Source organism: Lissotriton vulgaris, chromosome 9 (assembly GCF_964263255.1).
Source record: "Lissotriton vulgaris chromosome 9, aLisVul1.2, whole genome shotgun sequence".
NCBI classification, from domain to species: domain Eukaryota; kingdom Metazoa; phylum Chordata; class Amphibia; order Caudata; family Salamandridae; genus Lissotriton; species Lissotriton vulgaris.
The window spans coordinates 917589786-917733964 of record NC_141697.1 but is presented as its reverse complement, the minus strand read 5'-3'; the positions used below and the strand labels follow the sequence as shown (position 1 = coordinate 917733964).

The 144179-nt window shown below is 47.7% G+C and overlaps 2 protein-coding genes across 2 annotated transcripts; one reads left to right on the top strand and one right to left on the bottom strand.

The window, feature by feature from the left end:
- Positions 1–29082: 29082 nt before the first annotated feature.
- Positions 29083–30702, bottom strand: LOC147692515 (fizzy-related protein homolog). The gene is made up of 3 exons (XM_086936799.1): positions 30569–30702; positions 29957–30084; positions 29083–29439 (listed from the first exon to the last, which is right to left on the bottom strand). The coding sequence occupies exons 1-3, from the start codon at positions 30585–30587 to the stop codon at positions 29311–29313; spliced, it is 276 nt and encodes a 91-aa protein (XP_086792925.1). The 5' UTR covers positions 30588–30702; the 3' UTR covers positions 29083–29310.
- Positions 30703–56472: 25770 nt separating this feature from the next.
- ABHD14B (abhydrolase domain containing 14B) lies at positions 56473–133727 on the top strand. Its single transcript, XM_086938728.1, has 4 exons — positions 56473–56592; positions 91755–91989; positions 124537–124778; positions 131606–133727. The coding sequence occupies exons 2-4, from the start codon at positions 91782–91784 to the stop codon at positions 131786–131788; spliced, it is 633 nt and encodes a 210-aa protein (XP_086794854.1). The 5' UTR covers positions 56473–56592; positions 91755–91781; the 3' UTR covers positions 131789–133727.
- Positions 133728–144179: the final 10452 nt, after the last annotated feature.

Genomic DNA, 144179 nt, shown 5'->3' with positions numbered 1-144179 from the left:
GATGAATCCTCACTGTTGCCAACCTCAAGATTTAAACACTGCAAAGTGGAATTTCTAATAAAAGGTTACACTTTTTATGGCTACACAGAATGTGCAGTGGCAAGATTAGACCTAAGGTGAATGAAATATCCTCCCCTGTCCCTAATTTGGATTACCTGGAACAAGTTTTTTTACTTTAACTCCATTTACAACACATTTTTAGTTCGCAAAAAAGTATCACAGTTCAGCACAAAATATAGGAAGGATTTGGGTTCCCCAAAAGTTATAAATGTCAATTAAATGTGTGCCACTTATAAGTCCAATTTTCCTAAAATGAGGCCAAGGGGGTTGGCCCTGCCCTGGCTCTTCCTGGCAAAGAGGGGTCCGCCCTTGGCCTGGGCGCAGCCCACACCGCAGGAGGATAGATGGCGCATTATGGGGAGGGTGAGCCCCTGCCTTTTGCCTCTGCTGTCAGTAGGATGGAACGATGCTCCCTGGGACTCTGAGTCCCACCAGGAAGTGAAAGCAACAAATCAAGCAGCTACAACACTCATTCAAGCCCATGCACAGATTCAGTATTGTTATGTTATATGTCTTTAAAAAGCACACTATAACTCAGATGGCTATCCTGGCTCTGACCAGGTGTGTGTGTCTAGCTCTGCCTTTGGTAGGCTGGCTAACTGAAAAGCCAGGTCTTCAGCTTCTTGCAGAATTCAAGAAGAGAGGAGGATGCTCGGAGTGGGAGGCTGTTTAACACTTTAGGAGCGATGTAAGAGAATGCCCGTCCTCCTGATCTGGTTCTGTGTATCTGTGGGATGTGTGGTGAGTAGGAATCCTAGGGAACAGAGGCGTCTGGGTGCTTGGTGGTAGGAGATACAGCTGTTTAGGTAGGTGGGGGCGGATTTGTGTAGTGCCTTGAATGTGTGTGAGGAGTTTGCATTGAGCGTGCTTGTGTATCGGGAGCTGGACTTCCCTAAGCTGGTGTGTGATTTCTGTGTGGGAGGGCGAGGAAGTGTTTGGCTGCGAAGTTCTGGATAGTTTGTACTTTTCTAGTGAGTTGCTTGGTTATCCGGGTGCATAGGGTGTTCCCATAGTCCAACTTACTGGTGACCAGGGCGAGAGTGACAGTTTTTCTAGTGTTGCTTGGGAGCCATTTAAAGGTCTTACTCAGCATTTTTAGAGTGTGGAAGCAGAATGCAATGACAATGTTTACTTCAAATTTTTTTTTGTTGAAAATCTTTATTGACATGAAGGCATCAGGGATATACACAATATTGCAGAAGGATTCAATTTGGTTCTACTTCATATTAGACTGGTAATACAGTATGGTAATGCGTGTTCGAACACGTAGTAAATACAGTCCCAACAGGTACACGGATTTCTAGCAGCAATTGCCCTTATTACAGTATTTGGAACGGTACTAATCTGTTTTAGTTCTGTCTAAGGTATCCCCCTCTAACCTTAATATCATGTCCAACAATGTGTGAAAGTTTTTTTTTTTTTAAAGTAATAACAAGAAAAAAGAAAAGGTAACGAAAATCAAAGTACTTTTCATCATGTATAGTGTGTCTTCTGTACACTTCAACATTTAGCAGCCATTCAGTGTAATTACAATTCGGTACCTGAGTAAGCATAAACGTGCGACAGCCCGGCGCATGAAGAATTAAACACCCACCGTCCTAGTCATCCTCCTCCTCAGAATCTAGATCCTCGTTCTCTGGCAAAGGTTCACAGATTTCTCCTCTATAAGTGTTCCAGGGAGCCCAGATCTTGTTCCATTTCCGGGGGCATGCCCTGAGCACATACACCGCCCTTTCCGTTACCATCAACAAGTCCATATTTTTGGCCCATCGAGTTGCTGTAGGTAGTTCTGGAACACCCCATTTTTGTGCTATGTCCCTCTTGGCTACTGTAATGGCTAGCGTGACCCACAACAGTCCATACCTGTCCAAATCATTGGGGTCCCAAATGTTCAACAAACACTTTCGAGGTTCAGGCAGGACAGACCCTAATTGCTTGAGAAACAGTACGCATAATTTGTTTCCAGTACTCTTGTATCAGCGGGCATTCCCATATGGTGTGGTACAGGTTCCCTTCCTCCCCGCATCCCCTGAGGCAAAATGGGTGTGGTGCCCGTTGTATCCTGTGAAGTAACGTTCTCGTGTAGTAAACTCGGTGCAGAATTTTGAGTTGTACTAATCTGAATTTTGCCGATATGCCCACTTCCCTCGGTGAGGCTAATGCTTCATTCCATTCTGTTTCATCAATCTACCCTATGTCCCTTACCCATTTCTCCTTAAGGTGTAATGTGGGGTCCGCCAGGTTGTTGACTAACTTTTTATATGTAAGAGAAGTCGCACTCTGAGGCATATAATCCGTCAGCAGTCTGTCTTCCAGTGGCGACGACTCTGGTAGATCAGTGTCTGGTGGAATTGCTTGGAGTAGTGCGTGGCGTATCTGTACGTACCTAAACGTCTCGTTGGGGCCTAAACCGTATTGCTGTTGGAGTTGTGGTAATGCAATCACTGTGCCTTTCTCCCACAGGTCCCCTATCGTGGAGATTCCTATGTGGTCCCACTGTGTAAAACCTTTACATAATCTGAGGTTCCCCAACCATTTTGTATCCCACAGCGGTGTCAGTCTGGTGAGTTTCCCTGCCCAGCCCAGTCGTGTTTGTGCTTTATGCCACAATGCAGCCGTGTGTTGCGTCGGGCCAATCAGTTTTCCAACCTGGGATTTGTTGTATAAGACTGAAAGCATGCCGTCTGTTCCTAGTTGAGACCAGTCCGCTTTGTACGCCGGGTCCTCACGTGGAGTATGGACCCATTGATTGATAATCTTAAGTTGGGCCGCCCAGTAGTATAATTGTACATTGGGTAGTGCAATCCCTCCCTCGTACCAACTCTTCACCAGTTTATCATGGGCGATACGTGCCGGGCCATTATTCCAGAGTAAGCTGGAGACCAGCGCCGCAATCTGTTTAAAATAGCGCGGTGCGACTAAATAAGGGGTATTTTCCAAGACATATAAGAATGTGGGGAGTGCCATCATTTTGTACAAAGCCGCCCTTCCCAGAAGGGTCAGGGGCAAAGTCGCCCAGTGTTTAACGTCAGCACGTAGACATTCCAGAGGTGGCTTTAAATTTGCGTCAAAGAAGTCAGCGGCACTTCCCGTAATGAAAATACCCAAGTATTTAAAGGAGGTTGTTGTTAAGGCCAAGGGGCAGTCCTCCCGCAACAATGGTGCCGGGCCCTTGAGCACATATACCACAGATTTTGACCAGTTCAAGGTATAACCCGATGACTCCCCGTGTGTGTTACAGAGGTGCAGCAGAGCAGGGATCCCGCTGTCAGGGTCAACCATGTAGATGAGCATATCGTCTGCATATAGGGAGATCTTATCTTCCCACCCCTCCTCCCACTTGATACCTCGAAACAGCGGCGTTGTTCTAATCAGGATTGCCAGTGGTTCAAGCACCAGGGCGAAGAGCAAAGGAGACAACGGGCATCCCTGTCTAGTCCCCCGCATCAGTGGGAACGACGCTGAAATGTGTCCGTTTGCTACCACCTGCGCTACCGGTAACGTGTACAGCAGGCGTACCCATGCTCTAAATTTCGGTCCAAAGCCCATACGAGTAAGCACTGCAAACAGGTACTCCCATTCCACTAGGTCGAAAGCCATTTTGCATCGAGGGAAAGGATCACCGCCTGCTCAGTAAGAAGGTGTGCACGCGCCATCACCCCATGGACCCTCCTGAGATTCATTGCTGTGCTCCTGTGAGGCATGAAGCCTGATTGGTCAGGGTGTATCAGCGTGTGAAGGTGTTGTGTCAGACGGCTGGCCAGGATCTTTGCTAGGATTTTAGCCTCCACGTTAAGCAATGAAATGGGGCGGTAGGAGGTGCATGCAGTCGGTGGTTTACCCGGTTTAGGTATAGCCACTATGGTGGCAGTACGCTGATCAAGCGGTAGTGTTGCCCTATCAAGGCTGTCAGTGTACATATTCAGCAACGGTTTACTCAGCATAGGGGCCACCGCTTTATACCATTCCACAGGTAGGCCGTTGGGGCCTAACGCCTTACCAGACTGCAAATTTTGTATCGCTAACTGAATTTCCTCTTCTGAAAGATCAGTGTCTAAGTCTTGCTGTGCCTCCTGTGCGAGTGCAGGGATGGCAATATTCTCTAGGGAAATCGTCGCCGTCTGTGTAGTGACGTCACGTTCTGGGGTATATATGTCCCGGAAGTGACTTGCCAGAGTGTGTACTATTTGTTCAGGGTGTGTCTGTAGTTGACCATCATGCGTGTAAAGTCTCTGTATGCCTCTGTTACTACCCCCTCTCTTGTCCAGCCACGCTAGCATTTTCCCCGCCTTGTCTCCCACATCGTAAACTCTATGTAACGTGTTTGCTAGATAACTTTGGACGGTTGTTTTGAGATGATCCCGGTATTGCTGTTGGCGGAGCTGTAATAAATGTGTTGTTTCTGGTGTGGGATTCGACATGTGTGCAACGTTCGCGTTGTGAAGTGTTAGTTCTAGTTCCGTGAGTTCACGTCTAGAATCCCGCTTGTGTCCCGTTATCGCTGCTATCGCCTCCCCCCTAAGGACTGCTTTATAAGCTTCCCAAAGGACAGAGGGCGAGGAGACAGTCCCTTCATTTTCAGCGAAATATTGCACGGTCGCCTGTTTAAGTTTTTTCCTTATCTTAGGGATTTTCAAATAATTGGGATATATTGGGTATGTTCTCGCACATTTCTTCTCTTTGGTGGTGAGTGATAGAGATATCGGGGAGTGGTCAGATACACCCCTAGGCAGGATATCCATTTTATCTATCGATCCTAGACCCACCCCCAGAAATAAAAAATAGTCTATTCGTGAAAGGCTATTATGAACTGCAGAATAATATGTGTAGTGGGTAGTCGCTGGGTTCAATTGTCGCCATACATCTGTAAGGCCCAACGCCTCTATAAAACCAGGAAGCGCGGCAGAACCCCTTGGGCGATCTCTCACAGGGAAGGTGTCTAGCGCGGGGTCTATTATGGCGTTAAAGTCCCCTCCAAGGATTGTGTCCCCCTCCGGGAGGTCTAGGAGAAATTTGCCAAGAACTGGCAGTGCTGTTGAGTGAAGTGCCGGGGGGATATACACGGAGACCACATTCAAGGGTCTTCCTTCCCACTGTCCGTGTAATGCCGCAAAGCGACCCTGGTCGTCCATCTTGCGGCACTCTACAAGAAAAGGTGACGATTTTTTCATGAGTATCCCAGTGCCCCTGGATCCCGTTGTGAATTCTGAATGCACTGCCATAACATACCCACGTCTGTTAAGTGCTTTACATGTGGACCCTGCAAGGTGTGTTTCTTGGAGCAGCACCAGGTCAGGTCCCTGATGTTTAATCGCTTGCAAGACTAGACCTCTTTTAATTTTATCCCCCAAGCCCCGAACATTCCAGGTTAACATACGTAGGGGAGGCACGTCAGCCGTCGCAGGCGCGTCCTCAACGGACCCTACGTTTAACTGTTGGGCCATCGGGTCGTGCAATCATTGTCGCAAGCGATCGGTGGCCGACATCTGCACAGATGCAGCGCCATGTGGCAGTGTACCATAATTGTGTGGCTTTTGGCATTGTAGTGTACCATAGAGTAGAAGTGATGACAAATAACAATAACATTAACATTCGAACTCCCCCTCCAGCCCCCCTCCCTGCTCCCCTGCTCCACGGACCGTTCCCCGCCCGCTTCCCCAACTTGGCAGAGTGCTTTTCCCCATTCCCTACTATCTTACTTGCTCGTGGGGTTGGTGAGTCCCCTACAGGCACCGGCTAATGCCCACCCTACTCAGCTTAACCAACTCCAGGTCCCTGTAGTTCGCATGAGTTGTCTCTTGTGAAGTGCACCTCTAGATAGGGCCCGGCTGCCCAGAGTCAAGAGGGTCCCGTTCCAAGTCAGAATCTAGTCCCGCAGCCTCAGCGTGCTGTGAAGGATGATTGTTCTGGTCGTTCGTCTGCTTGTCGTTGCGATGATTTGGTCGGTCTCTGTGCGGACGCTGTTGTTGCCCCGCCTGTCTCCATCCATCAAGCCAGTCCCGCACAACTTCTGGCGTATCAAAGAACCATGCTTTTCCATCGGATACAATTCGCAATTTGGCGGGGAATAACATTGAGTATTGCAGGCCCTTGTCTCGTAGTGCCTTCTTTACCTCCGTAAATGACTTCCGGCGCCTGGCAACCTCTGCCGTGTAATCTGGAAAGAAGGCCAGAGTAGAGTTTTGGAGCTTGATTGGCGGAGAAACTCTTGCCGCTTGCAAAATGGCGTCCCTGTCTCTGCAATTAAACAATCTAGCCAGTACAGGCCGCGGCGTCGCTCCCGGTTTGGGCGTCCCACCCGGCACCCGGTGCGCCCTCTCAACGGAGAAAAAATGGGACAGGCCTTTAGGCTGCAGTTTATTTTTAATGAGGTCTTCGACATAGAGGTCCATTGCTCCCTTTCCTTCTGTTTCAGGTAGGCCAAGAATGCGTATGTTGTTTCTGTGGGAACGCCCTTCTTGGTCATCCAGCTTTTCCCGTAGCATCTTGGTGACTTTTTCCATGCGTTCCATTGCTATTTGTAGTTCAGAAGTGTCTTCAAGAATTGATTTGGTAACCACTTCAACCTGAGATACCCTCTCGGTCATCTTTTGAAAGTCCGTCCGCAGCAGAGTAACTTCAGAGGAAATGGAGCCCACTGTTGTTTGCACCTCTGAAAGGGTTCTCATAATATCCTCCAGCGTCACTTTTTTGGTGCCATCCATGTCCGGAGTAGCACCCGAGGAGTGTCGCCCACTGACTTGCGAGTGGCCCTGCTGGCTATAAGCAAACTTGTCCAATTTCGCCTGCGTCGACGAGCTTCTGGTCCCTTTGCCCACCATTACTCAAGGCAGAGCAGTCTCGAGTCGTCGCTGTTCCGGGAGCTTAGGCGTCAACTGGGCTGTAGCTATGGCCGCTGCACGTCTCTTTCGCACATGGTCGCCTTATTAATGCAGTCTCAGGAGCTCGATCGGCATCCGACGGTCGCGAAGGTTCTGCAAGTCGGCCGTCACCTCCAAAATGGAGCCCGATAGGGTCTTGAGGGGCCGCCCACCGTGTGGAAACTTTCACTGTCCAGCCATCGCCGTGGTTTCTCTGCGGGTGTTCGCGGCCCGAGCAGCCGCCCTCGTCCACAGGTCTCAACTGCCCCCCCATAGTCTTTCACCAGCAGTCGTTCACTACGGTCCGTTCCACGGGGGGGGGCGGCAGTCGCTACTGAGTTCGACCCAGGAAGGTCACACTTCCGCCGGGGTTTGATGAATACTCCAGGCCGATGTCGCCGTTTCGCCGTAGGCCTCACTGCGCACGAGTTGAGAAGTGCAGTTCTCGGCACTCGATTTTCACCGGAGTCGGATCAGGAGGTGCTGCTTCGGTTCCTGAGCAGGTACCGCCACTTCGGGCAGGCGTTGTGACGGATTAAGTTATCGGATTTTACAAAAGGCCGTTATGCCGTGAGGAGCTCCCACTTCACGCCCCCTCGTTTACTTCAAATTTGTCAATTAATATTCTAAGGTTTGTGGGTATGGGTGTGAGTCAGGTTTTGTCCGGCAACCAGTCGGAGTCCTGTGATAAGGTGTTTGTGCCGAAGATCACTGCTTCTGTCCTGTCAATGTTGAACATGAGACAGCTGGCTTTCATCCAGTTCGCAAATTCTGTCATGCAGGCAATGAATTTGTTCTTGTGCTGGAGGTCTTTTCCGAGAGTATGTCGTCTGCACAGTAGAGGATGTGGATGTTGTGTGCGCAGATGACTTTTGCCAGAGGGATAATGTATGCATCGAAGAGGGTGGGGCTGAGCGATGAACCTTGAGGCACTTGGCAGATGAGTTTGCAGGATTCTGATATGTGAGGTGTTAGGCTGAAAGCTTGTGTGTTTTCCATTCAGAAGGAACAGATCCAGATGAAAGCATGTCCTTGGATGCCAATCTTGTGCACAACCCTAAAGAGCATGGAATGTGACACTGTGTCAGATGCTAGAAGAACAATTGATGGACAGAAAGCTGAACAATGTCAAACTTTCACCCCAGTGCAGATCTGAGCCTAAATTGATCGTTCATTCGAGTTTAAACTCAGCCATATGCAAATAATTCTTTACCCTGCTCTCCATGGGAACAGTCCAGCTCAAACTGCCAGGCCAGGTCCTCCCTGGGCCAGAAACAAGCAGCCTGGGACCAGTTTTGGGGTTTTACCCCACATCAGCCAGGCTAGCTTGACTCCAGCAGCATTGCGTTCCCATGAGGAGCATGGTCAAGGCTGATTTGCATGTGGCTGGGTCGAAACTGGGGTAGCATAGTGAGCAAAAGAACAATGGATTTAACCCAGGTCTCTTGACTGGGGGAGAATGTTTGATTTATTCAGCATTCCGCCCATCATTTGTTGCCACAGGATTGTGTCAGATGCTGGCATCAATGTGATCTACAAGAGCTGTTCACTTGATGTTCCGTATTTTATGGTGGTAACGTCTTAGGACTCATTTGAAGATGTCTCTGTGGTGTCTTGTTCTCCTTTTGTGTAGGGAAGTGCCCCTTTTTGCATGATTCCCCCCCCCCCACCTTTTGCCTGATGTTGATGCTGCTTGACTAAGTGTGCCATGGTTTCCTGATAACCGGGTACCCATGGCCTATGTTCTTTCCTTAAAACTGTACCTGTGTACCCCCACTGGCACCTCTCTGGCCACATGTAAGTCCCCTGTAAAAGTTACCATGGGTACCAAGGGCCTGTGATCAGGGGCCTCTAAGGGCTGCAGCAGATATTGTGCAACCCTTAGAGGTTCTGTACCTTAACTCACACATTGTCATTGCAGGCTGCATATTTTGGTGCAGAGAAAAGCAGAGTCGACATGGCACACATACCTGTGTATGTAGTAGGTTGCACACTCCCCTTTAAAAAAAAAATATTTTCGAGCCTTACTATAGTTATTAACTCTTCTACAACTTAGAGTGTTAATGTATATTTTAGTGTACTGGTCAGGAATGAGGCTGCCCAACACAGTATCAATTGTATCTGTAACAAGTATGCAATGTTACTTGTTGCCTGGCCGCACAGCATGGAAATGAATTAAAATTACTTTAACCCCTTCTTTTTATCATAATATACGGAATGAAAACAGTGTTTAAGATACATTACACCTCTGTTTATTGCTCATAGGTGCTGTTCATACCTATTGAATACTCTTTTATCAACAAAATTGAATGCAACATACATTCATATTTGTAAACTCCAACATACATGTTTTTTTTTACAAAATAACTTTACATATTTTCCTATATAACAAAGATCAGTACTCTTTCAAACAGATGAATTGCATGCCCAATGCATTTTGTGAAGAAGATCCCTTCTTCAGGGACCACTGTGATAATAATTGGTAAATATGCTTGTTATTATTGTAGCAATTTGCAGGAAGGAAATACTTTTACTCATAAGTGGTATGACACTAAGGCTTGTGAAAGAGATACTTGCAGAAATATTGTGACTTGGTTATTTTGAATGGCTTGCACATGTGTATTCGAATATGCTATTTAACTATGCTTTATTGCTGACTTAACTCAGACAATGTCTTCACCCACCGAGCAAGGTGTTCATGATCACATGAAAACAGAAAGATAAGTGGTGCAATACGGTCACCTAGTCAATTAAAAGAATGCTGAAACATTAGTAGATGTGATGAAAGAAAATATTAAAGCTAGTCCACATACCTGTGTGCCATGCCGGCAACACACTGCCTATGGTATAGGTAAGACACCCTTCTAGCTGGGTGCACTATACCACAATTGCAACACTGTACCCCTACAGTGTCCACGTCCATTCTTAGACATTTTTAGTGCAGTAAAGCCACGAAGAGTATATTGTCTGGGAGTTTGTCATTACGAACTCCACAGCACCATAATGGCTTTACTGAATTCTGGGAAGTTTGGTAGCAAACTTCTCAGCTCAATAAACCCACACCGATGCCAGTGTTGGATTTAATGGCAAATGCACTCAGAGGGCATCTTAGAAATGCCCGCTGAAAAACGACCTAACTCTATAGTGTTCAGGTTGTGTGGCTGCTTACCAGCTGCAACCCCCAAACATGTTTCTGGACCCCTGGGTCGAGTAACTCAAGTTCAAGTTCAAGTTCAAAGATTTGTATAGCGCACTACTCACCCAGAGGGTCTCAAGGCGCTTGAGGGAGGGGGGTACTTTACTTATCGAATATCCAAGTTTTTAGTTGCTTTCTGAAGGAGAGGTGGTTCTGTGTAAGTCGGAGGTGGGTGGGGAGAGAGTTCCAGGTTTTGGCCGCTAAGTAGGAGAAGGATCTACCCCCCATGGTGGATCTATGGATGCGCGGAATTGCGGCAAGGGCTTGGTTGGACGGTCATAGTTGGCGGGTGGGGGTGTAGAAGGACAGGCGCGTGTTGAGGCATTCTGGTCCTAGGTCGTAGAGTGCTTTGTGTGCATGGGTGAGGAGACGGAACGTAATTCTCTTGTTGACGGGGAGCCAGTGGAGGTCTTTCAGGTGGCCGGAAATGTGAGCTTGGCGAGGGATGTCTAGTATGAGTCTGGCTGAGGCGTTTTGGATGCGTTGGAGTTTTTTCTGTAGTTTGGCTGTGGTTCCGGCGTAAAGGGTGTTTCCGTAATCCAGTCGGCTTGTGACCAGTGCGTGGGTGACCATCTTTCTTGTTTCGGTGGGGATCCAGCGGAAGATTTTTTTGAGCATGCGTAGGATGTTGAAGCATGATGAAGAGACAGCGTTGACTTGTTTGGTCATCGAGAGGGAGGAGTCCAGGATGAAGCCCAGATTACGTGCGTGGTCCATAGGTATGGGTGCGGTTCCCAGGGCCGGTGGCCACCATGAGTCGTCCCAGGCAGAGGGAGAAGAGCCTAAGAGGAGGACTTCTGTTTTGTCCGAGTTCAGTTTTAAGTGGCTGTTCTTCATCCAATCGGCTACTTCTTTCATCCCTTCGTGTAGGTTGGTTTTGGCGGTGTTTGGGTCTTTGGTGAGGGAGAGGATCAGCTGGGTGTCGTCAGCGTAGGAGATGATTTTGAGGTTGTGTTGGCGCGCGATGGATGCGAGGGGACTCATGTATACGTTTAAGAGGGTGGGACTGAGTGATGATCCTTGTGGTACGCCGCAGATGACTTCTGTGGCCTCTGATCTAAAAGGGGGCAGGTGGACTCTTTGGGTTCTTCCGGCGAGGAACGAGATGATCCAGTCCAATGCTTTTCCTTGTATTCCGACGTTGCTGAGGCGTTGTATGAGGGTGCTGTGACAAACTGTGTCGAAGGCTGCGGAGAGGTCAAGTAGGATGAGGGCAACTGTTTCTCCATTGTCCAGTAGTGTTCAAATGTCGTCGGTTGCTGCGATGAGGGCAGTCTCGGTGCTGTGTTTGGCTCAGAAGCCAGACTGTGAGGGGTTGAGGGATTTGTTGGATTCGAGGAAGGCGGCGAGCTGACTGTTGGAGGCTTTCTCAATGACTTTGGCAGGGAATGGGAGGAGCGAGATGGGGCGGTAGTTCTTAAGTTCATTGGGGTCTGCTGTGGGTTTCATCAGAAGGATGCTGAGTTCGGCATGTTTCCAGCTTTCCAGGAAGGTAGCGGAGTTGAGGGAGCAGTTGATGACGTCTCGGAGATGGGGTGCGATGATGGAGTCTGCTTTGTTGAAAATGTGGTGGGGATATGGGTCGGTTGGCGATCCTGAGTGGATGGAGTTCATCAGGCGGATGGTGTCTTCAGTGGTGATTGGGTTCCAGGCGCAGATATTGTTCGAGGGGGGTATTGGTTCGGAGGTGGGCGGAGAGGGCTGGTCTCCGGACTGGTTTTTAAAGCTGTTATGTATGTCGGCGATTTTGTTGTGGAAGAATGAGGCTAAGGAGTCGCAGAGGTCTTGGGAGGGAGTGATGTCGTTGGTGCCGGCGGTGGGGTTGGTAAATTCTTTGACGATGTTGAATAGTTCCTTGCTGTTGTGGGCATTGTTGTCAAGTCGATCCTTGAATGCTGATTTCTTGGTGGATTGGATCAGTTGGTGGTGTTTGCGGATGGCGTTCTTGAAGGTGTCCAGGTTGTCAGTGGTAGGGTTTTTTCTCCAGGCTTTCTTGAGGGTGCGACAGAACTTCTTGGATTTCTTAAGGTCATCAGTGAACCAGGGGGCTTTTTTGCTACCTTGTTTGATTTGATGGATTTTCGAGGGTGCTAGTTTGTCGGCGCTGTGATTGATCCATTGTGTGAGGTTGGTGGCGGCTTGGTTTGAGTCCGATGATTTGGAAGGAGGGTTTTGCTGAAGCGATGTGAGGAGTTGGTCAGTGGTAATTTTGTTCCAGTTTCTTCGGGGAATTGGTTGTGGGAGGTTGTGGGTCGTGGTCTTTTTGTAGTTGAAGTGAACGCAGCTGTGGTCCGTCCAATGGAGAGCTGTAGTGTGATTGAAGGAGATGTGCTTGCTGGAGGTGAAGATTGGGTCAAGCGTGTGCCCGGCATAGTGAGTGGGGGTATCAACAAGTTGTTCGAGTCCGAGGTTGGCCGGGTTGTCCAGAAGGGTGGCGGTATTGCTTTGGTTTTTCTTTTCCAGGTGGAAGTTGAGGTCTCCCAATAGAATGTAGTCCTCGGAGGTGAGGGCGTGTGGGCTGATGAAGTCAGCGATGTCTTCACTGAATTGTGTGCGGGGTCCTGGTGGCCTGTAGATGAGGGTGCCTCTGAGTGTGGTCTTGGGGTCGGTGTGGATCTGGAAGTGAAGGTGTTCGGCGGTAGTGAGATTATCGTCGGAACTGGTCATGATGCGGATGGTGTTCTTATGGACGATGGCGATGCCACCTCCTGTTTGGTTGGTGCGGTCCTTTCGGATGATCTTGTAGCCGTCCGGGATGGCTATGGTGATGTTGGGAGCTGATGAGGCGTTCATCCAGGTTTCTGTAAGAAAGGCGACGTCCTGAAACAAAGGACATCCTTGGCAGAGGTGCCAAGTCTCCCCCCCCTCTACCCCCCAGACGGGCAGTGTCTACAAAGGGGAAGCTTCAAAGGCTGGCCGCCTTTGTGAGGTGACGCAGCCATTTGCTGCTCCCAGCAACTGGCCCCCACTGGCTCTAACCCCGACTTTGGGAGGGAGAATCGGTGGAGAAACTAAGATAGCAGGAGAGGTGTGCCCACCTTGGCCAACTCCACCCCTCAGGTGAAGGGGGCAAGTCGAAGGACAACTCTCAGCCACCACCATCTTGAAGATGAGGGGACTCAGCCAACCAGAGAGAGGCTTATGCCCCCCTCCCACTGGAGGGTGGGATAATAGGGGGTGTACCCACCCCAAGGAAGGAACCCATCAACCCAACCTGTACCTACCTTAAACGCCCCTAAATTTAGTATTTAGTCCCGATGTCGACCTGCTCCAGAGGAATCCCGGTGTGTCCTACATCCGGCAGCCCCCAGAACCCAGAGGATCTGCCCTGCCTACCCTACAAAGACTCGGTATCCTGTGAGCACCGGACTTGCTCAAGAAACAAACTCTGACTCTCGCCATATCCACACGTCTGCACCATTCTGCACCCAACACCTACGGCCCAAGTTCGAGTGGCCCAACACCACGAAGAGGTCACCCCAGCAAATCCAACCTGGGATCTGGTGATTCCTGACCTACCTTAAGTCTCCTGGCGACTCTGTGCAGACTATACCGTACTTTGATATAGAATACCTTACTTTGATATAGAATATACAAAGCCAGATTCCTACAATTTGCGCTTCAGTTGCTCGCAGTGGCGTTTGTTAGCCTTGAGTTCCTCTGTGTTCCAGCTGGGGTGTTGCCATGCTCTTGCCATTGGGTTGCACTTGAGGGGAGTCCTGGTGTCAGTGCATGTGGTGATCCGAAAGTGTTGAAAATGAAGTGTTAAGATATTGTGCTTATTAAATCTATCAGCGTATTTAGTATCTAAAGGAGAATGAGATTTGGCACCTTCTAAACCAAGAAAAATCTATTACAGGACATACTGCATTTGGTGCGAACAGGCTTTTATAACCCATTTAAACGACACTAGAAACATTTAAGTTATAGGCACTTTGGGATTTTTATTGCATGCAGTGCGGCTCATAAAAGCCCTGGTGCATCCATCAATTAGCTAAGCTGTATTTTGTTTAATTGTGGCACCAAACACACTCGCTGTCAATTAAGGTCAGCTATAACCAATAAAATAAACATTTCAAAGCACAACCATTCAATTATTGTGTCTACATATTAATTCTATTATAGCAGCATTGCTATCTTAAGTTGGAAAATCTAAACATAATGGAGAGTCCCTCCTGCGTTTAAAGCCATCATCCATGAGCTGCTTTACAAAGTGTGTGTCTGCTCTGGCAACTCAGTGGATTGAGCACCTGCTTTGCAGCTCTGTATGCAACTTGAAATACACTGCAAGCAAGTAAAAGATGCTTGGCTCAAAGTATGTGCACTACAGCGGATAAGAAATAACTGTGAAAATGTTATCATTTCAAAATGTAATTACAAAGTTTTGTGTGTGTGTAGAAATGGTAAAGTTAATGCTGTTTCTGTAAAGAATTGATAACTGGGCCTTGCTAGTAATTTTCAACGCATGTGTATGTATAATCCTCTGGGTCTAATAGAGTAAGAAAGAAAACAAAAGGAGGGGAAGAGAATTGGTGTACCTAAAGCATGTAAAGTATTCCTTTTTAAGGACGAATTCCCTCACTCACCAGAGGTGGTATGCTTCATCATGAGGGAACCTCCTCACGCCGTGATGCTTAGTCAGGTTATGGGCTACAACCCCCTCACTAGAGGGAGGCGCTGAGGGATGTTATCAGAGGTATGATAAATACCTTTCTAATGAGCACGAAGTAGTGAGGGAACACCAGGGCATGAGTGAAGGATGTATAATCTAAAACTGGCTACAAGGTATTATACAATTTATTCATGTGTCCTTGGGTCAGGATTAAAATCAAGCGAAGGGCCAGGCGGGCATAATCCCCCTAGCTGGATCTTTCCAAAAAAGTAGGTTGATATGTTTCGGCCTATGACCCTCCGAGAGATGTTGCGGCATTCCCTACGACCTGTATAATGAATGATCCTGCTTTAAGTGCTTAAACTGATATAACCAAAAATATCAGAATACAATACCAGTGGTCCAATTATATGTCCAAAGTAGGGATCCACTGGTATCTCCTGCAAAATATATTGTACATGGTATTAGTCATATATACCATATGTGAAAAAATAGGATAACAAACAATTCTCAATCAACTAATTTGGCGATTGTGAAATTATTATGTAAACACATTTTCTATATGCATCACCCATTCAAAACCTGTGCCATTTGCCAAACTAAGGGAACAGGTGAACATAACATGGGGGTAGGTCAAGGATTACCTGCTGGTGTCGGGATTAAGGCCTCAACTTGGGCCCTGGTGTGAAGCTCAGGGTATATTCCCCCTATAATGTTATTGTTGGAGGGACTAAGAACAGACTGACGTAGTTTAGGAACAATTAAAACGATGAGAGAAAAACAAAATACTTCAAAGGTATTAAAACCATATGCAGATATCAACAAGCATTTACAATGCAATGATATCGGCAGCATTAAAGGTAGAGCTATTGGCATTGCTCATGATTTTTTTTTTAATCATAAATAAATGGCAGTCATTTACATTGCCAATAGCTCCATCGCTTGCATATGCGAGACCTATTGCATTAGCACCCACACACAGAGTAAGTAGTAGAGTGAGAAGATGTTAGTGAGTAGGAGAGAGTTATTAGTAAAGAGTATTAGAGAGCGCATCAGAGCTGTGTGAATAATAACAGCAGTGAGCCCGTGCCTGAGGTGCATCATCAGAGCTGTGTGAATAATAACAGCTGTGAGCCCGTGCCTGAGGTGCATAATCAGAGCTGTGTGAATAATAACTGCGTCAGCCCCGTGCCTCAGGTGCATCATCAGAGCTGTGTGAATAATAACAGCTGTGAGCCGCTGCCTGAGGTGCATCATCAGAGCTGTGTGAATAATAACTGCGCCAGCCCGTGCCTGAGGTGCATCATCAGAGCTGTGTGAATAATAACTGTGTCAGCCCCGTGCCTGAGGTGCATCATCAGAGCTGTGTGAATAATAACAGCTGTGTGCCCCTGCCTGAGATGCATCATCAGAGTTGTGTGAATAAGAACTGCGTCAGCCCCGTGCCTGAGATGCATCATCAGAGCTGTGTGAATAATAACAGCTGTGAGCCCGTGCCTGAGGTGCATCATCATAGCTGTGTGAATAACAACTGCCTCAGCCTGTGCCTGAGGTGCATCATCAGAGCTGTGTGAATAATAACAGCAGGCAGCCCCTGCCTGAGGTACATCATCAGAGCTGTGTGAATAATAACTGCGTCAGACCGTGCCTGAGGTGCATCATCAGAGCTGTGTGAATAATAACAGCAGGCAGCCCATGCCTGAGGTGCATCATTAGAGCTGTGTGAATAATAATTGCGTCAGCCCATGCCTGAGGTGCATCATCAGAGCTGTGTGAATAATAACAGCGTGAGCCCCATGCCTGAGGTGCATCATCAGAGCTGTGTGAATAATAACAGCTGTGAGCCCGTGCCTGAGGTGCATCATCAGAGCTGTGTGAATAATAACTGTGTCAGCCCCGTGCCTGAGGTGCATCGTCAAAGCTGTGTGAATAATAACAGGTGTGAGCCGGTGCCTGAGGTGCATCATCAGAGCTGTGTGAATAATAACTGTGTCAGCCCCGTGCCTGAGGTGCATCATCAGAGCTGTGTGAATAATAACAGCTGTGAGCCCGTGCCTGAGGTGCATCATCAGAGCTGTGTGAATAATAACTGTGTCAGCCCCGTGCCTGAGGTGCATCATCAGAGCTGTGTGAATAATAACACCTGTGAGCCCCATGACTGAGGTGCATCATCAGAGCTGTGTGAATAATAACTGTGTCAGCCCCGTGCCTGAGGTGCATCATCAGAGCTGGTGAAAAATAACAGCTGTGAGCCCATGCCTGAGGTGCATCATCAGAGCTGTGTGAATAATAACAGCGTCAGCCCCGTGCCTGAGTTGCATCATCAGAGCTGTGTGAATAATAACTGTGTCAGCCCCGTGCCGGAGGTGCATCATCAGAGCTGTGTGAATAATAACTGCGTCAGCCCCGTGCCTGAGGTGCATCATCAGAGCTGTGTGAATAATAACTGCGTCAGCCCCGTGCCTGAGGTGCATCATCAGAGCTGTGTGAATAATAACAGATGTGAGCCAATTATCACGTATTCCATTTTTTATTTGTACTGTCTCTAAACGCATACCAGCGCATGTTGTCTCAGTTATGATTGTCATTTGCATTTCAAACTGTAAGAAATTCACGATTTGGTGACGACGCTCTTTAACGGGAAGCACGGTGCTCCTTTTCACCAGAAAGAGTGCTGCGGAATGGCGGCGACAACAGAGGGGAAGACAACAGAGTCTGCTGGGATCCCTCTGTCCTCCCCGTGAACCCCTGCGCCTGTGAGCTTCGTGCCTGGCCTTTCAGCGTCTGCATGCAAACCATTACACGTAAAAATGATATTAACTTAATAGTTTATGATGCTTAGGTAGAGTCCTAAGATATGTATCCTAAGCACTTTTCTTTTGTAAACAGTCGCATCTAAAATTCCAGCACAATTTCGCCGTCAATCCTATGACTGTACTTTAAACTGGAATGGATCAGCCTACATTCATCAACAGAGGTGCGTTCAGAAAGAGTTCTTAGAAACCTCCCATGTAGTAGAGATACTTCTGATTTTCCCTTCAATCGTTGGCCTCTCACCACCTAAAGCTGCTCGCACAAGAGCACCACAAAAGGCATGTTAGCGGCAGGCGCCGTGCTGCATATTTAAGGTTCCTTGGGAGCTACCTCATGAGCGGCAGCTATTGCCTACGTTACGTTTATTCTTGTGCCTGAGTGTCTAGCATATATTGCAGTATTATACCCCTAATTGTACTTTGTTTTCTCTTGTAACCTGCACACTTGTCACTTTTTCCTCCTGTGCACTTTTTGCTACCTCATGTATTTTGTTTGCTCACAATTGTCACTTTTACGTCATGTAACTTAACGTCTGCTTTTGTAATCTGTTCACGTGTAATGTTCTCCTCATGTATCAGTTCTGTTCCTTTTGTGAAGCGCTCTGACGCCTTTGGGTAAGGTCCGCGCTATATAAAAATGCATAAATAAATAAATAAAAAATAAAAATGTCTGGAGCATGGCGTGTGGGGTTGTCACAGAGCTTCAGCTCCAAGCGGTCATGTCGGTGCTGCGCAAGCATATTGACCATTTTATTGTGTCCACTTGCTTAGTTTACATTTTCACAGTTAATTTTACCTTTTATTTCCATCATTTACCGAAGTGCTTTTTGATCTCTTGGTTTTTGAACATCAGCTTAACCACACTCTACCTCGGCACAAATTACAGGATCCGGTATCGGAACATGTTCAGAAGCGTTTGGGCTAAAACCGCCACTCTAACCTGGAGAATCAGTCCAGAATCGGCCGTGAATTGATTTGGGCTCCCACAATCAAAACTGACCCGTAGCGGATTGCCCTAGACCTGGAGTTGTGCCCCAGGTGAGACCCGGAAGCTGGAGCTGGCCCCCTGAAACACTGTGTAAGCACCGCATTTATTAACTTGGAGCCCGACCCAGCTACGATGAACTTGGGCAGCGGAACTCGCAAGTGTGACTTTTGTTGCTGAGTGGATGCCCCCCTCACAGCTCGAGATAGAGCAGAGACAGAGCCCTAGTGGCAAAACTCCCACCGTCACCACCCTGTAGCGGCCCGACTGATAGAACGAACTGCGAACGCCACGCAGAGTCAGGATTACACGGCAGAGTGACCTCCAGCTACCAGGGAACAATTGAGGAAGCACGCCTGAGTAGTTAGGTGAGTCAGGTGGCTGATGCGGAAATAGGGGGCACTGAGCCGGAACACGTGGAGGGGTGACAAACCGGTGCGGTGTGGGCCGCTGCAAGGTGAGGTGACCCAGTCAGCAAGCAGAGCAACGAGGGACGTGTGAAAATGAAGTGAGCTCCTGAGGCAGTGGACCTATCCGGACCCGAGAGATGGAGAGAGCCTGAGGATCGAGGAGGAGCCTGGGGGCGCTGAGTTCATGCTTGCGAACCTATGTCACAGATCATAGGTGAAGAGCATTTTGTCGTTGTTACACAGTGAGAAGCAACTGGGAGAGGGATACCTGTAAAGCAGCGGATGGCCAGTAGACCCAACAAGCGAAACTGAAACCGTGGTGGGAGCGCACGAGACGCCGTCGCAGAGGAAGATTCTTCTGACGCGCGCCTTGGGATTGGGTCGCGCGCGTGAGCTGTCACGCGCACGACCCAATCCCAAGGCGTGCGTCGGAATCTGCCTCTGCCATTGACAAAGCTGAGCGTGTGGCCAGCTCTTGTCTCCACTCGTTGTCGGCTGAGCTGACGACTATAGTTCTCGGCAAGAAAGCGCCTTGCGCGCTTCTAGCCGAGACCCAAAAATGGAGCTTGTCATTACAGTCATATCAGGATGTCAGGTCCCAAGGAGTTCCATTGTATCTGTTGCCATTTAACGTTACAAAAACATAGGCCAAACAGGTGATGATTAATATCCAAATGGCAAAGATTGCCATATTGTTAGATGTAATGTAAAAACCACCATCCATTCTCGATGCTCAGGAGTGCTAACTAGCATGTTCAGGCAGGTGTCTGAGCATGCGTAATGTTGTGGAGCCCTTCGAGCCTAACTTGGCACGCTAGCAGACCTGATAATGAATTGAAACATTATTGTGGTAATGTAAACAGAGAAAGACTGGATGATCTCAGCAGTCGGTTAGCACATAGGGTTTTACCAGGCCTTGGATGAAAGAAGGGGCCAAGCCATGTTTGGCCTGGAACATATAGCATAAGGTCTTGAGTTCGATACTCTTATTAACCCTGAACCAGTGTAGTTTATGAAGCAGCGGTGAGGCTGAAGCGTATCTAGACAGCTGAAAAAGAAGGTGAGCAGCCGCATACTGGATGATCAGCAAGCGGCCGATCAAGGATTTGTCTGCGCCCAGGTATAAAACCTTGCCGTAGTGCAATCTGGATGTCACCAGAGCTTGCATCCCTGTTCTCTGGGCAGGCAGTGTGATTAGCCAGAGGAACTTTTTAAGCCATTTGAGAATGGCGAAGCAGGTGACCGTGACCCTAGACACCTGAGGCTGGAGGGAGAGGTTGTTATTGATGATGAAACCAAGATTCTTTACCTTAGTTACCGGAGCAGCTAATGGTCGCAGGACATCCAGCCAGTGAATAACTCCCAAGAGTTCAGGGTTGTTTCCCAGAACCAGGACCTCAGTTCTATTGCCATTCAGCTTCAGTGCATTTCTAGTCATCCAGCAGCCAAGCTGGAGCAGAGAGGGATCATTGAGCAGTTGATAATGAGAAGATAATCTGAGTCCCGACTTCTCAGCTACGTCCGGCAAAGGGCGAACGTAGATATTGAAGAGCAATGGGCTCAAAATGTATCCCTGAGGAACTCCAGAGGTTAAAGCTAAGGTCTTCGATCTTGTATTGGCTGAGAAGACCTTAAAAGTGTGATCTTTTAGAAAGGAGATCATCCAACTCAAAGCCAAACCCTCAATGTCTGAAGACTCAAGTCGGTCTACCAAGATAAAGTGTGACACTGTATCGAAAGCTGTACTTAAGTCAAGCAGGGTGAGGGTGGCAGTACCACCGGAGTCGAGCTGTTGCCTAACACATTCCGTGACCCGAGTAGGGCAGATTCAGTACTCTGGCCAGCCCTAAAACCAGACTGTGTAAGTTGAAGCAAATTGGTTGTCACAACAAAAGAAGAGAGTTGGGAATTAATATGCTTTTCCAGGATCTTGGAAAAAACAGAGAGAAGGGAGATCGGGCGAAAAGTTGACCAGCAGAAAGGATCAAGCTCACACTTCTTTAGCAAAGGGAGGACAAGAGCGTGTTTCCAACTCTGCGGTACATATCCTGCACTCAAGGATGTGTTGAAAAGGTTGAAAATCATAGTAAGGGCCGCATCATTTAAGAGTCTTAGTTTAGAGAGTGGGAGGGGGATCAAGCGGGGAACCGGACTTGATGGATCCCAGTAACGATTACAGTGTTACTAGGTTCAGAGAGGACCATACCCTAATTCGGAGAGGTTCCTCAGACTGAATATCCGGTGGGTATATGTCCTGGTGCCTATCTGCTTGAATTGCAGAGAACCTTAGGCTCCCGTTTTGGGAAGCGACCACGTCTAATTGACGGTGGATAGCCTCAACTTTATTTTGGAAAAACGTTGCTAGCTTGTCACACTGATGTTGCAAAAGAGAAGGGGGTGGCAGGAAAGTGCTGGTGCTGAAAGTTCATTCACAACTTCAAACAGAGTCTTCTGGCAATGTTGGGAGTTAGTGATCTTCTCCGTGAAGTAATTTGCACAAGCAGATTTATAATCAGGAATTAGTCTGGGCTGGTCACCCCATCCCATTTCCTTGTTCGTAGTGTTTCTCAGAGAGGCCTGCTGTATAACTCATTTTTCTTGCTGACCAGGGCCTTGAGTGGTTGTTATGACTGCCCTGGGAGCTATCCTGGAAGATGATTGAGTGCCATCCCCTAGGGATGGTAACTTGTGCCACGCCGGAGCACAGGCCATCCATCTGAATGGGCAGACCTCTGAGCTCCTTTCCACTATTCCCGGGCTACGTATGGATGAAGGTCTGGTGGGAATTGTCCATTGCCCCTGAAACAATAACGGGCTTGAAACAACGCTGTTTGGTGCTCTCAAGGTAGCCAACAGAAAAATGGTTCCCTGGGGATAGGTGGGAACTAGGTAAGCCATGGAGAGAGTGAAGCTGTGTAGAGCTAGCAGACTGGCATAGGCGGTCTCTTGGAACATAAGGTGCTCCCATGGGACCTCCGCCTACCGGTACAACTCCCATGTTCGACACTATCAATCTCATAAAGAAAGAAGCAGGGAAGCTGGCACCCACTATTGAAATTACAGACTTTACAGTGTTTCAGGGCATGTGTAAGACTCAGAGCCCATAATTATAGATTACATTTCTACCAGGCTTCCATGGCTATGAAATTGTTTCCTATGTAGTCAATGTTGTGAGCTAGCAAATGTTGCTGCATTCCATCCAGGTCTGTGAAATGAAATGGACATTACAGCCGAACTGGCTGAACCAAATGTTTCTCTCTGTTGACTTGAGACCTCTAGTGAAATCGCGGGTACAGTTGTCCTGTGAGTCAAATCATTCAGATCAAACCAGACTGAGTTGGTGAAACTGGTACCCTTCTTCCTAAATGCCTCTTTCGCTTTCCTCTGCAGTTATTATGTCAGTCACCCATGCACCCATAATACTCAGATCCGCATCTGAAATCTTAAGAGTTTTGGGTAACATGGGCTTTTGGGGCATTGTATTGGATTCTTAGCCAGATGCACTCAAATGCAGTGAGATGTCTAACCTTACTCCCAGTGAACTATGAAACAAGAGCACAGGGTAGATGCTAATATCCATCTTGAAACATCTTGTAAATATAGCAAGTATTTGTCCAGCTTTGCAGCACTCCTTGGAACTCTGGAACAATCATGCCATCAAATTTACTAACAATGAAAATACTAATTTAGTAAGGATAGAATACATCTCGCCAGAGTTTCCGGAAGGAAACGGAGTGGGACAGAAGATCCTAGTTGTAGAGACAAAGAATATTTCCCAGCCCACAGACATAGGGTATCTGGAGCAGAGCTGGAGGGCAGCAGCAGGCAGGCTATGGCCATGGGGATGTATAAAGCCAACCAAAAGTGAAACTACCATGTTCTATGTGTGTACTTTCTGCGTCCTCCATAGGGAGGACCACTGCAATTATGCAATTTTACTGCCTCTACATTTTCTGCATAATTATGAATCTGGCGCATTTGCCACATAATGAATCATCTGCTGCTTAAGCTGATGTTAACAAAACTGTTCCCAGCTCAAACGGATCAAAGTTACTAAAAATGTGGCAGCAAAATTGTTATACAGTCTTTCCGAGTCCACTCAGGGACTCCGTGTGGGTAGGTGACTAAAGACTTGTCGTTGCTACTGACAGGTACCTTCCCTTATGGTGCCACAACACGGGATTGACTGTAGAAGCGTTTCTTTAACCCTACTGGGTCCCAACTTTCGGAGCAGGACCGGCTGGCCTGCCCTGGTACTCCCAAAGGAAGGTAGTATAGCCCCTTCCTATGTGTAGAACTCTATTTAGGTCCTGACGAATTGCATAGATTAGCATGAAACATGTCGACCACAACCACAGGCAGTAGATACACCACTGGACCATAGTACCAGTGTGTATCCCTCCCTCACTGTTTTTACCAAGGTAGGCAACCACACCATTAAACTTTAGCCGTGGATTACCTAACCTTTTTTAAACTTTCACACATTTCCCTACACATTTCCCTACGTCTACACTAATATTAGTACCCTCATACCCGCATGCAACAAATGGCAGGAACAAAAGATCTCCGATAAAGAGTCCCTTCGTGGGTGCCCGTCAGACATTGCAGCGCCAGTCTGACGAGGAGCAGAACCCAGATGATGAAGCATGACACCTAGCTCGCTGGGTGTGTGAGGGTTTTAGTTCCGAAAGGGGCATTCCCCTTTTTTCCCCCTTCGCCTTCCCTTTGCTTGGTCCTTTTAATTATTTCTGTTTCCTTGGGGAACTGTGTACCTCTCTTGGTCTTGAGTCCTTTATACAGTGGAAGGCACTTTGCAAAAGTTGACTGGCGCCCTTTCCACTGTTGATCGCTATATTATGGTGTTTAAATGGTACTAATGAGATTAAATCTTTGCCTTTGCCCAGACAGTGTTAACCTGTGTACAAATGTCAAAATAAAGAAATAATACTATCTCTAAATGTGCTACATTATGCCACATAATTTGCCTTTTCTTGCCACATAATTTAGTCAACCCTGCCTCATAAATTAGTCATCCTCTCCCCGGTGGCATTGTCTGTAGGACATAATTAACAGGTCACGTGGAATTCCTAGGTCCACACCACCAAGGGAACATGCCACAAGCCTAAGCACACGGGACACTGAACACACATTGTAGGACTAGACGAAGGGTCCATTTATGGTCGTCTGTACACCTTTTTCAGGCAGGGGGCAAGTGGACCGTCTCCACAGCAGAGGCAATGGGGAGAAGCACTGGCAAAGCAAATTTGTCTTGTCTTTAATCTGCGTTGTTGTGATTATTATTCTATGTAATGTGACTGAATGTGTGTGTGTCAAGTGATTGTTTTGAAGTTGTTTTATTGTGATTTGTAAAGGTTGTGTGCTTAAATTATTTAATTTTGTAAGGAGTAGTTTATTTTGTTTTTAATTATGTTAATTGCTGTTTAGGTGAAATAAAAAGCTAGGTATCATTTTGTTTATAAATAGCAAGATGTATTTATATTGTGAAAACAGAAATGTGCATACCTGTCTAAACATCCAAAGAAAAATTTAGTAAAGGGAACTGTTATTAAACATTTGTGTTTTAAATTGTATTGGATATTATATTTATATTGGTGTACATTCTTTTATGTTTGTAATATCCCCACCACAAAATGTTACTTTATTGGTGATTGGCAGGCGCTGAATTAATACATACACTAAGCTGCAAACATGTGGACCGATGATGAACCAGCCCATGATTAGGCCGTTAGTAATATCCATTGACTGACAGTTCCCAGTGTTAATCATTTGCATGGTTAAAGTAAGTTTTTGGTGTTGTTTCTTCAGTTCCATAGATGTGAATAGTTATTGTTCCTATCCTGGCGTTGATCCGCAATATGTAAAACAGCAATAGAGCACTTTTAAAGCTATCAAAATGTTACAAAATTACATTTAGGAAATTACAGGCATTGACCATTGGCAAAAAAAATAACACTGATGAAAACACAAACAGTAAGTCAGTAAGGGCCAGATGTAGGAAGCCTAATACCTGTCGGTAACGGACGAAATTACCGAATTTCGGCTGTTACCGACCGGTATTAGGCTTTTCAGATGTAGGGGCCTAATTTAAGGATTCAGTAATTTACCGAATCGATAATTTTTGGAATCAGTAAATTACCGAATTCTTAAACACCGATTCGATAAATTACCGAATTCTTAATGTAGGAAGCACTCAAGTGAGTGCTTTTCACTTGTAAGGATTCGTTATTTACCACCAACCTGTAGTTGGTGGTAAATATCGAAAACCCTAAAAAATGCAATGTTGTGCTTTTTTCAACTGTGCCATGTGGCAGACATACATACCCCCTTTTACCGATTCGGTATTTATCAAATCAGTAATTCTCATTCATTCCTATGGGCCTCCAGGCCCATAGGAATTAATGGTGAATACCGAATTTACTGAATCATTAGCTACATATCATTTACCGATTCTAATATACCGAATCGGTAAAATTCTGTATTTTAGAATCGGTAAATGATATTTACCTACATCTGGCCCTTAGTGAGTAATTAGATGATAGGTTACTGAATCAATAAGTGATCGAGTTGGGATGGTATGGGGTGGATTTCTATAAGATTTGATTTTGTGGGCAATATTGCAAATGTGCCATCATTAAAAGTTGCATCTCCTCATGCATATTACAGATCCTGAGCCACAGAATCCAGAGTCTGGTATAACATGTGGATAGTGTAAAACAAACATGGTGCTGTCTTTCGTGGACCAAAGTTGAACACCAATTATATGTCAAAGAAGCAAATTAAAAGTATTGTTGTTTGGTATTGTATGTGCAGGCGTATAAGAACATGGGTAGGGATGCAGACATGAAGGAGCGAGTGAAAAGCGTGCAGCCATTCGTAGTGTTATACTTAACACAAGAGTGTTTTGTTTAAATAAAAAAGGTCTCCTAGCGAGCCTGTGTTCAAATAATGCTAATGTGTTTGCCAATAATCAATGCCTGTAATTTCCTACATTTAGTTTTGTAATAGGTGAATAGTGTTTAAAAAACATGGTGCTGTCCCTTGTGGAACAAAATTGGACACCCGTTGGACATCCAAGAAACATGCAGATTGTATGTCCAGTAACACAAGAACAAGAGGAAGGAAGCAGACATAAGAAGGGAGCAATTGAAAATCGCACAGCTGCACAGAGTGTATTACTTAATTCAAGAGTTTTTCATTTTAAGGTAAACCTCTCACAAAGTGCTTTCAGCATGTGATACTAAAACGCACCTCCCACAATGCGAACCGTGGAAGGACACATATGGAACACAAGTACTTTGGCCATGATACAGGGGAGGGTGGAAGGGATGAGAAGCAGTGAAGCTGACATGCGCTGACCGAAGAGAAGCAAGCAAATGACAGTGACGCTGAAGCGAAACCATGGTAAGCAATAGAGGTGGGTGAGCCAACACATATAGGGCGAGGAAACGGTCTGGCTTGATGTTAAAACAAAGTAAGCCACGTAGGAAGGTCATGTAGAAAAAGGTATAGATTTATTCTTCAGATTATGTCTTCAGTTACAGGAAGATGGTAAGATCCATGTGATGCGCCACCAGGAGTAGCCTCCTTGCTGCTCAGCCCATGCACTCAAACTGACTCCACCACTTCAAGCATCAACACTCTAGCATTCCAATGACCTCACCACTGGCTGAGCAGCAAGGAAGAGAACAACAATGGGGAGGATGCATTCACCCAACAAGTAGATTACAACAATATGCTACAGGGAGAGGGTTGAAGGGACGAGAAGCAGTGAAGCCGACATGCGCTGACCGAAGAATAGCAAGCAAATGAGAGTGACGCTGAAGCGAACCCATGGTAAGCAATAGAGGTGGGTGAGCCAATAAATTAATAGGGCGAGGAAATGGTCTGACTTGACTCTTCGAGCCCGTGAACTAGCTGACCCCTGAAAATATTTGCCATGTAAATCATACAATAGGCATCTCAAAATTCAAAAAAGTGTATTTGTTTAACATGTAAAAGCTTTGAATTTATTAAGTCACATTGCAGTACTTTACTGAGAAGAACTTATTAAAAGTGGTCGTTTTTAAACTTAAATATAAAACCATTCCTGTCCCCACCCCCACGCTAGCGACTGTGCAATTAGTGAACTAAGAGGCTAGGCTGTTGTCATGCGCACCCTGTGTGTGGCCTAGAACCTTATAGATAGAGCAATATCATTTTCTATTAAATCTATCAAATTAAACAATGGATTTTTGAACAAAAGTTATTCTGAACTAAAAGTACTAAAGTATTTGAAGGTGCTTTCATATGCGATAGTGAAGAAAAAGGATTATCGGTAAAATAAAATATTTACCTACGTTTACACAATTTGTTTAACCCCTTCGCTGCGGCGGCTATTCCGGCACAGCGCTAAGGGGGAGGTGGGGCCGTGCAGCGGTCCCGTGCTCGTGACTGAACCGCTCCGTCACGGCCCACGGGTGAGCTGTGCTTGTGACGGAACGGTTCCGTCACGGCCCCGACCGTTCTTCAGAACGTCAGCGCAGGCGCGGAATTTGCGCCGCGCAGGCGCTGCAAGCGGGCCGTGACGGAACCGTTCCATCACCAGCACTGTCCACCTGAGGCTCGTGACGGAACGGTTCCGTCACGAGAATGGGAGGGGTTAAGAGGGGAAACCACAATGAATGAAGGTTTTCTGTTACAAATCAGCCAATAAATGGGTCTCAATGTGTAGGTTCTTTTTAACTCAAATGGTAATGCTTTGTTTTTACCTCTGTGCATGATTATAGAGCGAGGCTGGCAGCAGGGCTTCAAGTGGGATGAAAAAACTAGTGGGTCTCTCAAAAGGGCCTGGCCAATGTAATTAAGGGCATGGCTTAAAAACATCTAAGCTAAAAATCTGTGCGTAGCATAGTGTGACCGCTCGACTTGTATTTGGCTGTTTTCTGTCATTGCATCCAGATTTATGAAACAAGTAACATCATACCTACAACAAGTCAGGACTATTGGCTTTGTCAATGGTAGTTAGTGCATAAGATAAATAAGCAGCAAATATGGTTTGTATATAATATTGAAAACGCTTCCACTTAAAGCTCTGGTGTCCCCACAACAATGTTGCAGCTTCTGAGTATCATAAAGAGAAGGGAAATCCAGAGAGAAAATGACTCTCTTTAAAGGATTTCCCTTCCCCATCAACGCTCACCTGGCATGACGTCATGCCGTAACTTCTCCACTAGTGACAAGTGAGCAGTGTGAGCATGCGCACATCGATGTGCCTGCTGTCTCTGTAGTCTGGAAAAAAAGGACCGCTTGTGCCCGGACACAAAACATAGCCCGATAGGGACCCGTTTTGAGGCCACCTTTAAAAACAAGCATTTACAATGCAATGGTTTCGCCTTTGTTAAAGTTAGAGCGATTGGCATTGCTCTTGACATTATTTTTATTTATGTTTTTTTTTTAACATAAATAAATGGCATTGTCATTTACAATGCCACTAGCTTTATCTCTTGCAAATGACACACACCAACACCCACAGAGAGCCCCCCCAACACACACAAACCCCCCCCCACACACACACACCCACACAGAGCCCCCCCACACACAGCCACACAAAGCCCCCCACACACACCCACACAGAGCCCCCCCACACACACACCCACACAGAGCCCCCCACACACTGCGAGCCCCACCCCACACACTGTGGGCTCGCTGCGAGCCCCCCCGCAGGCAACAGAGGCACGAAAACAGGGTCACAAGCAAGCAACAGGGTCACAAGCAAGCAACAGGGTCCCAAGCAAGCAACAGGGTCACAAGCAGGCAACAGAGGCACGAAAACAATCTTGAAGTTGCCTATACAAGTTGTATTTCCATGGATACCCAAGTCAGCTAAAAGTAGCACTAGGCAAGAAGTGAGACTCATCAAGTCAATGGGTAGGAACAAAGCTGGTTTAATCTTTTCAGACCTGTGATGTGACCCTTCAGTCTTTTCAACGAGTCAAACAGCCAGTAATAGTTTTCTTGGGAACATGGCCCTTATTAGTGGGCGTAAGATGCGATAAAGAGTATTAGAGGGTTTCCACTGATGCTGCTGCATCGCTGTCTGCTTCTAGTATTACACCAGTGTAAAAATATGTAATCTTTTTTTTGTTTAATTAATTTGTCACCCGATAAGGAAAGGGCTCTATTTTAACTTTGATGGACGCCACAAAGTGGTCATGGAAGGGGCGAAGGTGGTACATGGAGGGCACCATCATGCAGGGCATTTATTTCCCCCCTACAGGTCTGAAGAAACATTTGAATAATCAAGGCCTATACTATAGCATGGTTCTTACAACTGGTGGAGATGGAGCAGAGCTTCATTCGCTGCACATTTGCGCTTCATATAATGCACTCTTTATGCCACCCCGCCCGCGCCAGGACTGACCTTTTGTTGCTGATGGGCGACAAGGAGTATGGAGACACTTCGTTTCCGTCATCTGGGCTGGAGCGCTTTGAACTGAGGGAATACTGCAAGGAAGGAAAACGCAAGGTGAGAGCGGCTCGTGGGGCTGTGATCAGCAAGGAGCAACTCACATTTTATGGGATGGCTTATAGAAAACCGCAACGAGCAACAAAAAATTCCTCGTGTTTACGAATGAGAAATGGTAGTACAAGCCAGCAACCAACAAGCTTATAGGTGTAAGAATCCAGCTTATACATATACACGTTGTGTGTATTGAAATAGAGCATGTGATTGGAGTGAGGATACTGACTATTGTTTGTAAATGTATTAAAACTCGGCATACTCTCGGAAGGAGTCAAGCTATCCATGAGTCTAAACACTGAGCTGGTTGCACACAGACCCCTGCAGCAGGCACAGCAACCCACGGGGATACAAACAAATATGGTAGAACACACTAAGTGCTGCACAGAGACCAGGCCCGCCCACAGCACACCGCCCAGGCCTGGCTGTGACCTTCACAGAGGTCATCACCCCGTCCCAGCGGGTGTGTGAGGGGGGACAGCAGGGGGCGCTGTGGCTTACCGTGAAGAGGCTCCTCTTCTCGGGCGTGGAGGGCTGCAGCCGCCGGTCCTCGGTCTGCGGGTCCTGCACCTTCTCGATGCCCGCCCCCAGCAGCTCGTTCTTCAGCAGGGCAGAGTATGCCAGCCCATCTGCTCGGAAACAACAGGAGAGAGTCTGAGCATCTGCCTGGCCGAGGGCAGGAGGGGGAGGGGACAGGCTTCTTGCCCCCACTTGTCTACAGGTCACATCCATCACGCCCCACAAAGCCCCGCACAGATGGTGGGAACAAAACACATGCGAGGGGTGGGGGAGGGCACCTACCTTTGCCGTTGTCCGAGGTGGCATCCTTCGCTTAAATGGGAAGTGAACGCGATCACAGCGGGGAAAAGTTGAAATATGAGCACTTTGTAGGCACGAGCACTTCATTGTTCTACCAACAGAGCAGTTCTCACCTGCAGCCCTCATACCTCTCCCCCCCCCCCCCGCACACGTGCTTATACACAGGGTATGCTTGGCAGTGCACACAGCCCAAGAGACAGCAATGACTTCGAAGGGGCACAAGCAGCGCGGCGCTGTCACAAGATCACACAGGCGCGCACAGGGGACGCGGGGACCGGAGGCGCCGTCTCTTACCTGCAGGGCGTCCGAGCATGCCGGCTTCTCCTCCGCCTTCAGGAAGACCTGCTGGCCCCGTCTGAAAAATTGAAGGACTGCGATGAGGATGTGGTTGAGAATGAGTACCATCGCTGCCGCTGCTGCCTGGTGCCCTCCCGTCTGCTCCCCGCACTCCCTGCGCCGTGGCAGGCAGCAGCAGGCACTCACTCACACAGGCACGCACACACACGCACACAGGCACACGGCGCTCCGCTCGCAGGTTTGTCTACATGTATAAACACACATTAATCTCTGAGCAGGGGTGGGATCCCAAAACTTCATGAACAATGTTTTCTCTCAAAATAATGTACAACATGCACTGTGAGAAAAGTCATCGACTCTGGGCACAGCAGTCAACAAATTAATAAATATCGCTCTTTTCCACAAACAAAGTCAAGGACTGAAAGCGTGAACCTAACACATCCATTTAATGGTAATAAAATAATGCCATTTCGCATCCAATTATAGAGAGCCGGCAATATTCAAGAGAATTGATGCTCCGTGGGGGAACAGGGGGACAGTGCAACGGAAATCCAATGCATATTCTGCTGACTGGGCCCGACTTCTCCATTTGCATCGGCGAGCCCAGAGAAATGAGGTAATTAGCCATCGCACTGTTTAGTTCTTGATCTATCCTTTAACCACGTTTGCTCTATCACGTCTAAATAGCTGGTAGACGGAGACCTGGAAGAGGCTAACCTGGCATTATACACCATCAAAAGCGAGGGGCCAGGTGGTATTTCTTTTCACTAAGCAGACACTGGGTCTAATTTTCCTCTCTACCGAGGCGACTTCACCCACTTTTCTCGAACAGACTCTGCATTCAGCTGACTGAAGAAATGCGCCTATTAAGAGTACAGCTTAGCACGGGTATTAAGGCCAGCAACAGCCAAGTCGTGTTAGGTAAGCTGCGGTGAGGAAGAAACACATCCAAAACACTACACATGGAGTAAACAACCTCCCTCTGTCCCGGATGATACCCCATTCACAAAGCTCATTGGGCATGGAACACAAGTTGCGCCCCCGCGGCCGTCGCCATTTTAACGGAGGGGGGCGCCTCGCACACTTCCAAGCAGTAAGATGGCGGCGGCCGCTTGTGGCGTCGTTTGTTTTTCCGGCGGCTGGTGCACGGTGCTCCTGCCGCTCGTTACCTGTATGCGTTCCGCGATGCCCTGTTCTGTACTCGGCGGGCCTGTGCAGCGCAGTCCCTGGCTCTCACAGGAACAGCAAGACTCAGTGTTGCGAAACCGGTTGCAGCTCTCGTTTCAGGAAAGTGGGTGCGGCCCCTGGCGCGGATAGCTGTAAATGGATGCGTGAGGCGGGCCACGAGGAAAAGTGTGAGCAGTCCGTGCTCGGAATCATTCCAATTACCTGCCGCTCCCGCTGGCAGCCTCCGCCCGGAGCCGGCCGGCTCTCGGGCGCTGCTACTTTTAACACCGCCGGAGCCGCTAATTGCCGCCTTCCCGTTCGAGTGCCGGCAATGCCAGGACCAGACACGGGGGCGTTCCCGGCGTCCCGTGACGTCGGCAAAAGCCAAAGAATGTCGGGAACGCCCCCGTGTCTGGTCCGGCATTGACGGACAGGCCCCTCGTCCAATGGCAAGGCTCCGTTTACGGAGCCAGCCAATCAAGGACGAGGGCCGAACAAAAGCCACACTACTCTTCTCAACAGGATTTCGCCTGCGCGGAAAAGCTGCGCAGAGCGCAGCTTCCGCTAGGCGAAACCTAAACAAGCATTTACAATGCAATGGTTTCGCCTTTGTTAAAGTTAGAGCTATTGGCATTGCTCTTGACATTATTTTTATTTATGTATTTTTTAACATAAATAAATGGCATTGTCATTTACAATGCCACTAGCTTTATCTCTCGCAAATGACACACACAGAGCCCCCCCCACACACACAGCCACACAAAGCTCCCCACACACACAGCCGCACAAAGCTCCCCACACACACAGCCGCACAAAGCTCCCCACACACACAGCCACACAAAGCTCCCCACACACACAGCCACACAAAGCTCCCCACACACACAGCCACACAAACCTCCCCACACACACAGCCACACAGAGCCCTCCACACACACCCACATGGCACAAGCAGGCAACAGGGGCACACTGAGGGACAAGGAGAGTGACTGGCGAAGGCTAGCTAATAAAGGCACCGCCACCCTCAATGCCAACAGCTCAAACCCTCACAACCGCGAGACCCACCGCACCGCAAATGCCCGTCTAGCAGGGAGGTGTGTCTGAAGAGAGTTTATTGTGCATGTATGTTTGCCAAACTATAGGTTTGATTACACGTGGAGTTTGTGTTCAAGTGTTCACGTGGAAATCTATTGGCAAGAACTCGAGCCTGTATAGAGTTATATGGCAGTAAACTGTGTCTTCACGGGGATACAGCCGCATGGAGCTGTGCCCACAAACAATTGTGCCTGCAGGATACTGAATGCGCAGAGCAAGCACTTTGTTTAGTCGCCAAAGAACACTTTGTATAAGCACAGATAGCTGTGTTGTGTCATCGAATAATAGTTTCCAAAGATATATGCACCAACTTGCCTAAAAAGTGGAGGCCCACAACGCTTAAATTCCGCTCACAAAAAATGCCTCTCCATTAGGGCTTCGATTGTACAAGGGTTAATAAATGTAAAGAGCTGCGCCAGCATCTGAACTGTCTATCATAACTCATACTTGTCTGAGATCACATATTTTTCTTAACTCTAAGTACAGTGATTTAATATGCATGATAAATAATGGGCACGAACGATGAAGGCTGCATGTTTGATTGAGACAGGTCAAAAAACACGAGAGCCCACTCAGTTGTGGCCAGCTGCCAAAAGAGAAAGTGCACTCAAAACAACCCTGTATGCACACCACACGTGCAGGAGCTCTCCCCATACCCACCCTGCCACGCTCTGCCCACAAGGTGGCACCTCGGGGACCCGGAGCCTCCGCTCCTCCGCAGTCCGCTCCGGGGTCAGAGACATCTGCAGGCTGTTCGCCACATCCAGGACAAACTCAACAGTATGCGCCCCACTACTACCCAGAGTGACAAGTGCGGCTCCACCTCCTCAAGCTGCACGAGAATTGTTTGCCTGTTCCAGAGTTGACAAAGCCGAGGAATGCAGCAGCCCGCCCAGCCCTCGACCACTCATCCCTCAAGAAAACGAACTCTAAGGTTTTCACAGATCACTTCCCTCCAAAAAAGAAGGCCTAATCACTCTCGTGTGACAGCACTTCTCTGTCCAACCCATTCCTGGTCACGCCCCCTCCTCGGACACAGGCACAGCACATAAACAACGCCACTTCAGAAAGGAACACCAGTCCAGCAAGCAAAACAAACCGACGGAACCAGCCGAGTGAATTTGGGGGCGACTCGACTCACGAAGGCCGACAGCAGAAATAGTCCTGCACATGCGGTGCAAACGGGGAATACAGCAAGAAAGCATCAAGTCCCGTGTAAAGGGCGTGGCGATTATATTTGATTTATGTGACTTTACACATTTTTTCAGCATGAAATGTTGCTGTTATGAGGCTTCAGCAGCTGGTGATAATTAGAAATAGCTGTACTTTAATATGCAGTGAGCACTTTATCATCACTTCGCACTTTAGTAGGGCAGTTAAGAAATATGGACACTAAGCACTTTAATTAATTTTTTAATGAATATGAATCTGTTATAGGTAAAATTGAGTCACTTGGTATACAAAGTATGAAGAGACTTTTGTGAATTTACACGCAATGGCATAAACCAACTTCAAACACAATGCACGTGGCCGAGTAACAATTCACCACAGACGTCTATGTAAACTAAAATATACGAGCATAATAAAATAAGCACGAGCTTGAAATAAATTTGAAGTAGACGTTTGTATCCAACCTCGATGTGGGCCAGGATGTAGCGCACAATGACCTTCACAAAAACACCAGATGAATTTCCCAAAACAGACAGTGCACAGACACCGCGTGCACAGTCACCTCACTTTCTATTGGTAGTGCTTGCACTACCTTATCTGCTGGCGGTGCCCTTTCATGCTGGCCTGCTTCTCTGCTGAAAATATATAAACTCTCCTCTGATGGGAAATGAAACATTTCATAACTCTGAGGAGCAACCACAAGAACAGAACAACAACTGCTGCAGCAGCTGCTGGCCTTTCAAAAACAAAACTACTCAGAACTGACGGCAAAAATGTGCAGACTCATAAGGAACAAACGAGGGTTCCTATTTTTCAATACATTTGTTACCTCATAGAACAAGTGCATTCGAATTCGACTTTAAACAATCAGCCTGCGCTTTGGAACACCTGATACAGATTGTTTTTGCTGCCGAGCACACGGGGGAACGTTCACATACAAGGCACGTCAGGCTGTGAACAAAGAAACCACATGGCTCTGTGTATTTATTCCAACGGTTTGATGTGCAATGTGCACAGTAGCATTTTTAGTTCACAAAACAAGAATTTGCACTCATCCACCGTTTTACCACATCTAATGTTACACCTAAAAAGTACGATTTCAGGAAGGGTTATTCTGCTTTCCGGGGAAGGAAGTGGGCGTTCCAACCGTACGGCTTTGTTAGCATTCACATACTTGAGAAAGGGACGCTCCCTCACAAGAGTAGAAGTAAACCTAGAGTTGGAAAGGGGTGTAAAATACACAAAATTGGTTGGGATGCAAGAAAAACGGTTACTCCTAGAGGACAAAAACGTAAAACTGCATCCTTTCTAAGCATTTACACTTGCGTGGATGTACACCATGTACTCCGGGAATATTTTGAGTTCTCCCTAAAAATTGTTAATTTACTTTAAATTTTCTTTTACAACTACTGTAGTAGGTTTACATATATTTGTAATCAGGCCCGGGGCAATGGCCCTGTTACTAGAGTAAAGAAGCTGCGGCTCCATGACCAGGATAAAGAAGGAAAAGATACACAAAAACTGATTTGAATAAAGACTCGTATCTCTAATTTACCCATATCTGTTTAATTCAGAAACACTTGCATGCATTAAGTATCCATGGAGTAACTCATCTAAGACAGTATAAGGAATTCATTAAACAAAGGGCGGGCATCTGAGACCGCGTCATGATGCTCATTCCACCCATGTTGTCCCAATCATATACCTGCTGACTGGAAAGGACTGCACACTATACACGCCCGGCAGGCCTCCCCAACTCCACCCAGCATGCCCTCACAACAATCCACGATCCACAACAGCCCTCCAAACAGCGCACCCTGACCGGAGAGACCACTGTGCAAGGAACCGCAGCGTCTTTGCATCCCACACCCCAGTCCCGGCCCGCTCTCCTCGCTCCCATCGGCAACGACCTCAATCGGCGGAATTCCCTCTACACAGCGCCGCTGCCTCCCCTGACCCTGTGCACCAACACAAAGGGCAATGCAATCGCGCGACCACGCGCCAAGTGGCAAACGTGCCCCAAACCGAACCATCGCTAGACCCGAGGCCCGCCTGCCACGAGAAGGAACGACTCACCGCCACAGAACACACGACGACCGCAGGAAACGGGAAGACGCACAACGGCACCGGATCAGCGCAGAGCCCAGGGAAAACAAGCGGGAGGGGGAGCAAGGGAGGTGCCGGCAATGCCGGACCAGACACGGGGGCGTTCCCGGCGTCCCGTGACGTCGGCAAAAGCCAAAGAATGTCGGGAACGCCCCCGTGTCTGGTCCAGCATTGACGGACAGGCCCCTCGTCCAATGGCAAGGCTCCGTTTACGGAGCCAGCCAATCAACGACGAGGGCCGAACCAAAGCACCCTACGGTTCTCAACAGGATTTCGCCTGCGCGGAAAAGCTGCGCAGAGCGCAGCTTCCGCTAGGCGAAACCTAAAAAGCAGGTGCTCAGATCCTGTGAGACTGGGCCTACTTAAAGCACTGGGTGGCAGGCAGAAGTTTCGTGAAAGCTCGGATCGTTATGGGCTTGAGGTTCCAGCAGGACCTCGAGCTGAGCCAGCCAGGCTTCATTCAGGCTTGAGCCTGGTTTTATTTAGCCTGCCGCGGCTCGCCCACCTCTAGTAAGCGAAGGGCGGGCTCTAGGTCCCTTGTAAGTAAACAAATTGTCTCACAAACGACAGCACATGCTCTATTTCAGGTGGGACTTAACAAATTACAATGGAAACTGCTGCCTCGGGTGAGTTCTAATTAAGGGCACTGTGCCCTAAAAAGTAGTCAGTTCATAGATCCCCTGGACTATGGTTGAGGATGCACTTCGGGTGCTCACACCACCAAATGTGGACTTGTTTGTTGTCTAAGTTGCTGGTAAAAGAACAAAGATGAGCAGAGACAGCTTCTCCTTCTGTGAGAAGAGTTTGACCCTATAACTAACGCCTCACCCGCACTTCAAAAGAATAAATCTCATTTGAAGTTTCATTTGTATATCTCAGCCAGCAGATGGCGGTGCTCCCTTATTTTAACGCTGGTTTAAATGTGTTTTTTTGGTAACCATCGACTTTTGCTGTTTGCGGTCGCTTGGACCATTCATTAGTAGTCTGATCTACCTTACCTTCTACCCCTATAAAAAGCTATGAGATAGATTACAGAGTTCTCAAGTTTCCCGAACTTTTAAGAGTAAGATCTAATTATAATATTTAATGAAGTCAAGGAAAGTTATGTCACACAACCGTTGACATCAATCATAACACGAGACGTGGCCAGTTAAAAAAAGAAAAGCTAATAAAAATGAATGTAAAATGAATAAAACAGCAACTACCACTTCGCTAAACGCCCTCGCATGGATTCCATAAGTAGTAGAACACTAATCTAATGTGTTCAAAGCGAATGCTTAGTTACATCCACTGAAGCATTCAATAGATCATCTTCTGCTACGGTCGAATTGCCTCCAGTTGTCTTTACAACTCCTAGAAGCTGCTCTGCGCACAGCACAGCTTTTTAAAGAGAAGCCTTGGAGGGTTTTAGCCCTTCTTTTGAGGTGTGACGGCCTCTTGTGAGTGAGCGGTCAAAGGTGTGACTCTCACACACAATGTTATGTTATGTTATGTTATATGGATATTTATTGCGCGCACAATTACTCATGAGTATCCTGGCGCGAAGCATAACCACAGAGAAGTCGAGAGCTGAACAGCAGAACAAAACAACTTTAATAGGCTATATTAAAAAGATGGGTCTTAAGGAGCTTCTTAAAGCAGCCAAGGTCTCTGGTGTCCCTGAGAGTTAATGGGAGGGAATTCCAGAGGGCAGCGGCTTTGACCGAAAAGGATTGACCGCCCAATCTGGTTCGCCGGAAGCGGGGAACTACCATCCGTCGTTGGGAAGCCGACCTAAGGTGGCGACTTGGGACATGGAAAGTCACTCTTTTCCTGAGGTAGGCAGGACCAGTATCATGAAGGGCTCGATGCGTGAGTACCAGAGCCTTGAATTGGACTCTTTGGGCCACCGGCAGCCAGTGAAGTGTAGCCAATTGATGTCTTATGCTGTTTCGTCTAGAGATACCCAGCAGGAGTCTCGCGGCCGCATTCTGGATAAGCTTAAGTTTATTTACCAGAAAGGAAGGGGAACCCAGATACAAAGCGTTGGCATAATCCAGGCGGGACAATATGAGGGCCCTAGCGACCGTTTCTTTAGCTGGCTGGGGTAAGAGAGGAAAGAATCTACTCAGAGATCTGAGGGTCCCGAAGCAGGCACCCGTCAATCGCTTGATCTGCTCTGCGAACCTCAAATCTTCGTTGAACCATATACCCAGGTTCTTGGCTGGGCCACCTTCAGAGAGGGGACGGGGAAAATCAGGGGGCCAAATTAGTTCAGTGAATTGGCTTGGAAATTGACCGTATAGTAAAATCTCTGATTTTCCCTCATTGCATTTGAGTTTGGCATGAGCTAACCAGGTGAAAACGGCTGCCAGGCATTTTTGTGCTACATCAGTTTCTAATGTCGAGTTGCCCCATGTAAACAGGAGCTGGGTGTCATCAGCGTAGGCCATAATTTTTGCACCCAGCTCCTCGGCCAGGTAGATCAGCGGGGTCATATAGATGTTAAAAAGAAGTGGGCTCAATGTAGAGCCCTGTGGGACCCCGGTCTGAACAAGCCTGGCCGAGGAAGAGTACGGGGGCATCCAGACTTGCTGATAGCGGGAGTCCAGAAAAGATTCCAGCCAGGACCACACAGCCCCAGTGATGCCAATCTCAGTGAGGCGAGCCAGGAGGAGTTGGTGAGGAACCGTATCAAAGGCGGCAGAGAGGTCCAATAAAATTAGCGCCGCTCTGCCACCCTTGTCCGTGCACTCCCTAATGGCTTCCACCACCTCCACCAAAGCTGTCTCAGTGCTGAAGGATGCCCTAAAGCCCGACTGGGCTGGATGAAGCGCACCAGACTCCTCCACAAAGGCGTTCAGCTGCCGAAAAACAACCTTTTCGCAGACTTTCGCCAGTGCCGGGAGCAAGGAGATGGGGCGGTAGTTGGCTGCAGTAGCGGGGTCTGCCGAAGGTTTCTTCAGGAGAGGCAAGAGTTTGGCTTGCTTCCACTGCTTAGGTACCACTGCCGATTGTAAAGACCAATTGATCAAAGTAGTGACCTCAGAGCCTACACAGTCTGCTACTCCCGCCATAACCCTTGCCGGGCAAGGATCCGAGGGGGAGCCTGATTTTAAAGATTTCAGAAGTGTTAGGATGTCCAATTGATCCACCATAGTGAATTTGGCAATGCAGCTACTAGCAGGGGCGCCAGATGCCAGCTCCGGGGGGTGTGAGGCAGCATTACTCATAGCTAATCCCTCTTCAATAAGCCTGATTTTATTAATAAAGAAGGAAGAGAGCTCCTCACACCATTCCGCAGAAACCGGGATCCTTTTATGCTCTGCTATAGGTGATAGAAAGCTTTGAACTATAGCAAAGATTTCCTTGTCATTATTATCTGCTTTTAGGATCCTAGCCGCAAAGTAGGCACCTTTCGCAGTCTTGACTGCTGTGTAGTACTCTCTTTGGCTGCACGGAGATCTGCTTTAGTTTGCGGGCAGTATGCAACCCTCCAGAGCCGCTCGAATTTTTTGCAGGACCTTTTTAGTTCTTTTAATGCTGGCGTATACCAGGGTTGGGAAGGTAACACGCGTTGAGAAATATTCCGAGCCGGTTTGGAAACGGTCTCAACCCCCCGACTGACCCAGATGTTAAAGAGATCCACTTGGCTCTCTAGGTTGGTGGACCGGTCAATTTGGGAGTGCGTGAGGGCTTCCACCAGTCCAGGAATATTAATTTTTCGTGCTATGGGGCCTGACTGGGGGGGAGGGTGGTGGGATGGCAGTGTCACATACCAGGAGAAAATAATCACAGCATGGTCGGACCAGGTAACTGGCTGGGGATCTTTGAGGACCAAGGCAAAGTTGGAGCAAACCAAGTCCAACACATGTCCTAGAGAGTGCGTCGGTTTTAAGACCCACTAAGTTAGGTGCGTTATGGCCAAAAGGTCTTGAAGACCCAATGTGTCCGAGGAGCTAGTGGAATCTAAATGAATGTTAAAATCTCCTAAAAGGAGAAATTTTGGGAAACGTAATGCACGGTCCGTCAAAGTGTCTCCCAAGGAGTTCAGGAAGGAGCCGATCGGCCCCGGCGGTCTGTAGATCAAGGTCCCTCCCAGAGTAAAATGGGGAGAGAGAGTAAAGGAGAAGTCAAGGGCTTCACCATCCAGCACACTCAGAGATTTATCACAGGAGAAAGCCCATGTTTCTCTGAATATAACAGCAGTGCCGACCCCTCTACCTGAGGAGCGATCGGCTCTAGCCAGGCGATAACCACGTGGGACTGCTAGTTCAACCACTGGGGCACACAAATCGCTTAGCCACGTTTCTGTGATGAACAGAATGTCTAGATTATTGTCTCTAATGAGCTCGAATACATTCTCAGCATGTTTCACCATAGAACGGGCGTTTATGAGAGCTGCCTTGATAGGATGCTCACTCTGGTTTTTGGAAGATGAATGAGATAGGCATGAGGGGAGGTGAAAATTACAGACCTTACAGTCCCATATGGTGTCGGAGCTCGGCGAGCACCTCTGCAGACCCACATGAGAGCCAGGGTTCAGGGAGATCAGGGTGTCACGACTATAAGACAGGGGACTCAAGATGTCTAAGGGAGAAAGGGCAGCCAGACCGGCACTGGGCACGGTCCAGGCGCGGACGGGCGCAGACGGGCTTACCTTAGGCGCACCTTCGGCACGCATTCCGCGCGCCCGCTGCGCCCGCCCGCTGCGCCCCCACCAGCACATGATGATAAATAGAAAAAATAAGGGTAGCGGGAGGCGCGGTCACCTGTCTCCGCCCTCCGGCTTGCTGTAATGTCCCTGATTGGTCCGCCTACCTCCCCATGAGCTCTCCACTCAATCGGCACCCAGCCGTGGTGGAACGAAGCTCGGGATTTGGCGACCAAAGTAAGTGGTGAATCAGAGGAGCAGCCTAACTCGCTGACTTCCTCGTGGATGTGAGCCAGTAAGCAGCGCGGGAGACAAGAAACACAATAGTAATCTAAAAATAGGAGGAGCAGCCTAACTCGCTGTCGTCCTCTGTGCAAAGAATAAAATTGTGCAAACAAGCAATGGCAGGTTAAAAATCTTGTCACGCTACAAACATAACATCAGGTTTTAAAAATAGGCAGGAAAAGCTTGCGCTCGCACAGTGGCAGCAGCGACTTCAGAGTGGTATGAGTGAGACTTGAGATTTGTGAGATTATGACTACCTTCTTGATGTACCAGATATTTCCCTAACCACGAGAGGAAGAGCCTCATCTCAAGAAACAGGCAGCTCAATTGTACCATTTTAGAAAACAGAATGCTCACTTGAAATTTTCGGGAATCTCAAACTTCTATTTTTATTTCTATTTCCATTTTTAAGCCCACTTCCTGTCTGGGGTATATAACCTACGTGGCTATGTAGGCAGACCCCCCAGGATATAGCGGCATGGATTAGCAAATTTAGCGGCACAAAAATGGAAATTTAGCGGCCCAAATATGGAAATTTACCGGCAATTTTGCAGAATTTAATTTGGCCATTTTTCCTACAACAAACACAGATATCTTCGTTTTTTTAGTTATTTAACAGCATGAAGCTATGTATATTTGGTTTATTTACAATGTAGACACTTTGTTTGGCTTCAAGGCTACATATAGGACATAAACATGTTAATGAATAAATGCCCCAAAAGCAACGCTCCCCAGGGACCGCCACACACTGGGCACGCAGAAACACACTGTGAGGTAGTAGTATTCAGTAATATTCAGGGGGCAGACGCAGCATGCAGGATTAACATTTGTTGTCAGGGCTGGCTTTAGAGTAGTGCAGCCAGTGCCAATTCAGTGCTGGTGCACCCTGGGACCACGAGTCCCACCAGGGCGATGCGGCGAGCGCAGCAGGTTCCCTCAAAAAGTAAAAGACTGCCCGTCAGCAGCCCAGAGCAGCAAAACAGTGTTACAGGCTTCCCGTGCTGCGTGGGACAAGGCGGTGCTTTATAGCGCGGTTTCAGCGCCTCCCGAATGCAGCAGCTGTGCCCAATTCAGTGGTGGTGCACCCTGGGACCACGAGTCCCACCAGGGCGATGCGGCCAGCGCAGCAGGTTCCCTCGAAAAGCAAAAGACTGCCCGTCAGCAGCCCAAGGCAGCAAAACAGCGTTACAGGCGTATTTATTACGCTTTTTTTGATTTATTTTTAATATTAATGATACACAACCCTCTCCCCAAAGAACAGCGAGCACTGTCCATAACATAGTATAACATGCTTTTGCACAGCCGAAGGCCTGGCTTTGACTACCAACTTTTGGATATACCAATGTTTGTGAAAATAATTTAACACTGCATAAGGAGACTTATTTTTGTGCGTATCTATATATTGTGCAAGAGCATATTGCCATCAGTCACAGAGAGGTAAGCCATTGGAAAAGTGGGCTGAAACTATAGTCCATTGTGTATGTGCTGGTGGCAGAACAAAAATGTTAATGACACAATGACAGACCAATAGATGAAGAGAGCTGAGCGAAAGCCCTTATAAGTATATTTATTTTATATATGATTTTTTTTCAATCAAAAGATCTTGGCTACCAAAGAGCTGATCTACGTATATGATTGAACTTTGTCACTCTCGCCTTTGATTTTGCTGGGGTGTGAATAAGACTTTTTATGCAAGGTTTCAAGTATTCTGTCAATAATTGACATCTGCCAGTTTCGAAATCTATAGCTGGCCCGCACCTCATCCGAGCAATTCGGCTTAGTGACGCGTAGCATTTTCAAAAGGAGTGTGCTATTATAAAAATATTGACTGTTGAGCTGCAGGAAGGAACCAGGGATATATCGTGAATTTTGCAAACATGGACTGGGTAAAACTCCATAGAGACTCGGGTTGCAACCTTCTCAGGTTGCTTAAACATGGTAGCTCATTACAACTGTGCACATGATGGTTATCATACAAGCTTACTCCTCATCTGCATTAGGCCAAGCCTAATTGAAGAACAGAATGCCAGTATAAACTCATTGTCTTACGTTGACTGCTATACTAATTTGTGCTCCTAGGTGATCACAAACGCGCAGCATTGGGTAAATCAACACAGAGCTTTTAAATAAAGCGCACTGAACAGATTAAGCAATTTATTAACAAACAGGGCATTTCTAAGAAATATCTTAACGTTGTTTTTGCATTAATTAGACCCCCCAGGATATAGCAGCATGGATTAGCTTTTGTAAAAATGCTGCGATTTCTGCAAAAGTGCCAATTTCGATGGCACTTTTATAAAAATCGCGGCATTTTTACAAAAGTGCCGATTTCGCAGCAAACCGCGAAATCGCGAAACCCTGGAGGGTCTGTGTAGGGTATGACGCGTTATTGCTTTGGCCACAGGATCTTGGATCCCCCATTTTCTCCAGCATTTAGTAAGGGAGGCAGTGTCGGCTGCATGGTCAGTGTCCATGTCTTTGTTTTTATGACTCTCAAATTAAAATGAATGCAGCTTCCTGTGGCTGTGCTTTTGTCAGCATGGTACAACAATGCCAAATCTTGGGTTTTTGAGTATACTCTCTCTGCCACTGATGCTTTCATCTCCCTTCTCTTCCCACTGACTCTTCTTCCAACTAATGACATAGGCACTGGAGTCAACAACTACATCTAGGGTGTGGCACCCTTTGGTGGGTGGTACTCCAGGATATAAATGAACAAAATCTAAATATTTAGGAAAATATAAATTCTTCTAGGTGAAAAGAGAGATTGCAGAAAAATGTACTTAGTATCCAGCATTGTTCAGTGACATAAGGCACCCAAGGGAATTAGCTGAAAGGGTGAATATGGATTGGGATTTGAAGATGGTGCAGGCGCCTTATGATGAGATGGTGTTGATAGGAGCTTTGCGCTGCTGTGCTAACCACGTAGGATATCCATTCCCAAGGGTGATGGCTGAAGATATACCTTTGTTTTTGATGGAACTAGTTCCTTGAGGAGATCAGATGTTCTGTCTGATTGGGATGGATACACCAGCTGGGGCACTCGAGGATGGGCAATGTCAGGAAAAATATTCCCAATCTCTCATGTCCAGTAGTCAAGACCACAGCATCTCTAATAACCTCCATCCAAGAAGTTGTTGAATGTGAATTTATCTCACTCTAGAAGGCCTTTATGGGAGTTCCGAGACAATGACAGAAGTAATTGCGCAATTAGTGACCTGGAACCAAAAAGGCGAGAACATTTAGCTGTTTTTTGGCACAGATAAAAAAGTGATGAGAGGGACTTCGCCAAAGGAGGAGTTGCAAAGACTGGAATGTCACCTGGATGGAGACAGTGGATCAAATGAAAATCAATAGATTCTTCTCAGGCTGTGGCTAGAGCAACAGGGGAGCAGTCCACCCAGGTCAATGACCGCCTTTGGGACATTTGTGACAAGAAGAGGCCAAGACCTCCCCAAGAGTGACGTTGGTCACATTACGCATTGGTGAAGCGGGATTCTTAAAAAGCAGGGCCAGAGAAACAACAGCAGTTACTTGCCCTGAAATTTAGCCACTTATCAATTTGCCATTCCGAGATCGAGCTGTGGACCCATCATATTAAGCCAGGGATATTCAAGCATATAGTGGACATGAGACTAGAGATTTTGCTTTCTGTTTTTAGTGCGGAGAAGAAGAACAGTTTGTCCATATGTTCCAAACCCCAATCCATCGGTCAGAGAAGTATTAGGTATACTACACTCTGGAGTAGCAGGGAAGCGACACAGCGGACCAAAGGGGAACCAATCCGGACCCCTGAAGAAGAAAAACCTCAGCACCAAACAAGGCACCCACAAAGCCCGCTTCAGCTCCTCAAAGAAATACCCTTGCCAAGCCGGAGACACCAGAAAGCATAAAGAAATACCTGAGTGTGCTGCCAGACCTGGTAGCCTTCAAAATGGGTGTTGCAGTGGAATCAGAGTTAGGCCAGTTGCAGGCTTGCCTAGACACTGACTCCCACCTGTCTGTCATCTCTGAGATCATGAGCAAGCAGAACCTCGTCAACTGCGCTGTGAACCTCTAACAACAGTGGCCATCAGTGGAGTGGAAGAGAGCTATCGGCCCTTCCTGGGGCACATACACCGCAAGTGTGCACAACAAAGGAGATTGCTTCGGCACATAAAAAAACTGATTATCCTTGTACATGTATACTCCTAGATGCCAAGTGCCTTCTCTATACTAAATCAGCAATATTTGGTGCGCTCACTAAAATGTGATATGTCAACAGTGGACAAAAGTATGTAAAGATTCTGGACAAACACTCACGATGGTACTCAGCATGGCTCTAGATGGAGCAAGCCAGGAAAGCACCATGCATGGGCCCTGTGGAAGAAATCACCATGCCCAAAGGACAAGCCGTGGGCATTCTTACGCAAGGATGCCAAATGGTCCAAAGAGTCTCTTCTGTGTTGAAGGTCACCTCCAAATAAAATATCATGTTGGAACATCAGCAAGAGATATCCTGCCGGTGGGTGTCTTGGTGAGGAGCTTCATGGTACCCATGGGCCATCAAACACATTTAAAACTTCCACTGCCGACATCGAACCATACCCAACTACTCGTTACCCTGTCAGGAGATATGAATCTGGCAGAGACCTACCTGCTAGTCATAGTAACACAGGAAACTGCTTGGACATGAGATAAGCTGAAGTTCGATGCCAACTTCCTGATCTTTGAAGGCCTCTAAATGGCAAACATTGTTAATGAAAGTAAGCATTGCAAGATGGCAGAGTGGCTTAGTGTTTTTTCAATAGGCAATTGAGGTGTGGGAGAAGCCAGTAATTTTGAGCTCCATGTCCACCAGAACCCTTCAGGGAGAAGTACTGATGCATTGCCCCTGCAGGTAATGGAAATATGTGGTGACATCTGCTGGACCTAGGAGCATCTATGGTCATCCAGCAATCTCCTCATCTTTATGCCTCACTTTATGAAGCGGTCCATTAGAATAACAGTGAGGAGCACATATGCATAGACCGCCAAAGGTTCAATAATCACGCAATCTCAGACTAGTATACAGTGACAAAAGTAGATGATGGACTGGACAGCCTCACTGGAAGCTGTTGGTTCTCTTTACTGGCTCTATGACTGAATATTGGTTGGGTGAGGTAGACGAAGAAAGCTAGCGTTCACTTGACCACCACTAGTTTTCTGTATGTTTGGAAGGGTGCCACAATGACTTTCTGATTTCCAGAAACATATGGCGTACATCACTGGAAAAATTAAACTAATATAAGTACTCCTCTACCTTAATGGTATGACCATGTTCGGAAAGTCGGTTAAGGACTGTGGAAAGAAATCCTGTAAATTCGAGATCTGCAAGGGCATAATTTCAAGTTGTTTCTAAAAAGGTGCCAGTTCTTCTGAGTCAATGTCAAGTACATGGGATACATCTTCTCAGATAAAAGAGTTGAGATAGACCTTATGAATATCCAAACTCTTAGGACTTGCCCTCAGTCAATCAGACTGAGGGTACTGCAGAGCTTCCTAGGATCCTGCAGTTACTGCTGATACTTTGTAACTGAGTTTGCTGACATCAACGAACCTCTCCTTGAAATGACATGGGATAACCTTAATCTCCAAACAAATTAAAACAGAAAAACCCCAGTCATCCAGATGAACTGTCTTATCGCAAGCTTTGAGAGCTCTTTTGAACCAGGTGGTGCATTAACTCTGATCTTGCTTTTAAGGCGATAACTGACAGATTGTCTCGATCACCTTTCCTTGCTTTTACTGACCACTCCACTGTTATATAGATGCTGGCTTTGAATGTTTAGGTGCTGTCCTAGTGGTGGTGAAGGAGAATCAGGCTAGTAGCTAAACCTCTCACAGTCTGTCATAAAGAACTTCCAGTCAACAAGGCCGCGTTCAACTCTTTGTGGTGGGCTGTGACTGAGAAATTTTGCAACTACCTCTGTGGGGTCCTTACACGGCTCTCAATCCTTTGAAATATGTAAAGATAAACCGGATCCTACTGGGCACTAATGTGTCCCTGCTCTTTCAGTAAATGCCTTTCGGCTTCAATATCAGTCAGGGACATAGACACAGGCTTCCTGCTTCTGAAGGAGAGTAACCGAGCTGGGTAGAATTATCTGCAGCAGCCATGAAAACACTCTGCTCTGCTATCTGCCCACATCCAGTCTGTGTGGTCACTCAAAGCGAGATCCCAGAAGGCGGATATGACAGCTTTCCATTGACCTAATCCAACCCATCTGAATTGGATCTGACTACTGTACCATGCCCTTATAATTAGGAATTCCTTGCTGCCCAGCTGACACATCCTATCATCTCAATCATGCTTATTGCAAAGACGATAGAAAAACAATGTCATCTATCAATGGCACGCATCTGGAGATAAGTTCCATCATTTGATTCTTAGATTGCCTGACTATGGAAGAATATTATACCTGGAGAGCCAGAACCCTCCATCGCACATTATCTAGAAACTAGTCCTGCGCCAGGAGTTTCAAGCAACGGTGTTGAAATCTCTGAATTATTACAATGGATATCCTGAATTTGATTAAATCATAGATTTTGTAAAGAAATTATATTACTGGGTCCGCCAAGCCTTCAATGTGGTTCAACACTGTAAGACCTGAAAATACTATCTGGTTGGAAGAGGCCACCCCGCAGAGGTGCCACAGTGAAGCGCATTTAGAGCTATGGACCCACAGGCTTGCCATGCATGGACTTCCTGACTCAGGCCCCAGGCACGAAAGGTCTTGAGAACATCTTTGTTATAACCAAACACTTTACCACTCTGCCACAGCTTTACCCTGTAAAAACCATAACATGTCCACTGTAGTAAAATTCCTTTGGGAGACATACTTTTTCCAAAATACATGGGCAGCTAAACTGCAAACAGATCTAGGTCAAGACTTCGAGATCTACCTCATCTGGTCAGTGCTATAACTGATAAGGGTTATAACTCTATGTTTAACACCCTACCATCCACAAGTCAATGAACAGACTACTCATTTTCTACTCAACTCTTCTAGGCATGATAGGCATATTGACGACACATCAGAATACAATGAATATCCTGTTTGTCTCCATGTAAATGCTTGCCTATAACTATACGAGGAACAAAGCCACTGGGATTTCCTATGTTATTAGATGTTGACAGAGTGCATTGGTGCCCATCAGTATCTGCTGTGGAATTATTGGCTACTGAAATGGCCCAAAACCATAGCTGAAGTATGCCACCGATTCAGAATGCATACAAGTTGGAGTTGTTTTCGTATCTGAATTTAGAACTAAAGCAGATACCATGTAGCTTTGGTTCAGTTTGTACATGTTTCATTTCCATATTGTTAGCATCTTCATCACTAGCTTCAAAGGGTGTAGCTGTCTTATTGAGTGGCATCCAGAACTCAGCAGCAACACTCATCCTCAACCTTTCTAGAAGAACCAGCATCACACCTCAGTGAGCCTCAAAGCTCTCCACTGGCTCCCCATCCAAAAAAGATAGCTCTTCAAACTCCTCACAATGCCTACAAGTCACTCCACAATTGTGGACCCTCCTACTTCAACAGCCGCATGACGTACCACCAACCAGATTCCGCTCCTCCTCCCTCGCCCTGGCCCACGTTCCCCACATCCGTGGGAGCTGCTGCGCAGGGCGTCCCTTCTCCTATCTCACCGCTAAGTCCTGGACTGACCTCCCCATCGCTTGAAGACTTCAAGAAAAAGCTTAAGACTTGGCTCTTCGACTGAGGCTCACAGAACCCCAACGCCTGGAGACCCACCAGGGTGACAAGCTGCACTCTACAAAAGCCTACTGATTGATTATGGACACCAGTGGGCCAGTATAGAACTGCTTTGCCAGTATTTTCTTTATATGACGTATTCTCCACTTTGGGCTTGCTGGTGGTGCTGTATCTGTTGCTTCTCACAAATTCATTTGCTTTTCAGATTTCGATCTTCAGCATTGGCATAGCTGTGATACTATTGGGGATCTGGCCACAGGTAATGAGAGATAATATTTGGTTGCATATTCAGGATTATGTACTGGGGATGCAAAGCACTTCTGCCTATGGTGTTTCAGCACTTATTGAGTCTCTACCACAATGAAGTCACCCTACAGACCTTGGGTCTTCCTGTACAAAAGTCTTTTGCGTTTATTGAGGCTGCAATTTTCAGAAGGGACCAAAGCCCATTTCCAAGTAGAAAAAGTATTTTCAACTTATAAAAGGGCTTTTAAGATCAATTACAAATCGCAAACAGGAGGAGCATGAAAGGCGTCTTCTCCTATTTGGGATTCAAAATGGAATCTTGACACTGCAGTTGGGGTGGTACCTAATTCACAAATTTAGTGAAAGCTATCACTGTGGGATAGATTGTCATTTATAAATCATGTCAACGAACTTGGGGGGAGCAAGCAGGGACCCAGGGTCCCAATGTCTCCTCCCTCTGATCTCTTCTCAAAAGGGAAACTTTTTGATAACACATTTTTAATAATTTTGGTATATTTTAGACATCTCGAACATTAAAACAGTAACAGAAATTCTGCAGCATATAAGTCCCCTGTTTCTTTCCCAAAACTATCCCCAACTGTCTCCCCCACCAGCCCCCACACCTCTAGTTACATATGAAAATTGTCTTTGGGTCAGCTTCTGTATCCCCGGACTTCTCAGTCTATTGGCCATGTCTGCATTGGGCTACGATCAAGTAGAATGCCTCTGTAGACAGCAAATTTCTTCTATATTTTGGTGTGATTATGGGGACTGCCACTAGCTTCGTTTTCAGAGATCTCCCTCCGCATTCACCAGTCCAGACCCCCCACCAGACCTCCAGGGAAGAAGGGTAGTTATTTTTCCATCTACGAGCGATGTCCTCAGGCCCGGCTCCAGGAATTTTTATTTGGGTGGGCCCAGGGTGCTTTTGGGTGGGCCACTGCGGGCTCGATTTGTCGCATATATGTCTCGGCAGGCCTGCTTCAGGGCCTTCCTTTATCTCTTCTTAGTCTTGCAAGGCCCAGTAAAAGCCCCTCTTTTCCAAATCTCTTTCTAAATATTATCACTCTCAAAAAGTGTTTTTTGCATGTAATGTTCCTTTGATGGGGAGAGGAGGTTTCTGAGGTGGGAGTATCAGGCAAGTGACACTTATCGGGCTCCCTCTGTGCGAGCCTTCAGGGAGAATCCCTCTTCATTACTTCCTCCACCTGACCCTGTACTCTGCAACGCACTCCTCCTTACAGGCTTGATTATCCTCTACTTCTCTCCAGTGCACCTTATCTCACAGCTGACCTTGGGCCCCAGCCCCATATCAGGCACCATCGGGCTCCACTTTCATTTTTCCTGGTAAAAACATTAGTAAAATCACCTTCAAACTTAAAACATTGAATATAGCAGTACATATAATTGGCACCCACTTTAACGTATGTTCCACAGTAGCCCTTATGACCCAACTGCTAATTATATAAAGAAAAACAGAAAGACCATGACAGGGCCGGCTTTAGTGCTGATGCGAAAGTCTTTTTTGGCGCCACACCAATAACCTCTTTCTCCGTAAATACCTTTACAACCACCTTCCAACAGTGCCCCTCATCCCTCCTTGGCCCCCCTATTGACCTCCTCCTCGGATTCCCTCACTGCCACACGCCACACGTGCCCCTCATCTCCCCATAGCCCCTGCCCCTCATGACCTCCTCCTCGGATTCCTTCACTGCCACCATCCACCAGTGCCCCTTATCTCTCTGTAGCCCCTCCCCCTCATGACCTCCTCCTCAGACTCCCTCACTACCACCCTCCACCAGTGCCCCTCATCTCTCCCTAGCTCCCCGTCCACCCCATGACCTCTTCCTCTGATTCCCTCACTGCCACAATCCAAAAGTGCCCCTCATCTCTCCCTAGCACCCCCTCCACCACCCCGCCCCATGACCTCCTCCTCGGATTCCCTAACTGTCTCACACCACAAGTGCCCCTCATCTCCCCATAGCCCCTCCCCCTCATGACCTCCTCTCGGATTCCCTCACTGCCGCCATCCACCAGTGCACCTTATCCCTCTGTAGCCCCTCCCCCTCATGACCTCCTCCCCAGACTCCCTCACTACCACTCTCCACCAGTGCTCCTCATCTCTCCCTAGCTCCCCGTCCACCCCATGACCTCTTCCCCGGATTCCCTCACTGTTACCCTCCAACAGTGCCCCTCATCGCTCCATAGCCCCTCCCACTACCTCCTCCTCAGATTTCCTCAATGCCACCCTCCACCAGAGCCCCTCATTGCTCCGTAGCCCCTCTCTCATATGCATTTTATTAGTTGTATAGCGCTACTCATATCAGTGTAGTGTGTCAGTACTTTACACCACGCACACATTATACAGAGACAATGAATCATAAAAGTATGTCAATCAGTCTACAGGGAATGTCACATAAGCCAATGAGGATTACAAGGTGTAGGAATCACGTCATCCATACTGGTGGGCAGTATATTTTAAAAGGGTTTGGTCTGGGGAAATACAACCTTAGGAATTAAAGAGTATTCCATGGGGTCAGCTTTACTGATAAAAATGTATATCTGCCCAAACATACTCATTTTAGCAACATTAGAATAATGAAAGACTGAGGAAGTTCTAACTATATCACAAAACAAACAAAAAAAAAATTCTAAGTATACCATTTATGTTTGTAGGCAGCTCTTTAGTGACAGTTCATTGGTCACTGTCCTATGTTAGGATTGTAACTTCTGAACTGCAAGTAACACAAGGAGCTCTGTGACAAATGCAGTAACCCACTGAGCTTCCACATAAAATACAGTTCATCTGCATTTAAAAACTACACACAGACAAATGATTGCTCTCCAGTAGGATCATTAATCACCAGCGTTAACTTGGCATTTTGTATTGTCTTATTGGTGCCCTGCATCGGCCATGATAACAATAAAAACTGTTTAAATGAAGAGCAAAGGAAGTATGTATCCTGCTGGGCCTGTGAACATTTTAAAAAGAAAAACAAATCGTAACACATTCTCTTACTACTACTCCATTAGTCAAACTTTGTGTCACAGGCAGCATGATGTGATAAGGAGCTGCAGGGGTCAGGAAAGGTGAAAAGGATACACAAACTTTTCTCCTGCGCTGCATAAAAAAAGAAATATCCACAAATCAGAACAGCAGGCAAACATTACACTTGTCAAAGTAAGGATTTGTCGCCTTTGAAGGGGTGAAAAAATAAACAAAGCCTCAGTTCACATGTAAATGGTCTTTTAAAGACCTGTGAAGTACTAGGTGAGGCTGTGATAATCTCAAAAACTGTCTGTGTGTGTGCACACAGGAAGCTGCCTGAGCCCGGGCGCACACACCCAGACACTTTGAGCCCAATGCAGTTGTGCGCCTGCCCTCAAGCCCTCACTGCAAGGGCCAAGGCTCCTGTTTGGGTGGGCCAGGCTCATGTTTGGGTGGGCCTGGCCCACCCGGCCCACCCGCTAGAACCGGGGCCTGGATGTCCTTTTTGGCAACCGCGAGGCCTAATCAGATCAGTGTTAGTTCATACTGATCCAAATTTAGGTCCGTAGTGATGAGAAGGAGGTCCAGTTTTGGGTCGAGGGGCATTGCCGTCCCCAGGACTTCACCCAAACAGGTAAACACGCCACCAGAATTTTTCCAAACTCCCACACGACTATGTGGTGTGTACAAGTTCCCCTTCTTGGGTGCCGCAGCGTAGGCCCGGGGGAGAAGCAACAACTCCAATCCTCCAGAGTCTGCACTCGTAAGGTAGGTCCAGTGTAGATAGTTCCTTTGGATTAGTCAGAGTCGAGTTGCAATCACTGCATGACGCATGAAGGCCAGGACCTCCAACTAGTCCTCATCAGCCATGAACTAGTCCTCATCAGTAGTGTCCTGCAGCACATGTTCTATCCCAGGGGTCTCCAAACCGGTCCTGGAGGGCCGGATCCATGCCAGATTTTTGGGATATTCCAATTGAGATACATGTAGTAATTTTACAAATCTGGCATGGATCCGGCCCTCCAGAACCGGTTTGGAGACCCCTGTTCTAGCTGCTTCGCTGCGTGGGGAATTCCGCCACTGTGCATGGACATTCCAATTCCGGGCATGGCTCGGACAGCCCACGGCCGTCGTGTGCACACGCCCACCGTGACTCGAGCACAGAAGAGGTTGGTGTCTCAGCAGGCACATGTATACCAGCCACTCCCTTGAGGGCTGACCGTGCAGCCACCCCACAGCCATCCAACACAGGTGTCACCAGTCAGCCGACCCTGCCAATAAAAAGAGTCTGAGTGCACGTGTTCGAGGCCAGTTTCCATTACTATAATGCTGTGCCTGTGTTGTTATTGTGCCTGCATGTGGGCCTTGGACCCAAGACACTACAGCACCCAAGTCACACTCAATGTAATGCGAAGGTCCCTGAATGAGTCAGATGTGTGATGTACAGAGTTCAATAAATCTGTGTCACCTTGTGGTCTCCCAGGAGCAATTTGGAGAGCAATTTGACCTCCAAGGGATTATACTTCATGAGGTCTTCTAGACCCATGACCCCCAATTCCCAGCGCCTAAGGGTCCTTTTACGCAGTCTAAGAAACACTCTTGTGAAACTTTTTTTTAAGGCAGCACTTATCCATTTAATAGAAATGGGCTGCTTAAAAATAAAATATTTCTCATTTGGGAATGCAAATTCAGCGATGGTGGTCTGCTGGCACTTTTAGGCTTCAATCCATGACTTCACAGGCAATCACAAGAGGTTGCAAATCATCATTAGACAGGTTGTTTTGTGACTCCAGAGAATGTACAATTTGCAAAGCAACCACTGCTACTTTGACTGCATCGCAAATTGAATTCACATTTGCAAGACAGTCAGTTTGCTAATGGGAGCAGTTCATCAGGCCCCAGGTCTATGGAAGTGACTGAGCATACTATAAAGTTGGATACACGTTGAGTAATTAATACATTTATTTGTAGTATTCACAAGTCGGGTACATGCAGGAGAGGGACCTTCCAGTCGCCTCCAATCTCTCACTTGTAAGATTTTCTCATAACAGCTATTACCACAAATGGAATAAAACACAATGCTTACCAAACATAGGGACATACTCCAAGGCTCTTAAGGGCAAAGGTTATTAGTATATGTACTTACATATAAGAAAGATAATACCATGTAGGAACATGAATGCAAAGGAATAAGATAGAATGAAAAAAAGAAAAAATATACATTTCTACAATGTCAATAAATAACAAATCCAACATTATATTTCATAATCTTCCATCAGGCAAGGGCACCTCCTCAGCTTTCCATTGACTTCTGATGTATTCCTTACAATGTTTCTTTTTTCTGCATGATGGACTTGTATGGTATTACCATGTACCTCAAATAATATCTGAGGTCTTGTACTGTGTTTGATTTGATCCTCAAATTTCCACATGGCAGTCTGACAGCAAGACTTCTTCCTAGTACCACTCGTAGTCGTTGAGAGAATTTCGACAATCCTTTTTTCACTCAACAAAGTGTTCGATATGGTACTCAAAGCTGGGCTTTGCACATGTTGTGGCAATATATTCAGGCTTCTGTTTGGGCACGTTGCTGCATTCCATATTAATAAGCAAATTGACGAAGCTTCCTTGGCCCTACTTCCTTACTCATAGCACTTAATGACATTTTTTTTAAGATTCTTGTCATAATTTGTCAAGATCCTGAGCAAAGGGTTGCAGCATGCTTCACAGATAATGACATAGAAATAAGAGTGAAAAAGCAAAAAAGATAAGATAAGAAGAGGAGTTTAAATCTTTAAAATAGGTTGGTATTTTGTTTAGCAGATTTGAGACAGCCAGCTTCAATAAACCAGTACAGATTATGAGAGGTCTTTTAAGAAGAGCTGCTTAGTCTCCCTTAAAAGTGAAGATTGGTGTAGTCTATTGGATGTGAATCGGTGTATCATTCCAGATCATTGGTGCATTTCCAGAAGATAACTATTTCATATTGGAAGATATTCGGAAAAGAAATTTAGAGAGGCCCAATTTGAGCAGAGCTTGGCTTCTTAAAGTTGTTAATGTCAGAAATCTGAAGTGTTTGCGAATGATGCATGCGGTCTTAAATGCAGGTCGATGGTCCAGGGAAGCCAACTCGGGCTTATTACAATGTCAGGCGGACTCATGTCTGCTTGACTCCATTGCAGATTGGGAACCGCCTGACCTTAGGTCACCGTTTCGACCGCAGTATTTGAATACGACCGCCGTCAGAAACATCAATTTTTCAATGGGAGCTTGTGCGGCAGGTGGAAAAGGCCCACAGCACAAGCTTTCATTGAAAAATTGATGTTTTCAAACATCCCTGCACTGTGTGGCAGGCACCTTGATCCAGAGCAGAATGCCAGGCATGAAGGGGGCCCTGCTAGGGACCCCTAATGTTGCTTTCTGACAGCCTTTCTATTTTGAAAAGGGTGACATGGAATGACTGTTGGAAACCGACATCATAATCTCGATGGTGGAGCCGCCATCATTAAGGGATTATGAAGCATCGGACAATCCCTCCACCTGCTGCCTCCAACGGCACGCATTTGTAATGTGTCAGTTGGACCGCTGGAGCAGATGGCGGCCTGACCTCCATCGTAATCAGCCCGATGTGTCGAAAGAACTGGTGTTATCAGGGCCGGACTGAGAACCAAAACTGGCCCTGGCAAAGTGCTCGGCCTGCCCCCCCTACCCCCGGGGGGTTGTGGGTTCCGCTGAGCTCTTTGCCAGGGCCGGTTTTTGGCCGATTTTGTTATAGGGCCAATTTTGCAGCTATGGCCCCCTACCCGTGAGGCGCACCGGGGGATTGCCCGGTGCCCGCTACGGCCAGTCCGGCCCTGGGTGTAATGATCTGGGAGCCTAACATATGTGTATCGTTTTTGATGAGAGGATACTTCTCAAACCAATTACAAAGTAAGTTGTTATGCAACATGAAGTTATCTTTTGGTTCTAAAGTTGTAGTGCTTAGAAGGTTCTCATTAAATTGTAAATAAGTAAGCCACAGGGTCCAAATATTTTCCTACCAGACTACTAGCCAGTGCAGAATAACATAGCTGCCTAGTCTTGATTCCTACTCATGCCGTCGTCGCTCTTCACTTCTTGTCATATCCTCTCAATTTGTCAAATTCTATATCAGCCCGCTTTCTCAATTTGTCATTGTTTGTGTGTCTTCAATTTTCTCCATCTTTCTTCTTGTTCTACCCTTCTCTCTCCTGCTGTTGGAAAAATTCCAACGAGAAAAAATACAAGTCCCAAATTTCCAAAAATGAGTACTCCGGTTCACCACCTGCAGCCATCGGCACACATCAAACTCCTGCAATCGCTTGCAATGCCTACTCAGTTATGCTTTATAGGCTCCTACACTCCAAAAACGTTGTTAACTCAAACAGTCCAGCAGGTGGCGCTGCAGCCTCCACTCGCATTTGAATGGTTTCTTTCTATTCCACTCGTTCTCTCTTCACAGCTCCATGTCCTTGTTCCATGCTATGAGGTGCAACTCGTCTCCTCCCTCTGGACTTTGGATACAGCACTGGACAGAGGAGGACGTGCAGCTTTGAAGGCCCCGGAGGTACAGGTTGGTATCCCAAGCATGAATACTGGTTCCACGCGAATATCATGGACAGCTGCACATTGATCGCGCAAGCGACGAAACTCGAAAAGTTTTTCTAAAAAAAAGTTTTGCTGAACTCCAGGAAAGTTAATTACCCCTGGCTTCTACTGCAGGTTTATGAGTTTGGGTAGAATGTTGTAATTGCATTACTGTAGGTGGTACACAAAGAATGCTTTTCAGTGCATGCACGCAGGTGTAGTATTTCCCTTGCTTTGCTAGTGGTGTGCAATTAATTTCTAGGGGAGGGACTATCTCTGGACTAAGGTTGCCACTTTTCTAAGAACAAAAATATCGGACATTTGTTCACATTTTAAGATTCTACAAAGACCTGATCATGATACCTAAATAGGACTTTATAGAATACAGTCTTTATTCATTGTTAACATGGCTTTTCTGTTTTTGTTTACTTTAAAAGTCACAGATCATTAGGCTGGCTGCAGAACACATTATAATGTGCTTTTTTTCTTATAATTTTTGTTTAAAGTATGTATTGATAAAGGGAATAAATACCTGCTTCAAGTGGTGTTCCTAATTTGTGTACTGGCCAGGTGATTGAAATACTGATCTTTCTGGTAAAAAATTACCCAGTGGCAACTCTACCTGTGACACGATTTGGTCCCAGCATCAGTCAAGTTTATTTATTTATTTTGAAGGTTTTATAGAGCGCGAACAAGATCCTTGCGGATATCAGAGCGCTTTCCAGTATTCAGAATTGCATAATACATAGGGTGAAGTATGACAAATTAAACAGATAATAAAGGAGGGCTGAATTGCGCAAGGGATAATAATACGGGTGCAAAATACAAAACGTGGTGGCGAGAAACATGGGATAGCATTAAAAACAGAGATCAGGAACAGTAGTAGAAAACTTAACGTGAACGTCTCGATTTCTTAAGTTCCATGGCAGGATATCGCTCCTAGGTAGACTGAAAGGGCCTCCCAATGTGGGAAGAATTATTCTTCAGATATGCTTAGCGTCTAGTCAAGTAAATTTTGCCATGAGGATCGCTTTTACTTCCTTTTTGAAGGAGACGGTGGAAGAGTTCAATCTGGTTTCTGGGGAAGAGAGTTCCAAATCCTAGGTGCCATTCGTGAAAAGGTTTGTTTATATCTTTTCTTTTTGTTGAATCTTTGAGGTTTTAGAAGTTGGTTGTCGGCCCCCCTAGAGGACCTAGACCCACCGGAGATTGTCAATTTCTGAGCAAGGTAAATGGGAGCCTTGTGGTGTAAGGCCTTGTGTGTCATGCACACTATTTTTAGATGAATTCTGGCTTCAAGTGGGAGCCAATTCAAGGATTTTAGATCAGGGGAGATGTAGGAGCTTCTTTTCGAGCCCTGGATGAGTCTTGCTGCTGTGTTTATTGAGGCTCTCAGGGGAGCTGTGATGACTTTGGGGAGGCCGCAAAGAGAGACACTTCCATAATCCACTAGGGGGATAACTAGCGCTTGTACAGCTATCTTGAAGTCATTGGCTGGCAGGAAGGGCTTTAGCTTCCTCAAAGTGTTGATCTGGAAGTTTGCTCCCTTTGTGGCGTTGCTAATGTGTTTCTGCATAGTGAGATTGCTGTCCAGGGTTCTACCCAAGGATTTTGCAGAGTCAACGATAGTAGGTTGAACGTTATATGCAGTGATATGTTGGATTAGGTCTTGCATAGAAGGGGTACTAGCAGGTGAAGCGCTAAGGAGGAATTCGGTCTTTAAAGCATTCAATTTGAGGTGATTTTGTGCCAACCAGTTTTGGGTGTTCTTGAGTGTGGTATTAAGCCGTTTAATGTCTTCTAAGATATTGATCTTAAGATAAAGTTGTGTATCGTCAGTGTACATATGATATTGCACGTTAGACGCCTGTAGCATTACAGTGAGTGGCTCCATAAATAGGTTAAAAAGTGTTGGTGATAGTGTACATCCTTGTGGGACGCCCAGCCTTACTAGGCCTGGCTTGGAAAGGTTGTTGTTGATCTTGAATTGTTAGAAAAGATGTAGAAAAGAGGAAAACCAGTTTAATACTACTCCAGACAGACCCATCCTATGGTTGAGAAGATCAATCAAATTCTCTTGTTTGACCGTATCGAAAGCTGAGGATAGGTCTAGAAGAATGAGAAGGCAATATCCGTTCTGGTCAAGGATTTGTAGCGCATCATCGATGATGTGTATCATGGCTGATTCCGTGCTGTGACCTGCTCTGAAACCTGATTGGTGAATGTTAAGAAGATCAAAGTGGGCAATATGCTTAGTCAATTGTTGGTGTACACATTTTTCAAGTAATTTGGCTAAGGTAGGGAGATTGGAAATAGGATGGTAGTTGTTAAGATCAGTGGGGTCTGCAGTGGGTTTCTTTAGGATGGGTGAAACCTGTCTGACTTTGAGGGCGTTTGGGATGCATCCTTGATGCAGTGAAGTATTAATGATTTTGGTCAATAACAGAAGAAGCCACGGTGTTAGGTCTTTGACAGCGTTAGCGGGAAGTGGATTGATGAGGTATTTGGAAGGTTTCAGGGCATTGAGAATCTTTCCTATGGCCTCTTCAGTGTAGGTGTGAAAGGAGGACCATGTTGCTTCGTTTTTCAGATCATACTTTGAGGGGATTTCGAGTGGAAAAGCAGGTATAGAAGGGTAGTTATGCATAGGTGGTAGCGAGTACAGTAAACGATCATTTAGGAAATCAGTCCCGATACTGACCGTCTTCTGAGTAAAGAAGGCAGAGAATTGTTCACAATTGGGTTGTGGGTGGTCTGAATTATGTAGCCGTAGGGGTGCATCCTTAGATTGAGATTTGATTATTTCAAAAAGCTTTTTAGGGTGATTTTTAGCTTGGTCTAGTTGTTAGCTAAAGAAGCCGGCTTTGGTGCGTTTGATCTTTTTGTAATAAGCATTTCTTTTTTTCCTTAGTAATGTAAGGTGATTAGAAGAGGGGACTGATCTCCAGTTACGTTCAAGGGCTCTGAGAGATCATCTGCCTTCGTTGAGTAGGCCATTATACCACAGTTTCGAGTCTTTAGTAGAAATTCTCTTAAGTTGAAGGGGGGCAACCTCATTAATAATAGAGGTCATAGAATTGAGGTAGTGGTCGGTGAGGTCATTGACGTCTGAGATGCCAGCAGGTGGAAATAGCAGGTTGCAGGTTGCTAAGGGTAATGAGTTTGGGTTGAGGCGTTTCAGGTCTATTTTCCATACCTTTGGTTTTGTGACTTGAACTGAGTTAAATGTTACTGTTTCTTTGATGAAGAAGGTGATAATATGATGGTCGGACCAGTCACAGGGTTGTATCGATTTCAGCTGAATGGCATTACTTTTGGAGATAATTAGATCCAAGGTTGATCCTTTCTTGTGTGTAGGGCTATTGCAGGTTTGGGTAAGGGCAAGGTCATCTAGGAAGTTTTTGAGGCAGTTGACCACTGAGTCTTTGTTGTCATTCCAGTAGAGATTGAAATCTCCAAGGTATATTTGGGTGTTTTGCTGTCCGTTGTTGGTTGAGATCAGATCCATGAGCTGTTCGGAGAATATAAGGCTGTCGCCTGGTGGATGGTAGATGATATGAAGTGAACATGCTGTTTTGCCATTGCTACTGTCGTTTAGGCAGAAATATTCGCAGGTGAGGAAGACTGGGGAAATGGCTCTAGTAATAGTGATGCTACACCTATGTATACATGCTATACCTCCCCCTATCTACCGAGTCTGTCTAATCTGATAATGTCGTAGTTCGGGGGGACTACAATGTCCATCAGTGGGGTGGAGGATTCTGTTAACTACGTTTCGGTTAATATTAGCAGGTCTAGTTCCTTTGAAATGATGAGGTCGGCTATGTCTGCAGCATGTCTAGCGGCAGATCTGCAATTTCGGAGAGTGCATTTAAGCTGGGGAGTGATGAGGGAGAGGGAAGGCTCTGGGGTGAGGAGGACGCTTTTAAGATTGTTGTCGATGACCCCTCTGTTGTTGTGTCTGGGGGCTCTGAGTGGGTTGGGGGGAATAGTAGAAATGGTTGACTGAGTGGAGGTAATGCATTTAATGCAAGAAGGTTCGTATGAGTGAAGGAGAGATAGTAGATCACTTTCAGAAAATGGGTTCATGCTTCGCTTAGGGCGGGAGAGTGTATTGTGGAGGGGGACTGAGTTCCAAATGGGAGGCGCGAATATAGGGGTGCTCGTTGTGTGTTGTGATCGTTCGCTTAGGTTAAAGGCTCTTGAGGAGATATTGCGCCAATTAATTAGCAGATTAGGGTACTGCATTTTGTGACATGGACAGAAATATGATATTTTTAAAAAAGCACATTATAAAATTTGGAATTGCAGAAGAACACAGAAACTATACTGTGAATGAATTAAAAGGAAGTTTCGGTTTGGATTTTCGCTACATAATAGCGCGATATCAATAATACAAACAAGGTTGCATTATATTGTTTTAAAACTCTTTATAATCAAGATTTTTAGGCATGGCTTGACAGCACAGCTGTTTATGTAACCTGTTGTTTCAATTCTTTAAAATATATATAGAGTGGACTATGGTTCCACCCAGTGCAGTATCTTTTTATCAGTATATTTTTCTTACTTTCTACTTTTGGCTGTTTGGTGTATAATTTCTCCTCCTAGGAAGTGCTTTCATTGGAATGCATAAGGGAATTATTTTACACCTGTGAATTTCACAGAAGAATATCCAGTGCTGGTCCAGTAGGGTTGTTATCAAATCCAGATATTCTGGGATAATCACTCATATTGTAAATGGTTTCCATTTTGTTTGTACATTATTTTATCTAATGTGAATATACTGAACATCTGGCATGGATTATGCCCTCTGGGCACATTAAAGCCATACTTGTTGGCTTTGCCAATGCTTGTTACATGAAGATCCACCCAACGACTCCTGGGGTAAGGTTGGCAATGTAGGGAAAAGAAAAAGGGGAAGTTGAACTCTGTTATAAACAGGGTGAACACTGAAGCGAATGTCACTCACTACAACGTATACCACTTTGTCGAATTGTAGGACTAACTGGATCAAATTAGTCATCAAATACCAAACTATTGTAGCAATTAATGCTTCATTTATTTAGAATGCTTACATAGCACAGCACTGTGGAAAGCCCATACCTCGGCAGCAGAAATTACAGTTGACCATTAGAGTTGGTTTGAACTGAGTCCAGAGGCAACACTTGGGTTGCTTTGACATTGGGCAGTATATGTCAGCAGAACATATAGGAGACATTCTAGTAATTAAATATCATGGCAAGGGGAACTAACTGAAGTTATCCAGAACTAAAGTGCAACTCCATAGGAGCTCAGTAAATGTCCAAAGGTGAACACCCTAGATTCCTGATGAGCAAACTGGCCAAAGCCTGTGGTTCAGCTTTTCAGAGTAGAGGGGCTGCTCACAATTATGTTTGATTGGTGGGGGTATAGAGGAAGTGAGGAGAGGTGATAAGTTATGTAGAGAGCACCCCTAAGAGAGAGGGCACCATGTTGTTATGGGAGGTTGACTGGAAGCTTCAAGGGATGCTGAGCACTATTATAAATATTTGAGAGGGGTGGAAGGTGAGTATGTGGCTGGAGGAGGCCTGAACTGCCTTGAATTTGCATTACGTATTGAGCGATGAACTGGAGGAGTTGCTAAGAACATAAATTGGAACTGGTCACTTGTTTCACCTTGAGTTCCTTTCTCAGTTTTGGAAGGGAAGGGATTTGGAAGGATTTGCTTGATCTTGACTCCCGTGTTAGCCATAAAAACTTGCTTGGAGGGTACTTTCTGTAGTTGTTTGAGCCAGAACACTTAAATTGTGCACACACTAGTGTTTTGCTTTCAGGAGGAGGACTCTTGTCTGACAAAAATATGTTCTCATTTTTAACCGAGCGGTGGCCCCGTGCTCGTGACGGAACCGCTCCGTCACAGCCAGCGGGTGAGCTGTGCTTGTGACGGAACGGTTCCGTCACGGCCCGCCCGTTCTTCAGAACGTCAGCGCAGGCGCGGAATTCGCGCCGCGCAGGTGCCGCGAGCGGGCCGTGATGGAACCGTTCCGTCACCAGCACAGCCCACCCGAGGCTCGTGACGGAACGGTTCCGTCACGAGCATGGGAGGGGTCAAGATAAAATAAAATATTTAATTAGCCATCCTTTATTACATTTAATAGGAGCCTTCACATAAAACACATGGAATGCAAATTTGCCACCTAGATCCATTGTTATGGTTTTGAGGAACACTGTACACCACTGTCAATGCACTCAATCCTTTGCTATTGTAGCCATCAACCAAGGATTGGAAGAAAGGTGATTAGGGCACTTGGAGATGATGTGGTTTGATCTCAGTCATACATTGGTTTCAAAACCTGGCCGATGAATATACTGACTTGTGCAGAATCTTCTTAAGTGTTGGCATTGTTTTTCCTATATATTCTCTCAGGTAAGATCACAACGTTTTCACATGGCTAAGATCAAGAGGTTGCTTGTTCCTTTGAGAGCAGGCTAGCACTTTCTCTGTTTCCCTTTATATTCATCCAGCCATTACCTTATTTACCCGTCCAACCCCGGAGCCGAGTAGTTGGTAGTGCTGAAGTGATGGCTTAGCAGCAGACAGTCCATTCACCTAAATCTAGTGCCTCTCAAAAGTACCTAATAGACCACTACCCCACATGCAAATGTTGTATTTTTCTTAAGTTTTACATCCTCAGTTTGCATGCTATCTCAAAATTGTATTTCCAGTATATTCCTAAAACCCTGCTTCAAAATCGTCTTTGACTTAAAACCTCTGATTGTTTGAATGACCCTCTCCTTACTTTCATCTTTTGCATGCCTCCTTTTTTTGTGAGTACACTCTACTGTAAATCACATACCTCTGTGCCTTAATCTCCACCATTGTATTAAAAAAAATGCCAACACCTTTTCTTGGATCACAAGTTCATACTTTACTAATGTTTGGACAGAGTCCTTAAAACATACATTCTTTATAATCAATAGCATTTTATATATAATTACTCTATATAAATACCAGTTCATCATACTTCAGCTAAAGTCACAACCTCTCCTTGTTTGTAATCCCAACCTAAGAATACCAAATCTCCTCTAACCTACCCACCTTTCCCACCAGTCATTTGCATAAATTCACATTCCCCTCCTGGTGATAATACCTAGCTCCTGTTAATTTAATCTACCACAGGCAAACTAGAATAAGTGCATAGAATGATTTGGTTTTCTAAGAGCACAAGACAGATCCCAATAACCAATACCACTTGGTTAACCCCTAGTCTTGGGCTCTGGAGCAGCGTGCAATTCAGCGTAAAGCATTTCTGAGCCTCGTTAGGGGTAGTAAGAGCTATATAAATGGAATTACAGTATAGTTGTTTTTCACATTTAATTCTTTATCTCATATGCGTATGACATACAGAAACCAATCCATTTTGCTACTTTCTTTTGCAGCCATGGCAAAGCAATAGGTCTGGCTTTAATGGGCTAAACATGTGCGAGCAGCACAGGCGGACAGTATGTGTGCAAGCCTGTGTCTGCGTGCATTAGCTTATTAAAGCCAAACCTATTGGCTTTCCAATGCTTGTTTCCTAAAGCACAAACTAGGAACTCAATCAATTCACTGATTCCCAAATTAGTGAGTTAAGGAAAATGAGTCCTGAGAAAAAGTGCTTCACTATGCATTGCACACTTTGGTCCCCTAGGAAAGTAGGCAATTGAGCTTGTATTTCTTGCTCAGGCCGACTGAAATTTGGCAGCTGGACAGTTTTCACCTGACATTGTCAAAAACATTTTCTAGAAGCAGCATCAACAAACCAATCGCTATAAAGAAGGATGAAAGGGAATTAATATTTCCAAAGAGATTACCCGCACAATTACCCCAGTGCCTTAAAGTTGTAGGGACCATGAAGCATTATAAAAGGTGAGGCTGCATGTTTTCCCTACTGACCAGAGTGCTGCAGGGTGAGTCTGCAGGCGAGAGCTGAGGCTTCTTAAGTCTCCTAGGCACACCAGGGTAGCTTAATAGAGCAGCAAAGATGAGCATCCCAAGATTGAGACTAGATACAACAGAACATAGCCATTGCAATCACAAAAACTTGAATTTCTGAACTTGATAATTCTGTGAAAATAACTACCGCTTTAATAAACATCATAAACGTATGGAGGGGTAAAAATTAAAACTCACCAAGAAAGCTGATGATTTTAGAATTGATCTTATATATGAACAGACCAACATAGTTGTATTGCATTCTAGAGGCGGTGTGATCGATGGTGCAGGCCCTCTTCTACAGTGTGTCTTCCGGTACAGTTCGGGAGTTTCCAATAGGGGACATTAGGCCTGTTTTTATCCTTGGAGATGTCCATACAGTTGATCACTCCAGAGCAGTCCATGGTGCTGAAATAATTTTACATGGGAGCCTATGCTTCCTCTGGGTCATTGAGGAGGGAATTCATTTGATACCTTTGGGAAGTGCTTCAGCGTGTCACCCCGCTGATCTTACCATCAAACATTTGACATATCATGCACAGCTGTAAAGTTTTCTGAATTGTTAGGAGAACTAATTGACACATTTGATGTCATCACAAGTAGTGATGTCACTAACCTTTAACATTAATGGCTACTTGCAAAGGACCATCAGGTAAATTACAAAATAATTAAATAAAAAAATAAATTGTGTTCATTTATTAACAGCCGTAGGAGTTCTGAGTAAATTTGAAAAATATATTGTTCACCAGAAGCGGAGAAGAGCTTAGATATATCTAAAGTGGAAACTTCCATCTGCTGAATAGTGTGCAGGAGTGATCCCCTTGTGCTGGGATATGCTTGTTTATTATTTTATAGTGCAGGTTACCTTGTCATTAACGGCAGAATAGCAGGTGACACCCCGCCAAACTGGTCATGGACAAACGGCACAAAGTATTCCTACTTGGATTATACCATCTGCAATGCCGCCCTGCTCCATTGTTTAACCAACTTCCGAAGTAACCCAAGAACTGAAAGTGACCACAGGCCCCAGGTTATTTCCTTTAACACAAACCCGATGAAACACAAAACAGCCCCATCAGTATGCCAGGGAATACACACGGAAAACCTAAAGCGCCTTAAGTGGTCTGAAGAAATTAGCTCGAATATCCTCCAAGCAAGTGAGGACATCATAAGAATAGGAATCGAGCAAGAGGCAGTTCCGACTGTAACCTGGACAATGCTCAGTTCCCACCTGACTGATCTTTTTCCAGCACAGCATCATGTCGAAAGGGTAACACAGATGCGTCAGTTTACAATCTCACAGCAGACCAAGTCACTTAAGAAAGCCAGAAACGCAGACCTGCGTGCACTGGCTAAATCCCCGGGGAATAGTGAATGTACAACTCACTATCAAACCACTCAAAAATCCTTTAAGCTGGCGATCAAAAAAGACAAAAGGTCTCATGAAAACCAATTTTGGTGCAAACTGGTGTGGGATAGTAAGCAAAAAAACTCTCGAAAATTTTGGGCTCTTATCAATCACTCCAATCCTAGTACATCGAGCTTTGAATCTGCAAACATCCAGGAATCAGACTGGGTAAGATATCTATCTGACCACTTCAAGTCTCCAGAACACTCAGATCCCAAAGGAAGCAACTCCTCAAATGAGATTAACCATGGGCCTGCCACCACATGGAGTTTACCCGCTGATTGCTTACATCCCGCCCACATGGACCTCGAAGTGACACAAGAGAGAGTAGCTACTGCAATGTCAAAAGCAAGATCTGATGGGGCTCCGGGCCCAAATGGCCTGCCACAGAGCCTGTTTAAATCTGACATTGCCTTCTGGTCTGGAACACTAACTAATCTCTTCAACTATGCACTAGGAACAGCAACAATTCCGGACTCATGGCGGGGCGCTATAATCCATCCAATTTATAAATCAGGATCACATGCCCAACCGAACAACTACAGACTTATTGCCCTCCTGGACATTGAAGCCAAGCATTATGCGTGCCTCCTACTGGAGGATCTAAGGTTATGGGCAAAGGACCATAAATTGTTGCCAATGAATCAAACAGGGTTTGTTGCAAATTCAGGGACCAGCACTAACTTGCTAGCAATTTCAACTATAGTCGACAAGGCCCTATTAACATCTAGGTTGGTGTTTTGTTGCTTTGTCGACTTCAAAGCAGCATTTGGTAGAGTCCCTAGGGAGGCTCTATGGGTAAAATTAAGGAAGTCGGGAATTCCAGAGAATCTATTACAGGCAATTATCCAACTCCATTCGCAAACATGGGTTCGGGTGAAGCTAGGGTCCGGCATCTCTCGCGGAAAATAATGACAACTAGAGGCGTGAAGCAGGGATGTGTGTTGGCCCCCCTTCTTTTCAACCTGTTTATAGCAGATCTGTCGGCGACCCTGGATGGCGCCAACAGCCATTCTCCAAAAATCGGTGGCACGGGTCTAAGCAACCTTTTGTACGCCGACGACCTTGTCCTTTTTAGCCTCACTAGGGTGGGTCTACAAAGGCTCCTTGATAAACTGCATGATTACACGACTATTAACCAATTAGAGGTCAACCTAAAAAAAACGCAAGTCGTCCCTTTTGGTAAGAAACGACACACAGGTGGTGGTTGGTGTTTCAACAACATAAGCCTCGTAACAGGCCAGTCGTATAAATATCTAGGCGTCCATTTGGATTCTAAATATAATTTTAGAAAGCAGCGTAATGAGATTGCAGTCAAAGCAACAACTCTTGCGGTATCACTAGGCAAGCTTGCAAAAAATCTCTCAGGCCCAACTCTATCGCCCCTTCTGGAGGTGATGAGAGCAAAAATTGGCCCTACTCTATCGTATGGTATAGAGCTATTTGGGGGGAAAATGAATACAGCCCTGAACCAGCACACAACCAACATTTACAAAAAGGTTCTCCATCTGCCAAAATCTGCCTCTGCTGCACAAATAAGACTGGAGATGGGGCTGATAAACTACGATGCCTCCAACATCGGGGTATATCTTAATTTTTGTCATAAATTAAGACAAGCGGACTCCAATACATTAGAATCCCTGGTCTGGCAGGAAATAACCCGGAATAACCCAGGTGGAACATACGGCCGTCTCTTTAATGAGGCCATCCAGCAAATGTCTGCGAGTGATTTGTGGGCCCTGAATCCTAGTCAGACAGCATTTAAAATAAGGATCAAAAAGGGTGTGAGAATGACATCAAGTATCACCGACAAATCATTCTTCTTGAAACGTAGTCATGCCTGGGCCCTTGTAAACTCTTATAGACGGCTAGCCCCCGCCTCCTATCTGGCCTGCACATATTCACTCCATCTAAAACGCAGCCTTATCGCCATTAGAATGGGCGACTGGCGATTCCTGAAAGATCTACCCCCCTGGCGACGCACCACGGAAGATTTGACATGTAGAGGGTGTGGTAAAACAGCTGAAACTATGTTGCATGTGTACTGCCTGTGTCCAGTTTGTAATTCAGAACGCAGGCGGAGACTTAAACCAGAATGGAATAGGCTGGGTGTTAGGACCTGCAGGCAAGCCATCATGGCAGCCCTGAACCCGGAGAACACTTCGTTAAACATAAGACTCATAAACTTTATTCTGCATGCATACCGTAACTTCAATCAAAAGAGGCCCGGCTAAAGTCTCCCTCCCACCTGCCAACTCTTAGGGAGGCTAAAATAAAATGAGCTGTAGCCTCAGGAATGTCGGTTACTTCCTAAAAGCAGGATATCATCAATGCCGAGTATAATACAAAAGGGTGGAAGAGACAACTTTTTTCCTTGTACATCATGCTTCAATCTATTCTATTCTATCTAAAAAGGCTTAAGAGAATACAATTCCTGTTTTATAATGACTGCTAAATGACCATGCTTTTATTCTTTACTGATTTTTATCTTATTTATGGATACACAATGTGAATTTTTTAACTTTCTTTTAAAGATATATGTGCTATATCTAAATAAAGATAATTGATTTGATTTGATTTGAATAGTGTGCAGGAGTGATCCCCTTGTGCTGGGATATGCTTGTTTATAGCCCCACTGGCACTCTGGAGCTGGTCAAACCACATTTAGAGCTCAGCTTCTAGCCCTTCTGACTAGCTGTAACATTTAACTTGCAGCAAGTGACAACTCAGTCTGGCCTCAAAATGTGTAGTTCTGTGGCTTTAGGTTTCCCTCTGGCGCTTTCAGAAGCGGTCGCTCCCCCACAAGAGCTCCTGCCTGGTATCGTACCCGCGCTCCCTGCCTCCTACTCTAGCATTGCCAAAACCAGCATAGCGCCTCATTACTGCATAGCGCTATAGCGCGAGTGCCTCTAGATTCTTATTCTACCATTTTGCATCGCTTTGACTACAATTACCGCTGCGCTGTGCTTGAAGCCCACATTATTTGTGCTTGCATTGTATTGTGTGTTACTGTACTGCACGCCACATTGCCTAATTAGTTTGCAGCCTTTGATGTGCATTTGGTGACCCTGCCTACCTCGAGTTTACTCGAGGGCCGCCATCTTTGTTGTTGTTGTTGCCTCGTAGCACCTCCTCCACAGCCCGCCCCTCCTCCCAGCTGACCCTCCCTCGCCCCTCCCCTTCCACTATCCACATATGACAGATGCTTTTGCGTGCAGCGTTCACGCGCAGCGGTCGCGCCCCATGCCCACCGAAGGTGCGCCAAAGGTAAGCCCGTCTACGCCCGTCCGCTTCTGGACCGCGCCCAGCGCCAGACCCCCTGGCCCCCGTCCCACCCACCCCACCCGCATTACATACGACGCCTCCACCCTCTTAGCCCTAAACCCCGATCGACTCCCCAACTGCGCCCAAGCCGCTCCTGAACACACCCATGGACCCTTCACATGCAACTCCTGCAAGTATGACGGCACCAAGACCATCTCCTCACCCACGAACACCAAACAGAGATCTGACACCAACCACCTAAAATGCATCCTGCTCAACACCCGCTCGGTCCACAGACACGCCATCGACCTTTGGAATCTACTAGACACCTTCTCTCCGGACGTCGCCTTCCTAACAGAAACATGGATGAACGCCTCCTCAGCCCCAGACATCACCATCGCCATCCCGGAAGGCTACAAAATCATTCGTAAGGACCGCACCATCCAAACAGGAGGAGGCATCGCTATCATCCATAAGAATTCCATCCGCATCTCAACCAGCTCAGACGTCAACCTCCCTAGCGCCGAACACCTTCACTTCCAAATCCACACCGACCCCAAGACCACACTCAGAGGCACCCTCCTCTACAGGCCACCAGGACCCCGTGCACAATTCAGTGAAGACATCACTGACTTTATCACCCCACACGCCCTCCCCTCCGAAGACTACATTCTATTGGGAGACCTCAATTTCCACCTGGAAAAGAGCAACGACATCAACACCACCACCCTCCTGGACAATCTCGCCAACCTCGGACTCAAACAACTTGTTAATACCCCCACTCACCACGCAGGGCACACACTCGACCCTATCTTCACCTCCAGCAAACATATCTCCTTCAGTCACACCACAGTTCTCCACTGGACGGACCACAGCTGCGTTCACTTTGTCTACAAAAAGACCACAACACACAACCATCCTCAACCTACTCTGCGAAGAAACTGGAACAAAATCACCGTCGACCAGATCTCCTCATCGCTTCTTCAAAACCCCCCTGCCCACTCTTCGAACCCCAACCAAGCAGCCATTAACCTCTCTCAATGGCTTACCAACAGCGCCGATCACCTAGCACCTCCGAAAAAATGTCAAATCAAACTAGGCAGCAAAAACGCCCCCTGGTTCAACGATGATCTTAAGAAATCCAAGAAACTCTGTCGCTCCTTCGAGAAGGCCTGGAAAAAAGACCCATACTCCAGCACCAGGGACGCCTTCAAAAACGCCACCCGCATACACCACCAACTGATCCGGACTGCCAAGAAAGCCGCATTCAAAGACCGACTTGACAACAACGCCCACAACAGCAAGGAATTATTCAACATCGTCAAAGAGTTTACCAACCCTACCGCCAACTCCAACGACATCACTCCCTCGCAAACCCTTTGCGACTCCCTAGCCTCGTTCTTCCACGACAAAATCGCAGACATCCACAACAGCTTCGACAACCAACCCGGAGACCAACCCACCCAACCTTCTGCCGTACCTTCACCCCCCCTGAACATCCTTAATGACTGGAACCCAATCTCCACTGAGGACACCATCCGCCTGATGAACTCCATCCACTCAGGATCCCCAACAGACCCATGCCCTCACCACATCTTCAACAAAGCAGACTCCATCATAGCACCACACCTCTGAGACGTCATCAACTGCTCCCTCAACTCCGCCACCTTCCCGGAAAGCTGGAAACACGCCGAACTCAGCGCCCTTCTGAAAAAACCCACAGCTGACCCCCCCGAACTCAAAAACTACCGCCCCATCTCGCTCCTTCCATTCCCGGCCAAAGTCATCGAGAAAGCTGTCAACAACCAGCTCGCCGCCTTCCTCGAAACCAACAAATCCCTCGACTCCTCACAGTCCGGCTTCCGAGCCAAACACAGCACTGAGACCGCACTCATCGCAGCAACAGACGACATTCGAACTTTACTGGACAATGGAGACACAGTCGCCCTCATCCTCCTTGACCTCTCCGCAGCCTTCGACACAGTCTGTCATAGCACCCTGTTACAACGCCTCAGAAACATCGGAATCCAAGGAAAAGCACTGGAATGGATCACCTCGTTCCTTGCCGGAAGAACTCAGAGAGTCCGCCTCCCACCATTCAAGTCAGAGGCCACTGAAGTCATCTGCGGCGTACCACAAGGATCATCTCTCAGCCCCACCCTCTTCAACGTATACATGAGCCCCCTCGCGGCCATCGCACGCCAACACAACCTCAACATCATCTCCTACGCTGATGACACTCAACTGATCCTCTCACTCACCAAAGACCCTAACACCGCCAAAACCAACCTACATGAAGGGATGAAAGAAGTAGCCGAGTGGATGAAGCACAGCCGTCTGAAACTGAATTCATACAAAACAGAAGTCCTTATCTTCGGTACCTCCCCCTCCGGCTGGGACGACTCTTGGTGGCCAGAGGCCCTTGGAAAAGCACCCATCCCGACGGACCACGCACGGAACCTGGGCGTCATCCTAGACTCCTCACTTTCGATGACCAGACAAGTCAACGCCGTTTCATCATCTTGCTTCAACATTCTTCGCATGCTCAAAAAAACATTCCGCTGGATCCCCACCGAAACTAGGAAAACAGTCACCCACGCACTGGTTACAAGCCGACTGGACTACGGAAACACCCTATACGCCGGTACCACCGCAAAACTTCAGAAAAAACTCCAACGCATCCAGAACGCATCAGCCAGACTCATACTAGACATCCCGCGTAAAGACCACATTTCTGGTCACCTGAAAAACCTCCACTGGCTCCCCGTCAATAAGAGGATAACATTCCGCCTCCTAACCCACGCACACAAAGCACTCTACGAACTTGGTCCCGAATGCCTCAACACACGACTTTCCTTCTACACCCCCTCCCGCCAGCTACGCTCTTCCAACCAAGCCCTTGCTGCTGTACCTCGCATCAACAAAACCACCATGGGAGGAAGATCCTTCTCCTACCTGGCAGCTAAAACCTGGAACTCACTTCCCATTCACCTTCGCCTCACTCAGAACCACCTAGCATTCAGAAAGCAACTTAAAACCTGGATTTTCGACTTGTAATTCCCCACCCTTCTCCAAGCGCCTTGAGACCCTCTGGGTATGTAGCGCGCTATATAAATCAATTGAATTGAATTGAATTGAACCTAGCAGGGTTTATTTATTTATTTATTTATTTATAAAGTTTTATATAGCGCGAACAAGATCCCGAAGAATATCAGAGCGCTTTACAAAGGATGGAAGGCAGGACATAAATCCAATATCGACATCAAGTAAGAATACACCAAAGGTTAGAATCCCACAGAATCAAAAAATGTTATACGGCAGCCACCAGTGATTGTATTCAGTGAATTCTATTCCTGGAATGGTCAGTGACTTGGGATTTCTTTTGGTCTACTGTTTACGACTCACTGGTACTTTTGACCTGGATATCTCCGTCCCATTAACAATAGCAAAATAGTGTCAAGGGCTCCAGCTACAGGAGGGAGTCACAGAGGCCAGGGTCCGCTTTACCCTGAAACTGCATTACTTTTGGGACCTACGATGTTTAAAGTTCACACAAAGGACATTTTGTGTCCATCACAAACTAAGGAACTAGGGGTAATCTGAGCAAAGGATAGTCATATAGGTTATGGGTGGTTTATAAGAGTTGGCTCAGGGATCCCTCTTTTAGGGCTCAGACTAAAGGTTGGTGTTCATGCCACCCCTTATGGTTACTGGTGGAAACCAGGTTGGCAGGGAGGCGTCTACAGACTCGCCGAGTAAAAGCCCTGCTTCCTCTAGTAGCCTTTTTGCATTTGCCAATGGGTCCCCTTAGCTGTTCCCTGTGCCTGGTTAGGGCTTCACGGCACACTCCTGATCTACTCTTCAGTATACTTTGAGGAAAGCAGCAGTAGGGCACAGAGCAGGGCCTCATGCAAAGCTTCAGTCCTAGTCGCTGCCTTCAGGAGATGGCCAGCTTGTAACTAGAGACATCTAGGAAGGTGCCTGCAGGTCCAAAGGTAAAATTCTACTGGGAACTAGTGTGGGGCAGCAATCCCCTATAATTCCTAAAAAAATGAAAATACTGTGTTGAAATTTGGAGTTCGCTTTGTTGTTATTTGTAGAAGAATTCTCATATCCCAGGGCTGCCTGCCCGACAGCATTGCTCAACTGTGCAGCATGTTCTGCGGTATTACACTGATGAGCCACGGTACAGTCACGGCTCCAAGGAAGCTCTTCTGGATGGATTCTCTGTGTATTTCACCCAAGTGGCTTTTAGGTAGGCGGAGGAGTGGGGTGGGTTGGTACTATTGTTTTTTCCATGATCAGCCGCATCCCTTCTTTTTGCAACGCCCTCGCGTCTTCACGATCCTCTAATATGGAACTGAAAAGTAGGTCAGTGTTTGTGATCACGCACTGCTGAAGAATGAGAGGTGTTCAGGATCATTTACTGGCAAAAGAAAACACGGTCCCATTGTCCTGCTGGTCCCTGATATTTCTAGCAGGAATGTCAGTCTCTTCTCAGTGGTGCAGCCACGTAATGCCCAGAAAAATGGTAAATGACTGCCATCACAAGGACACTGTGGTAAACGAGTTGAAGATTTGGCCCTCAAGGAAAATGGGCATGAGGGACCATGCTGGATTCACTCTTGCCCCACAAGACAACAAGGTTGTTCCTGTGTAGCACTGGAGGCTGTGCTTCATTGACCTCTTTCATTGGGGGTCATCCAATCCCTGGTACAAATGGAAAAGCAAGCATGGGTGTAACCAATAGGTCAAGGCTTTAAGGTGCCTAACATACACAGCGTATGTCCATTAAAGCCAGACAATAAAATAAAGGGAGGTATTTTTGAAGTAGTTCTTTGTGCAGTTCAGTGCATTTACTGGAGAGGAAGCAGAAGGATTGACTAATCCAACCAATAGCATTAGGTGAGAGGGCTCTACTCCACTGAGGTGATGGACAAGTCTGAAGGTAATGCCTGAAAGATACTGGTCGCAAATGACTGAAAGGGGCTTACACAAAATCCACCGATGTATATTGCAGTGGGTCCGCTATACAACTGCACTTTCAAAACCTACACCTAAAAATGCCAGATACAAAGTTAATGAAAAAGAAATAGCAGGACTTCACAGCCGGATATTTCAGCTGTGTTCTTTCGTTCCTAGAATATGGAGTCAAATGCATCCCTTTTGTTCTTGTTACAATCCGGAGCAGGTACTTTAAATCGTTGGCAGTTAACCTGATTTATTAAAAAGCTTTTTTTTACACCTAGTTGTAGAGAGCTTTAGTAAAATGATTTCAGTCTCTTCCTATCTTTCTCTCACGTTACTGCATTTGAAGAGCGGCCAGGTGTAAGAAATTCAATTCGACTGCGTTTGCTTGGTGAGTTTTTTTAATCCTGTATTTGAAGGGTCGTTTCAAAGGAAGAAAAACTGCACGAATATCGCATTACATATATGCGATTTTTTTTCTGGTAGATGCTGTTTTTTCTCTTTCTCAAATGCACTAGGAAGGGCAGAGGGACAATGTTTGCTCATGTGGGTCTAGCCCCGCCTCTTCATCGCACTAACGTTTAAAAGCTTTACAATTTTTTTTTTGCAAAATGGGCGAAACCATTCGCTCTCCAGATGGCGAAAGAGAACGAACGAACGATCAAGGTTTATTGAGGACAGAGTAGGCGTGGAGGGGATAGTCAGTCAGCCAAGAAGGTGAGAGGTAAATGGGCGCAGGCTTCGCTCCAAGGAGCAAAGAAATGCACTTTAGAGAATCGTGTTTTATTGTATAAGAAGCATATCAAATGATTCACTGTACAATTAACGTGTGTGCGTAAGTGTATAAAAGAGAGGGATAGATTTACAGGAAGCGATGGAGAAGCTGGGAACATGTCATTGACGTAGTTCTGGACAGAACACGATCTTAGTCGACATTTGCATCTCACCTTTACATTAATTAAATTTTCAATTTTGGGCGCAGGGTGATTTTGTTATTTTTCTAGAATCTTCGTAATTTTTCTCCCAATGCTGAACTGAGATTAGAACTAAGGACTCGGTCCATGGACCTCAGTTTATTCTCTGTAACCCTAGAATACTCATGTATCTGCCTATATGTGTCTGGTAATTTCACATATAAAAAAAGTTCTTGTTAGGAAATTATCCTCACAACAAGAAAACAAACTTCCAGACTGAGTTGTGTCAAGGGCCTTATCTTGGGATTGGAAACACCGTACAGTTAAATGGAGTAACTCCCTGGAGACCTTCCATTATTATCGGCACCTTTATTGAAAACAGGATCTTTTGCATCATGTACTTGGTTTATTGGAACTGGACTGAATGTATGTACCGAGCTGCGAGCCAAGCTAAAAGTTTACCCACCTTATTTCCCACTTCATGTATCCTCCTTCGTTGGGTTACATGTATTTTCTTAATGTTATTAGTCAGTAGGGCTCTGTAGTCTTCCTTTTTCAGAACTATCTTTTGAGTCAGTTCTTCTGTAGAGATTTGAGCATGTTCCTCCTCTAACTCGTGGAGTTCCCTGTCTGCCTCCTCACACTCCTGCATTCTCTGTCTTTTATTTCCTACCTCACCCGATATTACCCCCCCCTATATGGTGTCTATACAGGCCTCCCATAGGGTAGCCGGTAGTCCACAGAATCAGTGTTTTCTTTAAAATATAGGTCTGTGACTGTAGTCAGCCTCTCAACTACTAGGGGATTGATTAAGCGCCAGGTGGCCAATCAGCATTCACCTTTCCCCCTCAGACCTGAGGGGGTGTTTGTAATGTAATCGTCAGTGGGGAGTGATCAGAGATTACTTGCGCTATGTATTCCGACTCTGTGAATCTCTGGAGCGCTGGCAATGGTGTAAAGAAGCAGTCTATTTGGGTTTATGTATTGTGGGCTCCCAAACACTAGGAGTATCCCTTGCGTGATACATGGAGTGTCCTCCAGACTGCTCCCAACCCCAGTGCCTGAACAAAGCCCTCCAGTTTCCCTATGTGGGGTTGCCGCACAGATCTCCTGTGCGTTCTCTCTAGTTGTGTATACATAATCATGTTAAAGTCGTCACCCATGATATGTTCGCTAGAACGCGTCCCAGGGTGCGATGGGTGACAGGCTGCAGCCCTGATGGAACATACACATTGAAAATGTTCATTGTCTATCCTTCCCATTCACCTAAAACCATGGGATATCGTCCTAGAGTATCCGTCCACACTTTCATCCTTGGAGGGCGATGGATTTTTTTATTAGTGTTGCCACCCCTCTAGAATCAGTGGTAAATCCTGCAAGACCGATTACACTGTATTTACCTCGCCCCAGTGCTGGTTCATTATTACCTTTTATATGTGTCTCTTGCAGGGAGACTACATCTGCTGAGTATCTGCAAGGGCTTTGGTCACTGTTCCCTCTTAATGTTATGGCCCAGGCCATTAACATTCCAAGTCAACAGCCTGAGGGTGTGCACTGCCATTTTTGTAGGTGTTTGTCCATTATTTCATGAGTTCCGCCATTGCTGGTCCCTTAAGAATAATAACAATTGAAACTTTTGAACTTTTCCCTCCTCCAAATTCTGCCACTCCTCACCTCACCATGTCGTAGCCTTGGAGCTGGCCACCACCCCAATTCACGGTATACCGATCTCCCCTTTAATATCGATGTCGTATAGAGAACTACCATGCCCTGTGTTGTGGTCCAATCGTTGTCCAGGTTAGCTCAGTTGGGAGTATGATTGTTCTGTCTCAGTTCTGCTCCCGTAATTTGTGCCCATTCATCAGGGCAGGGAAGAAATTACCAAATGTTTCTCACAGTTGACATCTGGATCTCATTGGCGGTTCAGATAATTTCCCCTGAACTCATTGGTGTCACCATTGGTGGGGGTGTGCTCCTCTGCTCCACCCCCTGAATCGGAGCATTCCTCTCCAGAGTCCTGCCACTCTAGGCATTTCCCATCTGTTGCTTGTTTCCCAATGCTGTTTTAAGTGGATCGCTGCTACCACATTCCCTTTTGGATTCCACTTGGTCCTTTGATAGGCCCAGGTTAGTACCCTTCTGCTGTCTTTCCCGTTTATGTTCCTGCCACCATGGCGCTGATGCTGCTCCTCTGTCCTTCTTCGTGGGTGCTGGATCTCCCCGCCACTCCAACCATTTCCACATCTCCTCCGGGGTTGCAAAGAAGTAGGTTTCGCCTTGCATCGTTATTCGGAGTCTGACGAGGAAGAACAATGCACATTCTATGTCCATGCTCTTCAGGTATCCTTTGACACCCAGAAAGGTTTCTCTTTGCTGCTACACCAGCGTGGTATAGTCTGGGTAGATGTTAAAAACCGCCCCCTCCTCTTGCCATGGTCCATGTGCCCTCGCCCTTTGCAGCATTGCGTCTTGGTCTCGATTGTTTAGTAATCGGACCACTGTGGCCCTTGACATTGCTCCTGGCTCCGGCGGTCTTCCTTGGGCTCTATGGGCTCGCTCCACTGGGAACCATTCAGAGGTCTTACCCTCCAACACCAAAGAGTATTGCCAATCTTCTAACAAAGTTACATAGATGGTCCCCCTGCCCACCTAGGGAGTTCCACTACCTGTATATTATTGCGGCACGATTGCCCTTCTGCGTCATTGACTGTCTCCTTTTAAAGCCATCATCTTGCTTTCCAACGGTTTGAAGCAGGACTCGTGGTCTCCTACTGTCAGTCTGATGCGGACTAGGGTGGATAATGCATCTGTTACCCTGTTCACAAGTTTCCTGTGGTCCCCCCGTGAGTAGGTTCACATCTCGTATGACTGCCTTGATCATGTGGTCCAGTGTCACATTGTATCTTTTATGGCCGCTAATCTAGTCGCTGTGTGTGATTCCATCCCGCAGTCCTGAGTCGCCAGCTGTTGTGGAGCAGCTGCCCCTACAGTGCACAGCATGATGTCCACTTTTTGTGGCCGAGGTGGTTTATTGCACACCATTCCAGCCTCTTTGTAAGTCAGTTTATATCCTTCCTCAGTTGCCTCCACTGGGATGTGGGTTCTGGGGAGCAACGCCTCTCCAGACAGTCTGCCCTTTCCTGTGCTGGGCAAGAGTACTTCGGGCGGTTTGCGCTCTGCCTTCCTCATCCACTTAGCCATTGCGCCCCGGGCATGTGCACCCCTATTCACCTCCCTCCCCCGGCATCTCCCTTGTAATAGCTTTCCTCCTGTCGCATTCTGTACCTTCCTTACTGAATCCACCTTACTGCGACCTGCAGTCATTGCCCACCAACCAATATGGGAGAGTGAGCCAATACGGTATCTCCATGCCCCCTCTGGGTGAAACGCAGCTCTCGGTGATTCCCTCCCAATAGTTGATTCTCTCCTGGCCGGTCCCACTATAATCGCGCAGACAGGACAGGAGCCCCATCGCAGTCTCCCTGGTGCTGTCTCTCAACCAGAGGCGAGAGCGCCACTGATGCTCCACAAGCGAGGATAGGGTCTCCTCTTCACCACATTTATCAGCCTTCTGGTGTTCCTTGGGCACCTCTGGAGGTGAACTGGAGATCACACCCATCACCTGATATAGCCGGGCAGCTTTTTCCTCTTGCAAAAGATTCTTCCTGACTGCCAATCCTCTCCGGTGTATCTGTTGGTGCCATCTTGGCCCAGGCCTTTACCCGTCTCCCCAGCCGTCCGCACAGGTCGGAGCGCTCTCCTCCAGCCTGCTAGTTCAGGCTGTTGCTGCTGGGTGGCACCCTGAGCCTTATTCTACTTTTGCCTCAGTGGATCTCGGTTATGGGGCAGGATAAGTGCTCCTGGTCGGGCTGCAGATGCTGGAGCTTGGTGGTTACACTGCAGCTGCCATTTGTCCCAGGCCATGCCCCCTACCCTCACATGTTCGACCACTTGACAGCCCTAAGTGACTAGAGATTGCTATATTGAGTCCACCGAGAAGCATCAGAATTCCAGCCCCTGGAGTCACTATAAAGTGACCAGGGGCACTACAGAAGGTAGACCTGCAGTGGTCACTTATGAGCTGTTATGCATTGAGTTGTAGTAAATTACAAAGAAGTCCCCTCAAACCCCTCCCACACCTATTACATTACATTATACATTGTGGTAGCGCTTTAACGTAACTGCATTTGCCCACAGCTGAAGCACCTTCAAGCAGCCCTCGCCCTCGTGTGTAATATCATAGCGCTTTGTACTTAGCTCATTTGGGTAGCGCTTTAACATAACAGCATTTGGTAGCGCTTTTTACATATTCGCAGCAGTATTCAGTCCTTTACGCTTTCACTGCTTACAGTGCATTCCTTCATAGCTGGCATTGTACTGTGTTGGTTTCGATTCCTATCCCTCCCACCATTTTGTTGTTGTGCTTTCCCGTGGCCCGCCTCCCCGCTACCGCCTCCCAGCTGACCCGCCCACGCTCCGCCCCCTCCACTATCCATTAAAAGCAGATGTCCCAACGCGCAGCGTCCACGCGCTACGGCCGCGCCGAAGGTGCGCCAAAGGTAAGCCCGTCTACGCCCGTCCGCGCCCAGCGCCAGAACCCCTGGTCCCCGCCCCACCCACCCCTCCCGCATTACATACGACGCCACCACCCTCCTAGCCCTTAACCCCGGCCGACCCCCCAACTGCGTCCAAGCCGCTCCTGGACACACCCATGGACCCTTCTCCTGCCATTCCTGCAAGTTCGACGGCACCAAGACCAACTTCCCATCCACACACACAAAACAGACATCTGACACCAACCACCTACAATGCATCCTGCTCAACACCCGCTCGGTCCACAAGCACGCCATCGACCTCTGGAATCTACTAGACACCATCTCACCGGACGTCGCCTTCCTAACAGAAACATGGATGAACGCCTCATCAGCCCCAGACATCACCATTGCCATCCCGGAAAGCTACAAGATCATCCGTAAGGACCGCACCGACCATACTGGAGGAGGCATCACTATCGTCCATAAGAATACCATCCGCATCTCAACCAGTTCTGACGTCAACCTTGCCAACACCGAACACCTTCACTTCCAGATCCACACCGACCCCAAAACCACACTCAGAGGCACCCTCCTCTACCGACCTCCAGGACCCCGTGCACAATTCAGTGACAACATCACTGACTTTATCACCCCACACGCCCTCCCTTCCGAGGAATACATTCTACTGGGAGATCTCAACTTTCACCTGGAAAAGAGCAATGACAGCAACACCACCTCCCTTCTGGACAACCTCGCTAACCTCGGACTCAGACAACTTGTCACCACCCACATTGCAGGTCACACACTCGACCCTATCTTCACCTCCAGCAAACATGTCTCCTTCAGTCACACCACAGCTCTCCATTGGACGGACCACAGCTGCGTTCACTTTATCTACAATAAGACCACAACCCACAACCATCCTCAACCTACTCTGCGAAGAAACTGGAACAAAATCACCATCGACCAGATCTCCTCATCGCTTCTCCAAAACCCCCCTGCCCACTCCTCAAACCCCGACCAAGCAGCCATTAACCTCACCCAATGGCTATCCAACAGCGCCGACATCCTAGCACCGTTGAAAAAACGTCAAATCAAACTAGGCAGCAAAAACGCCCCCTGGTTCAACGATGATCTTAAGAAATCTAAGAAACTCTGTCGTTCCCTCGAGAAGGCCTGGAAAAAAGACCCAAACACCAACACCAAGGACGCCTTCAAAAACGCTACCCGCATACACCACCAACTTATTCGAACTGCCAAGAAAGCTGCATTCAAAGATCGACTAGACAACAACGCCCACAACAGCAAGGAGTTATTCAACATCATCAAAGAGTTTACCAACCCCACCGCCAACTCCAATGACATCACCCCCTCCCAAGCCCTCTGCGACTCCCTAGCTTCATTCTTCCACAACAAAATCGCAGACATCCATAACAGCTTCGACAACCGACCCGGAGACCTACCCACCCATCCTTCTGCCACACCTTCACCCCCCCTGAACATCCTTAATGACTGGAACACAATCTCCACTGAGGACACCATCCGCCTGATGAACTCCATCCACTCAGGATCCCCCACAGACCCATGCCCTCACCACATCTTCAACAAAGCAGACTCCATCATAGCACCACACCTCCGAGACGTCATCAACTGCTCCCTCAACTCCGGCACTTTCCCAGAAAGCTGGAAACACGCAGAACTCAGCGCCCTTCTCAAAAAACCCACAGCTGACCCCACCAAACTCAAAAACTACCGCCCCATCTCGCTCCTTCCATTCCCGGCCAAAGCCATTGAGAAAGCTGTCAACAACCAGCTCGCCGCCTTCCTCGAAACCAACAAATCCCTCGACTCCTCACAGTCCGGCTTCCGAGCCAAACACAGCACTGAGACCGCACTCATCGCAGCAACAGACGACATTCGAACTCTTCTGGACAATGGAGACACAGTCGCCCTCATCCTCCTCGACCTCTCCGCAGCCTTCGACACAGTCTGTCATAGCACCCTATTACAGCGCCTCAATAACATCGGAACCCAAGGAAAAGCTCTGGAATGGATCACCTCGTTCCTTGCCGGAAGAACCCAGAGAGTCCGCCTCCCACCATTCAAGTCAGAGGCCACTGAAGTCATCTGCGGCGTGCCACAAGGATCTTCACTCAGCCCCACCCTCTTCAACGTATACATGAGCCCCCTCGCGGCCATCGCACGCCAACACAACCTCAACATCATCTCCTACGCTGACGACACTCCACTGATCCTTTCACTCACCAGAGACCCTAATACTGCCAAAACCAACCTACATGAAGGAATGAAAGAAGTAGCCGAGTGGATGAAGCACAGCCGTCTGAAATTGAACTCAGACAAAACAGAAGTCCTTATCCTGGGTACCTCCCCCTCCGTCTGGGATGACTCTTGGTGGCCTGAGGCCCTGGGAAAAGCACCCACCCCGACGGACCACGCACGTAACCTGGGCGTCATCCTGGACTCCTCACTCTCTATGAACAGACAAGTCAACGCCGTCTCATCATCTTGTTTCAACATTCTTCGCATGCTCAAAAAAACATTCCGCTGGATCCCCACCGAAACTAGGAAAACGGTCACCCACGCACTGGTCACGAGTCGCCTGGACTACGGAAACACCCTATACGCCGGTACCACAGCAAAACTCCAGAAAAAACTCCAACGGATTCAGAACGCTTCAGCCAGACTCATACTAGACATCCCGCGTAAAGACCACATCTCTGGTCACCTGAAAAACCTCCACTGGCTCCCCGTCAATAAGAGGATTACTTTCCGCCTCCTAACCCACGCGCACAAAGCACTTTACGAACTTGGACCCGAATGCCTCAACTCACGTCTTTCCTTCTACACCCCCTCCCGCCAGCTACGATCCTCCAACCAAGCCCTTGCCACTGTACCTCGCATCAACAAAACCACCATGGGAGGTAGATCCTTCTCCTACCTGGCAGCTAAAACCTGGAACTCACTTCCCACTCACCTTCGCCTCACTCAGAACCACCTAGCATTCAGAAAACAACTTAAAACTTGGTTATTCGACAAGTAATTCCCCTCCTTTCTTCAAGCGCCTTGAGACCCTCTGGGTATGTAGCGCGCTATATAAATCATTTGACTTGACTTGACTTGACTCTCCCCTGCATTGTCAGGAAGCACCTCTTTTGAATGAATATTTTGGATTTAGCTATGTCAAATATGCAATTAGGCCTATTAAGGGGGGTGACTGGCCAAAACATTGGTTTGGATGATGCTAAATAAACCAAGATTGATTGCGGAAACTTTAACTGTTCAAGGAATGCATTAGGGATAGATGAAAAAAACAGGGAAGGAAGAATTCACCGGATTGAAACATAACTGGTCATATGTGGCTTGATATCGCAACTCTTGCCAGACCATTATGTGAGCACCACTAGGGGGGCTTTGGCTCCGCCCACATGTTGGTGGTCAGGAGTAGAGTGCCTTCCCTCCAGCAGCTGTGATCATTTTGTTTATTTATCCAGTTACCTAAGCTTGAACTGTAAGGGACACACACAGGACATTGTAATGCTATTAAAGTGTCTTAGAATACCTAGATAATTTATGATTTTCTCTGGCAGCAGCAGAGGTGACAGAAGGGTAGTCATTAACCTTCATGGAGTTTTATGTCTGGCCTGACAGGGCAACCGTCACTTGACCTTTAACCCTACACCAATATCATTATGAAGTTCCTTTCCTCTTCACAAATACATATCTATTCCCATGCTATTTTTGTAATTCTTCAATTACCATACAACATTCCTTTAAAGCCAGACCTATTGGCATTGCCATTGCTTGTTTTGAAACTTGAGTTTGCAACATGGTCCAAATAGGCTTGCCACCCAATACCTCTCTGACGTTCACCTAGACACAGGCTGGATGCCAGGTAATGAGACGTTAAGTAGGAGTGGAAGGATTGGGAGGTCCCAGTGTAGGAAGCAGCTGCAGAGAACCATTGGAGGAGTTCCAGGCCTTGCAAGTGGGCTCAGGAGGAAGGGGCGGGCAGAGACGTGGGCCGACCACAATCATATAATAGAATCAAGAGAAGGATAAGAAAACAAGTCTGCAAACGGTCATACTGGACACCAAAGTCCTACAAAAAAGTGACGCTTCCCAGTCCAAATGTACAACAAAAGTGCTAGTATTTCCCATTGATTGCCTCTAAGCTCCTGCTGTCGCACAAACCAATCGCACGAACCGTGTAACTTCACATTTTGAAGCACTCACAATTTAGCTCTTAATTTCTTATTTTAATTTCCTTCCTTTTTTATGTTAATCATCTGCTTTAATTAGTGAGCAATTACTTTGAGGGCCTGAAGCAGCTCTCTAATGCCACTCCTTTTGATCAGGGCGAGAAAGTCTCACTTCCATGATACCTAATTCAGTGTGATTGTGGTACACGTGGATGGGGGAGATTGTAAGTATTGTGAATCGGGTGGTGGTTGGGTGTCTCAGTCATGTGCTGCAGACAGCCAATTGGAGGATTCTCAGACTTTTCGGGCACGGTCAGATGGATTGGTAGGCAGGGACCTGGACTAGCCACAGAACTGTAATGGAAACAAGAGACAGACAGGAGTACATAGCCATCAAAAAGTCTCTCCAGGCACAAACGTCCAACAGGACCTTGTTTGAAACAACAAAGGTGTCAACAATGCCCCACACTACCACTGGGCTCTTGCTGTTGCCCATATACTTAAACATGGCAATATTGGGCCACTTGTGCTAAGGACACAGAATGGGTAAACCCCTTCGACATATTTAGCACTGGCAGCTAGATGCATCAAACAAAAATCCGCTCGCAAAGGGGCAGATTCTCAGAATCTCCCTCTTTGCGACCGGTATTATTGCATTTGGGATGCATCATCCCAAATGCAAAAATCACAAATAGAGAAATCGCTAAATTGCGATTATTTGCATTTAAGGAATCTCAAATTGAGATTCCTTAAATGCAATGCATGAAAGTTTTAAAAATAGTGAATTCGCTAATAGGGCACGCAAATTACCATGAAGTACAACTTCATGGTAATTTGCAAAAACTTAGAAAAATGCACTAAAGTGCATTTTTCAAAGTTTCATGTTTCGCACACACATGCCCTAAGGGCATGTGTGTGCGCAACATATGTGCACAGATCAATTTCAGGGGTCCAACAGGGTGTCCTTTGGACACCCCTGCACCCTTGAAATCGCAATCTCAATTTGCGATTAGTTAATTGAGAATCGCAAATTGAGATTGTCTTCCCATTCATTCCTATGGGCCTCTAGGCCCATAGGAATGAATGGGGGGGTATTCCTTAATTGCGAGTCGCAATTTGCGAGTCGCAATTAAGGAATTCTAAGAAATTGCTATTTTTTTTAGTGATTTCTTGATGCATTCCATTTTGCTATTCCTTAATAGCGAATCGGTATTTTTCGCTATTAAGGAATCGCAAATTCGGTTGTTGATTCATCTGGGGGATGGTTCCTATTTTTTCATTGCCTGTCTACTTTATTTTTTTATTTTATTTTATTTTACAGAGTCTTATATAGCGCAAACTTGACCTGAATCGGGTATCAGAGGCTTTACATAGCACTAGTTGCATTACATGAGGACACATTAATTTTTGTTAGGCACAGGGAGATTAAGTGATTTGCCCAGAATCACAGGATGTTCAGCATCATTGCCGAGACTCGAACCCAGTTCCCCAGATTCGAGGTCGACCACCCTAGCCTTTAGGCCAATTCCTCTCCCCTAAGGATTTTTGTTGTTAACCATTTACAATCACCTTTGTTACATACACCAAATAATGTTGTTGCTTTGTGTTAACTATGTAAATTGGCGAGATATCCACAGGGAGGCTTTGTGGATAATTTGCATTGCTGTCAAGGACCTCTATTGCAACTGTGCCCTCTAACTAATCCCCAATGCCAGTGCTATGTTTACTCTGGCAACTAGCAGTGACTCCTTTCTCATACTGTGCTAAAAATATGAATCCAGCTTTTTCTGAAAAATGTCCATGTGAAACCAGTAGTGTGTGTGCTGAATTTCCCGGCGTCTCCCTTCTGTCTGGTCTCACATACCCCAGGCCTTTGCCTTATTAAAATGTTCATACGAACCTGGTCCATTTCTTTCTCACGGTCAACTCTTTGATCGCTCATTCCTCTGTGAAGCCTTTGGATTGATGGAGCGGGGTTTTCTCTATCTCAATCTTCGGGTGTAATAATTAAATAATCCCTGCCACTGGTTGTATAGGCCTTTGATGGCTGACCGTAGAGAAATGAGGAGCCATCATCTACATAAACAATACATCATTAAAGATTTATTATTGGGTCAATTAAGAGAGTTAGTGTGAGTTAAAGGGTTTTATTTTCAAATCTTTTCAGTTTTCATCTATTTATCAGACATTAATCTTTAGATTTCAGCATTAAAAGTTAATGTAATCCATCAAAATGTACATCCAGATCACAGTCAGAATAGTAATAATACAACAAGAGTGTTTCATAAAGGAAACTCCTTATTCTAAATATAATTTGGATTAAGAGAAGAAAGGTGTCAGTTCAGAAGCCTGGAAGGAGTTCTGATGAGAGAAAGATCAGTGCGTAAGCATAAAGCCTTGGCATTATTGCTGGAAAGTATTTGCAGCTTAAAATAACAGTCGACAATTCAAGAAATAATCTAAGTAAGAGCCTCACATGAAGAAAAGCATTAGAGACTCAAAAGGTGAGCCTCTGGTTAGAGAGTCGGGGAAGGAATCTGTACCATCTGCCCCTTGTGGTCTGAAGTCTAGGCTCTGCGCTCTCTGAACTGTTATAAATACACAAATTCTATTTTTTATCCATGAATAGCAGATAAGCAGACTCCTGGGAACAAGATAACTCCCCATTCTCTCACCAGAGCATAATAGACATTCCGATGTTAGTCCTAGGAAGGTTACAAAGTTGTTTCCTTGTGGTCCAAAACTTCTTCCAATGAATCATTATTCCTGTTGTTATTGTCTTCTCCCAATGAGACACTCACTCTCAGTTGTCTCATAGTAAACAATTTCTATTCACCAACTAACAGTAGGATTCTGAAGTTGCAACATCTGCAGCAAAGAGAAGAAAAAAATCTTGCACAAAGAAATGTTCAATGTAAAAAACAGGCCTTTCTGTGTTAGTGCATTATTTTCCAGTTAACATGGCATCAGCAGTTAGGCTAACTCAGTTCGGCACTTTATCTACATGAGGGCCTGTAATACTTAAGTATGGGTACCTACTACAAATGTTGCGCTTTAGCTGGTATTATTTTACACATAAACTTGTGCACATTATTAATATAAGTGTTTTCGATAGCAGATAAAATGTGCTGCAGCAAGATCATACCCTCACATCTCCCTTTCACTGCTGTGGTCTATTTTTAGGGCTCGGCTGCTGTGCGCATGCGCATAGCTGGCGAAGCTCTATAGGGGCTTAAACTGCGTTTACCCAAGCACGATTCCACTGGTGATTCCACGCAGTGCATGTGCTTTTTAGGTCATTGCGCAAGCGCAAGCCCTAAAAAGCACGTGCACAATGCCACCAGCCGCCTGCCTGCCTGCCTGCCTCACATTACCACATCAAAGGCAGCCGCCTCCCTGCCACAGCTTCTCTAATTATTCACGGCCGGCCGGCCATACTTTCAGTTTCACCTCCCCCCATGGCCGTGTCTCCTTAGCGTTTCACACGATTTGGGTTTTATAATATAAGATGCTTTTCACTTGTTATTAAATAATTGTATTTGATTTACTTTTGAAAGAGATGTGCAGAAAGAGATGTGCAGAGTATCTATGTGTAATCCTATACCATACACAAACGCGGCTACTCTGCAAGGTTTCTCAGTTTGAGCACATGAGCCGTCTGCCGGCATCTGCGTCAGTGTGTGCTCCCTCACCCTTCAGTTCAAGCCCTCTAATCTCCCTCTGCACCCCCTGTTCTTCCCAACCAGCGAGTGGGTGCACATCACTGTCGTTGTTTTGATTCATTATTTCTTTGTATTGAGACGTTTCAGACACGCGGGGGTGGGGCGTTTTGGAGTGATACGTAATAGTGAATGTTAGCTTGAGCTGCACCACAAACGCGAGGTTGAACTGCTTTATTTTTGTGACTACCTCCTCGTGAGGCTCAAAGGGGAGTCCCCGGCTACTCTGAAAGGTTTCTCAGTTTGAGCACATGAACCGTCTGCCGGCATCTGCATCAGTGTGTGCTCCCTCGCCCTTCAGTTCAAGCCCTCTAATCTCCCTCTGCACCCCCCGTTCTTCCCAACCAGCGAGTGGGTGCACATCACTGTCGTTGTTTTGATTAATTATTTCTTTGTATTGAGACGTTTCAGACACGCAGGGGTGGGGCGTTTTGGAGTGATACGCAGTAGTGAATGTTAGCTTGAGCTGGACTCGGATGTACTGCGCAGTTAAAAAACAAAAACAAAAACAAAAAAAAAACAATTCAACCTTTTGTAAAGGTATTTTGAAATCTTTTGAGCGCTGATCTCTGGATTTTTTTTTAGACTTTGGCGTATGGGTTAAAATTCAGGCCAGCTGTCTTGCTGTACTTAACCACTTAACAAGGGCAGTGATAAGCAGCATGTTCTTCTGTTCCTGGAATTCGATTGCACCGGTCTGACAACACGAGCAAGGTAAATTCCAGTACGGACTCCAGTGACGTCAAGCCTTGCTGGACTGCGTGTCTCTTTGGACAGAAAATATGAGGCTCTGGATGATGCTAACAGTTGTGTCATTGGGAAACTCATGGGAGATTCAGTGGTGGTGATGGCAACCTACAGATGGGCTCAAAACCCCATGTCAACAACAACTGGTTCTAATATGTTCTCTCAATGTTTCAAGCTTTATTACAAATGTCATAAAAAGGTGTTAATATTTCACGGCTGTTCTTGAATTTTCATCACAATAAAATACACTAAACATAATCTTCCCAAAAGTTATTTACAAAAGTTTAAGCTATTGCCATTATAAATTACAATAACTTTTATTTAAGTATTAATTATTTAAAAAAATAAAAGCCATTGTTATTTGTAATATTAATACATCTAAGTCATGTAAATACAACAAATATTGCATTATAAATGCTATAGGTGTCATATTTGCGGAAGTTAAAACTATTGGCATTGTAAATGTAGATGCTGCATGCTAATATTGCTGTAAACTGCGTTGGATTGGAATCGTATCTTGTTTAGACTGTGTTTTTTTTGTCCGGTTCATTGACTTTGTTACTCTTGCAACAAACCTAGTTTAATCATCTCCACGTAGGGTTGCCACCTTTTCCGGAGGATAATATTGATCATTTGTTCATGTCTTAGGGACATTATACCTGAATAGAAATTTATGTAAAACCCTCTATTTTTAATGTCTTTTCTGTATGATTAATTATTGGGCAGGGTTCATTTAGGCAGTTCTGGAACATTTTTAAGTGATTTCTCATTGGATTTGCTCGTTTAAAGCTGAGAAGGGGAACGTTTTGGTGATGTCATTTATTTTTACCATCCTGAGCACAGCAATGCCAAGAGCTTGTCTTTCATTACAGCTTGAATAATGTATTTCAGCTGCCTCCGTTTTGACTAATTTGCCTTACCCGGACAAATGCTATAGGTGTCACATTTGAAAAAGTTTAAAGTATTGGCATTGTAAATGACAAAGCTATTAATTTTGCTATTTTCAAGACCAACACATAAAAAAAATTTGTCATTTACAAAATCAATAGCTCCAACTTTTCTAATGCGAGACCTATTGCATTTCCAATGCTTGTTCTCTTTTACTACTGCTCGGTTGTTAAATACTCATCCGCTGGTTGTTCCATCACTGACGCCACCTACTGATTTCTTTCACACAGTCATCATGTGATTTAAAAAATTTTTTGCAATCGCCCTAATAATTTCTGTCTCACTGCGACATACTCATTACTCCCTACCACTGCCACCATCTAACATCGCGCATACTGTAAAATAAGTGAGGGTATGAACTCTGCATACCCATCTTTCATTATCAAATCCTTAATTTTCTCACTTTTTTTCCAAATACTGATTCGGATATAGCCAGTTGGTTGCTCACTTGGTTTCATTATGACCTAATTTAAGAAAATCTCACTACAAGTTTGACACAAATTGTAGTCTATCCTTTCTAAGTCTGGTGTTAGCTAAGACCTTTTGATTTTAATTAAAGTATTTAAAATATAATTACAGAGATTGAGATGTTCATCCATCTCTCTTCATCCATTTGTCTGTCAGTGCCTCAGTCACATTTTGTTCTGCCCACCAAAGCACACAGCATGGGGTACATGGTCGTTCGCTTCAGCCATTCGATTACATCTCTCTGATTGACAGCATTCCGCTCCATACAAAGCAAACACACACAGAAAAAGTAGCCCCCTTGTACAGTTGTACCAAAACCTTCACAAGCACTGACAAATCTGAAAATTGATAGCCAACGCCACAGCTATTGGCTTTTCCAAAGCTTGTTTAATTTGGGCTGCTAAATGGTCACCAACCAGAGTAACTGAACCCAGATTGTGAAATCTGTGCATTACTTAGAAGTGTCTAAATGAAAGTGAAATTACCTTAATGTTGCCCCTATTCATGGGAGGCCATTCTAAGAAGCAGGAATTGGCTGAACTTTAATAATATGCTCCTGTTGACCACAGTTTCCACAGTATATTTTCTCTTTCCATCCCACCACTCTTCACAGTAAGAAGTAGCATACTCCATGCATGTCAAGGTGTATTCATGTGGTGGAGAATGACCTCAGTGTTGGCACCACAGGTGGTCAGTTTCCAATCAGAACTAGAGATGTTTAGCCGCCTCACACTAGTGGCATCGCCATAGTGGTTCCGAGATAACACACACAGCATGGCCCTGGAGCCTCAGATCCAAGATCGCACCAGTATCTGCATCACAGCGGGCTCAGTGCAAATAGTATTAATGGCGGTCTGCATGTCTATCTCACTCATGCCCTCTTTCTTGGATCCATGGGCTGTGTTGTCTTTTAGGTCAAGGGCCATTCACTTGTCAGGAGTGAGCAGGTAAAGGATCAGCCCATGCCAAGGGATCTTCCTCCAGTGGCTCAAGGTGGGCGCAGTACCCACCAGTCCATCTTTTGGCATCCTTCTTATGAACTCTCTCATCTTCCGGTGATCACTCAAAGACGGGGCCTTCCCAAGGAGGACCACTTACAGTGTGCTCAGCACTGACCCAACTAGAAGTGTTCACTCACATTACTGTCCAGATAAGTCTCTCTCAATCTCAAAGTACATTTAGGTTCAGAGTCGCTTCACACTCTCCCACCCACACAATGGCCGGCCAGTCACTCACACCAGGCGCATTGTCAGATAAGCCCAGTGGTTGCCGACCATTAAACTACTCTCCCTTTGCGTGGGGATACTTCTCATTTATCCCACACTCAATTTGCTTTTTAGAGCTCTGCCACATACCTTGGTCAAGAGACGTAAGCGCAAAGCTAGTTTTCAGCATCCTCATGAGAAACATACCATTGACCTACTCTCTTCACCCAGCTACCTATCCACTCTGTAGGCAGGAAGTGTCCTATTTTAATAGAAAAACTTCACTCAGTTTGGCCAGTGGCTGGCAAAGCTAAATGGTGAATGATTATTAAAGTGGGGGGATATGCAATGCACCCATTCCCATGTGCTATATGTAGTCTGCACCATTCCAGGGATTTGGATATGTCAAAATGCCGAGCAGTGACTCGCATGATGGTGACGGAGAATCAAAAATCCATAGCATTGAAATCTGACCACCTTCCAGTTTAGGTTTGTAGCTTTCTCTCTACTCTGTGTTATACTGAGCAATTAATTTCAGCATGCATATAGATATCTTGCTCATTTGTTTTGTATTTGTTCCACTGGGGATGTTCCCATGTACTGCATGTGTAGCCTTCACAATTAGTTTGAATGTTTCTCCTGATACTCAAGGTGTTGGTTGCAAAATCCGTCTCAGTGCAATGAAAATACAGATCCCTCTCCATTTTAGTGAATGCCCTGGGGTTAAGTTCCTATGAAGTGTAAATGAATCTGTCCAGCACGTTTTAATAACCACTCTGTTAACCTTGCGCCATTTAGATTTGGAGCCAGATAGAAGTGCCCATCATGAGTGGAGTTCGGATGTCAGATGGGACTATTGAGGTAGATGGGCAAACGCTGTTCTACCGGCAAGCCGAGCCTGCCCATGGTGACCCAGCGCTGAGTGTCCTGCTGCTTCATGGCATCCGCTTCTCGTCTGAAACTTGGCTCACCCTCAAGACGCTCTCCATCCTGGCAGAAGCAGGATACCGAGCTGCGGCCATCGATTTACCAGGTACGTTTGACATCTTAGCAGATTTCATGGGGTACAGGGATATGGCTAAAGGGGAGACATGGAGCCAGGTGAACGGAGTTGTGATTCTTGTAGACCTGAAAAGGAATAGCCCAATCACCTTGGTTAGTTAAATACTACCGCACAACGTTAGTGCTAGCTTAGCGGATATATATCATCTCAGTTAATTCAATACAATCCTCTTCTTACATGAATACTCAAAGATGTATCACTTAAAGGCATCTTCAAATTGTTCCTTCAAAACATAAATTTAGTTCCCTCTGGATTAGCCACTGTGCCCAGGTTCATTTCGTGGAGATTCCCTTGTCAGGAGACCAATATGTGCACTCAATCTGTAGGACAGGAGGAGGAGAAAAAGTAAACTAAGAACTAAGACCTTTGACTTCTTGGCAATAAACTTAAATGTTTAAATATTAATGGCAAAAACAATATCTAATAATTTCGTCAGTTTTATACAAGGCGAATACTATCATATTTTAGTGTACAGTGCCTTCAAAACTCAAAACTTGAAATATATTAGAAACTATACAATGTATATGGTCCAACAACAACATATGGTCCAACTCTTTTCCTTTGAATGGAATTATCTCTAATGACTCCACGCAAATATCTAATTGACATGGAGGTTCGCCTGTTTATCCTCTAATATCACATAGCGGAAGAGAAACTCGACCTATTCAAAACAGCCTAATTTGAAATCTGTCACTAACCAGCAACATGAGATGTGCATTTAGAAAAACCTCTCATTCCTGCAAGGGCTCAGCTAACTGGAGTAGCTATGCAATACTGTGTGGTTCTGAATATAAATGCCAATACATATGGGGATAAACAAACTGTGAGACTAGACTAGTAGAGTCAAGGAGCCTGATTTAGACTTTGGCAAGAGAGTACTCTGTCGTTAATTTGACAGATATCACTTACACATTAATAAAAGTGCGGTAGTATTTAATATATGTGTAATAGGGCAGCGGGGGTATCTGTCATGTTTGTGATGGAGTAACACGTCCAAACTCCAGATCAGGCCCTTGGTTCCCACAGATTAGTCTGGAGATCAGAACAGGCTCAAACACAGTAATGAACACAGTCCCAGGTGATTCCTCCTCCCTTATGGTGGCCCCATTTGGCTTTCATCACTTGATGTATTCTCTTTAAGGAGACTGAACCTCTGTGTTCTTCTATGCTCTACGCCATTCCCCGATTCACCCCCCCAATCCCCTCAGCTGAGTTTGAGCTGAAAACCACTGTGCATAATGGGTTTCCAGTAGGGGCGTGTGAAATTTGCATTTGTGTAATTCCGTGATATTTCAGCAAAAGAAGACAACATTATTGAAAATGCAAAACTGGTATTTTTGCAGCATTTTGTAGTTCAAAATGAGTCCTTGTGACCAGCTTTTCACTCTAAAAACATTGTGCAGAAAACATAAGCACCGCAAACAGCAGCTGCTCACATTGTTATCGTTAATGCTATTCCCATATGTTGCAAAAAGATCAATTGATGGACAGAATGCAGAACAATGTCATACATTCACCCCAGTAGAGAGATATGAGCCTAAATCCATCGTTTTTTTGCTCACCATGCCATTCCAGTTTGGACCCAGACATATGCAAATCAGTTTTGATCCTGCGCCCAATGGGAACAGTCCAGCCCGAACTGCCTGGCCAGGTCCTCCCTGGACTGGAAACAAGCATCCTAGGACCGGTTTCAGGGTTTCATCCCTCATCAGCCAAGATAGCTCGACTCCAGTGGCATGGAGAGCACGGTTTCAATGGAAGTGTCATTCGTTAACTCTTCCTGGATGTGTGTGTTTCGTCGCGATGGTGTCTGACTCGTTAAACTTCAAGGAGACATTTCAGCTAGGGAATGGAATGGTCTTGGGCACACACTGATCAACCCCGAACTTTTTAATATTCCTAAAAATCGGAATGAGCGACGTGGAAGTACGTTTCTGCGAACGGGATGGACCTCTGAGGGAGGAAAATGCATGGAAAACTGCAGTGTTCGTATTTTGATTTTGTTGTCCACTAGAGGGCACTGTAGATACTGTTTTTAATTTTTTTAATTTTTTTTTAGCTGAACTAGTTTTCGAATTTTGTTTGTGCAAGGGGCAACAGGGGCATGTCGCCTGACCAGTATTACAGAATATGTCCATCAGTCGCAAATGTATGTTTAGCTTAAGGGTGTTATAAGAGGTTTCATGACTGCATCCACTCTGCTTGGGTAGAAAGCCCCTAAAACTCGAGGATTTGACAGTTCTTTCTTGCCTCTGACAGCTTCCAACAATATGGTCTAATAACAGTTATAAAAACTACAAATCCCGACAAGAGTGGAAAAATAACGGCAAGTCCCATGAGATGTAGTAACCAACACTGGTAGTCCTTCATAACAGTGCTTGGCTCCTGATGACATAGATAGCATGGAAAGCGACGTTGAGGCACACTGCACGATTCCTGCTTCAACTCTGAAATGACAGCAGCTTAACCACATCGATGCTGATGACGGAACCGCTCCGTCATCAGCCACGGTGGCGCTGTGCTGATGACGGAGCGGTTCTGTCATGGCCCGCCCGACGCGCCTGCGCGGCACTAATTTCGCGCCTGCGCGGCGCGTTCTATTGAGCTGGCAGGGCCATGACGGAACCGCTCCGTCATGAGCACAGCTCACCCGAGGCTGGTGACGGAGCAATTCCGTCACCAGTGTGTGAGCGCCGCGCGGCCCCCCCGCCCCCTTAGCGCTGCGGCGGAATAGGACTTATCATACAACAGTAAACATCCGCAAACCAGACCATTCAACCAGGGTAGGGCAAACAAGAAACGCTATTTTTTGCATAAAAGAAAATGTGTGCACAAAAGAATATACAATGTGTATTGTAAGGCAATATCTGTGATCAATCATAACACAGTAACCACCTAAAGTTCGCGCTATATAAAACTTTATAAATAAATAAATAAACAAGGGGGAAGGGGGGAATTAACACTCACTACAGCGACCTTAATTGAATTTAGAATTCTTTTTATTTCAAAGTTTTTTTATTAAGAATTTTACACATACATTTAACATCGCTTTCCCTTCGCCATTCACATTAGCTAGAATATTCTATTTTCTATCACTGGACCCTAGGCAAAGATTATGCAAGTTAAAAGCGTATCCACTACTATAGGGAAATCCTAATGCCTACGTTTTTGCCTCAAACGCCGTGGCCCCTCTGCCTACTTACCGCCTCCTGATTGATTACTAGATTGGTGTGCACTTGTGAATCCCAGCGTTCTGCTGCTATGCTCATATATGAATCGAATGTTCATCTCCCTGTACTGTATCCGTCCTGCCCTAATTGTGATACACTGAATTTGTTTGTGTTAAGCATATTTAAGTAATGCTTGTCCTTTCCCACTGCTATACCTCACCTATCCTAATTGTAAAGTGCTCTCATACCCGACAGGGCCATGTTCGGCTATATAAAACTTTATAAATAAATAAATAGAACAATACTTCACTCATCAATTTCAAGTGTAAACGTTTAAAAGTATGATCAGATGAGAAGTCTGCAGTCCACATACTGTCTTCCAACCTAGCAGCACCTCGAACAAGAAAGATTTAATTGTCTTAGCACCTCTGACAGAATTGTCACTGAAAGGCGAAGCATCACTGCCTGCGTTGCCTCCATCTAACCCTGCCTCCTGAATTAGGTGGAGATACTCTGACAAACCTTTTCCCGACAGAAATTAGCAACGACCGGAGAAGACTTTAGCTCTCTAGTCACTCACTCATCAGTGCGCAAACAATGGACAAGGGGAACATCCATTACTACGCGGTTTCTACACCGCGCTACCATTACAACGCAGGAATCACAACGCAAGTTGTTAATACTTGCGCTGGATGGCGCTAGAGACTAAGGAATAGTAGATTTACTATTCCAACACCTTCCCTACTATTGCGTAGGCTGGAGTAGGAATAGTAAATCGTACTATTCCTAAGTCCAGCACCTACAGAGCAAGTCGTTGTAACGACTTGCGTTGTGATACCTGCGTTGTAATGGTAGCGCGGTGTAGAAACCGCGTAGTAATGACATGCATCCATGGACAACACCAAGTTCATTATCAAGGAAGGGTAAATCACACTCCATGTGCTTGCTTTAATTTTTCTTGATAGGGTGAAAGAGTCACAGCTGTCACCGTAAATTGTGAGAAAGACAGTAGTGTTAAAATTCCTTTGCTATCCCTGCAAAAATTAGAGACCAAGCTGTTGATATACCGAACTGCTGGCACATTAACCATCTGAAGAAGGGTGCAACAGTGAGCCTGCTGAAGTGCCATAGTGGATAGGGAAAAACTAAGAGTTCCTAATAGGGAATTAAGGCAGGGATAGGAGATTCCAAAGGTTATAAATACTTTGCAAGATGGCAGGGAAAGGTAAATACCAGGCTACACGAAGTGTAACTGTGATCACAGAGCTACTGCAGGCAGGAGACGGCTGTAAGCAGAGACAAGAAAGGAGACAGACAAGAACAGGGTTTGATGTGCTGGTATATGATAAGATATCTCTTAGAAGCTTAGGAAAACCCTTTGGGATTAACACCAGCAGATTGGTTTTAACAACAGTCATACAAGCCAAGTCATAGTTAGGGCCAGTTGTACTTGGTGTAATGTGGACTGAAACTGACAACAGCACTGCAACAGGTCAGACTCCCAAGGACCAGGGCGCAACAACAGAATTCTTTACCTTTTTTTGACCAGAACAGGGACCAAGCCAGAGGTCACACTGTAAACTGATCTGAACAAGGAATTCAAGAATGTACCCAGCAGGCACATGAAGAACAACTAATGCCCTGATGGTACACTGAATAACACAGGAATTCAGAACAAGGTCAGAACAGTATATCTGAACAAGGAGACAAAGGGAACTACTGCCAATTCAACAAATATGTATTATCAGAAGCCCATCAGGGTAAACATAGAATTCCGGTGTGATGGATGCGGGATGACAGAACAGGATGGAGAAAAAGACAGGGACTTACTTGACATTCTGCGGTGGCGCCAGCACCTACACCTACAAGGCAGGAAATTAAAAAAAAAACTTTAAAATTATAGAGCGAGTGAGGGAAGTGGTATTGCACAGTGTAATGGACAAAAGCTGTGCGCCACAGTAGAAAAAATACAAGATAAAAAAAGCCTGTAGAGACGTTTACAATTGAGGAATTTGTTGTTTTTCTCTTTGTTAGTTGCACCACATTTGTTTGGTTGGATTTTCTTTGTTTACCCCTTTTCCCCCTCCTAATTGAGAGGAAAACTACTACAGAGAAGAATGGGAGCCGAAGTAAGCTCCATCTAGGAGAGTTCCATGATGAGGCCGCTCCAGAACTTAAACTATGGAAGAAAAGCGGGTTCAAAAAGGTAACCTGCTTATAATAAGTGGGAAAGAAGGGAATGACAGGGATATGATTTAGGCAAAAGAATAAAAGGATAATTGTATCTTCTCCTTTACTTTCCGAGGGAACTCTTCCATCGAAAAGGAAAGACCAGAGGGATAATACATTGCCACGTAATTATGGGTCCCTTTGCTAACTTCGTACGAAACATGCTAAAAGGAACTATTAAAAGGCTTCTGATGAAGAGCAAAGGGTGATGCTAAGAAAAATAAAGGGCCAAATGACTTCTGATACAATGTGTGTTGTGTTCTACCTAGTTAACCCCAAACCACCCAGCCAACATCAGTACATGAGAATAAAAAGCATCAGTAGAAAGACAGGTGAGACTGAAGCAAGGAAAACATATACAGCACAATATTGCACAATCAATCAATCAATCATAGACATTTATAGAGCGCTCTACTTACCCGGAGGGTCTCAAGGCGCTAGGGGGGGGGGTGCTGCTACTACCCGAACAGCCAGGTCTTGAGCTTCTTCCTGAAGGCGAGGTGGTCTTGGGGTCAAGCGCAGGTCGGGAGGGAGGGAGTTCCAGGTCTTGGCGGCCAGGTAGGAGAAGGACCTTCCTCCTGTCGTCGCTCTTCGGATGCGGGGGACGGCGGCGTTTGGGAGCGTAGAAGTTGATGCGGTTGTTGAGGTAGCTCGGGCCTTGATCGTGAAGGGCTTTGTGTGCGTGGGTGAGGAGACGGAAGGTGATTCTCTTGTTGACCGGGAGCCAGTGCAGGTCTCTTAGGTGTCCGGAGATGTGGCTGTGTCGTGGGACGTCGAGGATGAGTCTGGCTGAGGCGTTCTGGATCCGTTGGAGTCTCTTCTGGAGCTTGGCGGTGGTTCCGGCGTAGAGGGCATTGCCGTAGTCTAGTCGGCTGGTGACGAGGGCCTGGGTGACAGTCTTCCTGGTCTCGGTGGGGATCCACCGGAAGATCTTCCGTAGCATGCGCAGGATGTTGAAGCACGACGAGGAGACGGCGTTGACTTGCTTGGTCATGGAGAGGGAGGAGTCCAGGATGAAGCCCAGGTTGCGTGCGTGGTCTGTCGGTTTGGGTGCGGTTCCCAGGGCGGGGGGCCACCAGGAGTCGTCCCAGGCGGAGGGCGAGGATCCCAGGATGAGGACTTCCGTCTTGTCCGAGTTCAGCTTCAGGCGGCTGGTCGACATCCACTTGGCTACCTCTTTCATTCCTTCGTGAAGGTTGTGTTGGACAGGCCACGTGAAGGGCTTGCTCCCTCCCCGCACGACCGGGCCCGAGCCCGGCTCTTCAGGTGTGACACGCAACAACCACCCGTTTCCCGTCTCATATGGGACCCCTGCCCCTGGACATCTCCACATCATGGACCCGAATCACTACCGGCCCCCTCGCCCGGCTTGGGCGCCATCTTGGGCACAGCACCACGAGGCCGCGTGGCCTCCGATCGACCCTAACCCTGGGCCTGGCCAGGCCCCGACATCCCGGCACCACCATCCACCCAGGAGGTGAGCGGACTACTTGACAGGTCAATGGGAGAAAGAGGTGTCGATGGCTCTCCCCCGCCAGGTGCCGATCGCCCCCGGCTCCCCCGGGCACTGGCTCTACCCCCCTGCTGGGTGTCTGGACTCCCTCATCCCGGACCTCCCGACCTCCAAGTGCGAGGGTCCGGACATCAAAGGGGGCCAGACCTATAACTGGGGCAGCTCCAGAGCAGGAAGGCAGTTGTATCCTGGAGTCGAGAGACGCAGTGAAGAACTCATCCTTGACGGACTACTGGCGCTGCCGTAGTCCTGCCTTGCGAACTATCGTCCTGCCTGCTGGCGCTGCCGCAACCTTCTGAAACCTTCATCGTCGTCGGACCTGCTGGCGTGGCCGCGGACCGTTTGTAACCACCACCTTCATCGGGACCTGCTGGCTCCGCCGCGGACCGTCGCTACCTTCAACCATCCCGGGACCTGCTGGCTCCGCCGCGGCCCGATCATCTAGAACGCCGAGCTTGAGGATTGTGAGCTATTTCATCTACCAGATTGGTAACAAGACTGTCCCGCTACCCTTTTCCCAATCAAGAGACTAGAACCGAGGGGACCCCTGAGTCCAGACCTCCTTGTACCATTTCATCGTACTTAAAGAATTGCTTATAAAGAACGTTAAACCTTATCCTTGTGTGGTGTACATCTGTGGGGGAGAAGTTACTCGTCTGTACGATCGCTGGAGACGGCTCTCCCCGGAGACCTCTCCCCTTATTCTCGGCCGACCCTCCCGGTCCGTCTAACATTGGTGGCCAGCGGCGCGATCCGAATCAACGCGTAATCGTACAGAGAGTAGCTCACCCCACGACGAAACCACAATGACAATCAAAGAGAGCGGATCCACCGAGAAATTCCAGATGGAGAAATTGGAAGAGTACAGCCATCGTGAGTTGAAACAATTCTGCATTGAACTAGGTATCGCTACCACCGGTCTGAGTACTAAGGACGATTTCAAGCACGCCATTGAGTCATGGGCGGAAACCGGGGCCGTCAGACCCCCGGACCAAAATGTCGCAGCAGCAGAGAAAAACACCACGGCTCCCGAGGAGCGAAGAACGGGTCTTTCGCAAAACGAAATCCAAGAACGAGAGAGAAACAGACTACATGAACTAGAAATGGCCCGGCTCAAAATGGATGGCGAACTCAAATTAGCCGAACAAAAACTGAACCTAGAACATCTACGGCTCCGAGAAGAAAGGGAAGAAAAACAGAGACAAAGAGAGCTCGAAGAGAAGAGACTGGCGTATGAACACGAGCGCAAACTAGCAGAGATAGAATTACGTAAGCAGAACAAAGAATTAGGGGTGCCCGAGCAACCGCGCACCCCGGGAGCAACAGAAAAGAAAGTACACATCCCCAAGGATGTCGTTCGAGAATATTTCCGAGATGACGACATACAGCAGTGGTTCAAGGCCTACGAGATCGCTATGACCTCCCACCGGATCGATCGAAGCAACTGGGGGGCCGGTCTATGGGGGAGGTTCGTCAATGAGGGCCGCGATGCCCTGTTACAGCTCCCAGACCATCTGATGACCTCCTATGACCACATGAAAGCTACCCTCCTCACCCGCTATGGGCTCACACCCGAAATGTACCGCCAGAGGTTCCGAGACTGCACCCGGATCCCGGGTACAACTTGGGTGGAGTACGTGAACTATTTCAGCCGAGCCTTCGAGGGTTGGATCAAGGGAAGCAATGTAACGACCTACGAGCAACTCTTCAATCTCATGGTATGGGAGCATCTATCTAACAACTGCTTCGTCGAGCTCAGGCAGCACCTCCTCGACAGTAAATTGACTGATCCACGACAGCTCGCCGCCGAGGCTGACCGGTGGGAAATCACCCGAGTGGGCCGAAATGGGTCACATGAACAGAACCGGAACCACCCAGGTCAGCACCGTCCCCGAGGAGGAGGAGGGGGCCAGGGACGAGGAAGAGACAACGTCCCGGCCGCTCCCGCTGCCAACACACCACCCCCGGCCAACCGGGGCAACACCCCGGCGCGCCCGGGGTACAGAGCCAATGTCACGTGTCACCGATGCCAGCGAGTCGGCCACTACGCAAATGACCCGAATTGTCCACAGAGCCAGACTCCGAGACCCCGCCAGATGGCTGCCGCCGCCCTGGGGGAAGAACAAATCTCCGAAGAACACGAGGAACGTGAGCAAGAACACCAAGAATGGGAACCAGCCGCCATGGTTCTAGCGTGCCTAGGGGGAAAAGACATGGTCCCGCGGGCCCTCCTACCCGCCAACACCCGGAAGTACAGTCAGTGGGTGAACATTAATGGACGCAGGGCCGAAGCCCTACGTGACACCGGGGCCAGTGTGACAGCCGTCCGCTGTCACCTGGTGACCCCAGAACAGATCCTGCCGAACGTTCTCTGCCCTGTCCGTTCAGCCGACAATTCGGAGAGTCTATGTCGGATGGCCTGCGTCCCCTTCGAGTGGGGAGGAGTCTCCGGCATGTTGAAGGTAACGGTCCGAGATGATGCCCCCATAGACTGTCTCCTGGGAAATGATCTGGAGAGTTCCCCGTGGGCCGCCGTAGAGAGAAGAGAGCACCTGGGGATGTTGGGCCTCCCGGACTGGGCGTGCGTAACCACCCGGTCCATGGCCGCCCGGGCCATCCCCCGACCCGAAGAACCTGAATGGCCGGCACCTCCTCCCCCGGTCGCTCCAGTAGAAGACACCGACCGTGCCGACCCTCCAGAGCAAACCCCCGAAGGGCTCGCCCAGCTCCAGGACCTTCCCGACCTGGCTCAGTGGCGTCAGGAAGGGGGGCCCACCCAAGAACAGTTTCGTCAAGAGCAGAAGACCTGTCCCTCCCTCGAGGGACTCCGCCAACAAGCCCTCGCCCAGAGCGCAGGGGATACCTCCGGAACCCATTGGGTCTATTGGGACAATGACCTGTTGTACAGCGAACAGAGAATCGCGGAGTTAGGGGCCAGTCGAGTGCTAGTGGTGCCCCTCCGCTTTAGAGACTTTTTGCTAAACCTGGCCCACGATGTCCCCCTGGCTGGTCACCTGGGTCAGGACAAAACCTACAGTCGCCTGGTGACCCACTTTTTCTGGCCCAAGATGAGGAACGACGTACTCCAGCACTGCCGGTCTTGCCCCACGTGCCAGGCCAGCGAGAAGAGCGGCCGCAAGCTTAAAGCACCTCTGCAACCTTTCCCAGTGGTCACCACCCCGTTCGAGAGGGTGGGAATAGACATTGTGGGGCCCCTGGACCCCCGTACAGCACAAGGACATCGGTTCATCCTGGTACTGGTGGACCACGCCACCCGCTACCCCGAGGCTGTTCCCCTGCGAACTGTGACAGCCCCGGTGGTTGGCCGGGCCTTGATGGGGATCTTCTCCCGGGTGGGCTTCCCCCGAGAAGTCGTCAGCGACAGAGGCACAAACTTTATTTCAAAATACATGAAATCCCTCTGGCAACAGTGTGGGGTCACCTACCGATTCACGACCCCCTATCACCCTCAAGGAAACGGACTAGTTGAGCGGTTCAACCGCACGCTCAAAGGGATGATTGGGGGGTTGGAAGAGCCCCTACGTCGCCAGTGGGATGTGCTACTGCCGTGCCTCCTCTTTGCCTATCGAGAAGTCCCCCAGAAGTCCCTCGGCTTCAGCCCGTTCGAACTCTTATATGGACACCCTGTGCGAGGGCCGCTCAGCCTAGTCAAAGAAGGTTGGGAAATGCCTCCTCTGAAGAACCCTCCAGATGTTTTCAAGTACCTCCTGACCCTACGCAACCAGACCAGACGGTTCAGAGAAATGGCTAAAGCAAACTTGGAGGCCAGTCAGGAAGACATGAAAAGGTGGTACGATCTAAATGCCTCCTCCATCGAATTTGAACCCGGCCAACAGGTATGGGTGATGTCTCCCACCGAACCATGCGCCCTGCAAGACAAATGGACAGGGCCCTTCAAAGTGGTCGAGCGCAAGAGCCCTGTCACCTATCTCATCGATATGGAATCTTCACGGAACCCCCTCCGGGTCCTCCACGCCAATAGACTAAAGCCCCACTTTGTGCGCTCGGAGCTCAGCCTCCTGATGGCAACAGACAGCGGAGCCGAAGAGGATTCCGAGCCACTCCCTGATCTCCTACGGACTTGAGAGAAGGACGGCTCCGTGGACGGGGTCCGACTCTCGGAGGCCCTCACCCTGGAACAGCGTCAAGGCTGCCGAGACCTCCTACTGCAGTTCGCCGCTCTGTTCTCCCTCACCCCAGGGGTCACCCCCTGGTGCTCACACGATGTAGACACTGGAGACAGTCCCCCTATCCGACATCGGGCCTACCGCGTACCAGATCGGGTACGGGCCTGCATCCAAGAGGAGGTGTCCAAGATGCTCACGCTCGGGGTCATCGAGCCCTCAGACAGCCCCTGGGCCAGCCCAGTGGTACTGGTCCCCAAAGCGGCCGCCCCCGGCACCACTCCTGAGCTCCGGTTCTGCGTCGACTACCGGGGCCTGAATGCGGTCACTAGAACCGACGCACATCCCATTCCCCGAGCAGATGAACTAATCGACCGCATGGGAGCTGCCCGCTACCTCAGCATCTTCGACCTGACAGCGGGCTACTGGCAGATCGGTCTCACACCCCGGGCCCAAGAACGATCTGCCTTCTCCACCCCTGATGGCCACTACCACTTCAAGGTCATGCCATTCGGCATGAAGAATGCTCCAGCAACATTCCAGCGGCTAGTAAATCAGGTCCTGGCGGGACTCGAAGAATTCAGCGCCGCCTATCTGGACGATATCGCTGTGTACAGCCGCCACTGGTCCGACCACCTCAACCACCTCCGAGAGGTTCTGCAGGACCTCCAACGAGCCGGCCTCACGATCAAGGCCAGCAAATGTCAAATTGGCCAGGGGTCCGTGACCTACCTCGGGCACCAGGTGGGAAGCGGTCTGGTGGCCCCGCTGCAACTCAAAATCGCTGCCATCCAGTCGTGGCAGCCCCCCATCACCCAGACCGAGGTCCGCGCCTTCTTGGGACTCACAGGCTACTACCGGCGGTTCGTGAGGGACTATGGCAGCATTGTGGGGCCCCTCACGGAACTCACATCCAAAAACCAACCAAAGAAGGTCAACTGGACCCCAGACTGTCAAGCGGCCTTCGAGAAGCTGAAGGCCGCCATGTGCTCCGCCCCTGTGCTCCAGGCCCCCGACTACAGTTGGGAATTTATCGTCCAAACGGACGCCTCCGACCATGGCATTGGGGCAGTCCTGTCCCAGCTGAACCCCGAAGGGCTTGACCAACCAGTGGCCTTCATCAGCAGACGTCTCCTGGCCCGGGAGCAACGCTGGAGCACCATCGAGAGAAAGGCCTTCGCAGTGGTGTGGGCCCTCAAAAAGCTCCGGCCTTATCTCTTCGGTACCCACTTCCGGGTACAGACCGATCATCGGCCCCTGCAATGGCTAATGCAGGTGCGGGGGGAAAACCCAAAACTATTGCGTTGGTCCATCTCCCTGCAGGGGATGGACTTCACCGTGGAACATCGGCCCGGACAGGATCACGCCAACGCAGATGGCCTGTCCCGCTTTTTCTGCCTCGACGAGGAGAGTCCCCAAGAGGATGGGTGACTCTCCCCGCCTTCAGCTGGGGGGGACGCATGTTGGACAGGCCACATGAAGGGCTTGCTCCCTCCCCGCACGACCGGGCCCGAGCCCGGCTCTTCAGGTGTGACACGCAACAACCACCCGTTTCCCGTCTCATATGGGACCCCTGCCCCTGGACATCTCCACATCATGGACCCGAATCACTACCGGCCCCCTCGCCCGGCTTGGGCGCCATCTTGGGCACAGCACCACGAGGCCGCGTGGCCTCCGATCGACCCTAACCCTGGGCCTGGCCAGGCCCCGACATCCCGGCACCACCATCCACCCAGGAGGTGAGCGGACTACTTGACAGGTCAATGGGAGAAAGAGGTGTCGATGGCTCTCCCCCGCCAGGTGCCGATCGCCCCCGGCTCCCCCGGGCACTGGCTCTACCCCCCTGCTGGGTGTCTGGACTCCCTCATCCCGGACCTCCCGACCTCCAAGTGCGAGGGTCCGGACATCAAAGGGGGCCAGACCTATAACTGGGGCAGCTCCAGAGCAGGAAGGCAGTTGTATCCTGGAGTCGAGAGACGCAGTGAAGAACTCATCCTTGACGGACTACTGGCGCTGCCGTAGTCCTGCCTTGCGAACTATCGTCCTGCCTGCTGGCGCTGCCGCAACCTTCTGAAACCTTCATCGTCGTCGGGACCTGCTGGCGTGGCCGCGGCCCGTTTGTAACCACCACCTTCATCGGGACCTGCTGGCTCCGCCGCGGACCGTCACTACCTTCAACCATCCCGGGACCTGCTGGCTCCGCCGCGGCCCGATCATCTAGAACGCTGAGCTCGAGGATTGTGAGCTATTTCATCTACCAGATTGGTAACAAGACTGTCCCGCTACCCTTTTCCCAATCAAGAGACTAGAACCGAGGGGACCCCTGAGTCCAGACCTCCTTGTACCATTTCACCGTACTTAAAGAATTGCTTATAAAGAACTGTAGGAAGGGGGAGTCTCTAGTTGGCGCAGTGCAACACTAGCGACAAGCAGGGACTCTCCTCTTCCTCGTCAGGGCTGAGGGTTACCTTCCAGACAACCTCTGCTTACCCTCTAGGTAGTGTGGCTTAAGCAGTCGCAGGCTAATCTTTGGGGCATATAGGTTAAACACTTGCAATAGTACACCTTTACAACCAACCCACCACACAACGAGACCAGACCGTATTCTGTAAAAATATATATCTTTATATAGATTTTAAGCAGGCTTGTGAATACAGTCAACGTACTTTAAGGTAACGGTTGCAAGTTACTCAATTCAGATTACCACAGTTCTTATAGCAGTTCTCTTTGGGCCCGTAGGCCGGTGTTAACCAAAGTTCTTGTGGAGCCGGCGGCTTCCAGGGGATCTGTCCCACGTCGCGTTGCCTTCCCGGGGTCGCTGATCGTTGCGGCTCTTCAGCCGAGCAGGTCACTGGTCATCCGGGGCAGCGGTGCTCTGTGGCTGCAGGGTCCTCTCCTCGTCGTCCGCTCCGACCCTGGCGGCGGCGGCTGTGCGGTGGTGGCAAGTGGCAGTACGGTCCCCAAGTGCAGGACGTACCCAGCCAAGTGCCGGTGCAGCTGTGCGCTCACAGCTGGGCTGTCGGGCAGTTTACCGACTTTGCGGATTCTCACAGGGCAACTGTCCGTCTTTGCAGGTGAGTGGCTGCTCGTTATGCAGTCACCTCGAGAGCTCGGACCGGACGGGTCCTCTTTCGCTTTGCTCTCGGGCTCCCGGTGCAGTTGCGGTCACGGTGTTCGGGCCAGCGGCGGCTGGTCCTCACTTTGCTTCCGCTGTTGCTTTGGGCCCCGGTCACGGTGGTCAGGCAGGGGTCGTCGCCTTGGAGGAGATTCCTCCGTCAGTACTGCAGCGATGGTCAGCACCCGCAGTCGCTTTCTTTCAGGGGGTAGCGTCCACTGGTCCTGGGACGCTGGTCAGGGGGCAAGTTCACAGCAAGCCCTTGGAGATCTCTTTAGCAGAGTTTGGCACAAAGTAAAGCAAAAGTCTTCTCGTAGTCTTTTCTTCTTCCTCTCCTTCAGCAGCAAGGCACCAGACACAGGCAAGAGTCAGCACCCTTCCTTGTCTCTCACGGTCCTTCTCGTAGGGCAGAGTCCTTCTGTGGCCCAAACAGGATCTAACTTTCAAGGAGCCGGGCTCCTTCTTTTATAGGCCAATTCTTTTGTTCTCGCAGGCCAGGGGGGCCTTTGCATAGCCACTCTCAGTCCTTGAGTACCCCGGCGGGCGTACTCCGGCTTCTGCTTTCAGTGTGAGGGGCAGGCGCATCAGATGCCCCACAGGGGGTGGAGCCAGCATTGTGCGGACAGGGGCGGCCAGAGTACCTTGTTGATGGGGGCTTCGCCCTTCCTGGACCAGGTGCCGGCAGAGTCATCCGACGCTCCCCAGGGGGGTGGAGCCAGCATTGTGGTGGCCGAGCACAGCTACAGTTCGAGTCAAGAGGCACTCCTACCTCCCACTGAGGTGTAATCTGCGCATTCACCACCTGTCATCCCTCCAGCCCTGTCACTCACACATCTCAGACAGTCGGATACACATACCAGCAGAGGCGGGCTGAAATGGTTAAGCAAGCAAATGCTAACTTTCTAAAAGTAGCATTTGCAAACCCAGGATACTAAAATAAACTTGACTACAAGAAATATTTTATCATCCTGAGTTCAGGCATACTAAACATGACTCGCTACCATGCTCCTTGAGCCTGCGGGAATTATAGGGTGTAATAATTCTCGCAGCTCAGTCTGGCCTAATGGGGCAGGTAGCCTTCAATAGTGAAATACGGTCTTGGTTGTAAGTCACTACTAGGACATGCCACGCACATCAGGGCTTGTCCTACCTTACACCTACAACGCACCCTGCCCGCAGGCCTACCATAGGGGTGACTAATATGTAGTCAAGGGAAGGGTCGAGGCTGGCAAGTGGGTGCACTTGCCCAGCTAGCGTGATAGTACGAGACCGCACGCGGGTTCTGCGGTCGCAGTTCCCAGACACAACTTTACGGCTGCTTCGGTGGGTGGCGCAACCAGCGCTGCAGGCCCACCAGCAGTATTGGCATCTACAAGCCCTGGCACTCTCTAGTGCGCTTTACTAGGGACTGACAGTAAATCCAATGCACCAATCATGGATACCAATCGTATGTACAGTTTTACAGTAGGAAGCACTTGCACTGCGGCACGGATCAGCCGTGGCGCAGTGCCCGGAGTATCGGAAAACCAGCAAAACATCGGAGGCACATCAGCAAAAAGTGGAAGGGAGACTCACGCCAAGGTGCCAGGTCTAACATGTGTCCCCTCCAGCTGAAATGTGGGGGGAACTACCCTTCCCCAGGGAGTTCCACATCACTAAGGCGGAAAAATCTAGACAGACCGTCAGCGTTGGCGTGATCGGTGCCAGGGCGGTGTTCCACCGTAAAGTCCATACTCTGTAGAGAAATGGACCACCTCAACAGTTTCGGGTTCTCACCCCTCATTTGCATCAACCATCTGAGGGGCCTGTGGTCCGTCTGAACTCGGAAGTGAGACCCAAACAAGTAGGGTCTTAGCTTCTTCAGCGCCCAGACCACAGCAAATGCTTCACGCTCTATTGCACTCCACCTACTTTCCCGTGGAAGTAACCTCCTACTTATGAAGGCTACGGGTTGGTCAAAGCCCTCCTCAGTCATCTGTGAAAGAACAGCCCCTACACCATGCTCTGAAGCGTCTGTTTGCACAATGAACTCCTTGGAGAAATCAGGGGCCAGGAGCACGGGCGCCGTGCACATGGCAGTCTTCAGGGTGTCAAAAGCCTTCTGACAGGTGTCAGTCCAAATCACATTCCTGGGCTGCTTCTTCGACGTCAGCTCTGTCAAGGGGGTCACGATCGTGCCATAGCCCTTGACAAACCTCCTGTAATACCCAGTGAGCCCCAGGAAGGCTCTCACTGCAGTCTGGGTCTTGGGGGGTTCCCAAGCCAGGATGGTCTCGATTTTGGGCTGCAAGGGTGCTACCTTGCCACTCCCAACTTGGTGTCCCAAGTACACCACTGAACCCTGCCCAATCTGGCACTTGCTTGCCTTGATTGTGAGGCCTGCTCTGCGCAGGGCCATCAACACTTCCCAGAGGTGTCGCAGGTGTTCGGGCCAGGTACCGCTGAACACTGCGATGTCATCCAGGTAGGCGGCACTGAACTCGTCCAGTCCAGCCAACACCTGGTTGACCAATCTCTGAAAGGTGGCAGGGGCATTCTTCATTCCAAATGGCATAACCTGGAACTGGAAATGCCCATCTGGTGTAGAGAATGCCGACCTCTCCTTTGCCCCATCGGTCAAGGCGATCTGCCAGTACCCAGACGTTAAATCAAACGTGCTGAGGAACCGGGCAGCCCCTAGCCGATCAATGAGCTCGTCAGCTCTGGGGATGGGGTGCGCGTCAGTCTTCGTGACTGAATTGAGTCCTCTGTAGTCCACACAGAACCGGAGTTCGGGTGTGGCTCCCGGCGCAGCAGCCTTCGGAACCAAGACCACGGGGCTGGACCAAGGACTGCTGGAAGACTCAACCACCCCGAGGGCAAGCATCTTGGAGACCTCCTCCTTGATGCAGGCCCGGACCCTGTCAGTCACCCTGTAAGCCTTATGCTTCACAGGTAAGCTGTCTCCAGTGTCCACATCATGGACGCACCAATCTGTGACACTCGGAACCAGGGAGAACAGGTCTGGAAACTGCCCCAGCAACTGGCGGCAGTCCTCCTGTTGTTCGGCGGTCAGGGTGGGTGAGAGGTTAACTCCATCCACTGACCCATCTTTCTCACAGGCCACCAAGAGGTCAGGAAGAGGCTCCGACTCCTCCTCCATTCCGTCATCGGTTGCCAACAACATGCCCACTTCGGACCTTCGCAAGTGGGGCTTGAGGCGGTTGACATGTAGGACCCGCAAAGGGTTCCTGGGCGTCTTCATGTCCACCAAGTATGTCACGGGGCTCTTGCGCTCCACAACCTCAAATGGTCCTGTCCACTTATCCTGAAGGGCACAGGGCTCCACTGGGGCCAGGACATACACCTCTTGTCCAGGCTGAAGCTCGACCAGAGTGGCATTCTGATCGTACCACCGCTTCATTTCCTCCTGGCTCGCTTCCAGATTTGCCTCAGCAAGTTGTCTGAAGCGTCTGGTCTGGTTTCTGAAGGCCAGCATGTAGCTATATACATTCTGGGGAGGTTTCCTGGGAGATTGCTCCCAGCCTTCCTTTACCAAACTCAGCGGTCCTCTCACGGGGTGACCGTACAGTAGTTCAAAGGGGCTGAACCCTAGGGACTTCTGTGGCACCTCGCGGTATGCAAAGAGCAGGCATGGTAAGAGGACGTCCCACTTATGCCTCATTGGACCTTCCAGGCCCATGATCATGCCTTTTAGGGTTCGGTTGAATCTTTCAACCAACCCGTTACCTTGGGGATGGTAGGGCGTGGTGAACTTATACGTCACGCCACACTCCTGCCAAAGGGACTTCATATACTTCGATATGAAATTGGTCCCCCTGTCGCTCACCACCTCTAGAGGGAATCCTACTCGTGAGAAAATTCCCATCAGTGCACCCCCCACCACGGGAGCCGTCACTGTCCTCAGAGGGATGGCTTCAGGGTACCGGGTGGCATGGTCCACCAAGACCAGGATGAACCTGTTGCCCATGGCTGTCTTGGGGTCCAGAGGCCCAACGATGTCAATACCCACTCGCTGGAATGGCGTACCGACCACAGGGAAGGGTTGGAGGGGAGCCTTGTTCTTCCCTCCCGTCTTCCCACTTGCCTGGCAAGTCGGACAGGTTCTGCAATAAGCATCTGAACTCTTATGCATTTGGGGCCAGTAAAAGTGGGTGACAAGCCTGTCATAGGTCTTGTCCATCCCCAAATGTCCTGCTAAAGGCACATCATGAGCCAGACCCAGTAGGAAGGCTCTGAACTTCTGGGGTACCACCAGCACACGGGCTGACCCAGGTTCAGCAGCCTTAGGCTCCGAATACAGGAGGTCGTTCTCCCAGTACACGTAATGTGTTTTGGCCTGAACACCATTGGCCTGGTCTGCAGCCTGCTGCCGCATACCCACGAGAGAAGGGCATTCTTTCTGCTCCCTGCAGAATTCCTCCCTGGAGGGTCCTCCTTCTTGCTGCCAATGGGTCAGCTCAGGCAGGTCCCCCAGTTCGGCGATCTGTTCCCCTGTAGGCTCCAGGGCATCCCCCTCAAGGTCTGCTTCCTCCTGGACCGTGGGAACTTCAGGAGCCGGTTTCCCGCGCCCCCTGCGCCTTCTCCCTAAGGCCGGTTCCTGGGCCTCTCCTTCAGGCCCCAGGACCTCTCGATCACCCCTACTGGCTGCCATTGACCGGGTGGTCACGCACGCCCAGTCAGGCAGACCCACCATCCGCAGGTGAGTCGTCTTCTCCACCTTTTCCCAAGGGGAGTGCTCCAAGTCGTTCCCTAGCAAACAGTCAACAGGCATGGTTTTTCTCACACAGACCTGCAGAGTACCAGAGACCCCCCCCCCACTCGAAGGGAACTTGAGCCATCGGACACTGACTCTCTGAATTATCAGCGTTGATAACCCTACAGTAGGCATGGGGTACAACCTGCTCTTGAGACACCAGGTGCTGCCTCACTGCAGTCACACTGGCTCCTGTGTCTCTAAGAGCCTCAGCTTCCTTACCATTGATGATCACCACCTGCCCATATTTCTTAGTGTTAGAGGGCAGGTAGTTCGTAGGGATCATCTCGCTGTCTCCTAGCGAGACCAGGGTCATGTGAACGGGATCTCCACCCCCGGGACATCATTTCTTCTCCCAGGTGAACGCTAGTCACTTGTCGGGGCGGAGCACCAGTGGGTGCTGGTTTTCCAAACAGGCGACACTTGGGGTCACTGGATATGTGCCCAGGCTCGCCACATTTGAAACAATTGAAGGGCCCCTTTGGAACAGGTTTACCTGTCGGGGCCCCATTCTGCTTCGGAGGTGGGGGAGGCTGAGAACCCTGCTGCGGGCTCCCTTGGGAACTACTTTGGGGGCCTTTTTGGAACCCTTTCTGTTTTCCCCCTTTGTCCCCCCCACTCTTCTGCTGGGGACCCTGCCCACTCTTGGCGGAGTCTCCCACGGGACCCTTGTGGACCCTGGTGCTGAGCCAGCGGTCCGCCTCCTCAGCAAGCTTCCTCGGGTTGGACAGCTTGCTATCGATCAGGTGTTGGCGTAACTCAGGAAAACAGTGATCAGACAAGTGCTCCCATGCAATTAAATCAAAGAGACCTTGAAAATCATTAACTTTGTTACCTTTCACCCAACCATCCAGTGCTCTGCAAAAGTAAGTCACATACTCCACATACGTATTCCCAGGCCGCTTAGTACATCCCCTAAACTTCTGTCTATACATTTCAGGGGTAAGCCCGTACCTGTTCATTAAAGCTTCTTTCATGTGGGCATAGGATCTCTGATTTTCAACGGGCAAATCTAGCAAGGTATCTCTCCCTTCGCTAAGGAACCTTCCCCACAACCCCGCTCCCCAATCCTTGTCAGGGACCCGGTGGGAGGACATGGCTACCTCATATGCCCTAAACCACTGTCCTATGTCATCCCCCTTAAAGAACTCCTTAACTACGTCCTTCGGGATGTGCACTCTTGACTCTACCTGCACTGGCGATGTGCTGCCACCAGAGGGAGGACGATCCAAGCCTCTCTCCTTGAGACTTATCTCCCTCATTTTCACTTCATAATCCATTTGGTGCTTTCGCTCTTCCAGCGCCATTCTTTTTGTTTCAAGCTCCAGTTGGATTTTCAATTCTGCCAGCTTTCTTTCGTGATTCCTCGTTTCCTTCCTGTCCGCCAGCTCCTCTGGCGACAGGCCTTTACCAAAGCTGTGCTCGCTGTCTTGCCTCTCGAGATCGATCAGATCCCCAAGTGCACTCTGCTCCTCCGTTGCATTCTGCTCGGCGAGGACGTCTTGCTCCTCCGGGGTCTTTCGGGACTCTATCGAGGCTTTCAGGGCCTTGGAGAGCTGTGTCTTGTTTTTGCAGCCAGCGTGCGGGACCTTGAGTTTCTTGCAAAAGAACTTCAGTTCGTCCCTGGAATATTTATCCACTTTGGCGGGGTCCCACTCTACCTCCAACACCTCGGAGGTCGTGGACTCTGCTCCATCCAGGCTCTTTGTGCCCGGCATGGTTTTCGCACTCGGAATCTTCTTTCGGCAAAATTCAAAAAGCAAAGTCTGTGGCTAAGTAACTGGACCGTAATCCTTGCGTAGTGGTCAGAAGCTCAGGTATAGATATCGCAAGTGTAAATTCGAAAATCTTCACCGCTGCGTCCAATGTAGGAAGGGGGAGTCTCTAGTTGGCGCAGTGCAACACTAGCGACAAGCAGGGACTCTCCTCTTCCTCGTCAGGGCTGAGGGTTACCTTCCAGACAACCTCTGCTTACCCTCTAGGTAGTGTGGCTTAAGCAGTCGCAGGCTAATCTTTGGGGCATATAGGTTAAACACTTGCAATAGTACACCTTTACAACCAACCCACCACACAACGAGACCAGACCGTATTCTGTAAAAATATATATCTTTATATAGATTTTAAGCAGGCTTGTGAATACAGTCAACGTACTTTAAGGTAACGGTTGCAAGTTACTCAATTCAGATTACCACAGTTCTTATAGCAGTTCTCTTTGGGCCCGTAGGCCGGTGTTAACCAAAGTTCTTGTGGAGCCGGCGGCTTCCAGGGGATCTGTCCCACGTCGCGTTGCCTTCCCGGGGTCGCTGATCGTTGCGGCTCTTCAGCCGAGCAGGTCACTGGTCATCCGGGGCAGCGGTGCTCTGTGGCTGCAGGGTCCTCTCCTCGTCGTCCGCTCCGACCCTGGCGGCGGCGGCTGTGCGGTGGTGGCAAGTGGCAGTACGGTCCCCAAGTGCAGGACGTACCCAGCCAAGTGCCGGTGCAGCTGTGCGCTCACAGCTGGGCTGTCGAGCAGTTTACCGACTTTGCGGATTCTCACAGGGCAACTGTCCGTCTTTGCAGGTGAGTGGCTGCTCGTTATGCAGTCACCTCGAGAGCTCCGACCGGACGGGTCCTCCTTCGCTTTGCTCTCGGGCTCCCGGTGCAGTTGCGGTCACGGTGTTCGGGCCAGCGGCGGCTGGTCCTCACTTTGCTTCCGCTGTTGCTTTGGGCCCCGGTCACGGTGGTCAGGCAGGGGTCGTCGCCTTGGAGGAGATTCCTCCGTCAGTACTGCAGCGATGGTCAGCACCCGCAGTCGCTTTCTTTCAGGGGGTAGCGTCCACTGGTCCTGGGACGCTGGTCAGGGGGCAAGTTCACAGCAAGCCCTTGGAGATCTCTTTAGCAGAGTTTGGCACAAAGTAAAGCAAAAGTCTTCTCGTAGTCTTTTCTTCTTCCTCTCCTTCAGCAGCAAGGCACCAGACACAGGCAAGAGTCAGCACCCTTCCTTGTCTCTCACGGTCCTTCTCGTAGGGCAGAGTCCTTCTGTGGCCCAAACAGGATCTAACTTTCAAGGAGCCGGGCTCCTTCTTTTATAGGCCAATTCTTTTGTTCTCGCAGGCCAGGGGGGCCTTTGCATAGCCACTCTCAGTCCTTGAGTACCCCGGCGGGCGTACTCCGGCTTCTGCTTTCAGTGTGAGGGGCAGGCGCATCAGACGCCCCACAGGGGGTGGAGCCAGCATTGTGCGGACAGGGGCGGCCAGAGTACCTTGTTGATGGGGGCTTTGCCCTTCCTGGACCAGGTGCCGGCAGAGTCATCCGCCGCTCCCCAGGGGGGTGGAGCCAGCATTGTGGTGGCCGAGCACAGCTACAGTTCGAGTCAAGAGGCACTCCTACCTCCCACTAAGGTGTAATCTGCGCATTCACCACCTGTCATCCCTCCAGCCCTGTCACTCACACATCTCAGACAGTCGGATACACATACCAGCAGAGGCGGGCTGAAATGGTTAGGCAAGCAAATGCTAACTTTCTAAAAGTAGCATTTGCAAACCCAGGATACTAAAATAAACTTGACTACAAGAAATATTTTATCATCCTGAGTTCAGGCATACTAAACATGACTCGCTACCATGCTCCTTGAGCCTGCGGGAATTATAGGGTGTAATAATTCTCGCAGCTCAGTCTGGCCTAATGGGGCAGGTAGCCTTCAATAGTGAAATACGGTCTTGGTTGTAAGTCACTACTAGGACATGCCACGCACATCAGGGCTTGTCCTACCTTACACCTACAACGCACCCTGCCCGCAGGCCTACCATAGGGGTGACTAATATGTAGTCAAGGGAAGGGTCGAGGCTGGCAAGTGGGTGCACTTGCCCAGCTAGCGTGATAGTACGAGACCGCACGCGGGTTCTGCGGTCGCAGTTCCCAGACACAACTTTACGGCTGCTTCGGTGGGTGGCGCAACCAGGGCTGCAGGCCCACCAGCAGTATTGGCATCTACAAGCCCTGGCACTCTCTAGTGCGCTTTACTAGGGACTGACAGTAAATCCAATGCACCAATCATGGATACCAATCGTATCTACAGTTTTACAGTAGGGAGCACTTGCACTGCGGCACGGATCAGCCGTGGCGCAGTGCCCTGAGTATCGGAAAACCAGCAAAACATCGGAGGCACATCAGCAAAAAGTGGAAGGGAGACTCACGCCAAGGTGCCAGGTCTAACAAGAACGTTAAACCTTATCCTTGTGTGGTGTACATCTGTGGGGGGGAAGTTACTCGTCTGTACGATCGCTGGAGACGGCTCTCCCCGGAGACCTCTCCCCTTATTCTCGGCCGACCCTCCCGGTCCGTCTAACAGGTTGGCTCTGGCGGCGGTGGGGTCGTTGGTCAGGGAGAGGATCAGCTGGGTATCGTCGGCGTAGGAGATGATGTTCAGGTTGTGTTGGCGTGCGATGGCCGCGAGGGGGCTCATGTAGACGTTGAAGAGGGTTGGGCTCAGCGAGGATCCTTGGGGTACGCCGCAGATGACTTCGGTGGCCTTTGACTTGTACAGTGGTAGGCGGACTCTCTGTGTCCTTCCGTCGAGGAAGGAGATGATCCATTCCAGTGCCTTCTCCTGGATTCCGACGTTGTAGAGGCGCTGCACTAGGGTGCGGTGGCAGACGGTGTCGAAGGCCGCGGAGAGGTCTAGGAGGATGAGGGCCGCTGTTTCTCCGTTGTCCATCAGGGCTCGAGTGTCATCGGTGGCAGCGATGAGGGCGGTCTCGGTGCTGTGGTTGGCCCGAAAGCCAGACTGCGAGGGGTCGAGGGATCCGTTCGTCTCGAGGAAGGCGGCCAGCTGCTTGTTGACGGTCTTCTCGATGACTTTGGCCGGAAACGGGAGCAGCGAGATGGGGCGTTAATTCTTGAGTTCGGCGGGGTCCGCTGTTGGTTTCTTGAGTAGAGCGCTGAGTTCGGCGTGCTTCCAGCTCTCAGGGAAGGTGGCGGTGGTGAAGGAGGTGTTGATGATGTCCCGCAGGTGGGGTGCGATGACAGTGTCGGCCTTGATGAAGATGTGGTGAGGGCAGGGGTCGGTCGGAGATCCGGAGTGGATGGAGTTCATCATGCGGACGGTGTCTTCGGTGCTGATCGGGGTCCAGGCGCGGAGGGTGGTGGTGGGGGGGCGTTGGTTCGGTCGTGTCGGACGTGGCGTTCGTCGGTTGGGTGCTGAAGCTGTTGTGTATGTCCGCGATCTTGTTGTGGAAGTAGGAGGCGAGGGAGTTGCAGAGTTCTTGCGATGGGGTGATGTCGTTGTTTCCGGCTTCGGGGTTGGAGTGCTCTTTCACGATGTTGAAGAGTTCCTTGCTGTTGTGTGCGTTGTTGTCCAGCCGGTCCTTGAATGCAGTTTTCTTGGTGGCGCGGATCAGTTGGTGGTGCTTCCGGGTGGCAAGCTTGAGGGTGGTTATGTTGTCCGGTGTTGGCTCCCTTCTCCAGGCTTTCTCGAGGGCTCGGCAGTTCTTCTTGGAGCTCTTGAGTTCGTCGGTGAACCATGGGGCCTTCTTGCTGCCGGGTCTGCTGGGCGGGGTCCTCAGTGGGGCGAGTTCGTCCGCGCAGTTGCTGATCCACTTCGTGAGGTTGTCGGCGGCCTGGCTGGGGTTCGCTGAGCTGGCGGGAGGGTGCTGGCTCAGGGAAGCGGCGAGCTGGTCGGCTGTGATCTTGCTCCAGCTTCTGCGGGCAACCTGTTGCTGGTGGTGGTGGATCGTCGTTCTTCTGAAGGTGAAGTGGACGCAGCTGTGGTCCGTCCAGTGGAGTCCAGTGGCGTGGCTGAAGGCGATGTCTTTGCTGGATGAGAAGACGGCGTCGAGTATGTGTCCGGCGAGGTGGGTGGGGGTGGTCACCAGCTGCTTGAGTCCGAGGTTGGCGAGGTTGTCGAGCAGGGTGGTGGTGTTGCGGTCGTTGTTGTTCTCCAGGTGGAAGTTGATGTCCCCCAGGAGGATGTAGTCAGCGGAGGGGAGGGCATGCGGGCTGACGAAGTCGGCGATGTCCTCGCTGAATTGTGTGCGTGGTCCCGGGGGTCGGTAGATCAGGGTGCCTCTGAGGGTGGTCTTCGGGTCGGTGTGGATCTGGAAGTGTAGGTGTTCGGCGGTAGTCAGGATGTCGTCGGTGTAGGTCGTGATGCGGATGGTGTCCCTGTGGATGATGGCGATGCCTCCTCCTATCTGGTTGGCGGTGCGGTCCCTCCGGGTGATCTTGTAGCCCTCTGGGATGGCGATGGCGATGTCGGGCGCTGAAGAGGCGTTCATCCAAGTTTCCGTGAGGAAGGCAACGTCAGGAGCTGTGGTGTCGAGGAGGTTCCAGAGTTCGATGGCGTGTCTGTGGACGGAGCGGGTGTTGAGCAGGATGCACTTGAGGTGGTTGCTGCTGTTGGTCGGCTTGGCGGGTGCTGGTGCGAGGCAGGTCCGGATGCAGGTGAACTTGCAGGCGGTGCAGCAGAAGGGTCCGTGGGAGCGTCTCGGGGTGGCACGGTAGCATCCCGGGACTCGGCCGTCGTTGAGTGCGTTGAGGGTGGCGGCGTCGTACGTCCGGCGGGTGGGCTGGGATCTGCGGGGGCCAGGGGTCCTGGCACTGGCGTGGTCCTGGCACTGGCGCGGTCCAGGCGCGGACGGGCACAGACGGGCTTACCTTTGGCGCACCTTCTGCGCTCAGTCAGCGCTCCCGCTGCGCGCGTCCGCTGCGCGGTCGCTGAGGGGGCGTCATAAGAAGGGAGCCGGGAGGGCGGGTCATCTGGGAGGCGGGGAGCGCGTGGTCCAATCGACAGGCGGGGGGGCGGGGTCGTGGCAAAACCGGCGCGAAAAACCAGGCGGGCGGCCCTGCGGCGGCTGGGGCTCCGGACTGGATCGGCGTCAGCAGGCAGCAGGCAGGCAGCAGGTACGAGGCAGGCAGCAGGCGGGGAGCGTGGGGGCAACCAGGCCGAGGGCACAGTGGTCGCTACTGATCCGAGGTCGGGGTCCCCTTAAGAAGGGAGCTGGGAGGGCGGGTCAGCTGGGAGGCGGGGAGCGCGTGGCCCAATCGGCAGGCGGGGGGGCGGGGTCGCGGCAAAACCGGCGCGAAAAACCAGGCAGGCGGCCCTGCGGCGGCTGGTGCTCCGGACCGGATCGGCGTCAGCAGGCAGCAGGCAGGCAGCAGGTACGAGGCAGGCAGCAGGCGGGGAGCGTGGGGGCAACCAGGCCGAGGGCACAGTGGTCACTACTGATCCGAGGTCGGGGTCCCCTTAAGAAGGGAGCCGGGAGGGCGGGTCAGCTGGGAGGCGGGGAGCGCGTGGTCCAATTGGCAGGCGGGGGGGCGGGGTCGCGGCAAAACCGGCGCGAAAAACCAGGCGGGCGGCCCTGCGGCGGCTGGGGCTCCGGACTGGATCGGCGTCAGCAGGCAGCAGGCAGGCAGCAGGTACGAGGCAGGCAGCAGGCGGGGTGCGTGGGGGCAACCAGGCCGAGGGCACAGTGGTCGCTACTGATCCGAGGTCGGGGTCCCCTTAAGAAGGGAGCGGGGAGGGCGGGTCAGCTGGGAGGCGGGGAGCGCGTGGTCCAATCGGCAGGCGGGGAGCGGGGTCGTGGCAAAACCGGCGCGAAAAACCAGGCAGGCGGCCCTGCGGCGGCTGGGGCTCCGGACTGGATCGGCGTCAGCAGGCAGCAGGCAGGCAGCAGGTACGAGGCAGGCAGCAGGCGGGGAGCGTGGGGGCAACCAGGCCGAGGGCACAGTGGTCGCTACAGGAAAGCAGGACACTGCACAAAACAGGATGCTTCTCGGGTATTCAAAGTTAACAAGTAAAAAGTAAAAAGGTTTTCTGCTCAAGAGCTCCGATTGTACCAGTTTTTCCCATAGTGACTGCTACTAAATCATAGCTTAATACCATAGGAATTTGAGGTCAACAGAATTCAGTGGTTGAAGAAAATCTGAAGGTTTCTCTTCATACAAACCAAGGAACAAGTGGTCTGTATGAAGAGAAACCTCTTAATACTCTTGCACCTAGTCCAGAAGTAGGTTCCACATATCGCTGCCTACTAGATGTATAAAGTAGAAACTACCAGAGCCAATGAAAAAATCATCATTCAAAAATTCCCACATTTTTGTTGGTTCATAGCAAGATTTCAAACCTTTTTATGCACACCATTTCTCAAAATTCTTCCAGTTATGTGAATTATGTTTTAAAATTGAAGGATATCTGGATTGCAGAGTACTGAACGCTATCCTCTGGAGAACAACAATGAGACCAGCATTCAATCAACAAGAGTGCATCTGGAATTTTTGGGAACGTTTGGAATTAGAGTGACAGGGGAATAGAATTCAGAAGGCCCCGGGACCACAGAATGGACAGAGCATTTATCCCCCAAACTCTCAGGTTTGGAGTCTGAGAACAGAACTTGGGCAAAAGAGGCATTCTCCCTAAATGCAAAGAGATTGAGCTAAGGAGTCCGAAACCTCTGAGTCACCTGCTGGAATAGGGAAGGACACAGACAAGGGAAAACTCCTGCTCAGATGGTCCATGGGCCCATTCTCCAAGACAGTACTTAAGAGATAGGAGATTCTCCACTGACCATAAACAGATCTCCTGAGCCAAATTCGACAAACTTTGCACTTTGGTCCCCTGGTCATGTGTGGATATGGATGGACCATCCCATTGCTGGGTCTGGTCTGCACATTCTAATCTTTCATTGGAGGAGAAAAGTGCAGTAAGGCCAAGTGAACCACATGCAACTCCCTCAATTTTTTCTCTTCTCTGGACTCCTCAGGCCCGAGCTGATCTACCATCCAAGATCGCACCCTCATCCTAAACCACAGGCAACAGTTGTTACTATTTTGGGTGGAGTCCGATTCAGTGGAGGACCTCTTCACAGATTGTCCTGAATAAACCACAACTTAATTAATTGATGGACCTCTAATGTTACTGAAACCTTGAACATCTAATCCGAGATCCTGGATCTCAGAACCATAGGAGTGGATTCGCCGCTGGCTGGAGATACAGCGAACCCAAGAGAACTAGTCAATTTTGGTGCCTTTTCGGCGACCACTCTCTGCAATTCCTGAGCAACCAAAGAGTGCTTCTGCTTCATCATGGGTCAAGTGACACCACTGTCTGTGTCTCTCAGGACAATCCAAGGCAACATGCACCTTGACTCGACCCTAAAAGAAGTCAAGAGGAGAATACAATAAAGCCGGTGACAACATCCTGGTCGAGGATGACAAATAAGAGCTGAGTGCCTTTCAGCAGACAAAAGATGATTTCTCAACACCTGAACGTGCTCTCTTGTGGTCACAGCACTGTTAAGAAACAGATTGGTGATTTGACTCATGAAAAACATTAAGGAATAGTAGTCACTAAACAAGCTTACAAGAGTGGGCATGGTTCCCCAGCCTGAACGAACTTGTGGAAGAACTACTGCGGACCTGCCAACAATGTCAAGTAGTTAGCAGCACCGCAAGCCCACCTACTCTACAGATGTTACAACTCCCAGATCAAGCATGGCAAAATGTGGCTGCTGATTTCTTCGACCCATAGTCATAAGGAAAAGTACATGCTTCTTGTTATGTACAAATACACCGGATTCCATCTGGTTATTTCACTTGTATCGACCAGTGCAGGAGTCGTCATACCGGCGTTAGAGGAAATGTTTGCAACATGAGGGATACCTGAAGTCCTCAAAACTGACAATAGCCCAACATTCAGCAGCCAAGAATTGTCAAAATTCAAGTGGGAAAGTCCTTTAATGCCCAGCACAATTATGATACGTCAAGGACTGTGATCATCGCATGGCATGTTGAAGGACAAATGTTGCCATTATAACAGCGAACTCCTATAACTGTTATTCTCAAGAGGATAACTATTCAGTCAACAAACTATATGCATTGAGTTACCACACAAAATATTACTCATTCCCTATTATAAGTTAATTGATGGCAATCTTTTTTTCAGTACCTATTTAAACTGATGGACTAGTTAATATATAACCAAGCGGCTTTTGAGCATTCATTACTTCCTACTGACGGAGACCAGTGCAACTTCATCCTCAGATTCTTTTTTAGTTTCCACTTGAATTGAATTCCCATTGACTGGGATTTTCAAAATGGTAGTCAGCACTCCAATCCAAGGTGGATGCTGTTTTCTTTCCATTAGTATCAATTAACTGTACCTCGTATGTAAATGTTTAATTTTGTTTCCCATGAATTATCATAATTTGTGATTTAGCAGATTTCATAAATTGCTATTATTTTTAAGGATGCATCCCCACAACCTGATAGTTTTACTGTAACTGATCATTTTCCCTTCACAGTGTAACTGGGCAATGCAATATAATATGCCGTGTAGGCACTTACAGGCATATGCATCAAAGTGAATACCGGGAGCAAAGGGGCAGATTCTCAGAATCTGCCCCTTTGCTCCCGGTATTTTTGCTTTTGGGATGCATCATCCCAAATGCAAAAATCGCAGTTTAAGGAATCTCTAAATTGAGATTCCTTAAAATGCGATTGCATTTAAGGAATCCCAAATTGAGATTCCTTAAATGCAATGCATGAAAGTAAAAAAAATTGCGAATTCGCTAATAGGAGTAGCAAATTACCATGAAGTTGAACTTCATGGTAATTTGCTAAAACTTTGAAAAAAAGCACTTTTGTGCATTTTTCAAAGTTCCATGTTGCGCACACACATGCCCTTAGGGCATGTGTGTGTGCAACATGAAACAGGGTGTCATTTTGACTCCCTTGCACCCTTGAAATTGCATGAGCAATGGGCGAGTACCTACTGGTACTCGCAAATTGCTCATGCAATCTCCAATTCATTCCTATGGGCCTGTAGGCCCATAGGAATGAATAGGACAGCATTCCTTAATTGCGACTAGCAATTTGCGAGTAGCAATTAAGGAATGTTTAGGAATCGCTATTTTAATATCGATTCCTACATGCATATGCTTTTGCTATTCCTAAATAACGATTCCTTAAAAGTCGCTATTTAGGAATAGCAAAAGGCTACTTTGATGCATCTGCCAGTAAGTAACAGAACATTAATTCAATTTTAATTGCACCCCTTCTCAAGAGAGAGGCATATTCTTCTGTTAAGTGGAGGTCAGTCTAGCTACTGAATACCTCTGGAAAGCTGGAGTGAGGGCTTTAGGATATCGGGCGTGCACTGAGTGGTGCTACAGTCACTGAATATCCTTGGACAAGCCCATAACCCATTTTTGGAATCTGGTTGACCTCTGAGGGCCCTGTAGCCATTCAGTGTGAATGGAAAAGCAGAAGTGATGAAGAATTTGAAAAGATACCCTTATGCTACCCAAAAGTGTAATTACCAGTGTTTAAAATGAAGGAGAGTCCCTTGAATCCCGGATCCTGCAACTGTTATTGATGTGAGTGATGCTCTAGTCCCTCAATGTCCCTGGACGCACCCTAAACCAATTTAGTAGAATGTGATTAACTTCTAAGAGTGAATGGAAAGCAGCAGTGATGAGGACTCTGAAAAGATGCACTTTCTACTAGCTGAATCTTTGGTCACCAGTTCTGATAATGAGGGCAATCCACTGGGGTACCGGATCCTGCAACTGTTATAGAGCCTGATCTGGACTGAACTCTTACACGTGCTGGCTTTGTCCCTGTGCAGTATACAGACACGGACAGATTCAGTGGCGACGTGGCACCTCACTTTTCCTGCTTCCATGTTTAGCACAGCAACCTGCAAGAAGTGAAGATGATCTCTTACTGTAAGTTCCTTCTGATGCCAAAACAAATGCCTCCTTTGTTTTAATGATAACGCAAGGCCTGCGACAGCTGAGAGCCTCCTTCAAACAAACTATTTGAAGGTACGTTCTTCTTTTCTAACACCACACATAAACTTCGTCGAAACATTGGTTTAATTAAGGAAGTTACCCTCTTGCTTCATTCATCCCTTTAGGTGGCCGCCCCCTTCCTCCCCATTGTTGCGTTGCAACATGATGTAATTACAAGAATAAAGAAGGTCCCAGCACGTGAAGAATTCCGTGCCAGACCCCTGTTCCACAAATTTATTTCCTCTTGAAATATTGGTGGTCGTGATTTACACTTTATGCTGAGTGTCGCTTGAAGTGAGGCGAGCCTGCAGTTCTTGAGATTGAAACTCTCTTTCATTCTCTTTGCACCCCCCACAGATAGACTGACAGCGCCCTGAAGAGATTCCAGGAATCCCTATCCTGGTTTCGAAACACGTCGGCTTGCTAAAAAGGAGCAATTGTATACCAGCAATGCTGGTTCTATCAGCGGTCATAGACTGACTTGACTCCTTTACTTTCACTCGTCATTTTCATTTGTACAGATTTATCGTTTCCAATACACATGTATATATATTTTTTTGTCAAAACTAATGTATTGTTTCTATGTGGGTTGTAATTGACGTAGATACTGGATTCATTCACTGGTCTCTTTTCTCTCACTCGATTTGTTATGTGTCAAACTAGGAACACACTTGTGTAGATATAATTGTAAAAATGTGTTGTAAATATGTCATGTAGATAATGTTTTTTTCTGCCTTTCATTACTCTTTTGAAAAATGTTTTTTGAATAATTATAAAATAACTGGTATAAATAAAAATACCTTGTCGATCTTGACAGTTTGAGTATTCGACACTCCTTAAGTGTGGATGCAAATGTAGGTGGCTAGGCACTTTCATGTGTTTTTTCATTTAAATAAGGTCCAGCCTACCCACCTGTCCTGAATGGCCTGACTCCTTAGGTTGCTCAATCCTTTGAAAGGCCAGCAGCACTCTTTATGTTTGAGTCCCGCGCTGGCTAGGATCTAGCTGGAGCCTAGCACTGTCACGTCAATGCCACGGAGGAAGCAAACTCCGCTTGCGAATCCGCAAGTGCATGTGCCTGAACTATGATTTGGAGGCAGGGTTTTGAGCTTTTCAAGGTCTGTATGTATGAGATATGCATGCACTGTAAGAAACTCAGATAATATCTGTCTATATTATCAATTACAATGATAGCCATTCATATAGCACTTATTAATAAGCCTATATTAATGGCAAAAGAAACCCTTTTTAGCAACCTTAGATTAACGAAAGATTGAGAAAAAACTGTAAGAATGTATCATAACAGTATATTATAACACATTTGTTAAAAATGCAGTCTGTTTTTGACCTATAAGCATATAAGCAATCACATATTTACTATTGCGTTTGTCCCTGTTGACATGTTTTTTTTATTTTAAATTTGAATGAACTGTCAGATTCTGCTCCTAGTTACTTTCACCTCCTTTCTGCTGTCTTCCCTTTACCCCAAGTTGTGAGATTCCAGAATACATATTTTCAGTTTACAGCACTATTAGTCCAGTTCTATAATGAGTTTTGTTAAGTTCTGATGTTGGTCTTTGAATTGAGTTGTAACCTGTGAATATTTGCTAGGCTGCTGTACCGGGATTTTAGATTGGGTGTCAGACTGTCTTATTGTTCACTTGAGGGGTGATAAAGTATGGAAAAATCCACAGTAAAGTGCACTATGTAATTCCTATTACTTGCTCAATAGTGTTTATTTTTGTAGTATTTATAGTTCTATAATTCACATTTAAATTAGAAAAATCCTTTACTGCAGTGTCACCTCATTTTGTTTTTCAGGTTTGGGCAATTCTAAGCAAGCAGCCGCCCCAGCTCCTGTCGGGCAGCCCGCTCCAGGCAGTTTCCTAAAAGGTGTCTTCGAAGCGCTGAAGCTAGGCCCAGCTGTAGTGATCAGCCCATCTCTCAGCGGCATGTATTCGCTCCCCTTCCTCATGCAGCATGGTGAGATGGTGAAGGCCTATATCCCTGTGGCACCCATCTGTACGGACAAGTTCACGGCGGAGCAGTACGCAGCAGTAAAAGTATGGAAAATATTGTTCTCATTGGGTGGGGACGGGGCAGCGGAGTCAGCGAAAGGAAGCTAGCAAGAGAGAGGGCAAAGGGGTCCATGGCGATTAGTGGCCAGTGGCATTAATATAGGCTAGTTGTATGGGAGCAGACTAGTGGAAGTGAAGTGGTCTACAGACTGTAGGATAATCTTGTGGCATGGACACAGAAGAGTGGCTAGGTCTTGAGGCAATAAGATGGGCTCATGGCACTAGTGTGAAGCACATGGCAGTAGATCAAATGCCTCTGTCTTACAGATCACTGGTAGCTGGATAGGCCAATGAATTTTCAGATGGCTCATGGTAGTTGGAGAGGAACAGTATGGAGTGCAGGACCACAGTAGCGGCACGAAAGCAGGATAGCTGTGGAAGAACATGGTAGTTGTTGAGCTCATTAGTGGAAATGGGAATAGGTTGGTGTCGGAGACCTAGATTAATCTCAGATGAACAGACTAGAGAAAGTCAGATATGCCATTGACTGTAAGGCAGATTAGAGGCCGGGGAAGATGGGTGGTGGCAGGAGGAGCAGGCCATTGGTAGGGTAAAAGTGTAGCGCCTTGGTTGGAAAAGACGGTTAAGACTAGGAAAAGATGTAATCTGCTAGGAACAGGAAAAATACCTTGCTCGGCACTTATCTTTCTGATCCTAATCATTTCTCTTCTTCCCACTCCCTGCATCTCTGTTTTTTCGCAATGTAAATCTCCATTTCTCTAAATGTCTTCCTTTTCACATTTGATGCATTTTTCTAGGCCTACTTCTATTCCTCCTTTTCCTACTATCAGTGCATGAAGTTCCTCTTTGCTGCTCGGTTACTTTTCAGTTTCTCTTGACAGGTATGTTTTCTTTTTCCTTACAGGTTGAGAGGTCAAATGTCATTTTAATAATGTATTTTTGTCATCCTACATACATAAGATAGGGCTCGTCTCATGGTGCATCAAAAATGTCAGTGTTTGGCTAGAAACAAATGCATTATCAGTCCTTGCTCTTTGTTGTATTCTCTAGTTCTCACTGACTTGTTAGTAGTGACCTGAGGCAACTTGACACGGGTCTGATTGAGGTATCATGGTTAATTGCTGGTCCATCACTTAGAAGAGAGTGTCCCTCTCTTTTTCTGGTGTTGCACGATGTGTGGTATGGCTGTAGATGTTGCACCTGAGCTTTTTCATGCAAGAGAGACATGATATAGTCTGGTGCCACCGTAAATATTTTAATGCCCACCGGGAGGTTCAAATATGGAATAGTCTCCCAGAAATCCGTCGAAAAATTGATTTCACAATTTTGCAGACCGGTCAAGACCTACCCCTCTCGTTCTTGTCAGAGCTTGGAAGACCAATGTAGGGTTGTCGTGCTTTTAAATATGTTCTGGATGGATTGGCGTGTCTCTGTGGCTTGAACTGAGCTTCATGTGGTGGATAAGAACTAGAGAAAGGTATGAAAACTAGTATTTCTTCTACTATATGGTCCAGTGGTTTGAACTGCCAGTAGGCAACAGGATAGATTCTAACAGAATGGAGTAGAAAGCCAAAGCAGAAAAACCAAGAAAAGAAATCAGAGGACCATAGAGAATGACTAAGTCGGCAGGCTGAGAAGGGTTCTGCTAACTGAGCGCCAGCCATTCCTTTCCAGAGTAGTGCAGCCTGGGATCATGGGACTGGATTGTATGGTTTCAATGAGCCCATCGGTTTGGGCCGACAAGTTAGAGGTTGAAGCAGTGCATTTTGGGATCCCAGTGACATGGCCAACACCTACAAGGTGAACTTTACATATCCTCCTGAGTTAGGGGGAAGTGGGACTGTTGTCCATGTGGAGAGCTTTATCCAAGCTAAGCAATAAGATTTCAAATTTGATGAATTATTCTCTTATATAAAAGCTGCTTGAATCAGTGATTGTGTAGTTTGTAAATAAGTTACTTAATTCTAAAGTAAAACGTCACCCTGCCGAAGATGAATCAAGATGCGATGATTCTTATGGGCAACAATTTACTTTGAGTACATTTAATATATTATATAATTAAAAAATGTAGTGGCTTGTTCACAGATGACTTTCAAGGCCTTATAAAACCTATCCCGTGTTTTTCTCTGCATTCTTTAAATCACCTACATGCAGCGATGTTGGTAAGAGGGTTAGGTAGCATGTGACATGTGTAGCACCTTAAATGGTAATAGCCCGCTTAGAAGTAAGGAACATTTGACTCCTCAGTGGCTCATTTTCAGCAAAAGAAAATGGCTGTGCCGCCAATTGCTTATTCCACCTCCCGTATCATGCATATTGAGTGGTTCTCTGACTTCGAGGTCGAGAAGTGGGAGCTCTGGGAAACGGCACCAATGGTACATTTTATATTCTCAGAACTGGGCATTGTCAGTTGCCCATGACTTTTCTTAGAAGTATTGGGGCCGAAAGCATTAATTTTTCCATTCTCACAATATCCCATCTCAATATGAAGCCAGTCCATACTTGGTATTTGTAGAAACCTGAAGTCCACCCAAAGGACTTTTAATCAGGATCTCCATATTATCGATTTCAGTTTGCATGAAGCGTGGCACCCACCCTATCTTAATTTGGGTACTAGCGCCCTCCACTCTGAGAAACAGAAATAGAGCTTCAGGGTGGCTCCTGTAGTCAGTCTACCCACGGGGCATTGCTTTTATAATCAACCTCCTGAACTCTGGGTCTTTTGCCCTCATAATTATCCCAGAAACTCAAGATATTCAGCCCCCTTCTCCTTCAGTGTCTCTTCTTACCACAACTAGCTCATTTGCTTCATTTCCACTTAAGATTGCACCATGCCGACCCTGTCTTCCTTTTCCACTGACAGAAATTGAGGTTACAGGTCTAGTAAAGTTACTCAGCATTCTTTTACTGGTGCTCCTAGGCAAAATGTTGGACCTTGCTGGAGAACGAGATCCCAGCAAATCAACACTTAGTAGGGAAGTGTGTCTCTCCTCCCCTTGAACTGCCTATCCCTGGACTGGTGGCATCAGATCATATTGGTTCGTGTGACTACTAGCAAGTCATCCGCTGACTTCAAGGGAGTTGAGGCTCTTAATGGAAGTCTTGCTTACACCATAAAAGCTGAGATTTCCTCATGGTCCATCCTCCACATCTGTTTTAGTTCAGGTCACAACATTGCACCCATAGCTACAGCCCCATACCTACTAATGTCCATCTGGAGAAAATCCACAAACTACAACGAGTATTGTGGAATTTTTCATATCGCCATGAAGATTTTTCATGAAGATTTTATTGGTAATCTTGTTAACAGTGCGAAAGGTTGATGGTTCATTACACATTTTTCAGGTCTTCCTCATGAATGTCACAAGCCTGTTTTGAGTTTACAATTTAAAATAATTGGATGCATAAATCGGCGTTTGCAGAACTTATCTGTTAAATCCAGTTTAGGTCTCATTTGGTGAGAATACATATATTTATGCCCAAAACCTATAAAATGCCCAGCTGCCCCCTTTTTTCTATGCACCACAGCATATGAAGGCAGCATTCACAATGTGTGGGACTATACTAGATATGTTGGAGTCGTAGCTGAGCATGTGACATGGCTCGTGGTGTGTGAGGCTGTGCCCGGGCATGTAAGGATGTGCACGGGCCTCTGATTCTGTGCTTGCACTATGTGGTCCTGAAGTGCGGTTGAGGCTGGGCCTTAGACATATTTCTGTGGCGGTTTCCCTGGTGCATCTTGGGGGTGTCGTAGTTCTTACCTGGATCGTAACTAATATACAGTGGCCGCTGGTAGCGAACAGGAGTGGCGGGGCAGGGTGGTTGAAAAATATTTCAACTTCCACGGTCTCTCCTCGTCTTCTCTCCGCTTCTCTTCCGGACTCCGAAAGAAGCAGGAAGCATACAGGCTCCCCTAAGCCAATCACAACGCCGTTGTGATTGGTCTGAGTGCTGTGGTTCGGCACATAGACTGTCACTGGGAGCCTGTGCATGTTCCCCGCCTGGCTGTGTATTATAACCCGGTGGGGAATATGCAAAGTGCCCATGCCAGTTAGGCCGGCCGAACCGTCATGCGCACTTAAGTACATGAACCACTCCTCCTCCCTGTGCCATCAGCCCCACCTGCCCTAATCCAGCCCTGCAGCAACGAAAAAAAAATGCAATAACGTTATCAATGTATTTTTCCTTTTTCCACTGCTTTGAGTGCAGTGGGGTGACACTCCTCCCCCTTAGCGGAAGAGCCGTCCCTGCTAATGTAACATTTTATTTTGTGAACCAGTTTATTTTCACGCCACTAACCTTATAATTAAGTGATTTCCCTTCCTGTGTATTCATCATGATCAGAGGTCGTGATCTCAGTGCCTGTGAATATTTAGGGTGTTTAAGGGGTGCCCAAAGGGCGCATGATGCCACTTATGCTGCCAATGGCATTTTTGGGAACTGGCAGTGGATGCATGCCACTCTTGTTGTTCACAGATAATAGTGCTTATTTTTCCCGTCAATTGCCTCTGTGTTTATGTGCCCAAACTGTATGGGCGGCTGTCATTTGACTCTTTCATGGAGCGGGTAATTCACAATGTTACACTCGTAGGAGAATAAGCTAATAACCTCATTTGACTTGCATGCATCAGAGCTTTTGAGTAACATTATTTGCAGTTGAAACCACTTTTAGTACAGGCACTCGCCTCAAGACCCCAGGCACCAGCTTAACAGGGATAACCGACAAGTAAGTGATGAGGGCACCACAAAATGGAGGTCCTAAACCTACAAGCGAATGAATTGACTAAAGTGTGTAATATCAATGGATGAATATTGCCATTACCGCATAATCCAAAATAAAATTAAGATAGTGAGGTGAAATCCGTTTTGCTTTTTCATAAGAGGCTTTACATTTATTTGCCAGAATGAATGCTTTCTTGATAGTTATTGTTTCAGTCACATGGCGTGAAGGCTTCACATCAAATGTAGTGTGAATATTGTCTCTCATCATCCAGGGCCATCCCCATAGGTGATAAATTAGGCGGACGGATGTTGTGTATCTGACGACTTTGGCTGTAAGAGTGATAAGGTCTAGTGGTGGCCTCTTGTGTTTTGCCTTTGCAAATCAGTTCCGGATTACCAAATAGGCATAGTAGGCACCCGCCTATGGGCCCCACTCCTTTTAGGGGCCCGGTACAGTCAATCAAAATAATATTGAATTGATCTTCAAAGAAAATTACAATCAAGCTTTCTTAATTTAAGATGGAGGCCCTGAAATGTCGCCTGCCTAGCGGGCCTCTGCGTGGTTAAATCCTCCACTGTTGACAAATCTCGTTGTTTGGTATGGTTTTGCAAACCGTTATTTTTGTGGAAGCTGCTTCCATCAGTCTTAAAACATTTGGCAAAAAAAATATTTTTAGCCAAAGTAAACGCTGATAATTAAGGGAACTACTTGAGTGTGGATGTGTGTTCCTTGTGATGGGGCAGAATGCCCTCACCAGGGCTTACGTGGGATGAACAAAACTGGAGGAGAGGGAGGTCTCTCAAAGGGGCGTGGTCAATGTAATTAAGGGCGTGGCTTAAAACATGTAAGCTAAAAATCTGTGCTTAGCTTAGTGTGCTGCCCGTCTTGTATTTTGCTGTTTCCGTCATTGTATCCAGATATGACACAATAAGTAATATATTACCTCCAACAAGTCAGGACTATTGGCTTTGTCAGTGTTTGTTAGTTGCATAAGATAAATAAGCAGCAACTATGGCGTGTTAATAATATTGAAAAAGCTTCCGCTTAAAGCCCTGGTGACACCATGACGATGTTGCTGCTCTTGAGTTTCAAAAAGAGAAGGGAAATCCAGAGAGAAATGACTCTCTTTAAAGGATTTTCCTTCTACTACAACGCTCACCTGGCATGACGTCATGCCGTAACTTCTCCATTAGTTAGAAGTGAGCAGTGTGAGCACGTGCACATCTATGTGCCTGCTGTCACTGCAGTCCACAAAAAAACGGACCGCCTGTGCCAGGGCACAAAACAGAGCCCGATAGCGACCTGTTTCGAGGCCCCCTTTAAAAAATTGCCACTGCTCAGCACTGGTGAGACCTGGCCCACTTAAAGCCCTGGCCATCACTCACATTGAAGTTAGGCAATGGCTGAAGTGAATTGATGTGCTGTATGCTGTAATTGGCTAAAGAAAAACGTGAAAGACACAATAGCCGACTGGTCGGTGAAGATGTCTGGCAGAAAGCCCCTATATAAGCCGTAATTTGGCATGGGCCACCTGGGAACATGGTACCAATCTTCAGAGAGTTGAAAAGAACTGTCTGTGCAAAGGCCCTCCAAGCAGTAACACCCCTCTACCTTGGCTCCAGTGATTAGTTTCAATTGCTTCTAATTGTTTTTAACATGCTGCAGTTGCTCTTTTTAGCACTCTATCAGCACCCTACCTTGGCCTCCCATCTATCTCTAGGCCCCTGCTGACACACATAAATACTCCCTTCCTGCCAAACAACTTAAAGCCAGCCAGCTTGGGTGATTCAGGTGAGCTGGGTGATGTGCAAAGATGTGTGTTCAGAGGCCGGTGGCTGGTTTGATGTAGCCAGCCAGGGACTGACCTGTGAAAAAGGGCTGCTGCCTCCTTGTATTCAGTCATTGAGAGTGGCACATTATTTCTGTCCACGGTGCTATAAAAGCAAGGGTCAGCTCTGTCTATAAGTAAGTATATTACACGTATAATGCACTCAATAGATCTTGGCTAATGCAAGACAAAACAATCATCAGTGAGAGGAGCAATTGGTTATGCACAGCATCTGGGTGACTGCAGTCTGGCTGTAGAAAGATGACATTCTATTTTTCACAGAACCCTATTCTTTTCCAGACACCAACTCTGATTGTATATGGAGACCAGGATGCTCAACTGGGGGAATTGTCACTGAACAATCTGAAGAACTTGGCCAACCACAAGGTGATGGTAATGAAAGGTGCCGGACATCCCTGCTATCTGGACAAACCGGACGAGTGGCACCAGGGCCTGCTCGACTTCTTGAAGACACTTCACTGAATAACCGCTGCTGCACAGCTGCAGACCCTTAAATTTCCAGATTCTGTGGTCCTGCGTCATATCCTACTCACAATTTGTTAATGAAGAAGAGACTGCTACCAATGATTCTTTGCTTGCTCTGTGTATTTCAGCTCTGAGATGACAGGTGTGGGTGTTCCCAGTTCAGTGAATTACAAGGAATGGGGCATATGAGACTCACCTCTGAATCACACAATGTTGAATGAGGTATGCAAGTGCAGACATATTCCTAGAATGTAGGGGTGTGATGGATGACCAAACCAAGCAACCCAATCTTTTTGTGTTTGTCCAGTTTACAGAACTGTGCTATTCAAGTCCATTCATGCCGGCACAGAACAATGACCTGAAACAGGTGGGAGAACTGAGATATTCTGGCCCGAAGCAACGCACACGTCCACGAGGGACGACCCGGTTTAAGGCTCTGGCCATAGCAGCCTTTTTGGTGATCGAGGGAAAAGAGTCGCGATCAGCAAGGCACTGCATCAAAACAATGTTTAAACAGGGAAACCTAGCTGAGATCTAGCTAATTTACTGCCACATTACTAGTGGGGTGCTAGGTTCTTTAGACCTTTGTTTATAGGTCTTCTCCCTGCTAGTTGGATCCCAGCCTTCTACTGTTCGCTCAGTTGCCCTTGTTCTAGTTACGGTTGCCACTGGGGAAGGAGCTACTTTGGTCCTCTAGTTTATCCCCACCACCGCTCACTTTAGAGTTCTGTTATGTGGTATTGATTTTTGCCAAGTGTAAAAAACAAGGGAGCATGAAATATGTACTTCATCTGCTTTTGTTAATCGCAAAGTAGAAGCAAAGGTGGGGAGAATCAAGTAGTTAACAAGATTTACCCAGAAACTCTTGTCACAGCAGACATCATAGTCAACAAAGGTTTCCCCGGAGGCTGCCATAGAATTCCATCTTAACACTAAAGATGCAAGCATAGCCAAGCGCACAGTCTCACTGTCGCCCTCCCTCTTGCTTTTAATTAGAATGTCCGCTAGGGAGTTAATTAACACATCTGAAACAAACAGGCACAAAGGCTGCAGAGGATTTGATGTTCACTATATCAAAATAAACAGGAATACTAAAGAGAGAGGTTCTGATAGAATGGAGTAAGGGGTATTAGATTTAGATTTGTAAGAAAAGAACTCCTTAAAAACAAACTCTTGAGAGACTCATGAGACACCAAACAAGTGAAAGAGATAGTTCAACGAGAGTTTAAAGAATATAATGGGGTCAGACAAGAGAGGCCCAATCCGTAGTAATACAAATGGCCAAAAAGCATTGCATAGAGCTTGGAGATGCTTATGTGAAATATTCTCAAGGCCTTGCGTCATGCAAACCCTCCCAAGATGAATATAATTCCTGGAGCCATGAATGAAGACATCGGCCAAAGCTTAAAACACAAGGATGGTGAGTGTGGTGTATAAATCAGTGTTAGAAAATAAACCTTAAGATGTACCAAGTCTTGCGGGCCCAGTGAAAATTGACATGGTACACAGTCATTGGGCCACCTAATAAACTCCCATTTATTGAAAATCGGGAATGCTGTATAGAGCTTTATAGGATTTGAGAGTCACCGAGTTGTACAAAACACTCTAACTGGCTTGTGAGATCCTGAAGATCAATCACCCTTAAACATGTTTGTTTCAAAGAGAAGGAATCCGACAACTCCCTAAATTATCAGATGGCCCCAAAAGAAAATACTTTGGTGCAGCATTCACCCTTATAACTGTAGGGGTCCAAAAAATGGCTGTTTACTGCTATATTACATTAAGAACATTGTGTATTCCTGTTGGCACAATACTTAAAAAGCAATTTGCACCGCCTGGGTCGCGATGATCAACCCAGTGATTAAATCATGCTCTATTAAATCATGTTCTGCTTTATGATTCATTTAAAGACTGTTGAATAAAAGGATGTGCCAGACTGTTGTCTTTGTGGCGTTCTTTGTTAATGTTGTGTCCCCATACAGTGGCATCAACAGCTGTGTTAGATGCATGGGTTGGTCACTGTGACCTGGCTGTTGCTGGCTTTTGCTTTTTCACAAAAGGATTTAAATATTAAATATAAAATAGGTGAAGGACCTAAAATACGACATTTGGGTAGGATGGTATATCCCAGCTACATGTCCTTTTTATTCTACTATTCTTATATTGTGCCATTGAAACCTTTTCCTGGTAACTACAATAATATTATGCGCTTTCCTAATCATTTTAATCCCCCCAGTATCCCTGTTTCTAGGTGGTCCAATGTCATGAGTTACTTTGTGGGCCATTATGGAAAGTACGGCATGAATCTCACTGGTGTGGTTGGCATGATGTCACTAGCAGGGGCGTACCACTACTTACTGGAGGGATGGAACCGGCCAGACTTTGGTGGAAACCTTCCCAGTGATGAAAACTGGCTTTTGAGGTAATAAATGTATTACTGCTGCAAACACTGAGTTCAGTCAAAATACCACCTGAAAATGGTGATTTTTGTCATCAAAAATGAGAAGAGCTAAGTGGTGTTCTTAACAGGGCACAAACCAAGCGGACCTAACACAACCAGGGACATAGATAGTTGAGCTCACTTTCACGATTCCTCATTTTGCCATTGTTCTTATATCTGTCTAGAATTTTGGAACTGGCTAAAACTCCTTTCGGATCGAACAGGGAAGATAAGATGTTCCTAGAAATTACTCGTGCAAAGTTGGATGATCAGTTTGTGCAGCAGCGGAAACTAATATAATCTTTGGCTTATGACATATTTCAATGCATGTGGATAATATGTGTAGCATGCTGTCATTTTTATCCTTGCCCCCAATCCTGGCTACCGGCATAGTACTCCCCCGCCCCCCCCCCACCCCCCATCCCCCCCCAACTTTCCCCCCGATTCTCCATTTATCCGTAATGCGGGATCGTTAAACCGGAGACATGTATACAGTTGCAGTTGAGAACACATTATACCCCTAGAAGACCAATATTCCCAGCAGAGGCTAAGTTCCTGTGCAATATGTTTTCTGTTATGAAATTCCATTTACTTATTACTAAATAAATAAAAAATATGTAAGAGGGACATTGTAAAAGATTGAAGAGAACACGAGTTTAGGCTGTGTAGCTTCAACTATTTGGAAGAGATCAGTAAATTGCCATTGTGAAGGCACAATAGCAAATAGACCCTTTCTGTAATGAATTTTGTCTGAAGAACTGATCAGAAATACTCAAGGCCACTGGAATTATTCGTCAGTAGAGCACCAAATTATGTGGCAGGGTTGACTAAATTACGCGGTAAGTAAAGTCATTTTATGTGGCATAATGCGGCACATTTTCTTCTAACATTATTTAATTATTTTGTAATAATTTCACATGTTAATTCTGTGTGGGCAATGATTTTACAAAATTAAACAAAATAGAGGGGGGCCAGGAGCTGTTGTGGTCCAGTGCCCGTGCTCCAAACTAAATGTTATAATCAAAAAAGGGGGCACTGTTCCATCAGCGAATGTGCAGCGAAGTTACATACACACCCCGAACTGAGAAAGAAAAAGACGGAGATCCTGTAGAAGGAGAGGAAAACTAGGATCGGTCTAGGGCCCTCTCAGTGTACACCACAGGGAGGGAGGGGAAAGACACTCTTAGTCTCTTGTTGCCCTCACACACCCCGAAGGATGTCATGCTTCATCATCGAGCTGTGCTCCTCGTTGGGCCGGCGCTGCAATGCCCAACGGGTCCCCCGAAGGGCCGCTTTGGCGGAGATCTTTTAAGAGAACAGCCGTAAGATGTGTGCGGGTATGTGGAGAGGGTCCTGTTAAATGATGGTGCAAGTGAAAAGTGGATAAAAATGGCTAGGGGATTCCAGAACGCAATGATTTTAAAAATGAAATATGGGTTCCCCTGTCATACTAAAAAACCAAAGAGGTTGTGGGTTAAAATGTGGGTATTTAATGTACCCTAAGTAACGTGTGCTCAGGTCAACATGTTTCACGATGGCGTGGTCAGAATGATCCAGTGCGCTTCGTCAGGACCAGTGTGAGAACCTAACAAGACAAAGGTCGAGTGGTTTACAAAGTGTGTGAATGTGTAGGGGGATGAAATGCTAACCCCCCTCTGTTGGAGGTACACGCGGTGCTAGGCTCCTATTAGAGTGCCGCAGTGAACAGATAATTTATCTTTCCTCCAGAAGAACCTTTGTAAAAACTGAGAAATACTCCATGGGTGGCGGCGTACGTTTGTACCGTTGGTTCACAGTGTTTTCGCAGGTCAACCAGTGCTTGTGCGCACCTACCCTCAATACGCCGGGCAGGCGTATGAAGGGTCTTTCTCAGTTCGGGGTGGCAATGATTTTACCTCAATAATACCAGTTTAACAACCAAATATAGAAATAAGCAACTAAAAGATGACCAGGAAAGGTTTGTGAAGGGCCTTCTATTGCGCTGGAAGACGTTGCAACTTTTTTAGCAACTTTTGATAATTTTTAGCAAAAAAAAATCTACAGATTATGTGGCAGGCTGTGAATTATGTGGCAAATCTATAATTATGTGGGGAAATAAACACGTCTTCACAGTGAGGATAAAGAGTGCTTCACCACATGCACACCAATTTATTGTTGCAAGAAGAAGGGCTTTAAAGTCCAGATGTGACAAGCAGATGCCATCTTATTGCTTTGTCATTCAAAAGTGAACCGTCACTCTCTTCTGTAGCCAATGATGATTTCCTCCCAAGTGCTAGTCTTTATGTGCCCTGAACTTCTGCAGGCCACAGAGATGTAACCCTGGAGCCATATGGCATATACCCTTGAAGTTTGTGCCTCCAGTGCCAATAAAGCCCGTGTCTTTCCGGAGTTTTCATTCTATATAAGTACATATTCAAGTTTGTGTCTCCCCTCCTTATAGGTACATCACATCTCTTTTGATGTCGCAAGATTGCGGAAATGGTAGTTATGAATTCTAGCTATAATTTAATTAATTAGGGACCAACTCTGCTCTTGTGAAAATGCTCCCTCTACACTGTTGCTATTTTTTCTTTTTTTTTTGCTCGCTCTATAAAAAAGAGAACGGTTCCCAATATTAGAAACTATTGTTATAGCAGCTGCACTTTAGAAATTCTAAACAGGCATTCATGTATTTACAGGCATTACCAAAACATAGGCGTAATCATACCTATGAATAACTTTGAGGTCTGGCTTGGCAGAGCAGCTCTGTGTAGACCTATAGTTTTTGGTTCTTTTATAATACACATAGCGTGGGCTGGGTTCCACCCAGGGGAGTATTTCCCTCTCTCCTTATGCTTGTTTGATACATCATTCCTTCTTCTTTTGAATGCTTGCATTGCAATGCATTAAGAACTAAGCATGGGCGAATTTTGCGAATTCACGATCCGCGAATTCGCAATCCGCAAAATTCGCAAATTTTTTATTTTTGCGTGTTCGCGGGGAACTTTGCGTATTCGCCGGGCGCTTTGCGTGTTCGCGTTTTTTTTTGCCTGGTTCATCACTGCCACCCTCTCGTTTTTTATGCCCTTCTGCCCTCTGTACCACTTGTTTTTGTGCCTTTCTGCCGCCTGCCCCACTCTTGTTTGTGCCCTTTTGCCCTCTGCCCCACTGGTTTCTGTGCTCTTCTGCCCTCTGCCTAACTCATGCCCTCTGTCCCACTTTGTGCCCTTCTGCCCTCAGCCATAGGTCAGCTTCAACAGGAAGCACTAATAGATAAAGTATAGCAGGTGCTTGAGTTGAAGGTCAAAGTAAGTTACCCAGTCATTAATCACCCCTAGTTTGGGGTGATTAATGATTGTGTAACTGAATTTGAGATTCAACTCTAGCACCTGCTTTACTTTATTAGTGCTTCCTGTTGAAGCTGACTTTTTGTAACTATTTTAGAGGCTCTGGCAGCTTGCCGGCGCCATTCTAAAATAGTTACAAAAAGTCAGCTTGAACTTTTGACCCAATCCGTTCCGCTCGTGGATTTTGCAGGAAATTCGCGAATCTTGCGGATTGCGAATTTACCGAAAATCCGCAAGATCCGCGAGCGGAACGGATTTTCCGCCCATGCTTATTAAGAACTACTTTACATCTCAAAAATACACTGAATCATCACACATTATTTTTATATGATAGTTCTGTGTTAGGGTATCTCTGTGTATAGTCATAATCTAGTGAATAGTCCCGTTCATGAGCATGGACCTCGGAGCAATCAAAAATAATCTCTTAAATTGTCAGCAAATGCAGACCTGCACAGACACTAATAGATCATTTAAAGACAGATAATGCAGCCTATATCCACAGGCTACACTGTCCAGTACTTGAACTAGAGATTCCACCAAAAACCCACAAACAGCACAGCCTGTCCAGTGTTCTCTACAGAGAAAAACCTTCCCATACCAGCAAAAGCCTCTAGAATGATAGAGAGAAAGTAGTGGACAGACAAGCCCCATAGGCTGTCATTATGTGGCTCAGAACAGGATACTGTGCCTTTAAGGGAACTTTCCAGAACTCTCTCAGTATCCCAGAATGCACAGCAGGTCCCTTTTACTTTCAGTTCTTTTTTCCGGCTCCAGCTAGCAGGACCCTGGAGCATTGAGCTCTCCCTTTTTTGGGTTTATTAAAGAATTTTTGCACTTTTTAAGTGTTTAAGTGTTTTCACACGACGTATTTTGGCACCCTCTTCCTTTTTCTATCATCTGAGCGCTCTATTTTTATCAAATATGCCTGCATTATTTGATAAATACCCGGAGTGCTCCAGGAAGAAGGCCAAGTCGGATCCACATGAACTGTGTATCCTGTGTCTCCCTTCTTCTCATTTACCTGAGAAGTGTGAGATCTGCCAGTCTTTCACCACCAGGACCCTGAGAGACAGAAGGAAGATCAGGCTCCAGGGACTGGAAGAAAGAAGGCTGCAGAGTCGAGGTGGGTCTGGAAAGGCTGGATCTGCCTCCTCTGCACGTGCTGAGGCCTCTGGGGGGCTCCCCAGCGTCAAGAAGGCCAGAAAGCGTCGTCGTTCTCCGTCGATAGCATCGACGACTGCGTCGAGAGGCATGACGGCGGTCTGTTCCTCTTCTCGAGGGGACTGACGAGAACACCGTCCAGGTCGCCACCGAAGACATCATCATCGTCGTTGTTGTCGTCATCTTCGACGTCGTCGTCGACACATCGAAGTCGAGAAGATTCCAGCCAGCGTTGGCGCTTACCGTCGAGGCGACACCGCCGTTCGCCTTCGACGTAGACTCGAAGGTCAGCGCCGAGACAGAGGTCACCGACGTCGAAGCGAAGAAGACGTTCGACGTGGAGGAGACGGCCATTAGCGTCGAGACGGTGAAGCCCGTCGTTGAGGCGTAGGTCGTCGACGTCGAGACGGCGTTCGTCGACGCCAAGGAGGCGTTCTTCGACGCCGAGGAGGCGCTCAGTGCCTAAGAGGAAGAGATCTTCCTCCAGGAGGCGTTCTGGAGCCAGGAGTCCTTCCAGGTCATCTGGGGCAAGACGGCGACGTCGGTCACCAACAGGGGGCGCTGCCTCTCAATCGCCCAGGAAGAAGACGACGGAGACACCTGGCTCGGTGTGCTCTGAGGTGTACTCGCCTCCTAAGCCGAGGTCGCCTAGTCCTCATCCTCCACTGCCAAAGGATCCGCCGCCGCGCACGCCTTCGCCTCCTCCTCTTCCGGTTCTTCCACGTGTACCACCACAGTTGCCGTTTCCGGTGCCTCCACGTACACCGCCACTGTTACCTCCTCCGGTGACACCACGTGCACCACCACCACGGCCTCCGAGGTCGACTTCACTGCCGCACCTTCCAACGCCGCCTAAGGGGGCACCTCGGCCGAGGTCCCTGGTCAGGCCGCCGCCGCACCCAGGCACCCGCGGGACGCCCAAGGCCTAGAAGGCACAGATCTCGCTCCGGACGGAGAGGGAGATCCAGGAGTCGCCGTCGATCATCGACGAGATCCAGACGACGCCATAGGAGGGGTCGGTCTCGGTACAGCACAGGGTCGTCCAGTGAGGGAATATTCTCCAATCTTATCTGAATCCCCTCAGTTGAGGGTATCCAAGGTGGATGACGTGGTGTCCTTTCAGGAGGTCTTGCTGAGGGGTGCTAACAAGCTGGGCATCACGCTGACGGTGCCAACGCCCACAACCTCTGTCATCTTTGAGACTCTTCACAAGAAGCACCTGTCTCGGCCTCTATTGCCCTTGGTTCCGGGGTTAGTGGAACCCGCAATGGAGCTCTTTCTCACTCCGGCAGTGACAAAGGCAGCCCCCTCGAGGCTACAGAAGAAGTACAAGGCACCTGATACGGACCCGGCTTTCCTCCAGACGGATCCCATGCCGGATTCCGTGATAGTGATGGCGGCGAGAAATCAGCACGCCACCACTCCATCGCCAAATGTGCCTCCAGACAAGGAGAGTCACTGGTTGGACTCAGTGAGCAGGAAGGTATGCTGGACGGCCGCTACCTCCATGAAGGCTGCTAGCGCATCAGCACTGTTGGGGCGCTATGATCGGGCTCTGTGGGAGTCCCTCCAACAGTTCGCAGACCTCCTCCCTCAGGAGAAGAAGAAGGACTTTATGGAGATCCTGAACGAGGGGATGCTGGTGTCAAATCAGCTCATCAGTGCAGCTGCGGACTCGTCGCTCCTGGCAGCCCATGGCTATTGCCATGGTATCAACCTGAGGCGCCACGCTTGGCTTAAGTTGACATCTTTAAAGCCAGAGGCCCAGCAGAGGGTGGCCAATCTGCCCTTCTCGGGTGAGACCCTCTTCGGAAAGCACGCTGACGACGAGATGGCCCACATGAAGGCAGAGGCGAGACTCTGACAGCGGTGGGCTTGGAGAAGCCCAAGGAACAGAAGAAAAAATACCGCCCGTTCCAAAGCCGGTACGGGGCGCAAGGTAGAGGGCGAGGACAGCAGTCTGGACAGCAACAACAGCAGCAATTCCAGAGGAAGCCCTTCCAGAAGCGTCAGAAGGGCAGGGGTAGTCAGCAATCTACCACTGCGTCCAAAGGCTCGGCCGGGTCTCGGCCCTGAGCGGTTACTTCCCCGTCATCCGTTACCCACTCCGGTGGAGGGAAGCGTTCAATATTTTCTGGCAGAGTGGAGAAAAATTACTCCGGACAAGTGGGTGCTGAATATTGTTTGCAATGGATGCAGTCTTCGGTTCATCAGCCCGCCTCCAGCAATTCCATCGGTCAGCTTGCAGTTTCAACTGCGCGAGCTCCAGACGGAGGCCGATACCCTGTTAAGGGAAAGGGCTATAGAAAACGTCCCTCTGTCTCAAAGGGGAAGAGGTCTGTACTTGCGGTTCTTTCTGGTTCGCAAGAAGGACAAGAACGAGTTCAGGCCCATTCTGGATTTGCGACAAGCAGAGAGAAATTTCGCATACTGTTGTTGCATCAGATTTACCCTCCGCTGCAACGGGGAGACTGGCTATGTGCTATAGACCTACAGGATCCGTACTTCCATGTGCCCATTGCACAGAAACACAGGAAGTTCCTGCGATTCCAAGTCAGCGCCAATCATTATCAGTACACAGTACTGCCATTTGGGCTGAAGTCTGCGCCCAGGACGTTTTCGAAGTGTATGGCAGTGGTAGCGGCACACCTGAGGAAGAACAAGGTGTTTGTCTACCCGTACCTGGACGATTGGTTGATCAAGGCCTCCTCCTTCTCGGAAGCTCAAGCGCACTTCCGGAGGACGTGCGTTCTCTTGAACAAACTGGGGTTGCACATCAACATGTCCAAGTCTGTCCCAACTCTGGTCCAGTGCATTCAGTACTTGGGAGCCTCCATCAACACGCTGTCGGCAAGCGTGTCTCCTTCGGAGGAAAGACGATTATCACTCCTTCGGAAGGCTCAGGCTCTTATGACTGCTCCATCTACGACAGTGAGGACGGTGTCTTCTCTACTGGGGTCGATGGCCTCTTGTATCTTCCTCACGCCACATGCATGGCTGCACATGAGACCGCTGCACGAGTGCTTGGAAGATCAATGGGAGCACAGGAAAGGGTCTTGGGACGACAAGATATGACTGCCTCTGCATGCTCTTCAGTCTCTGAAGTGGTGGTATTCAGCGGCGAATCTCCTCAGAGGGGTTCCCTTTCACAAGGACATTCCAACACAGACTATTGTGACAAATGCGTCTCTCCACGGCTGGGGGGCGCATTCCGGAGACTTACAGATACAAGGAACGTGGTCCCAGACGGAGTCCACGTTATCATATCAATTTCCTGGAACTCAGAGCTGTTCACTTGGCACTGAAGGCCTTTCATCCGCACTGCCAGATCAACTCTCTGCTTGTACAGACGGGCAATACGACCAAGATGTATTACCTCAACAAGCAGGGGGGCTCGAGATCGCGTACTCTGTCGCAGGAGGCACAGGCGATCTGGCACTGGCTGCTAGCCAGAGGACTGACGATAACGGCTACTCATCTGCCAGGTGTGCAGAATGTTCAGGCGGACGCACTGAGCAGACTGATTCAGGAAAACCACGAATGGGTCATCAACAACGAAGTACTAGGAGAAGTCTTTGCAAGGTGGGGGATTCCAGACGTAGATCTGTTCGCCACCGCCGAAAACAGCAAATGCCGAGACTTCGCATCCAGGTACTACCAGCAGGGGTCGCTGGGGAATGCGCTATGGATCAACTGGTCGAACAGCTTTCTGTACGGTTTTCCACCCATTCCCCTGATTCCGGTGTTGCTCATCAAGCTGTCCTAGTCCAGGGCACGGATGATCCTGATTGCCCCGGAATGGCTAAGGCAGTGGTGGTTCACGGACCTGCTTCACCGGTCTCTCCTTCCTCACATACGGCTGCCGTGCCGGCCGGACCTTCTCACGATGTTCGGGGGCAGATGGTGCACCCCAACCTCTCGTCTTTTAGTTTGGCGGCATGGCTCCTGAGATGCAATATGGTCATTTTAATCTTCCTGAAGATTGTATGGACATACTGAAGGAGGCTAAGCGTCCTTCCACTAGGACTTCTTATGCTTACAAGTGGAGGAGATTCTGCATCTGGTGCAAGTCCAAGAACTACGATCCAACGACATGTAAGGAAGATGTCATCCTTCCATATCTGTTACATTTGGCGCAGTCTGGCCTTAATTTTCAATCCATTAAGGTTCATCTCGCTGCGCTGACTGCCTACAGGAAATGCCCTTCACGGACCTCCTTCTTCCAGATCCCTGTGATCAAGGATTTTTTGGAAGGCTTGAAGAAAGTGTTCCCTCCTGTACGGCTTCCTTCACCTTCATGGGAATTGAATGTGGTGCTGTCCAGATTGATGAAGGAGCCCTTTGAACCGATTCATAAGGCTTCGTTGCAGCACCTGTCCTGGAAGGCGGCGTTCCTCGTGGCCATTACATCGGCACGCAGGGTGAGTGAAATTCAGGCGTTGTGTTGCCAAGAACCTAATACTGTATTTCATGCTGCTAAGGTTGTTATGCGTACTCACCCTAAATTTCTTCCAAAGGTTATCTCTGATTTCCATGTTAACCAGACCATAACTTTACCTACGTTTTTTCAGAATTCTTCATCTCCAGCGGAAAGGTCTCAACATTCCCTGGATGTTAGGAGGGTGTTTAAATTTTATCAGGATAAAACGAAGGATATTCGTAGGTCAGACCAATTGTTTATCAATTATGGATCAGTCAGGACTGGTCTTGCTACCTCTAAACAGTCTATTTCGAGGTGAATTGTGTCCTGTATACAATTGTGTTACCAGAAGGCTAATAAGACCTTAGGGGGTACACATAAGGCTCATTCCACCAGGGGCAAAGATGCTACGACGGTTTTGCTACGTAATGTTCCTGTTGCAGAAATCTGCACGGCGGCCACTTGGAAGTCGGTCCATACCTTTGCTAAGCATTACTGTCTGGACACTGATGCCAGGACAGATGCTCAGGCTGGGCAGGCTTCGCTGCGAAATCTGTTCGCACAGTAGTGCTGTTATTTCTCTTATTCTCCACCGCCGCTTTGGTGTGAGGATGGCCTTGCCATTCTATTCACTAGATTATGACTATACACAGAGATCCCCTACTACAGAAGGAGTAGTTTCTGTCCTGTAATTCCAGTTCTGTAGTAGGGTATCTCTGTTATAGTCATAAGCGCCCGCCCTCCTCCCCGGTGGAGAAAGATATTCATGTAAGGAATGCTACAGGTCTGGCCTGTTACGCCTTCAAAAAGATCTGAAAGTAAAAGGGACCTGCTGTGCATTCCGTGATACTGAGAGAGTTCTGGAAAGTTCTCTTAAAGGCACAGTATCCTGTTCTGAGCCACATAATGGCAGCCTATGGGGCTTGTCTGTCCACTACTTTCTCTCTATCATTCCAGAGGCTTTTGCTGGTAGGGGAAGGTTTTTCTCTGTGGAGAACACTGGATAGGCTGTGCTGTTTGTGGGTTTTTGGTGGAATTTCT

What these genes read in the sequence shown, in the direction of transcription:
- LOC147692515 (XM_086936799.1), bottom strand. An exon ending in AGAAGAGGAGCCTCTTCACG is followed by an intron (nt 29,440 to 29,956) that starts GTAAGCCACAGC and finishes CCTTCCTTGCAG; the next exon opens with TATTCCCTCAGTTCAAAGCG.
- ABHD14B (XM_086938728.1), top strand. Translation starts at nt 91,782, where the DNA reads ATGAGTGGAGTTCGGATGTCAGATGGGACTATTGAGGTAGATGGGCAA. An exon ending in TGCGGCCATCGATTTACCAG is followed by an intron (nt 91,990 to 124,536) that starts GTACGTTTGACA and finishes TTTGTTTTTCAG; the next exon opens with GTTTGGGCAATTCTAAGCAA. An exon ending in AGCAGTACGCAGCAGTAAAA is followed by an intron (nt 124,779 to 131,605) that starts GTATGGAAAATA and finishes ATTCTTTTCCAG; the next exon opens with ACACCAACTCTGATTGTATA.